General features: G+C 43.5%; 4 protein-coding genes and 1 pseudogene across 4 annotated transcripts; 2 read left to right on the top strand and 3 right to left on the bottom strand.

The window, feature by feature from the left end:
- Positions 1-39,194: 39,194 nt before the first annotated feature.
- Positions 39,195-62,682, bottom strand: TYRO3 (TYRO3 protein tyrosine kinase). The gene is made up of 19 exons (XM_051977122.1): positions 62,406-62,682; positions 59,877-60,060; positions 59,452-59,552; positions 58,174-58,344; positions 56,495-56,581; positions 54,342-54,457; positions 53,728-53,905; positions 53,045-53,190; positions 52,384-52,528; positions 51,694-51,823; positions 51,480-51,580; positions 51,206-51,301; positions 50,672-50,752; positions 50,229-50,321; positions 49,268-49,389; positions 48,083-48,192; positions 47,635-47,794; positions 47,222-47,358; positions 39,195-43,915 (listed from the first exon to the last, which is right to left on the bottom strand). Exons 1-19 carry the CDS (start codon positions 62,503-62,505, stop codon positions 43,561-43,563), a joined length of 2,613 nt encoding a protein of 870 aa, XP_051833082.1. The 5' UTR covers positions 62,506-62,682; the 3' UTR covers positions 39,195-43,560.
- A 13,819-nt stretch (positions 62,683-76,501) lies between these two features.
- Positions 76,502-101,592, top strand: RPAP1 (RNA polymerase II associated protein 1). Its single transcript, XM_051977119.1, has 25 exons — positions 76,502-76,559; positions 85,177-85,436; positions 86,341-86,489; positions 86,729-86,821; positions 87,034-87,154; positions 89,075-89,296; positions 89,644-89,814; positions 90,788-90,903; positions 91,170-91,271; positions 91,452-91,553; positions 91,773-91,940; positions 92,257-92,427; positions 92,594-92,728; positions 92,811-92,981; positions 94,214-94,371; positions 95,378-95,548; positions 95,745-95,946; positions 96,338-96,447; positions 97,907-98,102; positions 98,309-98,461; positions 98,644-98,786; positions 98,917-99,673; positions 100,486-100,662; positions 100,873-100,932; positions 101,060-101,592. The coding sequence occupies exons 2-25, from the start codon at positions 85,256-85,258 to the stop codon at positions 101,207-101,209; spliced, it is 4,179 nt and encodes a 1,392-aa protein (XP_051833079.1). The 5' UTR covers positions 76,502-76,559; positions 85,177-85,255; the 3' UTR covers positions 101,210-101,592.
- Positions 80,559-85,168, bottom strand: LOC127549263 (ubiquitin-conjugating enzyme E2 N-like; annotated as a pseudogene).
- An 869-nt stretch (positions 101,593-102,461) lies between the features above and the next one.
- LTK (leukocyte receptor tyrosine kinase) lies at positions 102,462-116,623 on the top strand. Its single transcript, XM_051977121.1, has 20 exons — positions 102,462-106,612; positions 107,813-107,959; positions 108,240-108,405; positions 108,805-108,955; positions 109,091-109,237; positions 109,404-109,563; positions 109,674-109,856; positions 110,908-111,006; positions 111,835-111,987; positions 112,609-112,707; positions 112,847-113,042; positions 113,315-113,405; positions 113,808-113,872; positions 114,095-114,224; positions 114,412-114,509; positions 114,730-114,822; positions 114,952-115,053; positions 115,232-115,366; positions 115,482-115,572; positions 115,905-116,623. Exons 1-20 carry the CDS (start codon positions 106,570-106,572, stop codon positions 116,409-116,411), a joined length of 2,856 nt encoding a protein of 951 aa, XP_051833081.1. The 5' UTR covers positions 102,462-106,569; the 3' UTR covers positions 116,412-116,623.
- A 494-nt stretch (positions 116,624-117,117) lies between these two features.
- Positions 117,118-128,770, bottom strand: ITPKA (inositol-trisphosphate 3-kinase A). The gene is made up of 7 exons (XM_051977120.1): positions 127,398-128,770; positions 119,086-119,182; positions 118,668-118,884; positions 118,355-118,559; positions 118,078-118,179; positions 117,895-117,966; positions 117,118-117,788 (listed from the first exon to the last, which is right to left on the bottom strand). The coding sequence occupies exons 1-7, from the start codon at positions 128,166-128,168 to the stop codon at positions 117,585-117,587; spliced, it is 1,668 nt and encodes a 555-aa protein (XP_051833080.1). The 5' UTR covers positions 128,169-128,770; the 3' UTR covers positions 117,118-117,584.
- Positions 128,771-140,703: the final 11,933 nt, after the last annotated feature.

Below are 140,703 nucleotides of genomic sequence, written 5' to 3'. Positions count from 1 at the left end.
TCTGAAATGGGAGGAGGCTGTCATCACCTCTCCCTCAGAATTGCCATGAGCACAGAAATAATTTTGTTTTGGAAAGTAGATCTTAGTTTTCAATCTCCTATAGTGCAATTCCTCTGGTAAACTCTCTTACCAATGATGCGGGTCATGGTCCCTTTAAGAATTGATTTCTTTCTGATTCCCAATCCCTCCTAGCTGATGCATTATCAATCCAGGAAGCTAAGAGGGGTTGGGAATCAGAAAGAGCTCAATTCTTAAAGAGACCATGACCTGTATCATTCCTATTCTCCTTCCCAGTGACCCTTGATAAATCAGTCAAAGAGGCACCAGGCATCAGGTCAAAAAAGGGAAGAAACTAGTTAACTCCAATATTTTTGATTCCCTTAGCTATGAAGTCATGTTTTGGGGCCTTCCTGAATATAATCCATATGACTATTTCCTCTAATGTCTTTTGGTGAATGTTGGGAGAATGCCAGTTCCTTGTGATGACATAACAAGGGGGTACAGAGAGATTATACACAGAGTAAGTGTCATATCTGAATGGGGAATAAGGTTAGTGTAGATAGGATTGGGTGATTTTAGTGTGAATCTTTCAATGTTTGCAGATGGACTCCCCCCATGCCTTACCCTCCTGACTGGTAGCATCTGTCTGAAGTCAAAGCTTCAGTTTTATTAACTGCACTGGGCTAAAATCAGGAAAGAACCAAGCTCTCAATAAAGTGAAGCTGGTATGAACCAGGTCCTTTGAGTCTTGGCAAGATTAAAACAACTATTCATCCCTTGCCGTTGTCCTCTGTAAATATAATATATTGTAATAGAAAAAAGTTTACTATTCAGAGACTCTAATTTCACACAGGTAAAGAAAGATTAAACCAAACAAAACATGTGAATGAATCCTAGTTTGAGTAGAATCTGGGATATTTCCTGATGTACCTAAACTCCCCACAGTTCATTATAATAACTTTATTTTTTATGTACTACTTTAAGGTTTGCAAAATGTAAAAACATGCATTACCTCTTTTGCACCTCATGACAACCCTGAAAGGTCAGAGCTATTATTCTTCCCATTTTACAAATAAAGAAATTGAAGGTGAAAGTGATGACTTGCCCAATCACACGGTTTGTAAGCATCTGAGGCAGAATTTGAATGTAAGTCTTCCTGATTCCACTCTCTATATGTACTTCACCACCTATCTACCTCAATGTTCTTCAGATCCCCACCCCCAAAATGGTGGTTCTTTTACTCTCTTACCTCTCTCACATCTCTAATATTTCTCAGCACTGGAAGAATATCTCTATAGTTTCCAAAATTCTCATTCCATTGCACATCAAACCTTTCATCCAAAACCAAGCCCCTACTTTTCGTATTTATACCATCAGATCTTAGAGCTAAGATCATTCTTGATCTTAGACACACATTTGATTCCCTGAGTATTGCCTCAAAAAAAAATTTTCTTTCTTAAATTTCTGCTACTCTTCTCAGCACACACCCCCAATTTGTTCCATTTTGCCACAACTAGAAAGTACAGAGAAGTTATTTGTGCTGTCCCATAATGTGCCAGCTTAGCATTTGTACCACTCAACATATACTGTTTCTATCTTATCATACATACAATAAGAATAAGATTTTTTTATCAACTATTGCTAACATTCTTATGTTATTTTAAGGTTGGAAAAGCATTTTACACATCTTTTGATCTGCACAAAAACCCTGGGAACTGGGATGGGCAGATAAATATTTAACAACTCACTCTTCTTTAAAAAAAAAAAAAAAAGTATTCATGACACACTTGTAAATTTAATCTGCATTATTGACTTTTTCTACATCACTTAACTGATTTTAGAGGTATATCTATTCGCTGAATAGATATACTGAAAATTTAAACAATCAAGTAGTACAAGCTGGTCCCCTACCTGGAAGGTAGGTACTTTTATCCTCATTTTATAGCTGAGGAAACTGAGGCAGTCAGAAGTTGAGTGACTAGTCCAGAGTCACATAACTAGTTAGAATTCAAACTCAGGCTTTGCTGATTGCAAGTCCAATATTCCATCCATTCCATTATCTAGCTCCACTGTTACCAGGCTCTGACTGATGTGATTTGTTCTTTGTTTCCAGAGGACCAGTGACATCCTGGGTGATATCTTAACTTGTATGTGAATTGGATTTAAGTGAAGCTGATGACTTTGCTTCGCTGGCCAGCTTGTGCAAAGTCTCCAGCTTCATTCTCTCTTCCAGAATCACCCATGTCTGGCTACAGAACAAAAGCCCAGATGACCAGTGATGCCCCAGGATGCAGTGCGATGACTTGGCTCCTTCAATTTCTGGCCAAGTTCTGAGCACCCCAAGTGCTTACTTCATCCACCTTCCTAGGGACCGTTGGAACAATTGTTTTCATCCAGGGGAAATCTTGACACGCTTAGACTGGCTGTCCTTCTAACTCACCAACAGGTTTGAGACCCGTCAGTTACCCTCAATCTGGTTTAGCCTGTCTGGTGAGATAGTTTTACAGGGGTGTGGCTGCTACATATGCTGCAGCTTCTTGGAGCCACAGATGAGAGCTGAGTGAATCAGGTGGACACCAAAGGTGGATGAGCATCCTTGAAAAGGGCTCAGCAACCATTCTAGAGAGCAATTTGTAACTATGTCCGAAGGGCATACCCTTTGATCTTGCAATACCTCTAATGAGGTCTATATCCCAAAGAGATCATAAAAAGGGAAAATGTGCAAACATATTTATAGCATCCTCTTTTGTGGTGACAAAATATTGGAAATTGAGGGGATGCCTATCAATTGGAAAATGAGCTAAATAAATGTGATGGAATACTATTGTGCAATAAGAAATGACAAACAGGCAGATTTCAGAAAAACCTGGAAAGACTTGTATGAACTGATGAAAAATGAAATGAGCAGAACCAGGAAAAATATTATGCACAGTATCAGAAACACTGTGTGATGATCAACTATGAATGACTCAGCTCTTCTCAGTAACATCAATATCTAAATACAATGGACTTAGAAGAAAAAAATGCTATCTACATCCAGGGAAAGAACTGATGGATTCCAAATACAGATCAAAGCATACTTTTTTCACTTACTTTATTTTTTTCATGATTTTTTTCTTTTATTCTGTTTCTTCTTTCACAACTGTGAATAATCTAGAAATGTTTTACAATAGTACATGTATAACCTGTATCAAATATTCCACTATTTTAGGAAGAGGGGAAGGAAGGTGAGAGGGAGAAAAATTTGGAACTCAAAATCCTATAAAAATGAGTGCTAAAAATTCTCTGTTGGGTGATAGAAGAAAAGTTAATTAATGCCCATGATGCTCTTGCTTGTCCTTCACTAGTCCTAGTCCCATTCTCTACCAGTCACTTTTTTTCTTTTCTTTTTTTGAGGTAAGGTAACATAATACCAAATGTCAAAGTAGATGGAGAGCTGGACCAAGAAACAGGAAAGCTCATCTTCCTGAATTCAAATCTGACCTCAGATACTGTGTGACCCTGGACAAGTCATTTAACCCTGTTTGCCTTAATTTTCTGATCTGTAAAATAAGCTGGAGAAAGAAATGGCAATTTGCTACAGTATCTTCCAAGAAAATCCATAATTAGGTCACAAAGAGTCAAACACGAATGAAACAACTGAACAACAACATGGAAAGAGGATTATATTTACCGGCAAAGAACCTGAGTTCTAATCTTAACTCTGGTGCTTACTATCCATGTGATCTAGGGCAAGCCCTTTAACTTCTCTGGGTCTTAGATTCCTTGTCTGGATAATTAGGGGTTTAGACTCATATCCTTTAAGGTCCCTTCCAATTCTATGATCTTATAATTCTTTGTGCAAGTTGGAAACTAGGGCACAAGGAAAGGATATATCTGCCTTTAAGCACCACTAATTCATTAACTAGCGTGGCAGTTCTCATTCATGTACCTACCTTAACTTAGGACCACTCAGGGCACTTGGTTAAGCCTTGGAGGAGGTACCAATCACCCCCTGCTCTTGACATTATTTCAACAATTTTCTCTCACACCGAGCAGATGAGGAATAGCCAAGTTTGTGAGTCCCAAGTCATTTAAATCCAGAATATAACATGGCTTATAGGCAAAACTAAAAAGACCTTTTATGCTCTTTTTTATGACTAATAAATGTTTTACATGACTGCATATATAAGCTATACAAATAGCTTACAGTCTGGGGAAAGGGATTGGGGAGGGGAAGGATGGGTAAAATTTGGAACTCAAAAGATTTTTTAAATTAAAATATTATTTAAAATTTTTTTAAATTATGAACTTAGAAAGAATGTGGAATAGTAGATAGGGAGACAATCCTGAAAGCAGGAAGACTTGGGCTCAAGTCCAAACTTCAACTGTGGAGGACCCTTTTTGTCCCAAGTTCAATGGATAAGATAAAGGAAAGTTTGTTATTAAAGGGGAAATTCTGGCATTTTGAGATCTCTGATTTTGGTTCTTATTCATGCTGTTTTTCTCAGTATTTGAAAACCAGATCAAAACAGCTTAGTTCTTAAACTCTACAAATTCCTGAGCCTCAGGGTCACAGTAGAAAGGCAAAAGAAACATAGGAATAGATGACCCACACTTCTTCCCCTGGGATGAGTACTCTCAAAATACTGAGCATAATTATTAATTTAAACCCTATGCATCCTTGCTTACTTTCTTATGCATATTTGATGGTCACTATAAAATGTTAACAAGGGATTCGGGTTAATAAATTCACAAACAGAACTCCGTCTTTCTGTTTTTCCTATCCATTTCTACTACCCCCATTTCTTTCTGCCTTCCACTGCTGCTGTTTGTCTTTTTTCTCCACCCTCGATGTCAGTCAATTCCTCTTTTTCTGTAGGAGGCTTTATTTCTTTTCCCATACCTCCTCCTGCTCCTCCTCCTCCTTCTCTTGTTTTCCGTTTTCTTCACTTAGACAGATGTTTCCCCTTCTCTCAGGAATAAGTGAAGTAGCATATGGAAAAACTGACCAGACTAGGAGCCGTACTAGAATTCATTAAAATACCCTAACAATAGCCCATACTATATAGGCCATGTTAATTTGTTTGTTGCGGTTGGGGTTTCCTTCTTTTCTGGTTAATAGGAATTCTAGGAGTCCAGCTGATCATAGGATGTCAAAATACATGGTTGCTTCTAAGTCCCTCAAGGAGTTTGAGCTGTTCTTAATCTCTGGAATCAAGTTTAGTGTTGGACCATTCCCCTTCCCCCTCTCCTCCACAGAGCTATCACCTAATTCAGGGGTCCTCAAACTACGGTCTGCGGGCCAGATGTGGCAGCTGAGGACAATTATCCCCCTCACCCAGGGCTATGAAGTTTCTTTATTTAAAGGCCCACAAAACAAAGTTTTTGTTTTTACTATAGTCCAGCCCTTCAACAGTCTCAGGGACAATGAACTAGCCTCCTATTTAAAAAGTTTGAGGACCCCTGAAATCTTCTTAAGGACCCAGACTTGATTTGACTTTATCTGGTACTTTTAAAGAATAAAGATAATTCCAATAATAGGCCCATTTAGGAATGCTGCGAAAAAGCCCTCTGGGGGAGCTCTAGACCCATACTGATCCAAGCCGTTGGATTAGTCTCAAAGATGAAGTAAACCATTTTGGGCTTGGAGTAGGAAAGATCTGAGTTCAGGTCCAGCCTCAGACACTTAATAGCTGTGTGATACTCGGCAAGTCACACCACCTCTATCTCGGTTTACTCAGTTTTAGAATGGGGTGCCAAGTACTTCCTATCTCCCAGTGTTGTTGTGAGGATCGAATGAGTTAATACTTGTAAAGACCTTCACACAGTGCCTGACACATAGTGCTTAATAAATATTTGTTTCCTTCCTTTAGTTTATCCTGTGATAAGAAGGGGCACACAAAGCCCTTGATGTAGTAGAAATTCCTTCTTTGTCTTTTAACTCAAAAAGTTGTAATTCTGAACTGAGTGTGTCAAGTGGGGACAGACTTGACACACTCAGTTCAGAATTACAACTTTTTGAGTCTGTCCCCACTTACCCCTGAAGTCTTGTATTAATTCTTCAGTTTGGGGCTCTTCATTGCAATATTGCTGTAATGAATATTCCAAGACTTTAACATCTTATTGTAAAAGATGGTCCACTACCATTTCCCTTCCCTCTTCCTTTGGTGGAAATTATTTGGATTAAGTAATAAAATTATTTCAATGTAATAAGGTAACCCTGTAAAATTTTTTCTGAGATTCCTGAACTCAAAGGTTCATCAGTTTATGTCCAAGGAAATATATCTGGATATAGAAAGGAAGGCAGAATATTAATCTTTATTGGGGGAATAAAACTGTGTTTATAGCCTATTCGGTACTTATCACATACAAGCACTGCTAACATAGAAAGCAACATTCAAATGTTGAATTTGGCCAGTGGCACACCCATAAAACCCATAAAGGAGAGAGCATCCAAAAAAAGTATGATCAATGGCACTAGAGTAACAGAGAGATCAGGAAAGATGAGGCCTGGGAAAAGACTGGGCAAATTTGAAATTAAGAGGTTGTTGGTAACCTTGGAGAGAGGTGTTGCAATTGATAATAAGGTCAGAAGCTAGATTTTAAAGAGCTAAAGATTAAGAAAGTGAATAGTTACTAGTGTAGATAGCTCTTTCTAACAGGGTTTGGTTGAGCAAGCCTGTCATCATTCACTGAGCTGGCTGACAAGCCATTGTTCTAAAAGGGATATTTTACAAACTCAGCATGACCTATATCAACAAACAAGACAAAGCACTTTATTTGAAAAGACCAACTGAGAGTTGTCAGTGCCTCCAGGAAAACTATAAAAACTTGGGCTCACAATAGCCCTGAGAGGCCAGTCAGCCAGAATCACTGTGAATAGCTGAGCCTTGCAACTTTATTGATCAAAAACTAACTAGAATTTGCCAAGTGAAATTCAGAATAACAGTTCATGAATTTTCAGGTGAGTACCTTTGGAGACCATTCCATCTTCTCAAGCTGTTGTCCTATATCCCTCATCCCTTTTTCAGTCAATTTCTTAGGAAAAAGAAAAACTTTCTACTCTCCTTATTTCCATTTCTTTCTCAATTCTCTTTATAACTCAATTCTCTTCATAATTTGGATTCTGAATTCAACTTTCAATTGCAAGTCCTCTTTCCAAAGTTACCAGTGATCTCTTTTAATTAACAAATACAATGATCTTTTCTCAGACTTCATTCTTCTTAATCTCTCTTCTGCATTTGATACTTTTGACCACCCTCTTTTACATTCTCTTTTTCAAACTGCATGTCCTGGAGATATTTAAAAATAAACCTGCCCCAAACTCATTATCTTTCCTGAAAATAAGTCCTTTTGTAGACTTCTCTATTTCTGTCAATAGCATCAATATTTTTCTAAGCTTCCAGATAACTAATTTCAGTGTTATCCTCCCTATCTATCACCCTAATCAGTTGTCAAATCTTAATATTTTTGCCTTCTAAGTAATTTTTACTTCTGACTCTCTCTACTCATATAGTAGCTACTACCTTAGCTCTACTCCTCACCATCCCTTTCCAGGATAATAGCAACAGGTTCCCAGTTGTACTACCTGTCTTAAATCTCAATATTCCTCTCCATCATCTGCACCAAAGTGATTTTCCTTAAACACAGATCAGACTATGTCAGCCTGCTATATGATAAATTCCAGTAGTTCTCTATCTGTAGGATAAAATATAAATTCTTCCGTTTGATATTTAAAATCCTTCATAACTTTGTCTCAACTTATCTTTTCAATTTCATTGTATATTGTTCTCCTTCCTACATTCTACACAATCCAAGAAAAGTGACCTTTTCTTTCTTCCACTTTTTCTTCCTTTTTTGCTATTATGCATATTTATTATAATAGTTTTTATTTGGAGGGAGAAATACTAGATGCTTGAATAGATAGACAAGAAGAAAAAATAGGCCTAGATTACTGTGATGAGAAAGTGTGACTTTATCTAAAAGGATGAATTAACCTTAAGAATCTAACTAAAAAGAATGTTCAAAACAAATCAGTCTGAACAGAAGAACCAGTGTATCTAGGGAGAACACACAACTTGTTTCAGACCAGAAACCAGAGAAAATTGTAGCAACCAAGGCAAGACAGCCAAAAAGGAAATGAACTTGGTGCCTCAATAGAAAATCATTTTTCTTTCTCATGTGTTGAAAGAACTAAATCAAGATCAGACTCTATTTTGTGACCTGTACATTATTGTACTGTAACATTCTTGAGAAGGCTTAATTAAACTAGCTTTTAGAGTAAGATTTATAATCTGTAAATTCTCTATTCCTACAAAGCTAAGATAGGAGACTTAAGTTCCCCATTCTGTATAAGCTAAAATTTCCCTTTCTCGAGTAAACTTAATAACTGTCTTATCTAAACTTCATTAATTATAATCACTCATTAACTTTTGCCCCAGACAATAGAAAGAAAGTGTATTGCTTAATATTGTCACATACACAGAACACCCAATGGTTCTTGAAAGGCCATAGACTTGATATATTGACAACTGCTTACTTTGCTAATAAATTGATCATTCATGGAACTTTTGTCTCTCTCCAAGTTTGTCACTCACAACAGCTGACAACCCAAATTAGACCTGAGTGAGGGACTCCTATCTTCAGAAGAACTTCCTAAGCTATTCCTATAGATTTTTCACCAAGAAGCTTTCCTAAGGAAAACCACCTGAGAAAAGGACTTTCTCTAAGGTGACATGACCTAACCAAACCAAAGTAAGATCCCCTCAAACAAAGAGTGTTGTAAGGGCCCCTTAACCAGGTAGAGTTTCAAGGGAACCCTCAATTACATAGAATTGTAGGGGAAATAAATTGTTTGGGGGAATCTGAAAAGACCTAAAGTTTTTCTCCTGGGTTTATCTTGTTCTAAGTATGCACTGTGGTAGAAAGTCTAGAAGGGAAGAATTTGAGCACAACTTTTCCAGCAAGCAGAGAGTTAATTCACTAATCTTTAGAGGGAATTAAAGAGGAAGCCTTTGCTAGTGTTTCTGTGTATCTAACAGTGTTTTTGTATCTTGATAGAGTGAACTTTCTCCTGGACTTGAATATAAACTAGTCACCCATTTTGACACCATGATTGATAGCTGCCCTAAGACTGTCTTGAAAATAGTGTTGTGATATCAGTCTTGAAAGGAAAAACTACCAAATGAAATCAGTGGCTAGCTATCTCAGGGCTTTCTGGGTTTAACTTAGATTTGGAGCCCAAGAACTAGGCTTGAGACGGTGGTCTCCAAAAGGCAGTTGTGCTCCCTTGGATAGCTAATCTGAGCCTTAGTAGGAAACAAGTGCCAAGGGATTCACCTGAACCATGTCAGCTCTTGGGCAGGATCTCCTGGGACAAATTAGAGACAAGGGTTTTAGAATTTTTTAGAAAGAATGGGATCTAATGACCCCGTTCCAAAAGGAACTCTTCTGGAAAAAATTCTAAAAACATAGGACTGGGGCAACTTTTCAGTTCAACTGGAATGATGAGGGAAAATACCCAACCCAATACTATACCATTAAATTATATGAGATTTAAAACTGCCAGAGTTCAACTGATAAGGTACCCAGTACGGCACTTTCGATTATTGTAAACTTAGAAAATTAAGACTGGCTGTTGAAAAATCTCACCCACATCAGATTAAACATTGAGATTGCTGGGTAGATCTGTCTAATGGATTATACCCATCACCCTATAAGGGGTCTGTTTCTTTCCATACTCTTCCCACATCTCCCTCTTCAGCTCTGCCTCTTTGGCCTGTTACTTCTCTGATTTGCTCTCCTAAAGTAATGGGAGACAATCTCCTTTGAAACTCAAAGGCAATCTACTGGCATTTTTCCAACTACAAGAGCCTTTCAGTCTCTGACCTCTTCATCTGCAGAAGGGATACTCTGAAGTTTGATGAGAATCCTGGAGACATTTTTTCTCAGATATAAGCTATCTTTAGGATATATGATCTCACCTGGAGAGATATGACTGATTTAATGAAGACCCTACTGTCCCCAAGAGAAAGAACTGCCATTTGGCAAGCACTGGTAAGTATTGCTCTTGCTGCTCCATGGGGTCTTCCCAATTGGCCTTTATATGATCTGTACTGGAATTCTAATAACCCAACTAATTACATCATGCTACTATAGGCTAGACTTTTTAATTTAGAGTATAGAGATTTGTGCTATCTGCTTTAAAAATTAGAGCAAATTTCAAGATTCCAGTCAAGAAGAGAATGAAACAACTATACAGTTTTTTTTTATGACAGGTGGTGTAAAGGTGCCAAGCTATATACAAAGTTGGAACCAATCAATCCCCAGGATGTGAGAATTCAGCCCCTGTTAGCCAATCAATTCCTGAAATATGGAATTATTTCCATAAGAGTTCCCTGAATTGGCATGAAAAAAATCAGTGAGCTAAAAAGCATAGCTAGCTTAATGAAGGAAAAGGCAAGGCAAAAGTATAACCCAAACTGAAAAACCAGGTAATTTTGACTCTTGCCCAAACACTTCTGGCTTTCTTCCAACCTCCTTAAGGAAATCAGGAGACTTGAAAATGTTTTTCTTGTCAGAAAAAAGGCCATCTTGCTGTAAATTTAAAATAGGAAAGATGGGATTCAAAGAACAGAAATGGAACTAAAGAAGGATAGGGCCCGGGGTAAATCTATGGTATGAAGGTACAAATGAGAACAGGGATCATAAATAAAGAATTTGTTTTCCCTGATCCTGATATCCTTATATTCATTTCAGTGTTTGCCACTTCCTGAATTGATTAAATCCCATGTTACTATTAAGGTTGGTGACACAATTTATGCTTGCTTATTAGAAACTGGAGCATCTGATTCAATCTTAACTGAAATACTGGATGCTGAGTGCATTTCTGTTGGGTCCCAAAGTATTGTTGGAGACTCTCAGCCTCTTCTCAAATAGTCATTACTGGTTCTAAGTAAAACTTTTTTTTCTTTTCATGCCTTATTCTTCAGTTAATATTTCATGCAGAAATCTCTTATGTGAATTGAGAGCCACTATTTCATGCTCTCCTAATAATTCTCTCATAATTTACATCTTTTCATCTCCTAGAAGATTCTTTTTTTTTAATTAAAGATTTTTATTTACAAAACATATATATGTTTAATTTACAAAACATTGACCCTTGTAAAACTTTCTGTTCCAAATTTTCCTTCCTTCCCCCCATTCCCTGTCCTAGATGGCAGGTAATCCAATACATGTTAACTGTGTTAAAATATATGTTAATCCAATATATGTATACATATTTATACAGTTATCTTGCTGCACAAGAAAAATCAGATCTAGAAAAGAAAAAACCTGAGACGAAAAACAAAATGCAAGCAAACATCAACAGAAAGCATGAAAATGCTAGGTTTTTGGTCCACATTCAGTTCCCATAGTCCTCTCTCTGGGTGTAGATGGCTCTTTTCATTACTGAAGAAGTGGAACTGGTTTGAATCATCTCATTGTTGAAGAGAGCCATGTCCATCAGAATTGATCATCATATAGTCTTGTTGCCATGTATAATGATCTCCTGGTTCTGCTCATTTCACTTAGCATCAGTTCATGTAAGTCTCTCCAGGCTTCTCTAAAATCATTCTGCTGATCGTTTCTTACAGAACAATAATGTTCCATAACATTAATATATTATAACTTATTTAGCCATTCTCCAACTGATGGGCATCCACTCAGTTTCTAGTTTCTTGCTACTACAAAAAGGGCTGCCACAAACATTTTTGCACTTACAGGTCCCTTTCCCTCCTTTAAGATCTCTTTAGAGACCTAACTCAGTTTCAATTGATAAATGATGGACAGAAGCAGCTACATCCAAAGAAAGAACACTGGGAAATGAATGTGAACTATTTGCATTTTTGTTTTTCTTCCAGGGTTATTTTTACCTTCTGAATCCAATTCTCCCCGTGCAACAAGAGAACTGTTCGATTCCAAGATAAGATCAAAATGGGTCCATGACCTAGGCATAAAGAACGAGATTATAAATAAATTAGAGGAACATAGGATAGTTTATCTCTCAGACTTGTGGAGGAGAAAGAAATTTGTGACCAAAGATGAACTAGAGACCATTACTGATCACAAAATAAAAAATTTTGATTACATCAAATTAAAAAGCCTTTGTACAAACAAAACTAATGCAAACAATATTAGAAGGGAAGCAACAAACTGGGAAAATATCTTCACAGTTAAAGGTTCTGATAAAGGCCTCATTTCCAAAATATATAGAGAACTGACTAAAATTTATAAGAAATCAAGCCATTCTCCATTTGATAAATGGTCAAAGAGTATGAACAGACAATTTTCAGATGATGAAATTGAAACTATTACCACTCATATGAAAGAGTGTTCCAAATCATTATTGATCAGAGAAATGCAAATTAAGACAACTCTGAGATACCACTACACATCAGATTGGCTAAGATGACAGGAAAAAATTATGATGAATGTTGGAGGGGATGCGGGAAAACTGGGACACTGATGCATTGTTGGTGGAGTTGTGAATGAATCCAACTATTCTGGAGAGCAATCTGGAATTATGCCCAAAAAGTTATCAAATTGTGCATACCCTTTGATCCAGCAGTGTTTCTATTGGGCTTATATCCCAAAGAAATACTAAAGAAGGGAAAGGGACCTGTATGTGCCAAAATGTTTGTGGCAGCCCTGTTTGTAGTAGCTAGAAACTGGAAAATGAATGGATGCCCATCAATTGGAGAATGGCTGGGTAAATTGTGGTATATGAATGCTATGGAATATTATTGTTCTGTAAGAAATGACCAGCAGGATGAATACAGAGAGGACTGGCGAGACTTACATGAACTGATGCTAAGTGAAATGAGCAGAACCAGGAGATCATTATACATTTCGACAACGATATTGTATGAGGACATATTTTGATGGAAGTGGATTTCTTTGACAAAGAGACCTAACTCCGTTTCAATTGATAAATGATGGACAGAAGCAGCTATACCCAAAGAAAGAACACTGGGAAACGAATGTGAACTATCTGCATTTTTGTTTTTCTTCACGGGTTATTTTTACCTTCTGAATCCAATTCTCCCTGTGCAACAAGAGAACTGTTCAGTTCTGCAAACATATATTGTATCTAGGATATACTGTAACATATCTAACATATATAGAACTGCTTGCCATCTAGGGGAGGGGGTGAAGGGAGGGAGGGGAAAAATCGGAACAGAAATGAGTGCAAGGGATAATGTTGTAAAAAAAATTACCCTGGCATGGATTCTGTCAATATAAAGTTATTATTAAATAAAATAAAATAAAATATTAAAAAAATACTAAAAAAAAATTAAAAAAAAAAACAAGAGAACTATTCGGTTCTGAAAACATATATTGTATCTAGGATATACTGCAACATATTTAACATATATAGGACTGCTTGCCATGGGGGGGGGGGTGGAGAAAGGGAGGGAGGGGAAAAATCGGAACAGGAGCGAGTGCAAGGGATAATGTTATTAAAAAAATTACCCTGGCATGGGTTCTGTTAATACAAAGTTATTATAAAATAAAATTTAAAAAAAATCTCTTTAGGATATAATCTCAGTAGAAACACTGCTGGATCAAAGAGTATGCATAGTTTAATAACTTTTTGAGTATAGTTCCAAATTGCTCTCCAGAATGATTGGATCTGTTCACAACTCTCAGTGTCTCTGTTTTCCCACATCCCCTCCAACATTCGTCATTATCTTTTCCTGTCATCTTAGCCAATCTGAGAGGTGTGTAGTGGTATCTCAGAGTTGTCTTAATTTGCATTTCTCTGATCAATAGTGATTTGGAACACCTTTTCATATAGCTAGAAATAGTTTCAATTTCTTCATCTGAAAATGGTTTGTTCATATCCTTTGACCATTTATCAACTGGAGAATGGCTTGATTTCTCATAAATTAGAGTCAATTCTCTATATATTTTGGAAATGAGGCCTTTATCAGAACCTTTGACAGTAAAAATGTTTTCCCAGTTTCCCTTCTAATCTTGTCTGCATTAGTTTTGTTTGTACAAAAGCTTTTCAATTTGATATAATCAAAATTTTCTATTTTGTGATCAATAATGATCTCTAGTTCTTCTTTGGTCACAAATTCCTTCCTCCTCCACAGATCTAAGAGGTAAACTATCTTATGTTCTTCTAATTTGTTTTTAATATCATTCTTTATATCTAGATCATGAACCCATTTCGACCTTATCTTACTATATGGTGTTAGGTGTGGGTCAATGCCTAGTTTCTGCCATACTACTTTCCACTTTTCCCAGCAGGTTTCAAATAGTGAATTCTTATCCTAAAAGTTGGGGTCTTTGGGTTTGTAATACTAAATTGCTATAATTATTGACTATTTTGTCCTGTGAACCTAACCTATTCCACTTATCAACTAGTCTATTTCTTAGCCAATACCAAATAGTTTTGGTGACCTCATTTGATTTTTTTTTATTAGTTCCTGTGAAATTCTTGACCTTTTGTTCTTCCAGATGAATTTTCTTGCTATTTTTTTCTAGGTCAGTAAAATAGTTTCTTGAGAGTTTGATTGGTATAGCACTAACTAAATAGGTTAGTTTAGGTAGTATTGTCATTATTATATTCGCTCAACCTATCTAAGAGCACTTCATATTTTTCCAGTTGTTTAGATCTGACTTTATTTGTGTGTAAAGTGTTTTATAGTTTTGCTTATATAGTTCCTGACTTTCCCTTGGCAGATAGATTCCCAAATATTTTATACTATCGACAGTTATTTTAAATGGAATTTCTCTTTATATCTCTTGCTGTTGGATTTTTGCAAGTGATGTATAAAAATGCTGATGATTTATGTAGATTAATTTTGTATCCTGCAACTTTGCTGAAGTTGTATATTATTTCTAATAATTTTTAGTTGATTCTCTAGAGTTCTCTTAAGTATACCATCATATCATGTGCAAAGAGTGATAATTTGGTTTCCTCATTACCTACTCTAATTCCTTTAATCTCTTTCTCAATTCTTATTGCCAAAGCTAGCATTTCTTTTTTTTTTTTAACATGTCCAAACTGTTATTTTGATGTACAAAAAGAATCGGATTCTGAAATATTGTACAATTAGCCTGTGAAGGAAATCAAAAATGCAGGCAAACAAAAATATAGGGATTGAGAATTCAATGTAATGGTTCTTAGTCATCTCCCAAAGTTCTTTCACTGGGTGTAGCTGGTTCAGTTCGTTACTGCTCCATTGCAATTGATTTGATTCATCTCATTCTGAAGATAGCCATGTCCATCAGAATTGATCATCATATAATATTGTTGTTGAAGTATATAATGATCTCCTGGTCCTACTCATTTCACTTAGCATCAATTCATGTATGTCTCTCCAGGCCTTTCTGAAATCATTCTGCTGATCATTTCTTATAGAATAATAATATTCCATAATATTCATAGACCACAATTTATTCAGCCATTCTCCAATTGATGGACATCTACTCAGTTTCCAGTTTCTGGCCACTACAAAGAGGGCTGCCACAAACATTCTTGCCCATACAGATCCCTTTCTTTCCTTTATGTATTAGCCCAGTAGTAACACTGCTGGATCAAAGGGTATGCACAGTTTGATAACTTTTTGAGCATAGTTCCAAATTGCTCTCCAGAATGGTTGGATATATTCACAATTCCACCAACAATGTATTAGTGTCCCTGTTTTTCCACATCCCCTCCAATATTCCGCATTATCTTTCCCTGTCACTCTAGCCAGTCTGACAGGTATATAGTGGTATCTCAGAGTTGTCTTAATTTGCATTTGTCTGATTAATAATGACTTGGAGCATCTTTTCATATGGCTAGAAATAGTTTCAATTTGTTCATCTGAAAATTGTTCATATTCTTTGACCATTTATCAATTGGAGAATAGCTTGAATTCTTATAAATTAGAGTCAATTCTCTATATATTTTAGAAATGAGGCCTTTATCAGAATCTTTGACTGTAAAAATATTTTCCCAGTTTATTGCTTCCCTTCTAATCTTGTCTGCATTAGTTTTGTTTGTACAAAAACTTTTCAATTTGATATAATCAAAATTTTCTATTTTGTGATCAGTAATGATCTCTAGTTCTTCTTTGGTCATAAATTCCTTCCTCTTTCACAGGTCTGAGAGGTAAACTATTCTGCGTTCTCTAATTTATTTATAATCTCATTCTTTACGCCTAGGTCATGAACCCATTTTGACCTTATCTTGGTGTCCGATGTTAAGTGTGGGTCAATGCCTCAAAGCTAGCATTTCTAATACAGTATTGAATAGTAATGGTGATAGTGGGCAACCTTGTTTCACGCCTGATCTTATTGGGAATGGTTTCAGTTTATCTCCATTACATATGATCCTTACTAATGGTTTTAAATAGATCTACTGATTATTTTAAGGAAAAGTCCATTTATTCCTATACTCTCAAGTGTTTTTAATAGGAATGGATGTTGGATTTTGTCAAATGCTTTTTCTGCATCTATTGAGATGATCGTATGGTTTTTGTTAATTTGGTTATTGCCATAGTCAATTATCCTAATAGTTTTCCTAATATTGAAGCAGCCCTGTATTCCTGGTATAAATCCTACTTGATCATGCTGTATTATCCTGGGGATATTTTTCTGTAATCTTTTTGCTAATACTTTATTTAAGATTTTAGCATCAATATTCATTAGGGATATTGGTCTATAATTTTCTTTTTCTGTTTTTGTCCTACCTGGTTTAGGGATCAGTACCATGTCTCTGTCATAAAAGGAATTTGGTAGGAGTCCTTCATTCCCTATTTTTTCAAATAGTTTATATAACAATGGAGTTGTTTGTTCTTTAAATGTTTGGTAGAATTCACATGTAAATCCATCTGGTTCTGGGGATTTTTTCTTAGGGAGCTGATTAATAGCTTGTTCCATTTCTTTTTCTAAAATGGGACTATTTAAGCAATTTATTTCCTCATCCGTTAATCTTGGCAATCTATATTTTTGTAGGTATTCCTCTATTTCACTTAGATTATCAAATATGTTGGCATAAAGTTGGGCAAAGTAATTCCTAATTCCTATTGCTCTAATTTCCTCTTCATTGGTGGAAAGTTCTCTCTTTTCATTTTTGAGATTAACAATTTAATTTTCTTCTTTCTTTTTTCTAATCAAATTAACTAAAGATTTATCTATTTTGTTGGGGTTTTTTTCATAAAATCAACTTTTAGTTTTATTTATTACTTCAATAGTTTTTTACTTTCAATTTTATTAATGCTTCCTTTTATTTTTAGAATTTCAAGTTTGATATTTGATTGAAGGTTTTTAATTTGTTCTTTTTCTAGCTTTTTTAGTTACAAGCCCAATTTATTGATTTTTCTCTTTCTCTAATTTATGCAAGTAAGCATCTAGAGATATAAAATTTTCCTTTATTATTGCTTTGGCTGCATCCCACAAATTTTGATATATTGTCTCATTATTGTCATTCTCTTGGATGAAATTATTAAATTGTGTCTATGATTTGCTGTTTCACCCATTCATTCTTTAGGATAAGATTATTTAGTTTCCAATTACTTGTTGGTCTCTTTTCTCCTGGCCTTATATTGCATGTGATTTTTATTGCATCATGAGCTGGAAAAAAAATACATTTACTATTTCTGCCTTTCTGCATTTGTTTTGAAGTTTTTATGCCCTAACACATGGTCAATTTTTGTATAAGTTCGATGAACCGCTGAGAAAAAAGTAAACTCTGTCTAAACTTTTCTAACATTTACCTTCTTAACTTTTTTATTTTGTCATTCTTTCTTTTTTATTTTTTATTTATTTTGTGGTTTGATATATCTAGTTCTGAGAGAGCAAGGTTGAGATTCCCTACTAGTATAGTTTTACTGTCAATTTCTTCTTGGATCTCTTAACTTCTCCTCTAGGAATTTCTATGTTATACCACTTGGTGCATATATATTTATATTTAGTATTGATATTGCTTTGTTATCTATTGTACCCTTTAGTAGTGTGTAGTTTCCTTCCTTCTCTCTTTTAATTAGATCTCTCTTTGCTACCCCTGCTTTTTTTTCCTCATATGAAGCATAATATATTCTCCAGTCCTTTACCTTCACTCTATGTATGTATCATTATGCTTTAAATGTGTTTCTTATAAACAACATATTGTAGGATTATGGTTTTCAATCTAGTCTGCTATCCGATTCTGGGAGAGTTCATCCCATTCACATTCACAATTAAAATAACTAGTTCTGTATTTCCTGCCATCTTATTTACCTAGGGCATTTTGCTTTTGATGACCACCTCCCTCAAACAGTCCTCCCCCTTTAGAGTCCCTCCCCCTTTTTTATACCTTTCCCCTAATTCTTCTGTTTTCCTTTCTATTAGTCTTTCCCTTTCTTTTCCCCCTTTCCCTCCTACTTCCCTATAAGGTGAGACAACTTTCTTTATGATACCAAATATGTTTGACATTCTCTCTTAGAGCCAAATCTGATGAGAATAAGATTCACACAATGCTCATCTCTCTTAATCCTTTCCCTCAATTAAATAGGTTTTCTTTGCCTCTTCAAGAGATGTAATTTCCCCTTATTTTACCTCCTTTTCCTTCTTCCAGTATGATCCCTTTTCTACCTCTAGATTCTTTTTCATATTATCATAATAAAATCAAATTATATCTGCATTCTCTAAGTATACCCATAACAGAAATATAGTTCTGAAGAGTTCTTTCCTTTTTACCTTTTTATGCGTCACTTGAATTCTGTGTTTGGAGATCAAATTTTTTGTTCAGTTCTTGTCTTTTCATTAGAAATAGGTGAAATTCACCTATATAATTGAATGTTTATCTTTTTCCCTACAAGATAGTGCTCATTTTAACTGGATAGCTTATTCTTGGCTATAATCCCAGTTCCTTTGCTTTTTGGAATATCAGATTCCAGGCCCTTCAGTCCTTTAAGGTGGAAGCTGCTAGGTCCTGAGTAATCCTAATTGTTGCTCCTTGTATTTAAATTGTTTCTTTCTGACTGTTTGCAATATCTTTTCCTTGGTGTGATAGTTCTGAAATTTAGCCACAATATTCCTTGGGGATATAATTTTGATGTCTCTTTCAGGAGAGGATCAGTGTATTCTTTCAATGGCTATTTTACCTTCTGATTCTAAAATATCAGGGCAGTTTTCTTTTATGATTTCCTGTAAGATAATATCTAGGTTCTTTTTTTCATCATGGCTTTCAAGAAGCCCAATTATGATGACCACGTTAGCATCCTGGATACCTTAGAATCAGCTGGAGTCAGGATAAGCAGAAGTCCTTGATCTTTAAGGGTAGAAGTGAATTGGATGGAAGCAGAATCTCCACAACCTTCCTTCTTCCTCTTCTACCACCAAAGTGACTCTGGCTAGTCTTACTCCATCCCCTATTCCTTCCTACAATTCTCTGTATACACCAATTATCGAGCCAGCACAGAATATTGGGAAGGGCCATTTTCCAAGCATATGCTAATAGAGTATTGTCCAATCGATAGTTAGCCTTAAGTGCTCAGTTGTCCAAACCTCAGTGCATGAACTCAAGAGTTTCAGCCCTTTACATCTCTCACTTTCTTTTGTTTTAGAACACAGGTGATTACACCATCCCTGACTTCTCAGGAAGGAGGTGAAAGCACTAAAAAGGAAATGATCACGCCCTCCCTGACATCTCAGGAAGGGAGATGAAAAGCACCAAAGGGAAGTGGGGGTTGCTAGCGGGTTTCTGGGCTGAAGGGTCTTATTAGATACAGGTATACACAAACCCATCAGCATGGGAGGTACTACACAAGCACATAGCAATAACGCACAGGCTATTAGTGGTGACTTTCCCCATAGCCAGTCCAGGCTCGATGTGGTGTAACAAACATGAATTGTACATGCAAATAGTGATATAACAAACAATATGAATCAACATGGTATTGTAAAAGTTTTCCAGAAGTCCTAGAAAGAGGGTATGTAACAACAATCACACATATACCTTCTTCAGCAGCCAAGAGATAGTCTAAAACCAATCTATTGTCTATTCCTTCACCTGTAAGGGAATCCAATGATCCCCACAAGTTTTTGAAGTCCTGCAACAGTCTTTTTATGTGTTAGGGAATCCAATGATTCCTGCAGATTTTGAAGTCCTGCAATAGTCTTATCATTTCTCAGAGAATCCAATGATTCCTGAGGATTTTGAAGTCCAAAAATTTTTTTACTTCCATGAGTCAAACTCATGGTCCATGGCTCAAGTCTATGAGCCATAACTGCCAGACTCTTTCAGTGGTGGGCACAGTCAGTGACAGAACCACCCAATGTTTCTTGGGTCTTCTCCTTCATTTCACGGGTCTGCTCCATCCCTCTATGATGGACAAGGTAAATATGACTCGTTGGCACCCATCTGATTCCTTCTCATCTATGGAGATACAAGCAAACCCTCTCCCCCAAGCAGTTAACCTATCTGGTCCCTTCCATTCACCACTTTCTGGGTCTCTCCACATCACCTGGCGATTATCCAAAGATAGTGGACACTGGACACTGCCCTTCTGGTGGGTTATAAAATCTGTCTGCCAGAGCCAGTGCATCTGTGTCAAAAATCAAGAAGTTAATAGTATAAAGAGCTAGATTTAGAAGTTCTCTAGGGTTACCTGTGGTACCCCCTTTCTTTTGTTTTTGAAGGAGCATCTTAATGTCTCTGTTTCTCATCTCTACTATTGCCTGTCTTTGAGGATTAAAAGGTATGTTAGGGTGTGTAAAATCTTATACTGTGCACAAAAGTGTGCAAAATGTTTAGAAGTATATGCAGGTCCGATGTAATGGGCTGACGCTTGAGTTGATGCACTGAGGTCCCAAGCACATGAGGCTAAATAGTAATTGGACCATACTCTATTAATATATAATCTTGGAGAAAGAATGGCCCCCGCCCACTCTTTGTGCAAGTCCTGATGTGTTGTATAGGAAATGACGATTTTTGTGGGTGGAGGCAGGGGAGTGTTTTTATTGCTTGTGGCACAGCCATAATTACAAATGCTTGTATAAGGAATTCAGTGACCACTTGAGCAGTCTCTTGCTGCTGGTATTGCAAAAGTGAATCCTGAAAAAGTATCTACCACAACATGGATAAAAGACAGACGACCAAAAGATTTATAATGGGTCACATTCATTTGCCAAATATCACTGGGTCTCAAACCACGAGGATTTTTCCCTGGAGGCAGTATAGGAGTGTGGAAAGGAAGACAAATTGTACAGGCTTTTACTATGCTCCTAGCTCCCCCTCTTGTTATTCCAAATTGTAAACATAAAGCTGGAGCAGCCTGATGATATTTAAAATGAGATTCTTGGGATTCTTGAAATAAAGGAGTATTGGCCAATATAGTTAGAAGACTACCTGTCTTTGAATTACCATCAAAAATAGGACCTGGAAGACCACTATGAGAGTGGACATGCAAAATATAAAGTCCCTTACCAAAAGGAACCCTGTCTTCCCATGTTTGGATCTTGGGGAACCTGCATCATAGCCTGGCTATAAAAAATATTTGTGCCCACTGTGGCACAGCGTCTTATGATCTCCTCTAAAGGAGCATCCTTGCATAGTCCTAGTATAATTCTTCTACAAACCTCATTAGCATTTTCTTTAGCAAGTTGCCTTATCATAATGTCTGTTACTGCATTTTCACCATTAGTTCATACGAAAGCTGTCTGCAAACATCCCACAAAATCAGCAAAGGGTTTATTTGGCCCTTGTGTTATTTTTGTGAAGGCCTCACCCTTGTTGTTTTAACTGGGGAGAAAAGCCCATGCTTTGATAGCAGCAGCAACAATTTGCTCATATGCTGGTATGGGGTAATTAATCTGTACTGAAATTTCTGCATAAGAATCTACCCCTGTTAGTTGGTCACAGGTGATTGCAATATGAACTCCACTTTGACTATTTTGTTGGGCTTGTGTCCTACAGAACTCACTATATTCAGAAAGCTATAACAAGTTTTGTCCAGGTTCTAAGCATGTCCTTGCTATAGATTTCCAGTCCCTAGGAGTTAAGACTTCATAAGCCAAATTCTATAATAACATCTTAACATAAGCTGATGTAGCCTCTTAAAGAGTGCAAGCCTTTTTCAGGTCTTTGAGGATTTCTATATCAAAAGGAGTGTATCTTCTATTTTCCTGACCTGAAGAGTTAAACTGTTGAATCACAGAATATATTTCCATTCTCAAATCACCTATATTCTGCCCTTCTTCTGTGGCTTTAAGAACTGCCTTTTGCAATCTAGTCATAGGAGGGGGTGATTTCTGGGGGGGGGGAAGGGGGGGAGCTGGTGGTGTCACTGCCCCTCCTACTACTACTCCTCCCCCCTCCATCCCAGAAGGTGAAGTTGATGGAGGCATGTCAAGAACCAGGTTTGATTTAGGTGGGGTTGAAGCTTCCTTGTGAGAGCGAGAATCATCATACCCTTCACTATCATCCTCACTTAACTCCTCATGCCCTCTGGGTGGGCATGGAGCTGGGGCTGGGGCTTATATTGTCTCTCCTAGATCTATTTTCCAGGTCAGTTGTCCTAGGAGATATTTCATATTTTCTTCTATTTTTTCATTTTTTTGTTTTTGTTTGACTGATTCTTTTTTTTTTATTATAGCTTTTTATTTATAGGATATATGCATGGGTAATTTTTCAGCATTGACAGTTGCAAAACCTTTTGTTCCAATTTTTCCCCTCCTCCATCACCCCCTCTCCCAGATGACGGTAGACCAATACATGTTAAAATATATGTTAAATACAATATATGTATACATGTCCATACAATTATTTTGCTGCACAAAAAGAAAAAGACTTTGAAATAGTGTACAATTAATCTGTGAAGGAAATAAAAAATGCAGGCAGACAAAAACAGAGGGATTGGGAATTCTATGTAGTGGTTCACACTCATTTCCCTGAGTTCCTTTGCTGGGTGTAGCTGGTTCAATTCATTACTGTTCTATTGAAGATGATTTGTTTCATCTCATTGTTGAAGAAAGCCACATCCATCAGAACTGATCATCATATAGTATTGTTGTTGAAATATATAATGATCTCCTGGTCCTGCTCATTTCACTCAACATCATTTCATGTAAGTCTGTTTGGCTGATTCTTGAAGTCTTATTGAGTCATTCACTTCCATTTGTTCAATTCTAATTTTTAGTGTATGATTTTCTTCAGTTACCTTTTTTAGCTCCTTTTGCAATTGGCCAATTAAATTTTTTTGTTCTTTGCATTCTTTTTCCATTTTTTCTATTCCTTCTTGCAATGATCTCATTTCATTTCACCATTTTTCTTCTAACTCTCTTTTAAGATCTTTTATGCAATTTTCGAGGAAAGTCTTGTGAAATGGAGACCAGCTTATGTCTCTCTTTGAGGCTTCTTCTGGAGTTGCTTTGCCTTTAGGAACCTCAATATTTGAGGTCTATTCTTCTCTCTCTCCATAAAAGTTGTCTGGTAAGAGTTCTTTTTTGTTTTTTTACTCATTTTTTTTTTAAGGCTTGAGGTCTGTTCAATGCAAAGGAGTGCTTTGCTTTAATTTGACCTGGGCAGTTCTGCTGATTGATTTTCAGTGCTGGGTAATGGCCTAGGTCCCACATTCTTCTGGGCTCAGTGGTTTACAATTTGTCTTTTACAAAAGGCAAATCTACAAAACCACTTGCTTGCAACCAGGATAGAATAGTCTAAGAGGCTCATAGAAGATTCTCAAGTGCATGGAAGCTACAATGCTCTGATTCCAGGCCCTGGCCCCAGTTTCTTGCCCTGTTTCCCTGTGCTGTGGTCTGGGTTTGGCTGACTGTCCCCCTGCCCGATTGAAACAGACCTGTTCTGAAGTTCTTCCAAGGTAAATTCTCCTAGAAATGTGTTGTACTCCAAATATTTGTGTATTCTTTCACTGATTAAGCCTCAGTTTAGAGGCTTAATCTGCTCTTGGTTTGAGAGAAGATCAGAGGAGGTTACAGGGAGTCATCTCTGCTCTCTACCATCTTGGCTTCACCCCCGGAAGTCCAGATTCTCTTTTTCTTATTCCCTGTTGTGATGGATTTTTCTTTTTTTCTTTTTTTGGGGGAATATAAAATAATAGCTTTTTATTTTCAAAATACATGCAAAGATAGTTTTAAACAATCACCCTTGCAAAATCTTGTGTTCCAAATTTTTCTTCCTCCTTTCCCCCACTCCCCTCCCCTAGACAGCAAATAATTCAATATAAATTAAACATATACAGTTCTTCTAACCATATTTCCATATTTATTAGACTGCACAAGAAAAATCAGATCAAAAAGGGAAAAAATGAGAAAGAAAAAAAAGCAAGCAAACAACAACAAAGGTGAAAATACTATGTTGTGATCCACATTCAGTCCCCATAATCCTCTTTCTGTTTGCAGATGATTCTCTCCATGTGATTGATTTTTCAGAGACTTTCTAGATTTTCAAGGACCTTCTGAAGAGAAATTTCTCTCCTATCCCCTGTCTAGGGTCATAACACCCAAGACAATCTTCATCTTTCACCTAAAATCTCTGATTCCTTATAAGCCACATCAACTTCAGATATGGGATTATTAAAATCAGCTCTCCCTGTTACTATTAAGACCAAGGAGTATCTCTACTCTCTCTCCCCAATATACTTTGTCAAAGGAAGTTATTGAGAGTATCTCACCTATTATTAATTCTCTGAGAGACTAATGTATTATTGTTCCATGCAAGTCACCTTATAAAACTCTTATTCTGCCCGTTCAAAAGCCTAAGCCAGGCCCTGATATTAAGCCTGTTTATCAATTTGTGCAAGATTCATGAGACTATTAATGCTCATGTTGTGCATAGAGGTCCATTGGCACCCACCTAGCCACAACTGTCTCTTCCATTCCCAGTGGACGATGTCTGTTTTAATGTGTTAGATCTTTGCTCAACTTTTTTTTTCCCCCCAGCATTACAATTCACCTAGATAAACAGAACCTGTTTGCCTTTACCTGGAAGAACAGTCTCTAGACTTCTCACCTGCCTCAAGGATTGGTAGAGAACCCTCCCCTCCCACCCCACCCCCCAGTTCTCTCATATCTTACTCCAAGATTTAGCTTCTATTACTTTGGAGGTCTGTACTCTGGTGCAGTACTTTGATGGTCTTTTATTAGCATCACTTAAGGTGGAGACCTGCCGGGAAGACAAATGCTATCTTTTCCAGCTTCATCAAAGAAATCCACAAAGTCTCAAAATCAAAGATCCAGTGTCTCTCCTTCAAGTGGAATATCTCAGTTTCATTTGTCTGCCAGCAGCTGCTCTATTTCCCCAAAACGCATCCAGATTCTTCAACAACTGTCTGCTCCTAAGTCTAAGAAATATCGCTATTCTGGGAACAGCCAAATACTGTCAACAATAGATTCCATCTTTGGGTAAGATTACTAAACTTTTAATTTCTTTTAATTAAAACTCCATTATAGAACCTCTACAACTTGAACCTCAACACTTTACTGCTCTGACTGAACTCAAGAAAGCCTTGGGATTCCCAGATTACAGTAAACTTTTTTTTACTTTTATTTAATGAATATAGAGGGTAGCCTCTGGAGTTCTGACTCAAATGTTTGGACCTCCATTTGCCCAACAGATTGTTATTCTGCACAATTTCCTACTGTAGCTGCTGAAGCAGCCCCCTGCCTAGGGGGAAAGGATTGAGATTTGCTTTTGGATGGATACACTTTTGATGGCGCAGTGTCTCCATGAAGCTGAAGTTCTCTTACTTCAACAGAGAACTCATGTGTTTGTTTTTTTCAAATCAGAGGTATGAAGTTATCTTGCTAGGGAGAGCAAATATTACTCTTAAGTGGTATACCATACTCAGCCCTGCTATGTTACTTCCCCATTTGTCAATCTCTCGGGAATCACTGTAATTCTATTCCTCTGTATGCAATGTCTGAAAAACTTTCTTGGAGAATCCTGATTGAGTTTTGTATACCAATGTATACCAATTTATGAGAAATTATGCACATTAAACTGGCGCTATCCTGGGATTAGACCACCACATCATATGGGTAGCCTCTCTGACCTCAGTGCCTTGCCCAATGTATCTTGCCAACAGTAAAAGTGCTACCATTTATACTGACTCACAGACGGGGATTGATGTCTGGTTGGGATAAATGGCTGCAAAGAAACTTTCTGAGCTCTGCCAGCAAGTCATGAATGAGATAAACTCCAAAAAACTACCAGCTGCCCTGGCCATTGTTCATATTCTGCTCAGACCAATAGAACAAATCCTGTCTCCCAAGTAAGCAGTCCCCCTCATCCCCCTAAAGGGTCCTGCACATATTGTTCATCTTTCCTTGTCTTGGTGAAGACAATTAAGATCTTGTCTACAACAATTCCAAAAAATGGAAACAGTGATTTTAAGCTAAACAGATAAATAGAGTTTGGGGATTGTGGAAGGCAAGCCCTTCTTCCCCCCTCCATCACCAGATATATATTTTCTCTTCAGAAGGTGGGCCATTCTGGCACTCAAGGAATAGTCCATACAGTCCCATAGGTTATCATTGTTGCAGTTCATATTTGTTCTGCTTGTTCCATTTGCCAAGCACTTAATTAATATGCTTTCTGAGCCATGGTCTTTGGGGTCACCCTTTAGCACAAATTCTACTTGGACATTTGCAAATTGATGTTTTATATATGACCAAAGCTAGCCATAATAAGTTTGCCTTGTTGTTGATCAACTTATCCAGTGGTTTGAGGAATTTCCTGGCTTCAAAACCGCAGTTACCTCTTTTGCTCAAGTCCTTCCCACACCAGGCAGAGGTGAATGACTTGCCAGGGTCACACAGATAGTGAGGCTCAAGTGTTTGAGGCTGGATTTGAACTGAATACACCCTGACTCCAGGGCTGCTAAAGTCCTTTGACTTTTAAGAAATTCTAGGACATATTTAACCTATATTGAGTTGCTTGCTGTCTTGGGGAGGGAAGAGGGGATGGAGAGAAGGAAAAGAATTTGGAACACAAGGTTTTGCAAAAGTGAATGTTGAAAACTATCTTTGTATATATTTGGAAAAAGAAAATGTTATTTAAGAAAAAGAAAAAAGAAGAAATTGTGGGAATTAAAGAGGTAAACCTAGAAAATGGAAAGTGAGAAGGGAGAATTTTGGAAAGATGGCTGAATAAGTCAGAAAATTCCAAGCTCACAAGATTTCTCCCACAAACAAGACAAAACTGCTCTAGGAAGGAGGGTTAGTCCATGAGAAGTATAAACATCTCCAAGCTAGTTCCACTGAAACAACAAGCAGAGAACACTGGAGTTAGCTAGGTTAGAATGTAGCTTCAGCCCAGCCACAAGAACTTTTATCTCCCCAGAAGTGTGGGGAGTTGGGGATCTGAGTCCAGGAAGACTGAAGGACCCTGTACTGATAAGGAATGGCAGGCCCGGGAGAGAAGGAACCAATACAATTAGGGCAGGCTCACTCCTGGCTTTGGGAACTTACAGGAGGGCAGAGATCCTACTTTAGGTTCCAGGCTCTAGGGGAGAACTGAAGAAGGAACAGAGGTCAGGCACCATCCCTCACACACACACACACACACACACACACAGACACACATGATTATACCACCAATCTCTTATTTTAAAAAATGAGCAGGCAAAGGAGAAAGAATTCAACCATAGACAATTATCATATGAATAGGAAAGACTGAGGTTCATCTTCAGAGAAGAATATTCAAATGAAAAAATCCTCTCCTACCCAAAAGTCAAAGGGTGGCTTGCTTTAAAAAAAATTCATAGAACTGAAAAAATAATTTAAAATTTTAATGAGATTGAGGAAAAACTAAAATAATAATAATAACAACAACAACAACCTAAAAATCCCAAGAAGATTATGAAAAGAAAAATCAAACAATTAGAAAAGAAGATCTGGAATTTTAAGAGAGAAAATGACTCTGAAAATTAGAATCGAGTAAGAAGAAGCTAGTAGTCTCAAGAGACCAAGAAATGATAAAGCATAATATAAAGAATGAAAAAATAGAAGCAAATGTAAGACATCTCATAAGAAAAACAATAGATATGGAGAACAGATCAAGAAGAGAAACCATAAGAATAATTGGACTACCTGGAAATTATGATTTTAAAAAGAATCTTGACATAATAATGCAGGAAATAATTTTTAAAATTGCCTTGAAGTTTTAGAACAAGAGGGGAAAGTCGAAATAGAAAAAAAACCCACTGATTACCACATGAAAGAGATCCTACAAAGAAACCATTTAGGAACAGTACTTCTAAATTTCGAAGTCCCCAGATGAAAAAGAAAATTTTTATAAACAACAGCAACAAACAATTCAACTATACTGAAGTCACAATTAGAATCACATAAGACCTATCAATATCTACAATAAAAGACTGAAGATCTTGAAATACTACATATTGAAGATCAAAAGAACTAGGGTTGTGGCCAAAGATATCATATCCAGCAAAACTAATCATATTCCTAAATGGAAAAAAATTGGATCAACAAATTTGTCAAACTTTCAGGATTTTCTTGCAAAAAAAACCAAGCCTGAATTTTATAGAAAATTTGACATGTAAGAAATATAAGGACATATCAAAAACTAATTTTAAGGAACTTAATAAGGACAAACTGTTTGTGTTTTATATATGGAAATGTGTACCATATACCTAAAATTGTTATTAATAATTGGATAATTCAAAAGAAAGATTAGGGTAGAGCTGAGTATGATGAGACTAAAAAAAAAAACTGTGTGGGAAAAGGTAAAAACAATATTATGTTATAATATGAGGGAAAATGACTGGTCGTTCTGAAATCCTATTTACACTGGAAATGGGTTAAAGAGGGGAAACAAACACACACACACACACACACACACATATATATATATATATGTATATATAGAGAGAGAGAGACAGACAGACAGACAGAAGGGTATGAAACTTCAAAATTTAAAGAATAAGAGAAGGAGAAAATAGGATAAGGCTGGATATAGAAAGGTATATAGATTAAAGGGAATGGGATAAGGTCTGAAGATTAATGGGATAAAGAGGGAAAAAGAGGGGAATAGGATAATGGAGGAATTTTTGAAAAGTTGAGGGTATGTGTTAAGTAATAGCAAGGCAACTAGCAGAGAGAAGTAAAGTAGAAGAGTCAGCAGGGATAGGAAATGAGATATATACAAACAATAATCAGGAACATAATTTGTATTGAACGTTGGAGGGGATGTGGGAAAACTGGGACACTGATACATTGTTGGTGGAATTGTGAACACATCCAACCATTCTGGAGAGCGATTTGGAACTATGCTCAAAAAGTTTTCAAACTGTGCATACCCTTTGATCCAGCAGTGCTTCTACTGGGCTTATATCCCAAAGAGACACTAAAGAAGGGAAAGGGACCTGTATGTGCAAGAATGTTTGTGGCAGGTCTCTTTGTAGTGCAAGAAACTGAAAACTGAATGGGAGGCCCATCAGATGGAGAATGGCTGAATAAATTGTGGTATATGAATGTTATGGAATATCATTGTTCTGTAAGAAATGATCAGCAGGATGATTTCAGAGAGACCTGGAGTGACTTACATGAACTGATGCTGAGTGAAATGAACAGGACCAGGAGATCATTGTACATAGCAACAAGATTATACAATGATCAATTCTGATGGACATGGCCCTCTTCAACAATGAGATGATTCAGGCCAATTCCACTTGTTCAGTGATGGAGAGAGCTATCTCTCCAGATGAGGACTGTGGGAACTGAGTTGAGAAAATATAACATAGTATTTTCCCTCTTTTGTTATTGTTTGCTTGCATTTTCTTTCTCATTTTTCCCTTTTTGGCCCGATTTTTCTTTTGCAGCAAGATAATTATATAAATATGTATACATATATTTTAACATATTAAACATATATTGGATTACTTGCCATCTAGGGCAGGGGGTGGGAGGTAGGAGGGGAAAATTTGGAGCACAAGGTTTTGCTGAGGTCAATGTTGAAAAATTATCCATGCACATGTTTTGAAAATAAAAAGCTTTAATAAAAAAGGAATAGAATTTATTAAGGGGGACAAAAAAAAAGCAGGGGTAGTAATCATTGATCTTCTATAAGGTTAAAGTTAAAATAAATTCAATCAAAAATGAAAAATAGAGAAACTGCATTATATGTCAGCCATGTTAATATTGTTTTAGACTGTCCATATATTGGTGGGGTATAAATGAGTTGATGTATTTAGAAAAATATGGAAAGGTTGGATCTAAGAAGGATGATGCTATCTACCTTCAGAGAAACAATGGACAAACAAGCACAGTATAACCTTACATATTCATATGAATGTATATTTATATACATCATACACATACATATGTATAATCATATACATACCTATTTATAGGTATGTATATGATTATACATATTTGTGTATATGTATGTGTGTGTATACCACACAAATATATCTATGCTTAACTGTAACCTGCTTGAGGGAGGGGGAGAAAGAAAGGGGAAAAAAATAACAAAGTAAAAAGTGTACTTCAGAGAACAAAAGAAAACCTAAAAGGAAGCAAAGATGGACAATTCTTAATACAATGTGCTTTATTTTTATGTTTTCTTGAAATTAATATCATATTCTGCAGTGCACATGACAATTTTTTCCCTTTCTGTTTTTTTCTATTTAGTATTTAAGATTTTTTAAAAATACATTAAAAAGGAAAAAAAAGAAAATGGGAGTCAGGAAGGAGGTACAGGTGATGAGAGAGATCACCTGAATTTGCTTAGCAAAGAAAACTCTGCCCAGAGTAGGCAAGCAGCACCAAAAATGGACTGGGTCTAAGGATCCATGTTCAAATCCTGCTTCTAATGAATACTATGAGGGTGACCTGGGCTCCTTCTCTGGAGTTCTCTGGAGTTCAGTTTTTTCTTTGGTAAAATGATAAAATTAAACTGGGTGAATTCTGCTATATTTTCCAGCTCTAGATTTATGGTCCTTCTTGGAGGACAGGAGTCTAGAAACTGTTGAAGAAGTAGTTTTTATAGCACATATCTAATAGATAAGATATTAATGGGCTTACACCAGTCACTATGCTATGCAATGGAGATATAACTAAATAAATAAGTTAACAAACAAATGAATGAATAAAAGAGAGATAGTCCCTGCCCTTAGAAAGCTTATATTCTTTTTTTTTGTTAAACATGTGCAATTCTTTTTATTTATTTATTTATTTTTATTATAGCTCTTTATTTACAAGTTATATGTATGGGTAATTTTTCAGCATTGACAATTGCAAAATCTTTTGTTATAATTTTTCCCCTCCTTCCCTCCCTCCCCCAGATGGCAGGTTGACCAATACATGTTAAATATGGTAAAGTAGAAATTAAATACAATATGAGTATACATGTCCAAACAGTTATTTTACTGTTCAAAAAGAATCAGACTTTGAAATAGTGTACAATTAGCCTGTGAAGGAAATCAAAAATGCAGGTGGACAAAAATAGAGGGATTAGGATTTCTATGTAGTGATTCATAGTCATCTCCCAGAGTTCTTTCCCTGGGTGTAGCTGGTTCAGTTCATTACTGCTCCATTAGAACTGATTTGGTTCATCTCATTGTTGAAGACGGCCAGGTCCATCAGAATTGATCATCATATAGTATTGTTGTTGAAGTATATAATGATCTCCTGGTCCTGCTCAAGAAAACTTATATTCTTAATGGACAAGACCACTTCCATAACAGTTGGAAAGGGGTGTGATGGGGAGGACGTTTGCATGACTTGGAAATCGAAATAAAGGCTTGGATTCAGATGACGACTTGTCCTCAAATTTTTAAAAAATAACATAGGAAGAAAGGAAATCAATTGCATTTTAACTTGTCTCCACAACAATAAAGTAAGAAGCTGATTCAAAGGGCAGCAAAATGTCAAGGACAGAAGCAGTGATCCTTTAGACCCAGACTCAAAACCTGATTTTGCTACTAAGTTGCTGCCTGATCTTGAACAAATAAACTATAGGTCTTTGGGTGTCAATTTCCTCATCTGTAAAATGAAGTTGTTGTAATTGATCTATTTTCTATATGTTTTCTGAGTTTTCTTTGACCCTTGTCTGTAGTTGCCTCTGGACCCTTCCTCCCCTTATCAGTGTTCTTCCTTCTCTCCTCCATCCCCATCTTTATATTCTATCCTTATCTCAGGATAGAATCTACAATCTATTTCAGCTAAAAGGTTTTATGATTTTAAGTGTGGAATAGAAGGAAAGAAAATAGTTACTTGACCAAATTATTTTCATTGTTAAACTTGGGTAGCAACAATCATGGTTTCTTTCCTATCTGGTTGTAATGTTTCTAGCACTATCATATTTGCATATTTCTTTGTTAATAAGGACATTTTTTGTACTTACCTGTAAAGCTTGTTTTATGATTTGACATTCAACTGTAAGCTCTTATTCTAAGTGTAAGGGCTGAGCCTTACTCTAATAAAAAAAATTAAGCAAAAAAAAAAAAAAAAAAAAAAAAGAAAAGAAATTGTGCCGATTTGGTCCACTTAACCAGATCGCTCAAATAGAATATCTCATTTCTCTGATTCAATACTTTCACAATCTATTCCTGTTTGGGAGTAGAATCAAAATTTCATATCCCTGGAGTTCAGGCTAAATTGAACATTTGACTACTTAAGACTCTTATTGGAAAACGGTGTTCTGAAACCAATCTGAAATGGCCAGACATGCTTCCCCTTGCTTTATTTCATCCGTGTGGCTGACCAAAGGGAAAATTACATATCTCTTCCTATGAAATGCTATTTGGTCACCCTCCCCTAAGAGCAAACCCTTTCTCCCTAGTAAGTATATTTTTTTGAGAGGAGATATTCTGTTGCCTCTGATATACACAGGAGCTGCAGAACAGACTGAAGGAACTTCAAGCAGGAGCAGGGGCCATTAGACTTTTCATTACATGACTTTCATCCTAGAGATAGTCTACTTCAGGAATTTCCAGCCTGTCTGGGAGAGCTGGTTCCCAGTTTTGCTGATGACCATAACTGTAATCAACACTGGAGAAAAGGACCCCTGTTCACACATGAAACCTGCCTTTTGAGCTTGTGTCTCTTGCACCGATGGAAAATAATTACATAGGGCAGCTAGATGGCGCAGTGGACAGAACACCGGCCCTGGAATCAGGAGGACCTAGAATTCAAATTTGGACTCAGACATCTTATACTTCCTAGCTGTATGACCCTGAGCAAGTCACTTAACTGCAATTGCTTGCCCTCCAACCCCCCAAAAAGAAAAAAATTATATTTCTACATAGTAGCCTCTTTTTCTCAGTTAATTCTTGTGATGGAGAAAGCAGACACCTGTAGGAAAATGGGTAATTTTATCTTTACCATTTATATTATGCCTTGTGATTTTTAGCATTATAACATATAAGCTGGGGAGAACTCTGACCCATCCTTTCTTTTAGTCTTTTTTCAATTCTGATATTACTACTTGCTGTCTCTCCAGGTTTTCAGCCGAGATATTCCCTGTATTATTATAGCAAGGACTTTACCTTTCTCACAACTCAAACTGGTGCTTGTGAATCTATGGCTGCTGCTCCTATTGCATGAAAAAGAAGGTTAACTTTTAATGATGGTACAGAAATGGCAGACCTACCCTAAACTTAAGTCAGGCAAGACAACTCTGGGAATATTTTTTTTGGGGAAATTTTTGGAAAAAACTAAGAAATTGCAGAACATTCCTTTAACCTCCTCATCAAAAACTATAATTGAAACCCATATAACTTCCATGACCTCAGGAACATCAGGGGCAGAAAGTCTCCATCAATCTGGGAAAGGCTGGCAAGAATTTAAAAGGTGGTTGCCTTTCTAACAGTCATCATTGTACTTTTATTCTTGTTCATTATATTACTAGTTAAATTTCCTCTCTGTTAGTTGTGATCCTAGCATTGTTACCATTAACAATCTTCTCCCCACTTGATTCATCTCATGATAAATGGGTAAAGAATAATGTCATTATTGGCACTCACAGTTAAATGGGATGTATTCTAAATTACTCCAGAGCTATCGGTTTCCATGAGTATTGGGCTTGTCATCATATCCATCAAGCCAGTCCTGATCCATGAAGGTAACAATAAGTCATCATCTTTTACAGAACCATTTGCACTTTGAGTCTTTGTTAATTGTACAGTAAACAGTAACAAATGGAGACTAACTACTTGGCATTAACCAGTGTTAATAACAATTTTAAGTTTCCTAAATTTTTAGAAACTTAAGAAAACATCAGAAGGCACACAGCCTGTTATATTTAATAAGGACAGGATTCCCTCACTCTTACTTACTCAACCTTTTCCAATCTTTCCTCTGTTAATAAGTATAATATAAGAATCAGGTAAATAGGACTAAGAGTCAAACAATTACTTTAGATCTAAGAAAAAGAGCATATTGTAAACTTACTTTTCCACCTCCTGATATTAACAAAACAAAATCACTCATTTGTATTAAAATTTGCCTTTTTAAGAGCAAAGATCATACTCTGTCTAGAAACCTCTCCTTTGCAACCCTTATGTAAAATAATAAGATGGTTTTTGGGGGAAAAAAAAGAGAGATTCCAGAGCAGCCATGGAGATTAGTAACCTCAGGTCAATTTCTAATTTGTGGGGGAGGAGTTTCCTCTTCTCTTCTTCAGGCTGGTATGGTACATGCAAAAGACCCTATTTGGCCCTACCAGAATCAGTTTATAATCATTCTCTAGGTCTAATAAGGAAAAAAACAACTAGAAATTTAGGAATCTTGGTGGTATGAACATAGAAAAAGAGATTCTTTTCCTCCAATCTCTGTAAAGGAATATAATCATGAATTGATATTTTTATCTATTCTGGAATTTTGTGATGGGTTATATGGAAGAACTCAGTTAGGAATATTTCTACCGAAATTGAAAAGTTAGTCTAAAAAACAACCTCAACCCTTGCTGAAAAATCTAAGGATACTCTCCTTTTCCAGATAGAAGTTAATTTTTTAGTAGAAATGGTTTTGCACGATCATTTAGTATTAGACATTCTCACTGCTTCCCACAAAGGGACTTACACTGTTATTAATCAGTCTTGTTCCTATATTAACGTAAGGAGAGATCATTGCAAATGTTCATGAACTTCAATGGATTATGAATGAAACTTAGCAACTTACAATAGAGATACATCTAACAGATAATAGTAGGGTCCTTCTTCCTGGTTTTCTTGGTTTCTAGGAGGTAGCATACTACTATGATCAAGTGGGCTTTCTTTATCCTGAGCCTTATAATTACCTCTTGGCTTTGCTTTTATTGTTGTATAAATCGTAGTATTAAGATAACTCAAAATTAGTCCCAAAGAATATTAAGCTGACTCAAGATGCTGATCTTAACCCTTTATATGTGGATGAAATCCCATCAGAATCACCATATATCTTATAGAAAGTGATTCATGGAAGATATGTCTCCCAAGAATCAAAGGAGGTAACTGAAAAAACTTTTTTTTTTGGTCAATCAAAAAAATATTTATTTCTATTTTTAGAATTTCAAGTTTAGTGTTTGACTGGGGGTTTTTAATTTGTTCCTTTTCTAGCATTTTTAGTTGCAAGCCCAATTCATTGACCTTCTCTTTCTCTATTTTATACAAATAGGCCTCTAGAGATATGAAATTTCCCCCTTATTACCGCTTTGGCTGCATTCCATACACTTTGGTATGATGTCTCATTATTGTCATTTTCTTGGGTGAAGTTATTAATTATGTCTATGATTTGCTATTTCACCCAATCATTCTTCAGTATGAGATTATTTAGTTTCCAATTATTTTTTGATCTACTTTCCCCTGGCTTTTTGTTGAATGTAATTTTCATTGCGTCGTGGTCTGAAAAGGTTGCATTTACTATTTCTGCCTTACTGCATTTGAGTAACTGAAATAACTAAATTGCGATCAGACTCTATTTTGTGATCTGTGTCTAATAAGACAGTGCAGTAATATATTTGACAAGGCTTAATGAAACCAACTTTTAGACTAAGATTTGTAATCTTTAGTTCCCTATTCCTACAAAGCTGAAATAGTAAAATAAGTTCTGTATTCTAGGTGTTAGAGCTAAGTTTCCTATATTGTGTGAGTGAAAGTTCTTCATTCTTATATTAATTTGATATGTCTTGTGTAAACATTATTAATCATGATTTTATAAATTTGACTATTCATCTTTATAGGCAATAAGAAAGCTCTATTAGTTACCTTTTAGAATATTTGGTTATTGAGAGGTCATAGACCCGATATACTGACAAATGTCAACTTTGCTAATAAATTTAATGCTTGGAATTCTGTCTCTCAAATATTTAATCACAACAGTGTTAGGAAAACCAAGGCAGGCCAAAAAAAAGGAAAGAAGATAAGAGAATAACAGAATAAGTGAAAGCCAAAACAAGTGAAAAAATAAACCTGGAGACAAAAGAGACAGGACTTCTTTCTGGAGACCATCAGGAGACTAACAGGTATTAATTCTATCCAGGACTGTCTAGAACTAGTAGATGATGAACCAAAAAAGAAGCAGCATAAGACTTGGCAAGTATATAGCATGGCCTCAACTAGATTTGTTCTGAGATTAACAATTTATGATCAGCCATACTGAAACCTGTTATGTCACCAACACAAGATACTTGTGCCTGACTACATGAGAACAGACAGAAGGCAGAATAGAGGAGACTAAGATTTTAGAGTTTGGGTTAGTGTGAAGCAAGATCATCTCATAGACAGTGACTATATTAGAACACTAGCAACTAACTCCTAATTACCAGCCGTTTCCACCTGGGTAATGTAGCGTCATACAGACATGGAAGGGAAAGTAATTTATAAAAGTAACATATTAGCCCAAGTGATTGGCTCATGATGGAGCAATTAACTCATAAAATAATTTTTTCTGAACATCAACAATGAGAGAGTGGTCAAGGAGAATCCCAAGGATACAAAAACTTCATTTTTAGTTAAGTATAAAGAACAGAGAAGTATTTATGGTCTTTGGCAGAGATTATGCTATGTCTGTCCTTCTGGATGGGAAATAAAAACCTTGTATGTGCTAAATATAAATGCCTCCCCCCTGGAGAAGATGAGAAATTGGAGGAACATTTTTCTATTTTCTTGATTTTCTGGGAATATGAAGTCTTTCCTAAAAGTGAAGAAATTCTTATATGTGTAGTATATTCCTTTCTGGAATACAAATTTAGGTTATGAGGGATAGAAGGATGGGGTTGGGACTACTCCATTTGATTGTGGTGCCTTGACCAGATGAAAACATATTTGATTGAATCAAATCATCAGACATATGAACAGTCTGTACACCTTCTTAAATCAACCAAAGTTATTGTGTTAGAGACTGAGTCAGGCCATAAGCAAGAAGAATGGGAGGAGGGCAAGAGGATGTAAAATTGAAGGAGGTGGGGAGAATTAGAGATTTTAAATCCGTGACAAATAAAGGAGATATCAAGGAATCGTTGACTCTGGGAGTTTCTGGGCATCTTGAACCAGAGGACCTGGGTTGAGAAAACTCCCAGGATGATTAGTTCTTTCCTCAACTTCCCTATCTACCCACAAGCATTACAATATAATCTATTGTTTTGTTATCCAAATGTTTCCAAGTAAACTGAATTTTGCCTCAACCACAAAGAAGTCAGAGGTTAACTACAGATGGAAATGAATATAAGCAGTACTTAAAAGCAAATGTTTTAACAACTAGTATTCTAAGGATGAAAAGCTGTATTCATGATACATTTTAGTTTAATCTGCATTATTCACATTTTCTCCATCATTTTATGCCTAGACAGTAAACAAAACCATAAACCAGACCATGTTTTGCAGCCTTTTTGGGTTTCAGAAGTGAAATGGATCAAACTGAAATTTTAACTAGTTTTTATAAGCTCTTGCATACGCCTGAATGTAAATTTAGGCAGAGAGCTCGATTTCTGCCTAGATTTCAGGAATTTTTCCTGTGAGCTCAAACTGATGGTGACTGATTTCAGACCTTTTCAACTAAAATAAACTCCCTAAAGATGAGAAGGGGAAAAGTCAACCTTAGGAATCATTGTATTTCCTCCTAGGCTTAAAATGACCTAGTTATTGTAACAAGATGTTACACAGAGAATCTTCTAATGTCAAAACTGATACCTACCCATTTCTGTTATACAGATGATAAAGAATGATATCAGAAAGAACCTAGAAACCATCTCGAGAGGTTGCAATCCTGGGCAGGAAATTAAAGGAGCTAAGGGCATAAATGTGATTTTCATTACAGCTACCTGAGAAAAGGAAGGAGGGTATGAGGTGATAAGCTGCCCAAGAAGATGGTGCCAAAGAATGATGGGAAAATAGCAAGGATGGCATTTTAGTTAGGAAAATCATGTCTGACTGCACAGAAAGAATGTATTTGTCTGAGACTTGCTGATTTGATCTAGAGAACCGTCGAGAAGAAAGGAAGCAAACTGCCAAGGCATAGAAAGCAACAGGCTGACAGAGACAGGTATATAATAGTAGAAAGGTCCAGTTATTTTCAAGGGAAAATAAGTGAAGTGTGGCAGAAATGACATTTGGTCTCAGATATCTATATACCAATGCACAAAGAATAGGCAGAATTAAGTAAAGGAAAATACTGTTATATAAGGAGGGAAATAAGACCTCTAGGTAACCCTAGACCCTTAGTGAGATGCAACTCATGACTAGGATGCAACAATGGAAAAAGGAAGTGATTAGTTGGTTTTTTTTAAGGGAAAGAGCTGAGTTGCACAGCATAACAATGAAATGTGCTAAGTAGGATACCTCCCCCCAACTCAAATTCACATATTTTCTCCTATTCCCTATTGCTAGTTTTATTCTTAAGAAGCTGAATTTTATTCTTAAAAGAAGCAAACTTTTACAATAATTTTTATTATGAACTTAATCAGATAGTTCATATATACAGAACATAAAAAGAGAATTCTATATGAAACAATGAGTTTCCCATTAAATACAGCTTTCTTTTCTTTTCTAAAAAAAATATATAATAAATTCTACACATTACTTTCAAAACCATCTTGTCAATTCTTTCTTCTGTTCCCTTCAGTACATTTAAAAAAGAAATGTTTCCATGGCCCTCTTTTTTGTTTGGCAACACTTATTATTAATCCCCCTTCCCTCCGCCCCCACCCCCCCCCCAATTAAAAACCCAAGAGAAAGAAAGAAAACCCTTGTAACAAATAATCGTAAGTCAGGCAAAAAAAAATCCATACTGTGGCCATGTCCAAAACTGCATGTTTATTTCTGCACATGTATCCATCCCTTTTCTATCTGAAGGTGGAGAATGTGCAGGAAACAAACTTTCAAAGGGATTTTGAAGAAGAAGAGCATTTAGTGAACCTGGAGTGTTTTCCAAGTGAGGGGCAACAGGAAGAATTAACAGAATTGACTTGAAGGGTACACACATTGACAGATAACTTCAAAGATAGGCAGCTGTTCTCCAAAACCTGGAAAATGCCTGGGTAACAGCACCACCCCGAGTGGATATAGTTCTTAGTATAGAAGGAGGGACCCTGTCCCCCCCTACCAAGGACAGACTTGGGTTACAGCCAACCTAGACAGGGCTGGGAACAAGCTGCTCCTGTCTCTGCTCTGCACAGAGTAGTCCCTGCTTAGCCTTTCTCTGTGGAGTGTTGGTATCAGCATGTGACCCCTGCAGTTTGAATCTGGATCATTTAGAAGGCCTGGGAATATAATGGGGAAGTAGTGTAAAGGCATCTCCCTCTGGAGTTAAAGGAGAAAAGGAGTTTTTGAGAACTTGTTTAGGAAGGAGCTGGATTAACAGCTATCAAAATCGAATTTTCTGTCTTGCCTTCTCAATGAGGAAGAAAATTGAAACTCAAAATTTTTAAAAATGTGACAAAAAAAATCAAAACAAAAAATGAATCCTTTGATATAGAATAGTCTTCCTAATTCTCATAAATTTTCCATCTGTTCCTTTTCCTCTATTCAGAAGGCTTCTACTCCAGATTTGGAGCACAGGGGCATCTGTAAACCCCTTGGAGTCCATGAACTTGAAAGGAAAAAAATATAGCCTCATTTTCACTAACTCTTGGTTTCCCTTCTGTATACTTGTGTAGTGATTTGATGCATTAAAAAAATATTATTCTGAGGAGGGACTTATAGGTTTTACAAACTGACAAAGGGGTCTAAGACACAGAAGAGGTTAGTGACTCCTATTCTACCCCATCTTATGCTCCCATCACCTTACCCAAAACACTATAACAGCTTCCCATTGGTTTCCCTGCCAACAGTCTCTTCCCTCTCTTATCTCATCCCCTGCAAATCTACCAAATTGGTGATCCTTGGAACACAGCTCTAAACACATCAGCTCACTGTTCAAAATTCTTCAATGGCTCCCTATTGCCTCTAGGATCAAATACAAAATCATCATCACAGTATCTAAAACCTTCTATCATTTGACTGCCACCTCCCTTTCCTGGTTCATTTCACTTATTTCCCTTCATATGTTACCCATTCCAATCAAATTTGTCTGCTAGCTGTTTTCAGAATACCAATTCTGTCACTTTCCTCTGCCTTTGCATAAGTGGTTCCCCATTATCTGAAACACATTCCCTCTCCACCTTGCCGAGTAGAATACCTGGTTTTCCTTAAAGTTCATTCCAAAGGCTATTGCCTATGTCAGAAACCCAAATCCTCTCCCATACTTCACTGCACCACCCCATCCCCCACCTCTGCTTTTCCTTTCAATTATACACATTGTGTCTCACCAAAAGAATGTAAGCTCTTTGAGAACAGGATTGTTTTTTGTCTCTGTAAGCCCAACTTCCATCAAAATGCCTTCCATGGTAGAAACTATAGATTTTTGAAAATCTAGTTAAGAAGGAGTCAGGCAGAGGCAGCTAGGTGGTGCAGTGGATAGAGCACCAGCCCTGAAGTCAGGAGGACTTGAGTTCAAATCTGGCATCATACTGTGTGACCCTGGGCAAGTCACTTAACCCCAATTGCCTCAGCATAAAAAGGAAAAAAAACAAAAAGGCATTATCCTTCTATAGAAATTTGTTGAATTAAAAGTTTAAAGGAAAGACAAATTGATAACATTTCTGTGAAGCTAAGAGTTTTTCTACTTTAGAATTTGGCTAGAGTCCAAGTTTGCTCCCAGTAAAGCAAAAGCCAATGATCCCCAGACCAGAAACTTTCTTTTATAATAGTCAAGAAAATGTTTATGTAAATCTAAAAAACATTTGTTACCCTTCAGATTCTGGGCTTGAAAATTCTTGACTACATTATCTATCAGGCTCTGGCCTAATGTAGCAGATAGGATTACCAAACCTTCCTTCTCAATCCTCATGTGAAACACAGGCCTTGGACAGGTAGAAGTCTCCCCCTGAATGATGCAACCTATTCTACACTGTTTATCTCTTCCCTGCTTTCAGTTAAAACTCAACTGAATTGAACTGGACTTGAGCACTCACTTAATTGAGTGACTGAGGCATATTCCTTCCCTTCTCTTGTTCTCAGTTTCCTCTGTACAATAAGTTTTAAAACAGTACTTTGTACTTAAGTAATTACTTAATAAATTTTTTTGCCCCTAAGCTCCTGCATCTGCTAACTATCCTGGAGAAAATTGATCTGATAAACTAAGGCATTAGTTTCTACACTGCAATCAACAGAGCACCCAACAATGTCTGTAACTCACAGTAGGAATTTTAATTATAGAAATCCAGACTTCAAAGGGGAAGTGTCTGAGGGCTGGGGTTTCCCATGGACTGTCCAAGTCACATTATAGAAGACAGATCCTACCAGAATTTAAATTTCTTGAAGCTGAAGAGTGTTTACCTCAACTTTGTATCTCCTAGAAAAGGGTTTTGCATGCCTTAGTTTCTTAATATTTACTGGATTAAATTAAGGAGTTATCTATAAGTAAGTATAGTCCTAGCTAGCATGTTTTCTTGATTCTAGTTTCCTATAAACCTTGACTGAAGTTAGTGGCTTTCTCTCCATCTCTACTATGTGGGAACCAGAACTAGTTCAGGTTAGCAGCAGGTTTTTCCTGAATTTTTTTGAAGAGGGCTGCTTCTTTACCCCACCCCATTTACTTCTTTGATGGCATCAGCCACAACCTATTTCCCAAGAAAGCTCCCTGCCCTATTTTTAATCCCTTTTGTTTCTCCTGAGCTACTTTTAAAGGCAGAGAGACTGGGTAGGAAAACAGACTTTGAACAATGTTAGGTCTCCCTATATACTTACATGCTCCATTCCACATAGGCCCAAGACATACTTCTCTGTGGCTTTGGGGAGGAAAGGTGAGAAATCAGTATCACAAGCTCCTAACTTTTCTCCTTACCCCCTCCAAACCCAACAAAGCATAGTACTTGATTGAAATATGAAGAAGAAAGGACTATTTCCAAATGGCTGTTCTGAGGTTTGTTTTTATTTCTGTGTTTAAACAGCATCTAACAGCCTGGAAACATACCCCACCCTCCCAAGGAAGACTACGATCAACCCTTTCCCCCATAGCCATCTCTGCCATGGAAGTGGTGGCAATCAGTAATAACCCCTTCCCCCAAAACCAGCCCTCTGGCCTCAATTCCTCCCACTTCAGTAGCTCTGAATGGGAGCAAGCAAAAAGAGGAGGCTTCTGTTAAAGGCAAAGTCAGGAGAGAGGGACTCAGCAGGGAAGGAAGAAGTGGGACCAGAAAGCCCTCCGGGTTTAGACACAGCTGCCTTTGTTAGTGGGATTAGGATTCTTGTGGCATGCTCCAAACAGAACGTGGAGGGTGGAAAGAAGCTGCCATCCCTCCCAGGACCAGACTCGGCCAGTCCCACCAGTCCTTCCACAGACCTCACCACTCCCTTTCTTTTCAAGGGAAGGGCACCTGGTAGTCTGATGCCTTCCAGCTTTCTGCATAGGTGTGACAGAGGGAGCACCCCACAAGGATGGCCCATTGGCAGGGGAGACCCCCAGGCTTGCCGACAGAGGGTTGTTCAGACCTGAGTATGCTGACATCCAACCCCACCTCCAGGGGAAGAGCAGCTGGCCCTCCCAACTTCCCTACCCCTCCCACCTGCACAAGTGTGATGTAGACCCCTCTGTCTCTACCTTGAAGAAGCCGCACCTAGAATTCACCACCAGTGGCCTGGGCAGAGCTGCCTCCCAGGCTGGGCGGCTCAGCACATGCACTAAAGCAGCGGGATGGGCCCCCGGGGGAGGGAAGGGGTGAACAGCACCACTCATCTCCTCTCTATCCTGGCCCCCACCCACTGTAGCCATGGGGATATAACCATAGAGTACCGGCTGCCAGGGTCCAGACAACTGGGCCCCACTTGCCTCCCCCCTCCCCACCCGAATGGAAGGAGCTCGTGCCAGGCTGGCCAGACCCGGAGTGACTGGAGGAAGAGCTGGGATTGGGCAATTGGGTCATATCAGGCTTCCAAAGCCCAGGCCCCAATCTAGCTTGGGAGGGACTACCACAGGAGCCCCCAGGCTTCTGACAAGGCTGAGATCAAGGTGGGGGAGGGGGCTTTGCTGGCCAGCCAAGCCAGCGACTCCTGCCCTTGCCCCCCAAAGGATGCCCGTCCATTTGTTAGGCTAACAGCCTCTATGTGCTAACAGGCCCTGCTAGAGGAGCATCTGCCTCTGGGCCTCCCCACAGGCCCCCTCTGACTGCGGGTCCTCCCCAGACTGCTCAGCTGGCCCTCCAGGGCTAAGGATATAGCGATAGTCACTGGGAACACCCCCTACCGGCCCTGCACCATTGTTGTTCCTGTCCCCCTCCCCAACAGCCTGGTCCCCACCCAGCTGGTCACCCCCTTCTGTTTGCTCCTCAGCCCTCTCAATATTGATGTAAAGAGGGTCTTGACTGGCGGAGAGAACAGACATTCGGCCCAGGATCTCTTCTAGCTCCATCCGGAGGGTCAGGAAACTAGGGCGCTGCTTGGGGTCCGAGCACCAGCACTGGTACATGAGCTCATAGCTACAACAAAAATAAAGAGAGGCTACTGAAGAGAGGGAGAAAAGGGCCTCCATCCTCCCTTCCAAAGCTGTTGTCCTCAGAATTCCTGAGAGGGCCAGGCCCCAAATCCTACCTACTAAGTAAAGTCTGTCTTGCAATTCAACAGATATACCTATGGTTAAGTATCTGCCATTTCAAGGTGCTAGGCTGGCAGGCCAAAAGGTGTCTTCCAGTTATCTTCCAAAATCAGAACCCCCAGGGGCTGGAAAAATCCTACCTCAAGAGGCCTGGACTGCTCAGAGCCAACTCCTGCATTCCTGCCTGTCCATGACAGAAATTTCTGGAAGCTAGGAATTATTGCACCTACACACCTCTGGGCCAAGCGCCTTCACCCATGCGTGCTCCCAGAGCCCCCCAAAGTGAGTAAGAAGGGAGGAAATGTCATCATGGCCACCCCACAGCAGGTCGTGGGAAAGGCCTGAATCCCTGCTCGGGGCTTTGGCCAGGACACAGTCTCAAAGTTGACTGAGCCAACTGGCATCTGTCCACTGTGATGCATGGGCCAGATGCCAGCTCCCTTCATCCCTCCCCTGGTAGCACCAACCACTGACCAGGAAGGAGCTGAGCCAGGGACCAAAAGGCTATTAATAGTTGAAGAAGTCTTTGCTGCTTCTTCAACTGCGGAGGCCTGTGTAACAAGAAGTTGGTATTTATGTAGCATTTAAAAGTTTGTAGCATGGGGAGGAGGGTAAAGTCAAGTCATGGAATGAGGAAAATCTGTGTTCGAGTCCCAGCCCTTTGGTACGTTCTTCTGGTTGTGAGGTCCTGGGCAAGTGATCTCTGTGCTAGGCAACTTTCTAAGCCTGTACATTTCAGGGAAATTGCCAATCTAAATTGGTGAAGGGAGGTTCCTCACCCGGGAGAGTCCCTGTACCAGTGAAATCACAGATCCACTCTCATCATTTAAAATTTGCAACATGCTTTACAGACCTGCTGCCCCCCAAACAAGAAACTCCATTTCTTAGCTTCTGGCATTCCCTCTAGCTGTTCCCACATGGCTGGAATTTCTCTCTACTCTCCTCTGACTACTGATCTCCCTAGCTTCTCTAAGTTCCAACTAAAATTATATCCCTACAGAAAGTCTTCCCCAAGCCCCTTAATTTCAGTACCTTCCTTCTGTTAATTATTTCTTATTTATCCTGAATATAGCTTGTTCAGACATATTTGTACTTCCCCATTAGATGGTAAGCTTCTTGTCCTTTGCTTTTTTTTTTTTTTTTGTATCCTCAATGCTCAGCTCAGTGCCTGGTACATTGTAGGTGCTTCATAAATGTTTACTGAGGCTCAGAAAGCTTATGTGATACAAGTAGTAAATAGTTACACAGCTAGGGAATGTTAGAATGAAGATTTGAACCCAGGATTCTCTTGTCTCCAGGGAGTGTCATGTTATCACTCTCTGTCTGTTAAAATGGAATCTCAAAATAAGAACTTTCTCTTTTCCATTCTCTCTAATACTTCTTAGTCACTACAAGTGAGCCTCAGGTGATTCTTCAACAGGATTTAGTGTCTATTTCTGTCCATCCCTTCCCTGCTGAGCTCTGTTTCCCAGGCCGAGAGCCAGAATGAGCAGAAAGTTGGCATCCCACTTGAATTTTTCTGTCAGAGATGAAGGTGGAACCCCCAAAACTATTCACCTGTGGAAGGAATTTGTCCCTTCCCTAAAACTACTATGGATGTCATCCTGCTTTTCTGTCCCTCAGGCCAAGAACAACTCTAGCTTCTATGCATGCTCTGAAAAAGCCTGGTTCTGGGTGGAGGATTCCAAGTCACTATAGAAAGAGCTTCAAACTGACACTGATTTTACAGCTATCCGGCCTCTTCTTCCTCTCCCCCACATAATATACTCTGCTTACTACACAGGAGACCTTTCTGCTCCCTCACCATCCAAATGGTTAAGTCCTTCTAGAAAGAAAGAAGGCTGGTCGTTTCTCTCTCTAAGACTCCTATTTTCCAACCTTAAGCCTCTTCCAGACTCTAGGACCCTTCACCAGCAATCAGTGGGGGTTCTGAAGGAACTATTCTTTCCCTAACAATCAACTCCCTCTTTGGAAAGACAAGGATTATAACAGAACAGTGAAGGGAAGAAAGTAGAGACCCCCACTGGCAGCTGCAGGCCCAGTCTTTTGAGAGGTAAGAAGATTCCTATAGGCATTTCATCATTTCTCCTCCCCTACCCACTCATTCTGAGTTAAAAAAACCTCTTAATCTAGGGGAGGTATCTTTTTTTTTCTCAGTCTCTTTCTTTCTAAATACCAGCAGTAACAGCTTAAACTAGCCTGACCCTGGGAAAGGAGAAGGGAAAAGAGAGAAATTCTGGCTTCTCTCTACAGAATCTCTTTCTAGCTTCTGTCTCTGGGATTAGGAGAGGTCAGATTTCTTCTTTATTTCTGGGAAAGCTGAAGAAGGTATAAGGAGAGGATAAAGTGGGAAAATAGTAGAACAGGAGAGTTAAAGGAAATAGGGAGCTATGAGATAGGAAGAACATGATTTTTTTTTTTTTATTAAACGACCTCTAAAAATGAGAAAATCATTTCTAGAGGGAGAAGAGGAGAGAGACAAAGACAGAGACAGAGCCTTCATGAAATTATTAAGGAATTTTAAAATATTTTCTAAAGAGAAAAGGAAAGAAAGGGAGACAGAAGGATATAGAGAGACTTCATGAAACTGGTAAGAAATTGGAAAATCATTACCAGAGAGAGAACGAGAACAACAGAAACAGAGAAAGAGAGCAAGAGATAGATACTTCATCAAACTGATAAGAAATGAGAAAATCATTTGCCAGAATCAAAGAGATATAGGGAAGCAGAGACTGCATAAAACTCTTAAGAAATTATTTCCAGAAAGAGAGAGAGGCAGAGACTTCATGAAACTGTTAAGAAATTTAAAAATCATTTCCAGAGGGAGAGGAAGAGAGAAAGAGACAGAGACAGAGAGGAAGAAGACACAGGTACTGCAGGAGAGAAATCCAACTCAGGCTCTTTGGAAAAATGACAGGAATTTAGTTTTTGAATCAGAGGACTTTAATGATCTTGGGGAAGTTCTCTCTCTTCGAGCCTTTGTTTCTTCAACTATAAAATGAGGAGGTTGGACTGAAAGGCCCCTGAAGTCCCCTCTAGCTCTAGACCTACCATTTCAACATCCCTCAGCCGGTCATCTTTCAGGGATCTCTATCAGAGACCATGTTTACATACAATCCACCCCAAGTGTAACTGCCTTCCAAGGGTCTTCCTTTCCCCTACTGTCTCTAGCTTTCTGGAGAGCACTCACACTTCCTCAAGACATTCTGGTGGCTGCTTCAGACGGTTCCCACTGATGAGGTAGTTGTAAATCTCAGCATTTTCAATACCAGCATAAGGTGTTTGTCCCCGAGTCATAATCTCCCACATGGTCACACCAAATGCCCACTAGAACAAAATCAAAGTCAAAAAAGTTGTCAAAGCCACGTCTGCAGGGGCGGAGAAACCAATTACCTAAGGACAGGGCCACCACAGGACAGGAGACTTCATGTGAGGGCAACCAGTCCCCACTCCTAAGGGGAAAGGAGAAAGGATCTTATCCATTGTAAGGGCAAACAATCCTGGCTTCTGTGTTTTGGTCCTGGCCCTAATTCTGCTCTGCAGTCCCTCTGACCCAAACCACCTAAATCCCTGTTCCATTTGGCCCCAGATCCTTCTACTCACCACATCACTATGCACTGTGTACAGGTTATCAGCCAAGCTTTCTAGAGCTAGCCATTTGACAGGCAGTTTCGAAGCACAGCCCTGCCGGTAATAATCACCACTGTATATTTTCCGAGATAGGCCAAAATCAGCCACACACACAGTCATGTCCTCAGCTAGCCTGTAAAGAGAGTGAAGTACAAGCAATCAGTGAGCTGACCCTGCCCCCTTTCTCCTCAGAGATTCTCAAGTTGCCAGTCTCTAAGTTGGCTTTTATGTTGACCAGAAACAGACACAATTCTGGACAAAATAGCCAAGCCAAGACCAACAGCATTTATCCAGGCCCCTACCATTCTCCTAATTAACTACAGTTAATTCTTTTATCGGAAGCGCTACTGGGCGGCTCACTATTGTACCTTCTCTATGACCTCCACTCCCTCCCCTTCAGATCTTCTGATAGCTCACTCACATGCAATTCCGAGCAGCCAGGTCCCTGTGGATGAAGTTCTGGGAGCTCAGGTACTCCATGCCACTGGCAATGTCCACCATGAATCGGATCAGTGTCTGCAAAGGCAGGTTCTAGGCAAGAGGAAACAAGCAAGCTTAGTCCTGGGTCCTGCCACAAACAGCTGAACACAGAGTATGGAAAGCCCCTCGATCAAAAAATTTTCTCAGTTCCAGTGTAAACAAATCTCAGGGAGAGGGAAAGAGTGAAGGGCTTTTGCCAAGGTGAGGTTCTGGCAAAAGCTAAGAAAAAAACTAGTCAGGAGAAAATGGGAATTGGTTCAACCATTCTGGAAAGCAGAAGTTGCTCCCAAAAACTCCTTTACATGTCCTTTGAGTTATACATCTACTAAGTCTATATCTTAAAAAAGAGCAAATATACAAGAAAAAGGTCACACATGTACAAATACATACACAGTAGCTCTTTCTGTGGTAAAGAGTAAGAGGAAATGGCTGAACAAATTTTTAATATTATACTGTAAAGAAACATGAAGAGAAGAAAGTAATTTCAGAGAAAGTCATATAAATGCTAATGCAAAGTGAAATTAATAGAATGAGAATGTGTTATATATGATGTAATAGATACTCTATGCATATAAAAACAAAATGAACACTTTGGAAAACTTAAGAACGCTAATAAATACAATATACAATATCATGATCCCAGAGAACTAAAGATACTCATTTATTAACTGAAAGAAAATGGATTAAATATGTAGAATACTCATTTTTGAACCTGACCAATGTGACATTTATTTTTCTTGATTATGTATATTTTGTTGTAAGAGTTATTTTTCTTTAGGGAAGGATTAATGGAAAAAAAGTTTTTTAATTTGAAAAAAGAAATCAAATCTCTTTGTAGAATGGATATTGCCTTATCCTAGAATACTCAGTGGGCTTCCCTAGGCCCAAAAGAGAATATTCTTGCTAGGTCTAAGCTCACAGCTGAGAATTCTTCATTCTTCTCTTAAATTCTCCTGAGAAGCTTCTGAAAAGTTCCCTGTCCTTGCTTCATCTCTTGCAACCAAGTCTCAACTCCTCCTCATCTCTCCTAGTCTTGCCTATGAAGCCCTTCCTCTCCCAAATGCTCTAACTTTCTCCCATGTTCCTTTTCAGCCTACACACAAATGCCTCCAACGCAAACACTCACAAAAGGGTTTTCTCCTATTCGGGAAGCAAGCAGAAAAGCATGTAGGTCCCCATGCTTCATGAAGGGCAAGATCACCATGGGGATAGGCAAGCGACCCTTGGCACGGCTCCGAAGGCTCACTCCTGGATTTAGGGAAAAGAAAGGTGGAGAAAGGTAAGGGATTGGTTATTCAGACAAACGGAAATCTCTAGTCAAAGAGTTTGTGTGAATGGGCCAATATATCATTATGTGATTGGACCAGAAGACAGAGAGCATGCTGTGTCCCTACTCCCTTTCCTGTCTCATAATAGGTTTCCTATCCTTTCCTGGACTCAGTACCCAGCATTCTCTCCAGCTTCTCCAATTTAAGACTATGTTGCCCTAGTGAATGAGAGATATGAACCATCTGGAAGATGCCCCTCTGGACATTTCAAAGGTTCTTGAATCAATGTCTCAACCACTCTTGATAATTACCTAATTCCCAGGTATTAGCCTGGGAAAAGGAACCAAAGAACCCAACATTGGGGTCCCTTATAATGACCTTTCCCAATACAAGATCCCACTATTTGTTCCTCAGAAAATTTGACTCCTGGGGTTCGGGGGGCTGCTCTTAAGATCACTGATTCAAAGAGAATAGGATTATCAAAAGCCATCTAGTCCACTTCTCTCATTTTACAGATGGAAAAATCAGAAGAGTTTAATGTCTCTACTTACTAACTTTGCCCAAGGTCATATGATAGTGTCAGAGATGGGATTCTAATGCAGGTCCTCTGATTCTACGAGTTAGTGCTCTTTTCACTCTCTGAATGCAGAGAATACTCTCAGCAGATTTCTCAGCTAAGGTGCTCTACTCCCTGATCTCATCACCGAACATTCACCTGACAGAGCCAATGTTTTCTCTATTGTCTTTCCGGTTGGTGCTCCTATCTCTGACTGTCCCTAGTGCCCTCTCTGTACCAAACTCCCTTGGGGATTATCTCACCAACAAGCTTGGCCACATGTGGGTGGTTAAATTCTTTCATGCAAGCAGCTTCTCGAAGGAACTCTTCAATGTCACTGGAGTTGATGATGTCCGCTAGGAAGATGAATGGGAAACAAGAGGTGAGAAGAGCCTCCCAAAAGGGGCAGGCCCCTCCCTTTAAGCCTTAAGTGTCCCCAAGGATCCTGATCCACTATGGCTTTCCTAGACCAGGACTTGGGAGCCAACTAGTTGCCAAAATCACAGATAGTCCAAGAGTCAAACTCAAGGAAGAAGTATTATTCAAGAAAGCCTAGACAGAATGCTAAGTTCCTGAGCTTGCCCTCAAGAGCTCTCACTTCAGAGCTGCCAAAGGTACAGAAGTGGGCTTGGTTTGGACTCTAGAGCTGTCTCAGCACCCCCTCCCAAGGCTGGAAGCCATGTCCTTCAGCACTGTACCCACTCACCTTTGAGCATTTTCACTGCCACTTTTTCAAAGGAGCCATCCTCCTGCTTCAGCTGGGCTTCCCTCACTGACCCAAACTCCCCTAAGGATGAAGCCAGTTAAGTGTGAGACACCTCTAGCATCTGCTCCCAAGCTATCCCCCAAGAGGTAACTGAGCCTCACAGCCAGGCCCATTCTCCTTTTCCTCCCAGAGGATTCCCCAAAGGCTGGGCTCCAGAACGAGTCATCTGAGAAACACAGACTATGGAAGTTGGCTTAGTACCAAAGAGCCACAGAACCCTACAAATGGCTATCGGTATAAGAAGGTAATGGAGTGCAGATTCCACTTCCCCTTCCCTGGCCATCATTAAGCCTCCTAAATTTAGGGTGGTTCCTGTCAAATCCTCCTGATGCACAAAATCCCCCTTTCTTATCCTGTCCCAGAGAGTACCAATTATAGCAATCCTCTAAATCCCAGGCACATAACATGTAGACCCACTCCCACCTCCCTTTGGAAAAAGATTTCACCCTCACAGAAGATGGTCTGACCCCTGACCTTTGCCCAACATCCGGCCCAAGGTGAACTTCTGCTCCGGGATCAGCACATCCTCCAGTTTGTCTTTCAGTTCATCACTGATACCCAGGCTGTCCACTGGAAAGGAAGAAAAACAGTAAAAACCCCTGAGAAGTTGGGTAGTGACTGGGACACTACCCCACTTCAAGCACAATGACTGAATCACCCCTAAATCAAATGAGGGGCAGGAGTTCACAGAAACAAGAAGGGTCTAAAAGGACAGCCCTGGGGAGAACCCCACTGACAGGTGACTCACATGTAGCCTCAATTCGTTCTGGACCTTCCCTATTAAAGGATCTGGCAGCACGGAAATGAACAGCAGGCTCTCCACGGGCCATGACGCTGTCAAAGGCTTGCCTGGTGGGACACAAGATATGGGGAAGAGAGAAAGAGCCAGGATTCAGGCTACTTATCTGTGGGGATCCCAATTTCATGTTTCTGGACACCAATCCAGGCCCATCCATACCTACCCAAACCGTGTTTCCTTCCTTCTTTTGCGTAACAGGATTAAGGCCAGGGCAGCAGCTGTCACAAGTGCTGTGAGAACACCCAAGACTACAGGCACCCAAGATGTGCGGCTGTGAGGGGGGCCCTGCTGGCCTGGAGGAAAAAGCGGATGGGATCCTAGTATATGGCCAGTAGAGAAGCCCCTCAGAACACTCCCAGGAAAGGTATCTGACCTGCTCAGGCTCATTTTCAAAAGTCAGAATAAAAAGCCACCCAATAAGGAAAAAGACCCCAGAAGATATCCATGTTTAAAACAGGGCTCTCAAACATTTAGTTGTCATGGAATCTTTTGGCAGTCTAAAAATCTATGGACTCATTTTCATAATATTTTTAAATGCACAAAATATACAGAATTACAAAATAAACCAATTAAATTGAAATAGTTATTAAATATATATTTTTTTAATTTGCTGGCTTTAGGTTGAAAACCAGGGTTCTCATAGGGGCATAGGAAACTTGGGGCATAAGAAGTCTCTTTCCTCCCAAAGTGATCTCCCATGGTTCCCATCTCTGGCCCTGACCTTATTTGCTTGGATCTAAGATATAAAATATCTGCCAGATATAGAAAAAAATGGGAACCAGGCTTCTTCTAAACCCACCCAGCAGGAAACCAGGTTGTTCAGACAGATCCCCTGCTCCCCTTTCTGTCTCACCAGCATGGTCCCGATAAGAGACAAGCAGAGGCTGGCTCCAAGGACCACAGCCAACTTCGTTGGAGACACACACTCTGGCTGTCAAGTCCTTCAAGGGGTCCCATCCAGTCAGGTTGACTCTAGTTCCTAGAACAGTCAGCTCACCCTGCAGCCCGGAAAAGCCCCCACCCCAAAACAGAACTTGAGGAAGTAACCACGGAGCTAAGGTAAGAAGATGATGGTCGAGCTAAAGGCTAAGGGTTGAGAGGTAGGGTGGGTCAATTTTACAATATCCAGGGAGTCCATCACGTTTTTGATTTCAAGGAGCTGGGTAGTATTCCCAGCAACACAAAGTTTTCACATTAGCTTGCAAAGGTGGGGGATGGGGACAAAGGAACTAAGGACTGAGGGAGGGAAGCATAACTCTATCTGTATCCTCCCCCAGTTCATGCAGGAATGTGTTGCCTGCTCTGCATACAAAGTGGCAGCAGTGGAAGAATCTTAGGGAGGTGCAAGCTTGAGAAATAACCCACGGATTTCTGAGAAGATCCCTTCCTCCCAGGAGGTCTTGGGTCCCAAAAGGACTTGGAAACAGGGAACCCATCTTTTTTTGTGAGTTCCTGGTCCTGGGGAAGAGCCAAGGAGACCGATTAAAGTAGTTTAGGGGTTTTTCAACTCTTACCTGAGTCCCATTTTCTTGAATCCAGGATATTCTATAAGGTCCCAGGGGGCCCTCACTAGAACTCTCAGGAATGACTTCTTCCCATTCCAAGATCAGACCATAGTCTGTTCGAATGGCATGAAGGTTCTGAGGGGCACTGGATGGGGCTGGACCCAAGAGAAAACAATCACAATGTCACTCAAACCTCCTATCTCCACCATAGCCTCCCTACTCTTTCTATCTGAAGACCCACTTCAGTATTTCATTGTTTCCAGAACAATAAGCACAAAGTCCCTAAAGTGTGCAGTAAGGACAGAGATGGTGAAAGGGGAGAAGGTGAGGGTCTTACTTCTAGCCTAATTCTGCCTGTATTCCCTGGAATCAATTTCTACCTTTCTAGGTTCTAATTATACTCTTTACTCTGGAGGAAGACAGGGAAACTGAGAGTTATACATTCTTTGGGAGGATGGGAGTAATAGAAAAGACAATATAGAATATCAAGGTATGCTATCTTCCTTTCAATGGAATTTTAGAGCTGGTAGGGACTTCAGTTCAAACCTTCAATGTTATACATGAGGCAAATGAAGGGTAGGAATTGGCTTGCCTCAAGGTTACTTCTTTAACCTACAATCTCCTACTCTGAATACATTTCCACAATGGAGACCTTAGCTCTCTCAAGCCTCTGCCTCTCCAATTCCTCTTACCTAGGCCGTGGGTCTGGAAGGGTACCCAGTCTGCATATGGGGAAGGTCCCAAGGCATTGGTGCATCGAACTCTTAAGCTGTAGTTGGTGGCAGGTTCTAAGCCCCGAAGCAAACAACTGAACGGTGGCACCGGAACCACCACTGCCAGGACCTCCCAACCTCCTGGAGCCTCCGTTACCTGCACAGAAATTGGAGAAAGAAGGAGTTGGAAGCTGCAAAGTCAGAGAAGGAGGAGTAGGAGACGAGAAGGAAAAATAGGGAGGGTTTTAGCCTTGAACTATTGCTTCCTTGAATTAAATCTTAAGGAATCTTCCCTCCCCTCCCACCACAGAAGAACATTTCAATCAGCGCATGAGTTATTTAGCACTAAACACATGGGGGCTCTGCTGGAGCTCAGAGGGAGCCCACATGAGTGCACAAAGCATACTCTGATGAGAGAATACACCCTGGCCATCCATCTGGGTCCTGCTATGGTATAGAACTCCAACCCAGGGAGTACTGGTCACAAGACTATGACTCATCATCAACCAGGTGCTGGTCTGACAGACAGAACAAGGCAGTCCTGTAATCTCCACCTTCAGCTTTCCCCAGACGAGCCCCTCCCAGAACTGTACCTGGACTGTGCACGAGTGGAGCAGAGCTCGGCCATCAGAGTCAGGAATCCAGGCCACACTGGCATTGTTGCTAGATAGTCGGGTCACTGTTACATTAGAAGGTGCTGCTGGAAGAGCTGCAAGGGGAGGGAGATCTGGGGGTCAACCTGTGATGGTCTGAGAGTTTTTTGGGGGGGTTTTAATGTCTCTTGACTTTTCTGCCTCTCCTCCGTTCACAAAGTTATAAGATGCTTCCTTAAGATTCCCTGGGAGCTGATCCCAAGATTGGAAAATCTTAAAACTGAACAGGGCTGCTCAAAATCCCCATATGCATCTGCCTCTAGTCATACTGACTGTTTTCTCTCTCTGTGTGTCTCTATTCTGTGTTTCTTTCCCTCACCTTCTCTTCCCCATTCCCTTCTCCCCTCTTTCTGTCTCTGTATCTGTCTGTCTTTTTTTGTCTCCCTCACTTTCTCCTCCCCCCATTCTTTCTTTGTCTCTCTCTTTTCCTCTCCGCCTTCTTCCCTCTCTGAAAAGAGAGAGAGAGAGAAAGAGAGAGAGAAAGAGAGAGAGAGAGAGAAAGATTGGAAGTCACAAAGTCAGGAAGCTTAAAAAGAGAGGAACATGAAGGATAGAAGACAAGAAGGAAAAATAAGTAAGACTTTAAGCCTTGAGCTAATGTTTCCTTGAGTTAAATCTTAGAAGAATCTTTCCTCTTTTCTCCACCACAGACAAGCATTTCAACCAATGTATAAGTTGAGCACTTAACAGGACTCTGCTAGAGCTCAGAAGCCCACACAAGTGCAAATCTCTCCCCCCCCCTCCCTCCTCGCTTCTTCCCCTTCTCTCTTCTCTCTCTCTCCCTCTACTTCTCTTTGTCCCTCTCCCCCCTCTCCCTCTCTCCTTCTGTCTGTCTCTCCCTCTCTCCTTCCCTCTCTCCCTCTCTTTCCTCCTTTCCATCTCCCTCTCCCTCTCTCTCTCTGTCATAGCAGGAAACACAGAATAGCTGCCATGCCTGGAACAGAGCCTGGAATAGAGCATGAGGCCATCTCTGTGATGTAGTCTCTGCGACCAGAAGCCTGCCGACCAAGGCCAGTGATGTGGGGGCAGGGAGGGGGGGAGAAGCTTCTCCCCCACAAATGTAAATGATACATCTGTTTCAGCAGCAGTCTGCCTTTGTCATTGTATAGGTATCTCGCTCAAAGAGATAGATCTCTCTCACACACACACACTGAAAGAGCCCATTTTCCACATCCCTTCTTCTAGAGGCAAAGTCTATTCCAAAAACATGCCACTGATCACCAACCTGAGCAGAGCTTCACTAGCACCATTCCTCCCTCTGACAGGGATGAAAGAGGCAAAGGGCAGGCCTGAGTTCTGGCCAGCTCCAGCTGTTCCTCCCTCCCAGAGAATCAGCTTCGTGATGGGGAATCTGCTCTGTGACGTCAGGTTTCTATTCTCATCTCGGCTACGGCTGTGCCTCAGGTGCTCCCACTACAGGGGCTGGGGACACACGCCAAGCAGTTGCCCCTCCTCCCCGAGACCTCAGCCAAGAAGGCTCCCAGGAGTAAGAAGAGCTGGAGGCCAAGAGGTAAAGCTTCCTCTCTGTTTGCAATTAGAATCTTTCCCTCCACTGCATCCCCCTCCTCTGCAGAGAGACTGGTATGGAACTCTCTCTCTCACATATACACACACAGCACACAGCACACACACACACACACACGCAGCACATAGCACACACTACACAGACACACACACACACACACTACACAAACACACACACACGTAGCACACAGCGCGCACACACACACTACACAGACACACACCACACAGCACACACACATACTAAACACACACACACGCAGCACACACACACACATACTACAGACACAGACACACACTACACACACACATACACACATACTACACAGACACACACACACACACAAACACACACACAGCACGCACACACTACACAGACACACACACAGCACACACACACCACACACACACTATACAAACACACACACAGCATACACACCACACACACACACACATACTACACACCACACACACAATATACAAACACACACACATAGTACACACACCACACATTACATACACACACACACACTACACACACACAGACACACCACACAGCACACACACCTTACCTTGAAGATACACTGTGGCTAGGCGGGAAGAGGCCAGGCCTTTCAGGTTATGGGCTTCACAGGAGAACACAGTACTCTGGGTCACCCCTGAGGATCACACAGAGAACCCTGGTCAGGTTAAGGGTGCCCAGGGAGCCTGGGAATTGGGCATGGCGTGGATTTAAAGAATTGGTGAGGAGATAAAGGGAAGGGATAACTTAGATCTTGAGGGCCAAATGACAAGGAAGTTAAGAAATACCCCTGAAATCCTTCAATATATAGGAAAGAGATGCTAAATTTCCTCCTCACTGAATATTCCACCCTGACTGCTAATTTAATCTACCCTCACAGATTCCAAGTTTTGCAATTATCCTACAAATCTCTATTTTCTTTCCCAAACAGACTGTAAGCTCCTAGGGGGTGGGAACTATTCAAGGTTTTTTGTATCTCACTATGATGCCTCATGGTCTCTGCATGTATTAAGAACAAGAATGCAACAAATCCTTCTTGTCTTGTCTTCCAGTTTCCTACAAAGAAAAACTGAAGAGTCTTGATTTCCTCTCTCCATGGTCATCTAACTCAATACTTGTTGCCCTACACTTTACCTCCATCACCAGTCTCAACTTGGAAAGCCAGGCTGTCAGTCCAGCACTGTCCAAAGCTGCCAATTGTCTCCTTTCCCCAAGTGCCATTCTCTAGGACAAGCAGCCCTTTCACTTCTTGCTTTCCTCTTGAGATCCTCAGCAGTTTGGAGACTTGTGAAATTTGACCCAGACAGAACCCATCATTTCCATTCTCAGCCCTCAGAGAGTAGTCTCCAGCCTCTTCCTTCCCCCATCTCCCCCCACTCAAAACTCAATGAGAAAATGTAAATCTTGTTTACAAAACTGTGTTTCACAAATGTAGGTGCAGTGATATGCATTCAGGTGCATCTGGGTACAATAACAATTATAGTATCTCTAATTTAAACAGTACTTGAAGGTTTAGAATGTAAAGTCTCTAGTCTCTAGAAACCTTGAAATTGACTCTGAGAGATCAGTGCTATTATTATCCCAATTTTACTGATGAGGAAACTTGAAGAACAAATAGGTTTAAGTGACTTGCCTAGGTAGACACAGCCAATAAGCTATCTGAGGTAGGATTCGAACCCAGGTTTCCTGGAGGCCAGCTCCAGCACTCTATCCACTACAATGCCTCTATATGGAAATGTCTGGGAATGGGGGGGAAAGATTGATCAGATGAAACCCATCAGGGTAGAAAAGCTACCGTATGGTTTCTCCCCTTCTGCCAGACTTTCCTCCTACTCAAACATGGGCTGATTCCTGATTTCTTCCTTGGGGGTGGGGCTGCACGAAGTTCCCCTATTCTCAGGAATGATTGTGTCTGCTGTTTCCACGGTCAAAGGAGAAAGAACCCTTAACAAGTCCCTTCCCCAGCTTGCAGTGTGAGCTACTACAAATAGGTGCATTCTGCCCAGAAAAACACACTTGATTAATGAACCTTTCTGCTAGCATAGCTCTGGAAGCAAGGCACAGAGGTCAGGAAGCTTGGGACCACTTATCCAGGAGAAACAAGATTTAAGAGGAGAGCTTCTGTGACAGCTACCCCTCTTCTGTCAACCTCCCAGTCACAGTCAAGACCCAGCTTACTCCCCCAGCTTAATTCTGCCTTTTCTTCTCCATTCCTAAGAGTGATCTTACCTGTCACATTCAAAATGGAGGGAGAGAGAGCTGGTCCTCCCACTTTTGTGCCCCCCCTCCACCAGATGATGGTCACAGGTTCGGGGGGGCCCACTGCTTCACAAGACAGTTGGAAAGGAGCATTAGGGAGCACCGTGAGATCCTCTGGCTCCACAGTGAAATACGGCACACCTAGGAAGAAAGGGTAGTGGGTAGCGACTGATTTTTGCTACCTTCTTAAACATACCAACCCACCCAGATTATAAGGATAAAAGGCTCCCCAAAACAGAAGGCTCCCTGAGAGCTTTTGGTTAAATGTGGAATAAATGGATCCCTGAAAGGAGGCTCCCCCCAATAGCTTTTTGGTGAAATGTGGAATAAAGAGATCCCTGAAACCAAAGGCTCCCCAAGAGCTTTTTGATTAAATGTAAAATAAATATCTTCAAAGGAAAGGAGCTCCTGCTGTTTCCAGGGCTATAGAATCTGCACATCTGGAAGGGTTCACCTGGAAGGCCCTCCACCCTAAGAGCTGTAGGAGCCACGGTTGAAGTGAGCCCCCCCATTCATTCCTCCTCTCCTCCTCTTCCTATGCACAGAAGATATCCCCGGCAAACCCCACGCCCTCTCAGAAGCATTGCTATATCAAAGTTTCTAGAAGAATAAGGGAGAAGGAAGGAGGGCTTGCAGGGGCGGGGAAGTGGGGGAGCTGCTGGAGCTGCTGCTGGGTTGTGCTGACAGGCCCCAGCCCTAGCCCCGCTACAGTTCCAAGCCCTTTGTTACTTCTTAGTCACTTTGTTTTCTTCAACTGAGCAGAACTGAGCTCGTGCAGCTGCATATCTTCCTCCTCCCCCTCCCCCTGCTCCTCTACTCTTCCCCTGGTCCCAGGCAAGCTTGTCAAGGCAGAGTCCGGCCAGGGACAGGGTGCATTAGGCCTACTGCCCAAAGAACAGAGAGAGCCTTCATCTGTGGCACATCACAGGGCCCCCTGATGCTGCTTAAAGCTTTGCTTGAACCACAGACTCCAAGCTTTTTTTGGGGGGGAAGGGGGAGAAGGATGGGACCATAGAAGGTAGTAGGGGTATCTTACCTACAGACCTGGGAAGTCTAAGACTTCATTTTCCTCCGAGGTCATGGATTGCCATGGGTAGGTAGAGAAGACCAGGGTAAGATAGTTTACCCCTGGGCTAAGCAGGAGGAGAATGCAGCCTTCCCATTTGTTTTCAGGGGCCATGGGCACCCAAAGACGTGGGTCATGATTTTGTCAGAGTGTCTAGGCTATTTCATCAGCCTCTTCCTCACCTTCTACGGTCAGCCACACTGGCTGGGATGTCTCAGTTTCGCCCCCATCTTCCACCTGGCACCAGTATCGGCCAGCATCTGATCGATCTACTGACTTCAGGCTGCAGTGGAGACAAGGAATTCAGATCACCACTGTAGCAAAGGAAGGGGGCAGTTCTGCTAACCAAACCCTAGGGATGTGGACTGCTCAAGTCCCTTCTCTGAAAGTACCCAAGAGAAAATTAAACAAAAATGCAGGGATTTTGTGGAAAGAAGTGGTCCCCCAGGACCAAAACAAAAAGAAATTGTCATAAAACCTTCCAATCTATGTTTCATTAGATCAACTTTCTCTAATTATTCTTAGCCATCCTTTAAAGTTCAACTCCAATAATGTCAGATTTAGGAAGCATTCCTGGATATTCCCAGGCCCCACTCCTGTCCTGTACCTGAGAAAGCCGATCCAGTGCTGCTCACTGATAGGAATGTAAACTTGGTCCACACTCTGCACCAAAGTGCCATCCTTGACCCACTGGATCTCAGGATCCTCTAATCCCTCCACACTGCAGTTCAACTTCACTGGCTGCCCTTGAGATACTGTCAGCTTCGGAGGGGACCCAATGAGCTTCAGGCCTGAGAAGGGGAAACAGAATTCAGATGGGTTAGGATAACAAGGACTGAGCCCACTGCTCTGCCCTCCCCAACCCCTGTCCCCTGTCTACTTCAGGCTAGTCTTTGGGACCAAGTTCCACCACTTGGGATCCATATCCCCATGGACACTGACAAGAACGGACAACTGACATAAAGATATGAGATGGGAGGTTGACTAAGTTTAGTTATCAGAAGAAAGGAAGTAAGACATTCTCTGGGTGCAGTTTCTCCCTGTCCCAGCTCCCTGGAAACATCTTCTCTATCATTCACTATCTGTTAACCAATGCTAATTCTCATCTTTCTACCCCTAGTCATGCTTGCCTAAGAGAAAAGGAAAGCCAAGTTCAGGTCAGGATGATGTCTAAGCATCTCCCATTTCCTCCCAATTCCTAAGCAAACTGGGGAGGAAATGGATCTGGGTGAAGAGCATCTCACCACTCAGGTTCCAGACTATTCTAGTAGAGGCGGTGAGAAATTCTCACTTAGATTACAGTTGGAAGCTCTCCTGAGAATGACTAGGGTAACTACCTAGAGACCTCTGTGCCTCCTCAATTTTGCTATTCTTTGGGAGGCACTGACTCCCTACTCTGTTAGAATTAGCTCTCTCCATACCACCCCTTGCCAAATAAAAGAAGAAAAAAAGGAGGAGGGAAGTGTTCCCTGGAAGCAGATAACCCTATGCTTGCAAAAATACATCAGATCACATATATGGCATCCATCCACTCTATTAATACTTGAATGCGTATGAAGGCTGGAAGTGTGAAAGATCTATGAAGCAGGGAAGAGTGAATTTTGTTCAATGGGCAGGGGGATCCCTGCTGGGATTATGGGTCATTCCCAGACCTCTAAACCTTTTCTCCTCAATAGAAACATTAAAAATAACTGACACATATAGTCTGTCAAGCTCTTTACAAATACCTCATTTGATCCTTACAATAACAACTCTTATAAGGTAGTTATTATTAACCCCATTTTGTAAATGGAGAAACCAAGGCTCAGAGTTGTGACCTGCTTATGATCTCTTCACAACTGGTGCAGTATGAACATAGGTATTTCTTACCTACATATCCAGAGCTCTTTTTAATACACCACACTGTATTTCCACAGCACTGTACCACAGTGCCCCAAGCCTCTCTGCAAGTACTAGGATTCCACTGCTCAACAGACAAATCCTTTCTTACAACCCCACATTTTTGTATGTGAAGAGGTTGTGTATAAGGATATTGGAGTTATATTTCTAGTTTTTTCTTTTCTCCTTTGCTTTGTAACTCTGACACACAGTCCCTCTCTCTCTGTGTGTCTCTGTCTCTGTCTCTCTCAGGTTCTCTGCTGGAAGCCTGAAAGACACTTCTGCTCTTTTCACCAGAAAGCTGGAAGGTGGATATTCAACACAAATGATTCGCTCCTCAGACAGTCCCTGATGTTCACGGAACCTAGGTTCTCATCACCCCAAAGAACGGAATGCACCCCGCCACTGCAGCCCTCAAGTACGGTGTAGGGGGGTGTGGTCTGAGAGTTTGAAACCCAGAGTCCCTCTCCCAGACTTGCCCTGTGACTCAAGCAAATCTGAGGATGAGGTTCCCAAATTGGTGCTAGTACTGGCAGAAGCTTTGGGCTTAGCCCCAGACTAGATAAACCGCTCAGTCCAAAGCCTCAAAAATTCTCCCAGGTGTCTTCGCCCACACTCTTGGTGTGGTTTTTTTTGGTTATTTTTTTTAATCAAGGGTGTGCCCAAAGGTTTCAGTGAGATTGTGTCGTGTTCGTGCACGGGGCTGGGAACCAGGGCATCACGTTTCCCACCAAATGTAAATCCTACATACCCGTGAGTCCGGAGGGGGGGGGTGCCCCTTTTGCTACTAGATAGCTGTGGGTAAGAAGGGAACCTGTGTGTATAGTATGTGTGAGAGGGCGAGGGAGCCTAACACTCCCGAGGAAAGAAAGAAACTGTTCCTCCAGGAAAAGGAGGCGGGAAAATCAAGAGCTCAGTCCCCTGCCTGCAGACCCCCGACCGATCCCCCCTACTCTTACTCTGTCCACCCCAGCGGAGAAAGTTGGGGGTGGGGACACAGGCGGCCAGAAGCCCATGGCTGCCTCCCTCCCCCGCCCCAGCGCTCGCTCGTTCGGCCTTGCGCTGCCATCAGAGCTCCCGAGACCCCCGAATCGGTCCCTCCGGCCGCCCTACCTCCGGCCCCGCAGGCCTCGGCTGCCCAGTCCCGGGCTCGGGGAGCCGGACCCCCGCCCGTCCACCTTCGCTCCGACTCCAGCCCCTCCCGACTCTACGGCTTTGCTGCCCCAGCCGCCCCCTCCCCCCAGACCCCAGCTCCTACCTGCGGCTGGGAGCTCTAGGAGCAGCAGCGCGGCCAGTCCCGCCAGCAACAGCTGCTGGAGCCGGAGCAGCGGCCACTCCATGCTCCGCCTCAGCGCCATCCGCGACGCCGCCGCACCATGCCCGCCTGGCCCGGCCCGGTCCGCGACGGAGGGGGCGGGGGCGAGGGGCGGGGGGACCGAGGGGGCGGGAGTCTGCGAACCCGCCGCTGCCCGGGGCCAGGGGAGACCCGCGCGCCCTCGGAGCGGCTCCCACAGCTAAGTCCCCGGCGCGAGCTCGCGGCCGGCGCCGCTGCCGCCGCCGCCGCCGCCGCCGCCGCCGCTGCTGCTGCTGTCGCTGCCGCTGCCACCGCTGCCTCCGTCGCCGCTGATTCATGGTCTTCTCTCGGAGCCGCCGCCTCCTCCCCCGGCCCGGCCCAGCCCGGCCCGGGCCGGCTGCTCCCCCGAGCTCGTACCGCCCCCCCGCGGAGCCTCTGAGCGGCTCACTTCACACACATACATCCCCCTATTCCGGCCAGCCACCTTCCCTCAACCCCACGCCTCAATCCCTTGCAGTCCAGCGAATGTTCCCGAAAACCTCCTCCCAAGACTCAGTCACCCCCATGGTTCAAGTATCCCATCGGTGCTCGCTATCACAGCCCCTGGTATCCCCTGCGTCCTGGCCCGCAGTCCCACTACTTCCACTGACATTCCAACGTATTCCAACAAACACCACTTCAGGAATCTTCCCCTACCTTCTTTATCCCCCTCCCACCCCAGAACTAGCCTACTGTCCCCCTCCCCCATCTTCCCCCAACCTACTCTCTGGAGGCGCACCACAGCTCCCAGATAACACTAGTTGAGCCATGAGATACAAGGTCACTGATGAGAGATTGATTTCAATGCCTCCTCAAGTTATTTTATATTTACTTGTAAATCCTCTAGCTTTCCGGTAGAATAGTGGCTTCTTAAGGACAGGCGTTGCTTTCCCCTCTTCCTTTTGCATCCCAGGTACCTAGCACAGTACCTAAGGCTTATTGAATTGAATGAAACCTCCTTGATCCTAGCACCTTTGATTATCTTCTAAAGTCTTCATCACCCACCCTGACGCATCCCAACAGCTCAATTTCTGTCCCTTTAATAATGTACATCAAAATATTCCTGTCCTAAAAGATTATTTTTCCCCCCTTTCTCTGCAATTATTTTGCCCTAACAACCCTAAAATTTCTCAGTTGTAATCCTCTGTAATCCTTAAATTCGACATAATGCTGATCTTGGAGTCAGGAAAACTTGGATTCAAATCCTATTCATATACTTAGCAGCTGGGTAAGGTATTTAACTCCTTTAAGGTTGTTTCCTTATCTGTAAATGAGGGTATGGCTATGAAACCCAAATAAGATAATGTACATTATTTAACCTCTTTGAGGTTGTTTCCTTATCTGTAAAATGAGGGTATGGTTATGAAACCCAGATAAAATAATGTATATAAAACATTTTGCAAAACTTTGAGTGCCAATTATTATTAATCTTAGATCCATAATTGAAGTTGAAATGGCCCTTTTCTTTTGCCACTCTTTTCAATTGCTCCTTTGATCTCTGTTTCCATCCTCATTGCATTTTCTGGATGTGGAATGAAAAACTGATTGTAAACAGCAACTAATACGATGTTTTGTCCATAGTAGGCACTCAATAGATATAGTAGTTACTAAACAAGGAAATAAATGAGTGAATGAATGATTGCTTCATGGCTTTGGCCTGCCCTGTCACCAGGAATCATGGGGGTGGCTAAGCCTACAGACATCCTGTTACACAGATAGAGTACTAGCTCCTCAAACTTGGGCTGTCTCCTCTCTGCCTCTAAAACTTTCCTGCACCATGTCCTCATCCTCCCAGGTTTCTTTCTTCAAGAAATCCATCACCCTATCCCTCCCGGGCTCCCAGTCAGCCCTTCCTGCCCCCATCTCTTCTAGGGAATCTCTGTGAGCAACAGAGGCCTGCTGTCACTTCCCCTAGTTGGCCCCATCAGTGCTTGTTTATTAATTATGCTAATAACAACAGCAGGGCGAGCAGCAGTCCCAGATGCCTGCTGTGGGCGCCCCCAGGCGGTGGCCCCAGGGGAGGCCAAGGAACCCGCTGAGAAAAAATTGGCAAGGAGGGTCTGCAGTCTCCAGCTGGCTGAACCCATCTTGCCAACATTCTTGTGCACTAGAGATCTCTTCCAAAACTTTGTCCGGAAGGAAAAGACCTACTTCTTCTCAGGAACCCTGACCTCCGACCTGAGGATTAGTCAAAATACAGAACAGGGACTGAGGGAAGCAACAGGGAAGGTAGGATCGTAGGTTAGAAACTGTCCTCAGCAGTTGCAAAACTCCATCTGCTTCCTTTTCAAAGCGAGCTCCCCTCTCGCCACCAAAAACAACAGTAGGGGTCTAACTTCTATCTTAAACTAAGGTCAAAGTCAACAAGCGTTTATTAAGTGCTTACTAGTGCCAGGCATAGAGCTAAGCTGGAAATGCAAACACAAATAAGAGTAAAACCTTACGGTCCTCAAGTCACCAGAAGAAGAATGGCTGACTTGGGTCCTTCCGAGGCTAGAGTAGGAATTTACCTAGGAAGGGAGAGATGTGTATTCTAAAGTTTTAAAGTTAAGATTAATTTAATCATAAAATATGTATATGTAACAATCTATTAACTGAATCCTATCATAGGTCTATCCAGTCCCCTTTCCCTGACTCCAGCTGATTTGCTGTCACCTTTGTCTGGTGTCCAGCCCACAGCACAGATAATCCCCTATCTCTCACATTTTGTCTCTCACTCTACACCCCCCCCCAATTACTGATCTCAAGTATCAGCCTTTGCCACCACCCTCAGGAATATGGTCTTATTATGCTACCTAAAAAGTGTCATTCATTACTTCTCCACTCATCTCCATAAAAAGCCCTAACCCTGAAGATACCAACCTGAGGCTGTAAATCAGGATATGGTGAGTTCCATTTTGACCCTCCTAGCTCTGTTTGCCCCTTTTTCCTTCCTCACCCCACCATAAAATGTAGCCCATTTTTGCTGCTGAATCAATTTGCATTTTTATTATTTCTCCCGTGAGCAGATCTGGAAATCCAATAATCCAACTCAGCCCAAATTTATCAACTAACCTTCCTTTTCTATATGGAATCCCTTCCCTTTTATGTCTTAGTACTCTTCCAGGAAATTTTTCTCCTGTTCCTATAGTCTGTAGGGGATTAGTTTGTATTGGGGAGTGATGACCCGGTGAACACCAATGCAAAAAGTGTATCCATTTAACACAGTGGGCAATAGGGAAAACATTAAATACCTTTAAATAAAGGAATGGCATACTAGAACTGTGTGATCTTGTTTCATCAGCAAATGTAATACTCATATGCCATACTTTTTAGTGTCCAGCCATCCTGGTCACTCTTCCCTAGATACACTCCAGGTTGTCAACATTCTTGCAGGAAAACTTAGGTTCAAACATTGCCTTAGTATTTATTAATTTTTTTTCACCTTAGGAAAGTCACCCAAGCTTTCTAAGCCCTATTCTTTTCATCTGTAATATAAGTACAGTAGCACGTAAGTCACAGAGTTGTTACAAATGAATGAATGAACAAATAAGTATTAAGTATTTACTATTGGCCAAACCCTATGAGGCTAAGTCAAAAGAGTCCCTATTTTCAAAGATCTCACCTTAAAACCGAAAGACAGTTTATATCGGATGTTTAAGCAGTAATATTATAGAAGAATACATTCAGAGGAAGTTATTGGGTTGGGTCTATACAGAAGTTACTTTCCTATTACTGAAAGCAGGGGCAAGGCTGGAAACAGTGCTAGTGATTGTTGTTTTTGAGGAAAAGAAAAATAAAGAGAGAAAGAGAGAGAGAGAGAGAGAAGAAGAAGAAGAAGAAGAAGAAGGAGAAGGAGAAGGAGAAGGAGGAGAGGAGGAGGAGAAGGAGGAGAGGAGGAGGAGGAGGAGGAGAGGAGAAAGAGGAGGAGGAGAGAGGAGAAAGAGGAGGAGAGGAGGAGGAGAGGAGGAGGAGGAGAAGGAGAAGAAGAAGAAGAAGAAGAAGAAGAAGAAGAAGAAAAGAAGAAGAAGAAGAAGAAGAAGAAGAAGAAAGAAGAAGAAGAAGAAGAAGAAGAAGAAGAACTAGAAGAAGAAGAAAGAAAAAGAAGGAAGGAAGGGAAAGAAGAAAGAAAAAGAAGGAAGGAAGGAAGGAAGGGAAAGAAGAAAGAAAAAGAAGGAAGGAAGGAGAGAGACAGAGAAGGAAGGAAGGAAAAATGGAGAGAGACCAATTAAAATCATTTCTTAGGGTACTTTTTCTCAAACTTTTTACTCTCAAGATTCCTTTACACTCTTAAAAATTATTGAGTACCCCAAAGAACTTTTGTTTATATGGGTTATATCTTTCTATATTTACCACACCATACTATATTTATTTAAAAATATGTATTCTCAAAAAAAAATTCACAAGTTCATTAGCTATGCCTTGCAACTGGATTTATTACAAGAGAACTGAACATGCATCTGGACCTCCATTGTTTACTAAATAATTTTCAAAATAACAATAATAAACCCATTACATGTTGACATAAAGAATATATTTCATGAAAAATAACTATTTTCTATATCAAATTTATTGAGAAACATTCTTTTATATATTTTTGCAAATCTCTTTATTCCTGACTTAATAGAAAACAGCTGGATTCTCGTAATCAACTTCTGCTTTCAATCTCTTTAAGATATGTTTTGATTAAAGGATATGAAGAAAAGTCAACCTCACAAAGGTAATTGGGAAAGAAAAGAGTATTTTAATACGTAAATAACATCTTAATTTTTTAAAAATATTTTGGACTTAAAGACTTCTTGAAAAGGTCTGAGAGATGGTTTCTGATCTATGCATCCCACCTCTCATGCAGCCTTGGAAGTCCCTCAACCACCCTTGCCTTAAAGCAAAGTATATACAATCCTAGTCTGCCACCCAGTGACATTGGACTCATTGCTGGTCTTCTCACGACACTCCATTTCCTTTCATTGTCTAATACATGCCTAGAATAATCTCCCTCTCACCTCCACTCCCTCATTTCCCTGGCTTCCTTCAAATCTCAAGCAAAATTCCAGCTTCTCCAGAACTCTTGATCTCCTTAATGCTAGCAGTGATTTCCCTCTGTTGATTTTTTCCATTTTATCCTGTCTATATGTATACATGTGGTTGTCTTCCCCCTTAGACTATGTGTGCCTTAAGAACAAGGACTGTTTTTGTTTTTCCTTGTATCCCCAGCATGTAGGAGAGTCTAGCACATTTGCAGGCACTTAAATTCTGGTTGACCAACAGTTACGTGTTCTTTCTGGTATCAATTCACAGGAGATTTGCTAAGCTTATCCCCGATTCAGAGCCAGCACAAATATTCTCTGTTTCCTGTCTGTTTTGACTGAATCCTTATGACAAGCCTTTCAAGTGGTTGTTGAGCAAGAAGTGAGTGTGTAACTAAAGGTTAGAAGGATAAATTCTCTTGCTTTTCTTTTCTGATGAGCCAAGAAAGAACCACTATGTCTCCTTATATGGAGAGACACAGCAGCCAAAGAATTAGCCTGCCGGCTGCCATTAGCTTCCTTTTCTTCCCACCTTGCTGTCATGTGGCCCTGAGCACACGGTGCTTCTAATTCTATTGTATTGACTCTATCTTGATCTTGAGTGAAAAAATATCAAAGACAGAATGGGTCATGTTATTACCTTGTAATATTTGTAAAATCAAAAGAAAAAGCATCAAAATTCCCCTCGCAGCCAGACTTGATAGCTGCAATAGCCAATCTAGTGAGGGACCTACATGACCTAGCAACCCAAGTGAACATGGACCACAAGTAAGGAAACAACTAGTCCATGGTCTTTGTCACACCCAGAAGTGAGCTTGATGAAGGGGGAATATTTTTATAACAACTTACTTTAAGTTTAAATGTACTGTCTCCAAGGACCAAGAGGATAGAGGAAAGGATATTCCTGATATCTTCTCAATAAATAAATATCATTTTGTAAAAACTAATTGATATTAATTGGTTAAATGATATTGGGGAGATACAAATTGTAGACATCTACATCCCACTCTGCAAGGAAATATAGTGGAGGTATCTTCTTATATTTCTGCTTTTCAGATATATTTTATTCTTTATAATTTTATAACATTCACTTTTGATTTTTTTATGGCTGTTCTTTGTACATGGTTATAGTTATTGTGAATGTTGTTTTCTTTGTTCTGATCATTTCAGTCTATATCCATTCATGTAGATCTCTCCATGTTTTTCTGTATTAATTTCACACATCATTTCTTATAGCATGGTAGTTTTCCATTACATTCATATACTACAAACTTTTTAGCCATTTCCCAATAGATGGGTACCAACTTTGTTTTCATTTCTTTGTTATCACAAAAAATACCACTATAAAATTATATATATATGTGTGTGTGTGTGTGTATATATCTATATATACATATATATATACACATGTTGACTTTCTTCTTATTGATAGCCTTCTTAAAGTATAAACCTAGTAGAAAAAGAATTATTTTTTCTTAAATGGTTTAGTCACATATTGAAGGTGAGGGATGACAGGGAGACTTCCAGAATTCTCCACTAGTATATTCAAGGATGTCAGGAGAAACCCTACTAAAAAAGAAAACATTTACTGGCTATGGGTATCATATGAGAGATGTGAGCAAGAGTCTAGCAGGATGGGCAGGCATAACTGGATTTTAAAAATTATTATTTTATTTTATTATTTTCCTTTTTTTCATAAATAGGTCTCCATTGGCATCCAAATTAATGAGATCATAGATACATAGTACTATCTAATGTCAGCTATTATTTTAGTCTCTAAGGTTCCTACTAGGTCATAGGGTCATATAAATTATGATCATATGTGTGAGGGGATATGTATATGTTACCTTTGTGAGGTGGGAATGAGTGTGAAGGATAGTCCCTATTTTTGTGGGCATTATGTATAAAATAGTTTGGTTAAGTTTTGTAGATAGACAGAGAGAAAATTTTTATGTACATGACTGGGAGAGGTTGCTTGTACAAATATATGCCTATAAAAGCTTCCTCAATTTCATAAATTCATTACTTGGAAGGAATCTAATCAAATCATCAGGAAATGTATTTGGCCAAATGCAACAGCAACAGCAGCTGTCCTAGAAGTTAGGACACAGTGCAGAGCCAGACCTGGACCATCCCATGGGGACATGGAGGTGCCATGGAAGGCTGTGTGAGTGGGCAGAGACAGGAACAAACTCTAATGATGCTTAAAACCAAATGTAGAGACTGTGCTGGACTCTGCTGGACACCTTTATGCTTCTTTCCAATCCAAGGGATCCTGACTCTCTGCCATTAGGAAATTCTGTAGCTGCGACAACTACCACGAATCCAATGGAGTCAAGTCATATGGAAATTTAGTTGTGGGTCAGAGAGAATACTATCCCATTTGGGGAGGGGAGACTAGAGAACCTGGGACAGTAGAGAGATAATTTGGGAAGGGACAGAGCAAGGTAGGTAGGTTCATATTTTATTTTATTTCTAAAAATATTATTGATATCTTTGCTTTCTATGTCATCTACATTTCCTAATATAATTCTCTCTTTTTCTCTGGAAAGTCAGCCTTTATCCTTGTATTTAAAAAAAGGCAGTAAAAATGATGAATCTGATAGTTTACACGCTGTTCCATACTCATAGTCCCTATCTCTGGAAAGAAGGGAGAGAATTACATCTTCTTGTCTCTTCTTTGGGTTTGAGTTTGGTCATTATAATTAAAGAATTTAGTTTTGACTTTTGTTGTCATTGGTATAATCTTCTTCCTTCCTTTTCACTTTGCATCAGTCCACATATGATCTTGTACTTATTCAGCAGTAAGACTTTTTATTTTATCTAATTGTTTTACTAATTTAGCTGCTAAGTTCTGTTGTTTCTACCTATTGACGGACTACAAGTGCTGTCATTGCCCTCTAATCTTGGTGCCCTCTACATGGGGGTTCTGGGATAAAGGACCTGGTATCCCATCCTAATTACTGCTCTTCTCTCCATTTACTGCTCTGCTGTTTTTTTTTTTTTGTCCCAAAATAGAAGTTTGTACCTCAGTGATATAGGCCTCTGAAAGGAACAGACAAAAAGTTGGACATAGAAACTTACATTTCAGGAGAGTAGGACTTGCTGATTTTTCATAGTAAGCTTCTAAAAGGTATCAAGGGCATCTGTTGAATATTCTTAATGTCTACCCTCAGCTGCCAAGTCAATAGGAAACCATATCCTATACTGTGCTCCTGAGAGGCCAAGACAGAATGTGTTCTTCTTTAAGATTAAGATGAAGGGTTAGCCTCAGCTCACATTTATCTTCCCCTTCTATCCAGCAATAAGGAGTACCTAGGAAATTAAGGACGTTCCTATTTGGGAGAATAGGTCCTCATAATGCAGGGTGCCTTTGTTCATGAGGTAGCAGGGTGGTGAATGGATAGAGTGCCAAGCCTGGAGTCAAGAAGACTAGTCTTCCTGAATTCAAATCTAATCTCAAACACGTACTAGCTGTCATTGTCTGGGCAAGTCACTTAATTCTCTTTCCCTCAGTTTCCTCATTTGTAAAATGAGCTGGAGAAGAAAATGGCAAACCATTCCAGGATCTTTGCCAAGAAAACCCCAAATGGGATCACAAAGAGTTGGACACAACAGGAGAATGACTGATCAACAACAAAACCTATGACATCCATTCTGTGATTTTAGGAAAACTTCACCTGCCTATTGATGAAACTGTAAAACAACAGAACAAACTTTTCATTCTCTTCTCCATCTATATTGTTTTGCTTGATGAATTTATCTGCTTGTATGGATCTAATGATCATCTCTCTGAAAAAACAAAATGATTTTCAGATCTTCTTATCCAACTCTAGTCTTTCTTCTGATCTTTAGTCTCAAAACTCCAAAGTGCCTATTGGACATCTTGAATTAGATGTCTATAAGATGTCCAAAATCTGAATCCCCCAATTGATCTTACTAAAGCTAACACCAAAGGTGCTAGTTCTTTTTCAGGACTGCTCATCCACTTCTGTGTCTACCTGTCGCCCAACTTGTGGCTCCAAGAAGCTGTAGCATTCCATCCTAGTAAAACTATCTCAGCAGATAGGCTAAATCAGATTACTCAGGGTAAATGAAATGCCCCCAACTTGTTGGCGAGTTAGGGGGCATGTATAATTAAAGCACATGAAGATGTTTCCCCCAAAAATGGGTGGATGAGAATAATCTGTCCCAATGGTGGCCATAGAGGAGGCTGAATAGCCATTGTGGCAAGTTTGGTCAGACACAGAAGATGCCATCATCATCCAGTGCATCCGGGCCATCATCAGTCATCCTGACTTTTGCCTTGCCACTGGACTTCGATGACTGCAAGAGAATACATGGCTGACAATTTTGTGCAATTCTGCCTTACTTAACTCCAATTCACTCAAAGGTCAAGACACTAATTTTTGCACCCTGATCCCAACATCCTGATGTCATAAATGAAGGATGAACAACAACAACTAAAACTTAGGTAAGATCTGACTTTAATTCATTAATTCTAGTGGCTCCCAATTACCTCCTGCATTAAATATAAAAATCTCCTTTTAGGTTTTCAAAGCTCTTTATAAAGTGTCTCCTTTCTAACTTTCCAGTTTTCTTATTTTTTACTTCTTTCAATGTACTTTTTGAGCCAGCAGCATTTATTTTATTATTATTATTATTATTATTTTTCCTGTGGTAATTGGGTTAAGTGACTTGCTCAGGGTCATACAGCCAGGAAATGTTAAGTGTCTGAGACCAGATTTGACTCAGGTCCTCCTGATTTCAGAGCTGGTGCTCTGTCCACTGCGCCATCTAACTGCCCCTAGTATTTACCTTCTTGTTATTTTTCTTACGCAATACTCCACCTTTTGATTGTGCATTTTTACTAGGCGTCCTTCATACCTCATCTCCACTTTCTGATTTCCCTGGCTTCCTTCAAGTCCTTGCTAAAATTCTATCTTTTACAAGAAGCTTTTTCCAGTGGACCTCATTGTTAGTGCCTTTCCTCTTCAACAATTTATTCTGTACGTAGCCTGTTTGTACATAGCTATTTGCATATTATCTTCTCAGACTTCCTTGAGAACAAGGATTGCCTTTTGCCTTTTGTATTATCAGTGCCTGGCACATAGTAATTAATACCATTAATAAATGCTTTATTAGTTGTGTGACTGTGGGCAGATCATTTAGACCTATTTGCCTTAGTTCTTGATCTCTAAAATAAACTAGAGAAGGAAATGTCAAACTACTTCAGTATTTTTGCCCAAAAAATCCAAAATAGGGTCATGAAGAATCAGGCATGATTGAAAAATGACTGAACAATAACAACAAAATGATTGTTGACTTCATTTAGTTTGCCTTCACTTCACAATTAAGGGTAAAACTTAAAATGCAATTCTGAGAACTGGTGTGAGTGAAACCAGATGTATTCCAATCAATTAGTGATTTATTGATTACCTAATATATACTAGATCTAGTCTTTGGGGATACAAAGACAAAAAGCTAAATAATAATAATTAGTATTTATATCTTTCTACTCTTTCTAAAACTTTACTGTTTTCTTATTTGATACTCACAACAGCCCTGGTAATTGGTGCTATTATTATCCCTATTTTAATAGATGAGGAAACTGACACAGACAAAAGGAAAGTGACTCGCCTAAGGTCAAACAGGTAGTGCCCAACACTGGACTTGAACTCAGTAGCCTCAGGTTCATGTGAGCATATGACAACCTGAACATATACAGATATAGACAAAATGCAGAGTCTTTCAAAAGTCTTGATGTAATTTCAAAGCTAATTAAAACTATTGTAAGACTTTTGGAACATATGTTTCTATGAGTCAATTTTCTCCCTCTAGCATCTGGGTGGATGGGGCTTTACCAAAAGGAGAAAAGAGGGTATTGGGGATGCTGAATGATTCACTCACACCTGAAAATGTAGTTATTTTGCATATATATACTTGGTCCTTTCTTCTTTTCAAGCCTGAGGTCTTAAAAAGTTTTGACTCTGTTTCATTTCTGGGGAAAATAGAAAGACTTGGGATCCTATTGAGGTTATAATCCAACTATACCCAGACCCTCAGAAAAGCCTAAATTGCTTCTAACATACTTGGAATACCCACAGTCTTCTCTCCTTGGACCTCTCTCCTTTTTAGGTAGGAAAGGTACTTTCCATTCTTTACCTTGACTCTAGAGAGAGAGATTACTGATAGAACTGTCCTATTTTCCCTATCTCCCTGTCTCCCATCCCCTTTCATACTCAATAAAATGACAGAAAGAATTATATAGATCATATTTTTACAGTTTCAAGTTACAAAAATATTTCTCCACAAACCTCAGGTAGGTCTATATGAATAAGGTAGGTTGTTGATGGTCATGGTTATTTGTATGGGGAGGTGCAGAGAGTAGAACTATAGATTTGGAAAAGAGGGTAGATGTCTGAGTGTGTCTGATATTCAGTGTAACTGGTAGTGTTATTCTTGGGAATGCATAGATACTGATCAGAATGCACGTGTACATCAAGGTTGACTCGGAGGAGTCAAATGTAAATTCTTTTGAGATAAGGGAATATATCCCCTTGGTATTTGCATCTTCATTGCTGGGCACATTTGGAGCAGAAGAAACTGTTGTGGGGCTAGCTCTGTAGTTTCAGTAGTATGTGAAAAATGAATTTCTCAGGAAGATCCAAGGAGATCTGATTGCTGGCAGGATCCAGCCTCAGAGCTAAGATCCTATAGACTTTCTATAGCTAGATAGATACTTTATACATACATATATACATACATACAAACAAACATATATATACTTTCTAGCCCCATTTTACAGATTAAAGACACTGGTAGGTACTAGGGTAAGTGTTTTATAAATATCTTATTGGATCAGTGGAATAGGTTGGGTTCACAGGACAAAATAATCAGTAACTATAGCAAGACCCCAGATTTTGGGATAAGAACTCATTATTTGACAAAAACTGCGGGGAAAATTGGAAAGTAGTGTGGAAGAAACTAGGCATTGATCCACACCTAACACCGTATACCAAGATAAGTTTGAAATGGGTTCATGGTCTAGACATAAAAAATGATATTATAAACAAATTAGAAGAACACAGGATAGTTTACCTCTCAGATCTGTGAAGGAGGAAGGAATTTGTGACCAAAGAAGAACTGGAGATCATTGTTGATCATAAAATAGATAATTTTGATTATATTAAGTTATAAAGTTTTTGTATAAACAAAACTAATGCAGACAAGATTAGAAGGGAAACAATAAACTGGGAAAATGTTTTTACATTCAAAGGTTCTGATAAAGGCCTCGTTTCGAAAATATATAGAGAATTGACTCAAATTTATAAAAATTCAAGCTATTCTCTAATTGATAAATGGTCAAAGAATATGAACAGACAATTTTCAGATGATGAAATTGAAACTATTTCTAGTCATATGAAAAGGTGCTCCAAATCACTATTGATCAGAGAAATGCAAATTAAGACAACTCTGAGATACCACTACACACCTGTCAGATTGGCTAGAGTGAGAGGGAAAGATAATGAGGAATGTTGGAGGGGATGTGGGAAAACTGGGACACTGATGCATTGTTGGTGGAATTGTGAGCACATCCAGCCATTCTGGAGAGTGATTTGGAACTATGCTCAAAAAGTTATCAAATTGTGCATACCTTGATCCAGCAGTGTTTCTACCGGTTTATACCCCAAAGAGATACTAAAGAAGGGAAAGGGACCTGATGTGCCAAAATGTTTGTGGCAGCCCTGTTTGTAGTGGCTAGAAACTGGAAAATGAAAGGATGTCCATCAATTGGAGAATGGCTGAATAAGTTATGATATATGAATGTTATGGAATATTATTGTTCTATAAGAAATGACCAGCAGGATGATTTCAGAGAGGCCTGAGAGTTACTTACATGAGACTTACATGAACTGATGCTGAGTGAAATAATCAGGACCAGGAGATCATTATATACCTCAACAACAATACTATATGATGATTAATTCTGATGGACGTGGCCCTCACCAGCAGTGAGATGATTCAGACCGGTGCCACTTGTTCAGTGATGAAGAGAGCCACCTACACCCAGAGAGAGAACCGTGGGAACAGAGTGTGGAACACAATATAGCACCGTCACTCTCTTGTGAGAGTTTGCTTGCATTTAGCTTGACTTTTCTCTTTTGCAGCAGGATAACTGTATAAATATGTATGCATATACTGGATTTAACATATATTTCTACCATGTTTAACATATTGGACTACTTGCCATCTAGGGGACGGCGTGGGAGAAGGGAGGGAAAATTGGAACACAGGGTTTTGCAAGGGCTAATGTTGAAGAATTGTTCACGCATGTGTTTTGAAAAATAAAAAGCTTTAATTAAAAAAAAAATACAAATATCTTATTGGACCCGCAAAGCAACCGTAGAAGGCAAGGGTTACTATGACCGGCACCAGAGGAAAATGAGGCAGCCAGAAGTCAAGTGACTTAATCAAATCACACAATAAATATCTGAAGCTGCGTTTGAACTCAGCTCCTCCGGACTCCTTTCCCAGTATTCTGTCCTCTGCTTTATCTATCTGGCGCTTGGAGGAGCCGGAAAGGCTTCAAGCACAGATGATGCCTGGGACGCTTTTGATGTGGAGGTTAAGGAGAGTGCATTCCGGGCATGAGGTACGGCCCAGGCAAAAGGACGGAGAGGAGAGAGCGATGGCGCGCGGTGAAAACGGAGAAAAGGCCAGCTCGGCAGGGTCACGGACCGTGGGAGGGGGCGCCCACAAAGCTAAGCCACGAGATTTAAGGCAGGAGATGGAGTATCTGAGCGCAAACTCGGGCGTGACGGAGTGCACTAACATGGGCGTTTCCCGGACCCTCCAGCTTCTTTCCTACGGCACCGAAGAGCAGGAGCACGAACACGGCTGATTCTTTCCTGCCTCCTTTAGACCCCGCCTATCTCTAGCCTCGCTCCGCCCCCTGGGCCCGCTTTGAGAGGGGCGGAGTTCAATGCTGCGGGGCGGAAGTATTTTCTTGCCAGTGGAAGTGATTGCTATTGCGGGGCAAGATGGCGGCGCCCAGCGGGGCCTAGAGCAGGTTAGCGGGGATCTCTAGCGGACTGTTTTCCTGGTGGAACTTCAGCCTCCCTCCCCAGCTCGGGGGTAAAGCTGTGGATCCACTTCCTGGCTCGTTTGCCCAACTCTGGCGCCGTCTTTTTGGAAAACCCTCGGGGGCGCGCGGGAGAGTGGGGGGTGAGAACATCTTCTCGGTCGGGGATGCGTGGAGAGCCTGTGGAGTTCTCCGAGGCCTTGGGTGGGAAGAAGTCCAGGCCGGGGAGCTCGCCCCCCCGACCCCTGGCCTTCCGCTCTTCTTCCTCCTGGTGGGATTTGCAATAACCCCATTATTTCGTTTTGAGTTCTCTGGTCTACACCTCCGAAAATTATTTTTTTTTCAAGAGTTCAATTCAGTAAGCATTTAGTGAACTCCTACTAGATGCAGTGTCTCCAACTTTAGGGCCGGGACTGTTTTTGTCTTTTTTTTCTTTTTGGTTTTCCAGCACTTAGCATGGTGCCTGCTACACAGGAAACGCTTCAGAAATATTGAACGATTTGTACAATACGTATTAAAAACAAAACAAGTCAACTGCTAGTCCCTGAGAGCTTTTTATTATTGAAAAACGACTTGGAAAAAAAAACAAACCCAATCGGCAAGCATCGATTAAGAAAGGACCATTTATTAATGTGCTAAGTACTATGCTAAGTCCTTTACAAATATTGACCTCATTAATATTAACCCTATTATCCCCATCTTACAACTGAGAAATCTGAAGCAGACAAGTAACTTGCTCAGTCAGACTCATAGCTAGTTAGTCTTTGAAGTCAAATTGGGGCCCAGGTTTATAGTCTAAAAAACCAACATTTTACTGCTCCACCTGCCTGTTCTGGGTCTACCGTGTGCCAGCCAATATTAGGTTAGGTGCAAAAATACATATAAAAAAATGAAAGTCATTACTACTCGAAGAGTAGATTGTACTTCTTTTTATCCTGGAAGTTTTCTTGAGCCTTAGTGTTAGAATTTGTGGGAGCTTGTAATTTGCAAAGGAATGTCTGGTAATTTTGGGTTGTTCAGCTCCTTTGAAAATTAGGGAAATTAGCTTATGTTATTGCAGTGTAGCGTGGTGGGTATTGGATTATTGGCTCTGACATTTAAAAGCCATGTGATCTTAATCCCTTAACTTGTCTGAGATTCAGTTTCTCAGCAGAATGCTGTGGAGGTGTGTGTGTGGGGGGAGAGAAGTTAGATTTATATCTTTATAGGGCAGGATGCATCCAAGATTTTCCAACACTTTAGGTCTTTTGTTGTAATATATTCTTTGTATTTACATTTGTAGTTTTGTCCCAACAATGAGAATTAGTTGTGTTTACTGTGTGCCAGACACTATGTTGAATTCTGGGGGTTTTGTTATTGTGTCATTTCAGTCATGTTCCACTCTCGGTGAAATTCATTTGGAGTTTTCTTGGCAAAGATACTGGAGAGGTTTTTTGTTTCTATCTCCAGTTTATTTTAGAGAAAAGAAACAGATAAGTAGGTTTAAGTGACTTGCCCAGAATTACACATCTAGTAGATGTCTGAGATCGGATTTGAACTTGAGAAAAAGAGTCTTCTTGGCTCCAGGCCCATCACTCTATACACTGGCCTCCCTAACTGCTGGGGGTACAAATGCAAAAAGAAAGAACCTACCCTCAAGTTGCTTATATTCTAATCTGGGAGTTGTGGTCTAGATGGTTGTTTTGGTTGGGAAAATCATTGGGTTGATGAGTAGAGCAATTGATTGACATGGAATCTTAATTATAAAGGGGATATGGAGAGGGAGAAAGGTTACCCACATTCTATGAAGATCAGTGAGCAGCAGCATTACAAATGTGTAGCTATGGAGAACTTTAACCAGTCAAGATTGAAGGGCCCCAAGGTACAAATTGGAGAGTCAGGTTAGAGGCCAGGAGGCATGCTATAAAAGTGGCTGGAAAGTAGGTGTTCTTTTCACTGTACCATGCAGTTATATAATAGGAAACAGTGCCTTTTTTCCCATTTCTGTAGGACCAGCTTGGAATGCCTGCCTTTTATGAAGTAAGCAGCCTACCTACCTGTGGGTGTTTTGTTCAGTTAATCTATAAATATTCATTTAATGCTTACAGTGTTCAAGCTGCTCTGAAAAGACTTGGTCCCTACCAAATAAGAATTTAGATTCCCAAACTCTGTATATATTTAGGACTAGATGGATAGGTCAGAGCAGTCAAACTTTCTTTTTTTTCCTGGCATTTAAAGCCTTCTTTGTACCTAATCGCCTCCCCTCCTAACCTTTCCCCCACTCTTTCCCACTGTTTCTCTCCCAGAAGCATGTTATAGTAACGAAAAGAATTCTGGATTTGAAGTTCTTTCTGGATGGTCAGACCAAGCACTTCTGAGTGTGTCTCCCATGAGGCTCTGCATTATTCTGGAGCTTGATGTGTGGGAACAGGAACCTCTAGAACACAGATTTCTTAATTTTTTTTGTTTGACAGATACCTTTGGCATTCTAGTGAAGCTTATGAACTCAGAAAAATGTTTTTAAGTACATGAAATCAAATACCTAGGATGACAAAGGAAATCAGTTTACTGAAATAGTCATATATCTATATATACACATATAAGTGCATGTATATATTTACTCCTGTGCATGTATCTCTCACAAACCCCTTAGAAAACTTCAACATCCTTCACTATGAGTTCTGTGCTAGATCTTCATCTTACTTTTGGCTTTCATAATGTCCCTGTTATTAATATGGTTAGAAAGTTATTGAATATGGTTGAATCTATTTTATATCTTTAAAGAATCTTAAAGATTTTGTTATCTGAGTAGAAAGAGAACTGTTCCATTGTGAAGTCCAGGTAAGGAAGAATAGAACTCTTTGGGAATGCCTTATCCTTATTAATTCTGTTCTCCGTAAAACCAAACAGAAACAACCTAAGAAAACTTTTTTAAAGGGGGAAAAATACCAAAACAAGTTTAGAGAGTGAGAATAAACAATATTTTGCTCTACTGAATTAAATCCTTTTAAAATAATAAGCATTTGGGGCAGCCAGATGGTACAGTGAATGGAACATTGGCTTTGGAGTCAGGAGGACCTCAGCTTCAGACACTTAACACTTACTAACTTACTTAAATATGACATGACAGATCTTTACTAGACACTTAGGGCAAGTCACTTAACTCCAATTGCCTTGCCTAAATAAATAAGTAAATTCCAAGCATTCAGAGCAATGGCCTCTTGTATTCCCTAGATCTTTTGGGCAATTGTGTAGTAGTAAAGATGTGGTCCATCACTTATGAAAGCCTGGCTGTTCCCCAGTTAATACCCTCCTTGAATCATCTTCTGTGACTGAAGATGATTCTGATAAAAATTTTATATAGAAGGGAAAATAGGACAGACAGATAGGTTCATAGTTGTCAATGTTCTCGCTCTCTTATCTTTTTTTCTCCTATTAACAACACTTTTTTCCACATCTTTGGTATCTTCTCCTTCAAACATCTTGTGATTCTATCAGTATCATCACAGTGTACCTTCTGCACGGCTCTTTATGAGCTCTTGGTCGGATTTGACTGTATCCTCAGCTTTGTTCTCTTAGCAATGCTATTTCTACATCCTCTCTAAACTCACCTGAGTCTGTGATGTCTGAGTCTGATATGGGTAACTGTACTGGCCTATAATATTGTTTATAATAAAAAAGAAAATTTTGTTATAAAAATATTTGCAGTTCTTTTCCATCTTGATTTTATTTGTGATCCTTCATTTTTGTCCTTAAACTCTCTTACATAATTGTTTATTTTTGTCTTTTATAAAGTTTTCTTTAAAATAATTTAAATCATTACTGTTTGCGTTCTGAGACAATACTGTTCAAAATCTTCCATCATCCTTGATTGTAAAATCTTTTTTTTCCTCCCCTCCCCTGAACTTGTTTCTTCTCCCCTTTCAAAACTTAAGGTAATTTCTGGTTCTGGCTTAAGTATTTTGGAGAATAGAAATAATAAGGATTAGGCTTTGTGAAGAAGAGCTTTATTCTCCCCTGTCTGGCTTTCCGAATTTCTTATACACTCCAGTTTACTTATATGACAGTATTTACTAAATCCTTCCCAATTAAACCTCTTCTCTAGTAAGGCAAGTGAACTCACTATTTTAATTAGGTAAGCTCAGTCCTATCCATATACCTTTGTTCATTCTACATCCAGTCTAATCCAGAGTTTGCTAAGAGTCAATTATATACAAAACACTAGGATCATAGTTGTAGGGGATCAAAGACAGAAAAAAACAGTCTACAGAAAAATACAACATGTATAAATACATGGATGATAATTTGAGGGGAGAAGAGGCACTAATAACTAGGGGAGGCACTAGCACTTGACCTCAGCCTTGAATGAAGTTAGAGAGAGATGGAAAGCACCTTGTTTGGTAACCATCCTGTGATATAAGGGAGTCCCTTCTGAGAAGATACAGGACTGCCTTATTGAATTCTCAGTGTCCTTCTTCCCCCAGTGTAGGTGTTGCTGTCAATAAGTTAAGTCCTTGTCTGGATACCCTGTTTATGTCTAAGGAAAGGCCCATCAGCCAGCAGAGACATTGAGTGAAACAACCCTTTAATAAGTATAGCTGCTGAGAATAGCATATAAAAACAAGGGGAGTTGGTCCAAAGCAAAGCTTTATTGCCAGCAGTGGGGAAGAGGGGAAGAGGGAGAAAAGAAAAGGAGACGCGACACGTAACTCAGGCATACCAACTAACATAGAGCATAACTTAGGCAAAGGCAGCTCTGCATGGAGAAGCACAGATAGGGTCTATTCAGCAGGAGGGGGTACGGGATACTCTAGCAGACTGAGGTTCTTGTACTCTAGTTTTGGGTGGCCCCTTATGGGGTCAGGGCAAAATATCATTTTGGAATGTTTGTTATTAGGGAGAAAAAACAAGCTGGTGGTAGGCAAAATATTATTTTGAGAAGCTATCAGAGAGAAAAACAGGCTGGTTTGAGGGACATAGCTGTACCAACCTTTGAAAAACATTATTGTCAGTATTTTTCCATGAGTATATTCTATAAGCTTATAGTCTCAATACCATTAGACCCAATCTTATACACTATGGAAAAGCATTGACATAAGAGAATCAGATTCAGTTCAGAGTTCAGATAAAAGTAAATCCAGTTTGACTGAAATGTAGGGTATGTAAAGTGAAAAAATGTGATGAAAGCCTAGAAGGACTGGCTAAAACATGATTGTGAAATATTTTAAATGCCAATCAAGGAGTTTGTATTTTATTCGAAAATAATAGGAGCCACTGAAAAATATTGAGGTCATTTACTTGGCCAGGCATTATTTAGAAAGATATTTTCAAAGATGGGAAAGAGTAGAAATTGAGAGATTTTTAAAATAATCTAAGAGGTGATGAGGGCTTAAATTAGGTTAGTAGTTGTGAGAGTAGATACAAGATAAATGAGAAATTTTTTGTTTTATTATGAGATGTTTTGGAACCAAACCAGTATGCATAAAGAACAACAGAGTCGGTGCACATGGATTGTAGAATGCATAGAAGGGAGTAAAGTATAAAAAGATTGGAGAAGTAGGAAAGGACCAGTTACAAATGGCCTTAAATGTCAAATGAAGAACTTTATATTTAATCCTGGAAGTAATAGGGAGTCAATGGAATTTATTGATTGTGGGAGGGAATGTAGTCAGACCTGCATTTAGGAAATTCACTTTGGTGACTGAGTGGAATATAGATAGATTGGAGACGAAGCAAAGAGACCCACCAGAAGGTGATTGCAATTGTAAGATAGTTATGGTCTGAACTAGAGTGGTAGCTGTGTGAGGAGGGGAAGTGTTATGTCTGTATGAGATGTATAGGGAGAATGACAAGAGCACACAATAACTATGTGGCATAATTGTAGAGTAAGAAGTTGAGAATGATACTCACTTTGAAAATCTGAGTAATGAGGATTTTTGAATAACTAAAAATATTTTACTAAATTTACTAATACACAAGACTTGTAGAAGACTTTCCAGACAAGCTATAAAAAAGCTATAGAAAAATAAAAAAGCTATAGAAAAAAGTCTATACTTGATAGCAGGATCCTCATATTATTAAGAACTGTGATATTTAATGTTCCCATTTTTTTGCTCACCCAACCAAGTTTAAAGAGTTAGACTTGGCTAGGAGCAGATTCTAAAGTACAACAGATTAACTGCTTTAACCTATGCTATTAGCACTAGGTTAAAAGGGGAAAGGAACTCACAAAACCAGGGTGGGGGGGGAAGGAGATATAATCCTGGCAACTAATTGACTATTCTGTTCATTCACAGTGCTTATACTCATAATGGGATAAATGGATAAAAGCGGATTTGGGTCAGTGTTTTTAAATAATTTCACTACAATCCAGTCTCTTCTAGCCTCTCCTCATATGTTGCAAACCTAGACAAGTCATAGGTTTGCTCATGTGGCCAAATTGCCAAAGGACTGAAGATGGTCTGCATTTGTGTTCTGTAAAATGTTTCTAAGACTGTCCACTAAATGCAAACAAAAAAGGAAGAGGTCTTGACAGAAGAGAAGTGATGCACAAGTGATGTTGAGATTAAGTTTATATATTTTCCATGGTATGTGACCTAGTCCATGCTGTGGGTGTTTTCTATAACATGGGCTTCTTTGTTCTTCCATTACTTTGCTACATTATTTGCTAATGGATTTTCTGGATTGGGAGCACTTAACAAAGCTTGGATGGAGAACATCCAAGTGCTGTACAGATTTGCAACAATAGAGACCATTTATCTTTCAAAACATCTAAACATTCTTCCTAACTTGTATACTTTAGAGTGATGAATTTTGATCATGAAAATGCTTTAAGAATTGCCTTTGGGTATTGTTTTGGAAGAAATAGTTCAAGTTTAAAAGTCCTTTCCTCGAAGGAGGAATTCTGTGGGCCTACAGAACCACATAAAAATAGCATGGGTTGTTTTCATCTGGATGTGCTTTTATCCCAGGAACTAGTTCTTCCAGCAGATGTTGGGTTTCTTTAAATAAACCTTTGGGACAGACTTTGTCTGATCTGGAATTCATCATCTCCAGCTTCATTTACCTCATAAATGATTTGTATAGTAACAATTAAAAGAAATTCAGAAAGGGAGGGTTGGGGTGAAAGATAAATTTAGTTTTGAACATAATTGAGTTTGAGATGTTTATGGGATAGCCATTTCATACATTTCACAATGTTCAAAAGGCAGGTGATGATATGAGATTATAATTCACAAGAAAGACTAAAGACTAGGACTGAATATATAGATCTGGGAGTCATCTATTAAAGATGATAATTGAACCTATAGGAACTGATAAGATCAAATGAGAAAGGGCAAAAAGAGCTTTGGGGGTGTTCCCTGTTAATGAGCATAGAGTGTATGGAAAGTCAACAAAGGAGACTAAGAAGGGTTAATGAGTGATTTGCTTAGTGAGGCAAATAAGAGAGTCAGGAGAGAACAGTATCATGAAATCAAACCTATAGAGGAGTTTGGAGAAGATGACATGAAGGTTTGTAAATCCATATAGTTGAAAGGATAGCAGTACCCTCAACTGGAATAACAAAATTGGAAGTTGCTTCTGGGATATCCAGTTGAAGATGTCTATAAGGCTGTAAGTAATGGGAAATCAGTGCTCAGGAGAGAAATTAGTACTGTGTTTAGATTTGAAAGTCATCTTTCAAAAAGTTTTTGTGTGGATCAAAAGAGATAATAATTGTAAGGCATAGCACAGTGCCTGGCACATAACAAGTACTATGTAAATGTTAGCTATTATCTGCACTGACATGACAAGGTACTTTCTCTAGTATTTCCTTTTATGATCCTTCATTGTGTACTTTTCTCCTCCATTCTCCAAGAAGTACCTTTTGCTATGAACCTTTTCTGAACTCTTCCTTCTTTGAATTTCTATCTTTAGCAGCCAAATGCCCTGGATTTTCCAGAACAGACCTAATTCCAAAAGAAAGTATACTTTTAGTGAGACTTTGAAAGAGACATGTCAGGTCCCATGTCTCTGGTTTTTCTTTTTGTTTTTGGTAGATGTGGTCATTTTACTGTTACATGCCTATTCATCATCATGTAATTATTCTCCAATTATTTCATATGTATTAGTTTTATCTCTTTCAGATTTTCAATTCCTTAAGTACAGCAACAGTGACAACTATTTTTCTTATAATCCTCATAGTAGTTAGTGCAGTTCTGAAACATGAGAGGTCCATTTAAATACTTGTTGAATGATAGTAAAAGCCAAAGTAACTTCACTTGAAATAACATAACAAACATAAAAGAGCAGAAAGGTCCAAGTGCCAGCTCAAGTAAGAAGTAGCCCTCCAGCCATGGACAAGAACTTAAAGCTCCAGGAAATGGAAATAAGACATCTGTTAGCTGTCTCACAGTTGTTTTAAGGAACAAACAGTTTGCACACTATCAAGTCCTGATACAAATGTGCAAGCATAGAAGGGTTGGAATAGAAAGGAGTCAAAGAAAATGACATAGGAAAGATTTAGTTGATACAGACCCATGTTGGGACACTGTGCCTAAAGTAGCATGCAGAGAAGCAAAGGTCAAGTGAAGTATACTGTAGGGAGGCCTGCTAAATGACATCTTTTGTGCTGAAATCTGAGCAGGGACTCTTGTGTGGCTCCTGCCTGGGAATAAGAAGAGAACACCAGAGTCTGGATTGGATCTCAGTGTTGCAGTGACAAAATGCTGTCCAGACCAAAGCCAGGAGAGTCCGAGGTAGACTTGTTGCAGTTCCAGAATCAGTTCATTTCTTCAGGGGCCACCCCAGCTGTACGAATAGTGAAGAAGGCAAACAAGAAGGGCAGATATGCTGATGAGGAACTGCCCATTCTGCAGGATCAAAGAGACGTGGTGACGTTAGACAGTAAGTTGTCATGATACAGGGATAGGATGGAGGGAAATAGTATTCATCTCTTGGGATCCTGAATGCTTTGTCCCTGGTCCTCATCTTCACCCTCTTCTCTGAGATTCGTCACATCCTCTTTCCTTCTGTGTCCTATAGTGCCTCCAATTACTGTAGATAACTCTCCCTTTTCTTGCTCCAAACTTTTAATGTGTTTTTTAAATAGTATTTTATTTTCCCAAATATATCGCTTACCTCTCCTCTCCTTAAGAAAGTTAAATACGTGCAATCCTTTTAAATGAATTTCCATGTTGTGGAAGAAAAATCAGATTAAAAAGGAAAAAACCATGAGAAAGAAACAGACAAATGAATGAAAAGTGAAAATCCTATGCTTTGATCCGCATTCAATCTTTCTGGATGCAGATGGCATTTTTCATCCTAAATCTTTTAGAATTGCTTTGAATCACCTTATTGTTGAAAAGAGCCAAGTCCATCAGAGTTGATCATCACATAATCTTGTTACTGTGTACAATGATGTCCTGGCTCTGCTCATTTCGCTTAGCATCAGTTCATGTAAGTCTTTCCAGGCTTTTCTAAAATTATCCAGCTGATCGTAGGACAATTATATTTTATAACATTTATATACCACAACTTATTCAGCCATCCCCCCACTATTGAGCATCCACTCAGTTTCCAGTTTCTTGCCACTACAAAAAGGGCTACACAAACATTTTTGCACGTAGGGGTTTTTTAACCTTTTTTATGATTTCTTTGGAAGATAGACCTAGTAGAAACACTGCTGGAATAAAGAATATACACAGGGCATATAAACTCTTGTTTGCTAATTTGCATTAGTCTCCTCTCAGCCCAGACTTCTTGGCCATGGCTGAGTATTCTCATACTGTTTTTTTTTTAATCTTGTCAGACCTTCCAGATTTACCCCCCACTCTGGTTCCTGGTCCCCCAAAGAGGGCCAAGCCCAGTCCTCGCTTCACACTGCCTGAGAACCAGGATGCTGAGGAGAGGCTAGATCAGCATGATCGGCACATCACGGCTGTCTTCACTAAAATCATTGTGCGTCCTGCCCCTCTTTAGTGGGGAGAAAAGATAGAGAAGGACAGTACTGCAAAGAGCCCTTTAGTTCTCCTTGTTGGAGGGAGGAGCCATTAAGGGTGTCATTTTCTCTGGTTAGGCACCAGTCTCTCTGCAAGGGGGAAGAGGGAAGGGGAAGTCTCTTCTGTGTGCTTTTCAGAGGGATCAGAGATCACCAGTAGAAACTTTCCCTCTTTAGTACATTTGTTTTGCTTCCCCAGGAACATGATACCAGGGCAATGACTGTGACTCTGCCTCTTCCCAGTGGAGTGGCTTTTCCCCGTGTCTTCCATCGTTCCCAGAAAGGCATCCAGGTAAACAGGTGGGATCCCATGTAGACGGTAGGGATAGGTGGCTGAGAAGGTCGAATGTCTATGGGAAGCTAGGGAGACATTTTGGCAGTCTGCCTTCCCTTTCTCAAAGGCTATGGTTGTGGTCCTCCAAGGCTGAATATGGCTTCTTATACTTTGTCATAGAGACAAAGATGGTAATCATTGTTAATCTAGCTTTTTTTCTCTGTTCTCAGGGAAAAATAGCAACATCTGGAAAGAAAAGTATTTTTGCACAGGAGATTGCAGCGAGAAGGAATGCTGAGGCAAACAGCACACCAATGGAGGTGACCGTACCTGCCCAGGGCCAACAGGAAGGTGAGCTGCCAATTGAGAGACTCTTAGAATGAGAACTTTGAGGGAAATACTCATGGCTATACTCTTTTCCCTTCCTGATTGGAAAGTGCTTTGGGACTAGCCATTGTGCCATATGCCTGTAATCCTTACTACAGAGGTGGCTGAGGTATAGAGATTCATTGAGTTTGGAAGTTCTGAGCTGTAGCAGGAATACAGCAGATCAAGTTTCTGCACTAAATTGACAATTTGGTGCAACTTGAATTTAGTGTGAATTGAAATATGGTTCAGGCTTGAGAGCAGAGGGCCATCAGGCTACTTAAAGAGGGGTAAATGTGCCCAAATGAGAAAAACAGCACTAGTGCCAGGGGCTGTATCTTAGTAGAAATTGTCCCCATGCACAAAGGAGTTGGTAACTCTGGACATGGGTTCAGTTTTGGAAAAAAAGCAAAAAATTATCTAGCTATTGGAAAAGACTAAGGAAATAAGTGAACCTCTTTCAAAAATTGTAGTAATGGTGATGTGAGAGAAGAATCCCTTCCTTCATTCCCCAAATTGCTGGTAGCAATCTGGGATCAGATTGCACCCCAAAAGGTGAAAGAGAAACCTCCAGAAATCAGTTGAGCTGAGAGCCAGCCATTCTAGCAAAATGGAGGGGAAACTTTGTATGTGGAAATACAAAATGAGCTGATGGAAAGTGAAGTAAGCTGATTATGCCAATGTAAATACATAAGATGATTCCAAATGCAATGGATGATGCTGACCCCCAGTGTGGCTCAGGAGAAGATGATCATGGAACAATAAGTACATCAGACTGTCAGATACAGTTGGCATTTTTGTTGGATTTCCTAAATTGTTTTTATTTTTAAATTTTTGCAAGTCTTGCTGCAGCTTGTACTCCTTGAAAGAAGGATAAGGATTCAAAAATGAACAGAATGTTCAATCAGAAGGCATTGTTAATTTTTTTAAAGAAACAAAAGTGTACTGGACTTTGAAGTGGCAAAGACCTGGATTGAAATCCTTGCTGTAACTGTCACACTCTGTGACTCTAGGCATCACTTCAGCTCTTGATGCCTCATTATGAGTTGGGCCTAATGCTGTCTGAAGTACTTATCTCATTGTGTTACTGTGAGGATCCAATGAAAGACTATATAAAAGGCAGCTGTTATGCAGGTCCCACCTCAAGGAAGCCCCATGTCTAATGAGATACATCTGGCATGAGAGGGAGAGAAATAGTTGCTGAACAGGTGTGAGTGAACTCTTAGAGCAGTGTGATGATGCTTACTCTCCTCCATGCTGGAATATCCTCCCTCCTCACTGATGCCCTTTAGAGCCCCCGATTCCCTTTCTAGACTCAGATCATTTTTGATAACTCTTGATTTTCATTTCTTTTCTGTCCCTTCTCCCAGTTTAATTTGTATTTATTTCATATTTACTTATTTGTTTACATGTTGTTTCCTTCTGATAGAATGCAAGCTTTTTTGAAGATAGAAGTTCTTATTTTTATCCTGGTAGTCCCATTGTCTAGTACAATGTCTGGCAAATAGTAGGTTCTTAATAAATGCTTATTAAATGTATTCAACTGTAGTAAGTTTATTTTATTTTTAATACACATTGCTCTGTGAATCAGGTTGGGAGAGAAAAATCAGAGAAAAAGTGAAAAACCATGGAGAGATTAAAAAAAAAAAAAAACAGAAAAAAAAGAAGTGAATGTGGCATGTGTTGATTTACATTCAGTTTCCTTAGGTTTTTTTCTGGATGCAGATGGCACTTTCTATCTGAAGTCTATTGGGATTGCTTCAGATCACTAAACTGCCAAAAAGTACCAGGCCTTTCATAATTGATGATCATACCTTCTTGCTTTTGTTGTATACCTGATTCTTCTTGTTTTACTCAACATCAGTTCACATATTGAATTTATTCAAACCATCAACTTTTTTTCAGGAACTCTGATATCCAAGAAACTAGAATTTGAGGAACAGGGCTCATGTATTCCAGAGACTGGCAAGAGTTTCCAGGGGCCCCAGCTCATCACTGGAGAGGGCCTCCAATGTCAGAATGCCCAGCATGAGATCCAGACCATCCATGAGGAGAACCTGGCAAAGCTGCGTGCCTTGGGCCCAGAAGAACTCCTTCAGGAGCAACAGAGGCTGCTGACCCAGCTAGGTAGGGGGGTCAGGACCTTCTTGACTAGATCCTTCCTGGAAACTCAGCTTTTATTATATTGAAAGACTGGTCACCTTGCTTAGTTTGGAGGAAGTGAAAGAGACACTGGGCTTCCTAATGATGACTTCTTCCATAAAGCCCTTCTCTGTTAATTGTGTAGTCTTGGTGGCTGAATGGAAAAAGCGCAGGAAGTACACATGATAAAAGAAAGCTGGGGCTGCCGCATTATGAATTCTTTTATTCCCAGCATTCAAGGGTAGACATACAAAGAGACCATATCATCTAGGAGAGGTTAGCCTGACATGTTCTCTTTATTCTCTCTGCCTGCCCTTCCCTGTGACTCCCAGATCCCAGCGTGATTGCTTTCCTAAAGTCTCGCCGCAGCACCAATGGTCATACAGGAGTGGAAAGTTTGGAAGAGCAGAAGTCGGGGACCATGGCTCATGAGACCCCTGAAGAGGAACCAATGGGGTCACCCCCTCCCAGTGGGTGGAAACAGCCAAAGCTGGCTGCCTCAGGTTTGGAGGAGTGAGGGAAAGAGTATCCCAAGCTTGTCAGAGGGGCAGAAAGAAAACATTCCATTCCTGGGTATCCAGTCCCAGCCTCACCACAGAATGTCCTTTGCCTCTTTCTGGCTTTCTCCTGCTTTACCCTCTGGTTTGTTGGGAAGATTCACCACGGTATAAGACCTAAGCAGAGAACCAGTCTTTTGGGATTTTTGAAATTTCCGTTAGAGCTGGCTGACTGGGCTGGTTCCACCTCTGTGATCCCTTCTGCCCTTGCTTGTGGTGGGGGTAGGGAAAGGATGTTGCCATCATGATCCTGATTTTGATTTGTGTATGTATGCTAGACCAGAAGCAGAAGGGCCAATGGGAGCAATCATTTTCCAGGAACAGGATGATTTTATTAGTGATTAACAAAAGAACAAATGTAATTACTGGCGCTGGGAACCTCCTGCCCCTAGCACAGCTTGAGGGCAGCTGGGCAGGACTGGCAAGAGATTGAGGGATGGAGAGAAGACAGAGGTTATGTCTCTGTGGGTTTGGGAGTGGAGGAGGGGAGTGACTATCCTGCCTCTATAGGTACAATTTCTTCCTTTTCTATCGCCTCCAACCCCAATAAATTCAATGTTCACATTGTATTCTGACTGCTGAGCATGGACTTGTATCATTTAACACAGGGAGAATGAGAGCCATAATTCCCCCTGCACCATTTTATCTGTCTTCTCAAACAATTGCTAGGCCTCTCTTTAGAGTGAGGTCAGCAAGAAGGGCTGGCCAGCCCGGTGCTGTGAGGCATCTCGGGGGCCTTGGGACTCCCCAGCTGGTGCGCTCTCTAGCAGCTGGCCAACACTGGCTCTCTGGGTCTGAATTGGGAGGCTGGCTGTCAAACCTTCCAGCTCTGGATCAGGCCCCTCAAGTAAGGCGAAACTTTGGGGTCTGGCTCCCAACATCCTAAAGAGTCGACCTCTCACCCTGTGCTCCTTTCTAGCCCCAGAATTGCCTGTGACCCCGCACAAAGAGTGGCTTCACATGGACACTGTGGAGCTGGAAAAGCTTCAGTGGACGCAGGATCTGCCTCCGCTCCGGCGGCAAAAAACACAGGAGGTGAGGAGCGTGGGCCCAAGAGATTTAAGAAGCTGAGGACACATTGCGGGGAGGCAGGGGTAGGTCTGCGGTCACGATTTCTGCTGCTTCTCAGCCAGAGGTTAGTTTCTTGTCTTTTCTCCTGTCATCACCTTGGCTTGGACCCTGAGGCTGGAGGAGGAGTTTGAGCGCTGATTTACTGGGAGCATGCAGGTGGAGGTAGAATATGTGGGGGAGGAGGATGGTGCTGGGATCTAAGGCCACAACCCCTTCTTTCTTTGGCTCAGGGAATGAAGCAGGCACGTTTTGGGCTCCAGGGAGAGCTGCTGGCCCCTGATGCTGACCTCCCCACTCATCTGGGCCTGCATCATCATGGCGAGGAGGCGGAGGTGAAGCCCGGGCCCTGGGGTGTGGAGTCGTGGGAACCGTGCTGGTGGCATTCCAAGGATGCTTTACATCGATAGTGTAGAGGAAAGCACCCTTTGGTTCTCTGCCATCATGGAGCAAGAGATGCCAGGGAGCCCCAGAATGGGCCTGAGCACCAATCTCATCAGTTCGTTTCCTCCCAGAGAGCAGGATATTCCCTTCAAGAGATATTCCATTTGGCCCGAAGTCAGATCTCCCAGCAGAGAGCTCTGGCCCTGCAGGTGTTGGCCCGAATCATCTCTAAAGTGAGTGAGCCTTCTCTCCTTCCCCCTGCTACTTTCTTTCTCCCTAGTCCCCTGCTAGGGGAATCCTGTTTCACTAATTCAGAAAAATTCCTTCATGTGAGCCAGCATGAGAAATGAGGGGCGCAGGGCCCAGGATGGTGAATGGAAAGCTAAAGCCCCGGTGACCTACCGGTCACTGCCCTCACTGAGAATTCTCTCCTCTCCCCCAACCCTTTCCAGGCCCAGGCAGGTGAATTTGGGAGTCAGCTGACAGATAGTGTCCTGCGCCTTCTGTTGGATGCTGGTTTCCTCTTCCTCCTGCGTTTTTCCCTGGATGACAGTGTGGACAGTGTTATTGCAGCAGCCATGTGGGCACTGCGGGCCCTGTTGGTGGCCCCTGGAGATGAGGTAACCTTTGGTTAGAGGGGTACTTTCTCCTCACTTGGAGGAGACACAAAGGGAAGAGTTGGATATAAGGTGTGTATGGGGGGGTGGAGGGGAGTTAGCATGGAGATAGACGTGTTCCCTTCCCCTTCTGTGGTCCCTGACCTGAAGCCCCTCCGTCATGCCCTTCCCATAATGGGTTTGCTTCATCCCAGGTCCCTTCCCGTGTCCTTCCCTTTCTTTGTTGGCAGGCCTGCACACAGGAGTTACTGAGTGCAGCGGCCTGGCTCTGGGGCCCGAGCAGTACTGCTCTCACTCCAGGCCCTTCCTTTTCTGGCAGGACCTCCTGGACAGCACCTTCTCCTGGTACCAAGGAGCGGCTGTATTTTCCCTAATGCCATACCAAGAAGAGGAGGAGGAGGAGGATGAAGAAGCCCCAGCAGAAAAAGCAAGAAAGAGCTCCCAAGAGACCCGGCCCCCCCCAGATCTGGCCCGACATGATGTTATCAAGGTACAAGGGTTTGGGGGCCAGATTGGTGTCTACGCACACACCTCTAACCGGGGGCTTGAGGGTGTTGGGATGCATTCGTCAGCAACAGGCCGGGAAGGGGATGGTTTTCCCCGAGATAGGGAGCTTTGGCTTTCCTGAATTACTTGTCTCCTTCCACCCTGCTTAGGGTCTCCTGGCTACTCAGCTGCTACCTAGACTTCGATACCTACTGGAGGTGACCTGTCCCTCCCCCACTGTGGTCCAGGACATCCTTGCTGTGCTGATCCGAGTGGCCCGGCACTCTCTAGAGTCAGCCACAAAGGTAGTGAAAAAGCTGGGCGGGGGGAGAGGGGTCATCAGAATCTGCACCTTGATTCCCACTGTCTTTGTCCTCTCTTCTCTAGGTGCTGCAGTGTCCTCGGCTGATAGACACGGTGGTTCAGGAGTTCTTGCCCTCGAGCTGGTTGCCTGTGGGGGAAGGGCCAATTTCCCGCCTGCATGGCGTGCCCTGCGCTGCTGCCATGAAGCTGCTCCGAGTCCTGGCATCAGCTGGCAGGAATATTTCTGCCCGCTTGGTAAGCAAGACAGGAAGGCCAAAACTGAGAATAGAGAGCAGGGAACAAGTCACTGAAAAAACAAGATTGAGAAAGCCCATCACTAAAATGTAAGGGTCATACCTGTCATTTAACCAGGGCCCAGATCCTGTTTCTCTTTGCTCTTCTCAGTCTCTCTCTCTCCCTCCCCTCTCTCTACTGCTTAGAAAACTTGAAAAGATCTGAATAGGAGCCAAATTGAATAGATTCTAAAGCTTTTCTCAGGCCCACCCTTCTGATTGTCACAGTTCAAGTATATTTCAGTATATTAGTATATATTAGAGATAAGAAGCCACTCAGTGGGAGACCATTGGTGCTTTTTCTGATGGGTACTTATTAGGCATAGAGCCCTAGGCCAGAAGGGAGTCTTATTTTTTTAAAAGATGTTTTTATTGACATTGTCTTCTTTTTTTCAGTCATCATAATTATCCCCAATATCCTTCCTCCTTCCCCTCCCAGAGACCCATCCTCTATTACAAATACTTTTTTTAAATGAGCACAGTTGATTAGTATATTGAAAAAGATCCAAAACAAGCTATGCCTAACATCTGTGGATCTGTTTGGGAGTGTCCTCTCTTATTGCATGAAATCCTGCTTGATCTCTGTAATTTTGTTTTATTCATGTTTTATTTGGGGGGGTGTTCTTTTCATTTACATTGTTGTAGTCACTATGTATAATTTCTTTGGCTCTGCTTAAGTCTTTATTAGTTTATATAGATCTTTCCACGTTTTTCTGTATTTATACACATCTTTTCTTATAGCACAATGCATTTGTGTACCACATTTTGTTTAGCCATCTTCTAACCTGTGATCATCTATTTTGTTTCCAGTTTTTTCCTACCAAGTCAGGCCACTTACATATACAAATTCATCTCTCACCTGGAGCTAAAAACGTTTATCTTCATCAATTTTTTGCTAGAATCTTTCCCCTGCTACTGAATTCTTTGTATACACCTTTGTACAGAGTGCTTTATGTATGGTTTGGAGCCCTACAAATGGGAATGAATTAATTAATTAATTAGTCTTTGCCCCTCCACCTAAAATGTCATACTAGAGTGGAAAAAGATAAGGTCATGACTCTCAGGGGGACCTGGATAGAAAATCTATGACATTCAGCTTTTAGCCCTGTTTGAGCCACAAACGTATTCCCTCTGAGAATAAAGGATGGAGAGGGGAGTTCTGACCTGCCTTCTGGTCTCTGGTGCTGTTTTTAGATGAGCGGTTTCGATCTTCGAAGTCGCCTGTGTCGCTTTGTGTCTGAGGCTCCCCAGGAATTGGCCATGCCCATCCAGGAGGCTGAGCAGCTGTGCACTGAATCCTTTCGGCTCTGGGCAGTAGCTGCTACTTATGGCCAGGGTGGAGACCTCTACAGGTGAGAAGGGGTTTGACAAACAGGTGTGTGCTTCAGGCTGGGAGCATCTTCTTTGGCTGTTCTCATGACAGGGACCCAGCCAGTCTTTTTGTCTGTACTATGCTCGAGAATTACCTACAAGTTGTGAGGAAGATTTAGGGAAGCTATTTGCATATATATGACAGGGATTTTGGGAATTAGAACTGGAGAAGGTGGTAGAGATTGACTAGGTAGTGTAGCAGATAGGAATGCCTGAGTTCAGTCCCAGCCTTAGACACCTACTAGCTGTGTGATCCTGAGGAAGTCACTTCACCTCCTTTTCACTTAGTTTCCCCATTTGTAAAATAGGGATAATAACTGTACCTCTTACAGATTTAAGAGATAATCTTTATAAAATTCTTAGTACATCTTAAAATACTCTACAAATGCGAGCTAGTTATTACTGTTAATTCATCCCCCTTTTAGAGGTGAGGAAAGGGAGTCCCAGAGAAGTGAAATAACTTTCTCAGAAGTTCCAGGATTAGGGCCAGGTCTTGTGATTTCAAATCCATTGCATTCTGCACTGTGAGGCTCTTGCCCCCGGGACCACCCCTTTACACCAGGGGATCTCACAGTCTAGTAGTGCATTATCCCAGTACAAAAGAAAGTCACCTTTTTTATTTTCTTCTATCTGAGCCATGTGCAGAGCAGTTTTGCATGTAGTAAGTGCTCAGTGCATATTTGTCAAGTCGAATTGAAAGAAAGCCTTGGAAAAAAGTCAGAGAAGGATATAGCTTGTGGGCTGTGGTCCCTCTACGTGCCCTGACCTCTCTTCTTTCCAGTTAATTCCTGCCCTACTTCAGTGCCAGTTTAAGACCTGCCTCCTTTGGGAAGTCTTTCTGTGGACTTCTCCTCCAGGCAGAACTTCTTCTGTACCACATGTTGGGTCTTTTGTGAATTCCTATTTCCAGAACTAAGCACAGGGCCCTTTGCATAACAGGCATTTGATAAATATTGCATGGTATCCCCTCCCCAATTTCTTTAACAGAGAGCTCTACCCAGTGCTGATTCAAGCCCTTCAGGCTGTGCCCCAGGAGTTGAGCATCCAGCCCCACAGCCGACTTGCCATGCTTCGAATCTCAGCCTTAATTACTCTGCTCACCCGCTTGATCCAGGCTTCAAGCAGCAACAGCACAGAGCTCCAAGACCCAGCCAGAAAGTGAGTGCACTGGGAGCCTGCTCCAGGGCTGGGTTCTCTGTCCCTGGGCTGTTCGCAATGCATTGCCTTAGGGAAATTATAGCTGCACCCTGAACCTTCTTTCCTCCAATGCTTCCAGATTGCAGAAGCATTTGAGTAGAGATGAAGAAAGTAATTGCAAGCTCTTGTTTTCCACCTATTCCCTTTGTCCCTATAGTAACCCCGTCGAGTCCAATCCATCACCTGTCCCTCCCTCCATCACTTGGGTGCAAGTATCTGGGCTCCGTCCCCTCCTAGAACCAATTCTTCGGCAAGTTCTGAAGGAGCTGCCCCGGCCTGATGCCTGGAAGGCCCTGGCCCCATTGCCCACTGCCTGCCTGCTCTACCTAGCAGCCCATTATCAGGCCTGGAGTCAACAGGTGAGCCACTGTTTGTCTTGAACTCACTTTCCACCTGTTTTTTTCACCGTTTTTTTTTCCCCTCTTGCCTCTTTCTGTCTCCCCTATACTAAATGAACTTCAAAGGACCATGAAGGGTATTCATGGAACACAATGGAACTTCAAAGAGAAGCTCTACCTTCACCTTACCAACTATAACCCCTCAGCAACCAAGAGAGGCTGTTGGGTATTTCATTCTCCTGGAACCTCTCCCTACTTTATTTTGTTTTGTTGGTAAAACCAACCAACCAGCTTGTTCAGGGAGGATAAGGATCCTGGGAGGATGAAGAAGGAGCTTTGGACACCAACTTTTTCAGCAGGGTTGATGACTTCTCTAATTCAGATAATTTTCATATCTCTTGGTTCCTTCCAGCCAAAACTATGTCCTGGAGAGTGTCTTCAGGATGTGGAGCGACTTACAAAGGAGTTGGTATTGCCCCTGCTGAGTCAGCCTGCTTTTCAGGGCCTATGGGATTCACTCAGGTATGATTGCCTGGAGTGGGGCCCCATCTCCTGTGTGCTATTTCTCAGCTGTCTCACCTGCCTTTGAGGGCAGTATGGTTCCAGAGAAATGCTGAGACCTTCTGGGAAGACATCTGACTGCAGATAGATGGCACATAGCTCCATATTCACCATGCCCCCAGATACTGCCTGGACAGGCTTCTCCTCTAGGAAGCTGCGTGTACTTTGGGGGCAGAGCCCACATAGCCCCACAATTGGTTATACCCACAAATCCAACAAGGAATGGGCCTCCTTCACAGAAGCTCCTGCTTCAACCTTGGTCCCAAGTTCATTTCTTCTCAAGGGAAGATGCCAGGAAAAACAAAAGCAAATCCTTTCTTTTCTCATCCCTGGCCTTTATCAGTTCAGTTCATTCATATATACATTTATTAAGCATCAGGGTGCCATGCTAGGTGCCAGGAATACACCACCAAAAATATCAAGTCTCTGTTCTCTTATAACCACTGGAGGAGTAGGATAGATAGGTGGATAAATAGAAGAGGGAAAAGAGAATACTGACATTTTGGCGGGGTGGGGAAGGGTTGTATAAAAATGGCATCTGAACTGAGCCTGGAAGAGAAGGATCACAAGACAGAGATGGAATGTGGGGGTAGGATACCTTACAAGTATGAGGGACACAGCTTGGACAGAAACGTGGGGAGGAAAGAGAACTTAACAGCCTGTAGTCCAGGTTAGTTTTAATATAGGGGGAATATTGTGAAATGGGAATAACGTGAAATTGGTTGTAAGGTTGTTAGTAGCTAAGTAGGAAAGGCCTTTAAATGGGAGGAGCATTGGGAACTGCTGAGGTTTTCTGGACCAGGAGAATAATGTGGTTAGACTTGGGCCTGAAGAAGGTTTTTTGAGTAGTTGTGTGAAGAATGACTTAGAGAGGAGAGAGATCTGACTCAGGAAGAAGAGTTGGGAAGCTGTTGCAATAATTGTCTGAGTGACAGGTGGTGTCAGATGGGGGAAGTGCTCATGAAGAGGGGGTGGATGTAAGGGAGGCTACAAAGGTAGGATGAGCACATCTTGGTAACTGGTTCAGTGTGGGATGTGAGAGAGGACAATTAAGAATGAATCACAAGTTGGGAAGTACCTGAGAGATTGGTAGTGCACTCCACAGAAAAAGGGAACTCTGGTGCAGGATATGGTTGGGAGGAAGAAGAGAAATCAGTCCCATTTTGGACGTGTGAAGTTTTAAGATGCCTGCAGCTCATCTAGAGGGGGTGTTCAACAGGTTATACTTTTGTTATACTTTGGTTATACTGGCCTGGAGCTCAAGAGATTAGAGCTGAAGATGTAGAATCAAGAATATGGTGCAAATGGAAACTGATATAGGTTACCAGGGGAGAAACAAAGCCCCAGAGAGAACTTCCAGGGACAGCAGCATGTGGAGCGTTTTGAGGAGTCTAACTGGTCTTTGTTCTACTCTCTCCAGGCCCTGCTCCCCCCTCTGCAATCCGCTGTCCTGCGCCCCAGCCCCTGAGTCCATCCCTAGCCTTGTCTCCCTGGGTTGTGTGGGAGGCTGCCCCCCACTCAGCCTGGCTGGACCATCTTCAGCCTTCCCTTTCCTCACTTCCCTCCTCTGTCTTCTCAATGTTCTGACCCGAATCCACAAGGGGCTCTGTGGCCAGGTAAGTCCTTGGACAGGGAGTGTCTGGATGGGGGTTTGGATCTTGAGCTCAGTAGTATGGAAAAAGAAGAGGACAAGTCGGCGAGCACAACAGAATGCCCTGGGTCTGCTTCCCCTTGGGATTAAACAAGAAGAAGGGATACAGGCCAGGAGCCTTGGGGAGGGATGGGAGCTGGGTCCCAGAGGCTGAGCAGGTTCCCTCCGCAGCTTGCTCCAGTGTTGGCTACCCCGGGGCTCCAGGATTACTTGCTTTTTTGTGGAACGCCCTCTCCTGTTCCCCGACTCACCCCCTACTTTGCATGGGCTCTGAGACATGAGTACCATCTACTATACCTGGTGCTCTCACTGGCACAGAGAATGGTAAATTATGTTCCTCCTTTGTTTTTCACCTTTCTTTGCTAGCCTTTTCTCCCCTCCCCCTTCCCTCCCCCCCGGCCCATCAGGATCCTCCTCCCATCCTGTCCCCCTTCCCTGTCCTCAGTGTGGGACTGAGTGCCCTGGGCGGTCCCAGCCTCTGCTCCTTTGTGTCCTCTGCTCTGCAGGCCGAGCTCAGGCCAGATCCCAGCCCAGACGCCATCCTCCATCACACTGTGGCGCTGACGCTCCTGCGTCACCTGCTGCCGGGCAGCGAGTACCTGGCCCACCAGCTGCTGCTGGGCTCCATCTTCCTGCCAGAATTTCTCCCGTAAGTCTGGGGTGGAGCTGGGAGTTTTTAGGGAGCTCCTTAGGTTCCATCTCAGGATGGCCGGAGCTGTTTGTCTGCTGATAGAGAGGCAGCCGCCCTTATCTGTTCTCTGTGTTCCATCGCTGTGCAGGGAAGGAGCTTCAGGGGGACCAGAGGCAGCCGACTTTTCTGACAAGCTAACCCTGGGCAGCGGCGGGAGGCCTGGATCAGGACGAGGGGCCCTCCTGGCAGAAGCATGCCGGGACCTTCCCAGCATCCGTGGCTGCTATCTGGCACATTGCAAACTGCCCGGCCCTGCCTTGCTGCATTCCCAGGCCTTGTACCAGGCAGAACCCCTTCACATTCCTTCATTGCTACTCCCTGTGCCAAAGGAGCCTCTGCTGCCTGTGGATTGGCCCTTCCTCCCCCTCATTCACCTCTACCACCAGGCCTCTGGCCCTGGCGCTGAGGCCTTCTCCCCCAGCTCCTTGGGCACAGCAACCCGTGCCCTGCAGTGGGTGCTGGTCCTGGAGAGCTGGCGCCCTGCCAGTCTCCAGGCGGTTCCTCCTGCTGCCCGTCTGGCGAGGCTCATGTGTGTATTCCTTGTGGACAGTGACCTGTTCCGTGAGGCCGCCATCCAGCAATACATCACAGCTCTGCTTGCCCAGCTTTGCCGGCCCCAGGCACTGTCTCTCCTAAAGCTGGACTGTCCCTTGCCTGGTCTGGCCTCCTTCCCGGATCTCTACGCCAGCTTCCTCGAGCATTTTGAAGCCGTCTCCTTTGGGGACTCTCTCTTTGGCACCCTGGTTCTGCTCCCCTTGCAGCGCAGATTCAGCGTCACTTTACGCCTTTCTCTTTTTGGGGAACATGTGGGAGCCCTTCGAGCCCTCGGACTGCCCCTCGCACAGGTAGCCGCCTGACCAGTCAGCGACAATGGTTCAAGCCCCTCTCTTGACATTATAGGAGGTCCCAAGAAACACAAACCCCACAGTCCCTCCCATGAAGAGCTTCCAGTCAACCTGAACACAGTAAACAACAAAAAGCCAATAATCCAGTGCTATTCAATTACCAGGTTCTAACCCTCAGTGCTTTAGAATTGCATAGTAAAGGAAATGGACAGAGGCTGGGGGAGGCAAGGAAGGCTTCATACACAGTATCCCCAAAGTCTTGGTGCAGACTTGAGCTCCTAAAACTATCAAGAAACCCAAAATACTAAGACATTTGAGACACCTTTTCTGGAGATTATGAAGCATGGGCTTGGTCTGGGCCTTAAGGGATGAGTAGGACTGGAAAAGATGTGCAAGGGAGCCCTGTGCAGAGCCTGGACTGAGCAGAACTTTGTTGGGCAATGATGAGGAATGGGGCCAGATTCTGAAGGCCTTGAGGAAGGCCTCTGTACTTTCCTGAGTATGGAAGTATTCTTTTAGGAAAGGGGTTGTGGCTGGAGTATCGAAGGAATTGAGAATCAGCTGGCTCCAGGCTCTTTGTATGGCAGCATCAATTCCAGCCCGTATTACTCCACCTCAGAGCCAGAGTCCCTGTGGATGGAGTTTCATGGGGCTTTTAGCCTCTTTGCCCGGCTTTTCAGGGATCTCAACAGAAGTATAATGCCCTTTGCTGGTTTTGAGTACTTGTCCCTGGCCCCACAGAAGAGGAAAGGAAATTGGGGTCAGCTGCATAAAGGAAACTTTTTTCCAAACGTTTTCTTTTTCTCTTACAGTTGCCTGTATCCCTGGAAAACTACACATCTCCCCCTGAAGACAACCTGGAGCTCCTCAAACTCTATTTCCAAGCCCTGGTAATGGGCACCCTCTGCCCACACTGGTGTCCAGTGCTCTATGCTGTGGCCGTGGCCCATGTTAATAGCTTCATCTTCTCCCAGGACCCAAAGAGCTCAGTAGGTTATGCCCTCATTTCAGTAAAAAGCTTCAATGGGGAAGAAACTGATAACTGAGCCTTTGTGGAAGGGATTGAGTCTAGCTCCAGAGGGGAAGAGTAGCCCCAGGTAGTTAGGAAGGAGTTGTTATTTAGTGGTGATGGGAGGACATGTCCCTTTCTGAATCCTAATGGGGTGTTTGATAGCCCTGTTGGTCTTTTGTGCTTCTAGGACATGGTGATAGCTGCTAGCAAGTGGATGCTTCAGAAGACTTGGCTGCTGACCAATGAGGTGGGTCAGGCAGAGGTAGGGGCAAGAAGGCCAGGAAGCATCAAAGAAGGGGAGCAGGGTCTTGGGGGGCGGGGCAGGAGTAGTTCTTTCCTTCGGCTTATATGGCTGCCTCTGTCATTTCCCTCAGTGTCTCAAGCAACACCTTCTCTTCTACAAGCTCCCCAATGTGGCCCTGCCTGAGGGCTTTGAGCTGTACACTCAGTTGCCTGCCTTGCGACAAAACCACCTTCAGAATGTAACCAGTGGACTACTCCAGGATGGGGGGCCAGAGTCTTAGTGCCACGGCCTGCAGGTGGTCCCCTGATCATGCTCTCCTGAGACTCAAAGAGGTGTTTGTTCTCCTAAGTATGTACAGATGTTTTTGATGTCCTGGAGAGATGTAATTCCTAGAATCAATCAAAAGAAAAAACTTGTCCTGCAGAGACAAGAGCAGGAGGCCTTCCTCCAGCCCTGCGGGGAACCTGGTGGCCTGAGGGACTTAGCTCCCTTCCACAGGCTTGGGTCTCACTCCTTCCTTTCCCTGAGGATGACTGAGCCACGTTCCCTGCCCTGGTGCCGCAGCGAGAGCTGAGACGGCCTAGCTGCACTTCCTCCTCCAGGACCAATCTGAGGGTTCAGCGGCTGTGGGTGTGCATTGAAATAAACCGTTTTCTTCCTTTATACTCTCCTGGCCACCTGATCACCTCTGGTGTTGATCATTGGTGTCCATGATGCATAGCAGCATTATTTCAGATTATGGATGGCTGCAAGGGCAACCTCAGCTAGAGGAGCCTGTGCTTGGCAGGCCCTCTCTAGCCCTGCATTCTCTGAACAAAATACCTGTTGATGATAACTAAGTACCAGAGCATCTGGGTCTGGGGACACCTGTTGTTGCTCGTCTCCACTTAGATCTTTTCCAAGCGGATCCCATATCAGAACCGAGAATGGCGGTCACAGGATGGGTAAAAGTGGTAGGAAATTGTAATGAGGAGCCGGGTAAGGAAAGGTTAAGGACTGATTGGGAAGTGGGAGAAGGGGTGATTTGGGCCATGTTGGAGAGCAAGCAGATGGATTTCTCCTTTAAACCCATCCTCAGGATTGGAGGCCAGTCCCGATCAGTGCTGGGTGCAAAGAGCACAGTGTAAATCATTGCTCCTGGATCTTTCCTCCAGTCCTACCCGGAATTAGCCATCTCAGCAATCTCTTTGGAGTCAGCAGCAGCTTCCTTCGGTAAACATATGGAAATTTGGAATAGAAGAAGGAAAGTGCTTCAGAGGCACTAATGGAGCTATCATGCCATCCACATGTACAAATAGATAAAGTCGGTGTTCTCAGGTTTTTCATACCTTTCCTTTGGTTTCCATTTTAACTTTGAACTTTCTGTCATGTAAAACCAAGGCTTAAGACACCCAGTGGCTTGTTAGCAAAAAAACAATAAATACAGTGTGAAGCAAGGCCCTCTCCTCATACAGCTGTGATAATATTAGAGCACTGAAAAACACACATTCCTTTTCCTGGGCAGCGATACAAAAGCAACACGCCCATCCCGTTTCTCCCGTGGCTTTGGACAAGATGTCCCAAATCACCCTGTTGAAGAAATTTTTAAGTTCCTTAAGGAGGTTATGGCGTTGGAAGGGACGTTTAATTTTGGTGGTGTAAACAGTTCTTTTCACTGTAACTTCTGGCCTTAGAGAGGTGCCTGAATAACTTGCTCATGGGCACCTAGCTGGAGTAATCTGAAGGATCCTAAGTCCTTTTTCCAAGACCAGCGCCAGCCACACCATTGTGTGGCCTTAGCTCATAAGGAGTGTTGGCCTTATAATCAGAAAGACAGAAGACTCGGCTTTGTCTGATGCTTTCAGTAGATAGAACTTTTGGTTTAGAACCAGAAAGACCCAAGTTCAAATCTAGCTTCAGATATCTAGCTGTGTGACTGTGGGTATGTTATCTGCCTTAGTAAAATGTGGATGTAATAATGGCATTGTGAGTTTTAAATAAGATTTATAAAGCACTTGCACAGCACTTGACACATAACAGACAGTAAATGCTTGTTCCCTTCCTCCAAGAAACTACCAGATCTATTAATCTCTTTGAGCCTCACTTATTTTTTATATAAAAAGAGGAGGGTTAATAATTCTAGCATTAATATTTACTTCAAATGATTGCTTTAAGGCATAAAAAAATTTAGAATGAATGACAAACAAATGAGAAAGTATTAAGTACTACTTATTTATATTCCAAGGAAGTTCTGGAAATATGGACACAAAAACGATTGCCTGCCCTAAAAGAGCTTATATTCTCTTTTTAATAGGGTAAAGATAACACCTATAAGGAATATTTTAGTATGAGTATCTAAAACTAAAACAAGTGACACAATTTTGAGGGTCTCTAGGTTATTCACATTTGACACTCAAGTTTCCATGGTCTTCAGCTTGTAGCAACTACTCACAGATTCTTAGGGTAGATGAAGGATCTGTTTCTCCCCAAACTACAGTCCAAAAGACCCATCTGGTGAATTTAATAACCAATAGATCCAATTCAAAGCAAAAGAACTTTTAACTATAAAATGTCTTCCCCCATAAGCCTGGGGTACCATTTCCCTGCATATACATACATTACTGGGAAGGGGGGAAACAAATTTAGAGTACATTGGTCCTGAAGCACCACTGTCAGAACCCATATGACCAGGGCATTTTATGCATAACTCTTGATATTTCGCTTCATGGACCTCTGCTCCACCCCAGGTATAGCATCTCTGCTGGTTAAGATAGTCAGTTGGGATCTCTAGGCAGGTCTGCTGCCTTCCAACTGCCAGGGCTAGCTCTTGATTGAATCCAAAAGTGAGCTTGCTGCTAGAGGTCATAAGCCTCTCTGTGAGAATGTATTTCTGTTTTCTGTCAAGCCACTAAAGCTTTTGAACTGTTCCTTCCCTTGGTGACCCCTGTTGATTATGTAGCTCCATGTTCAATGACATAGATGATGATGAGTTTGGGAAAGGAAAAAATTCCCTATCTGCCTTTTGGTAGAATCTCAGAGCCATATTCCACAAAGCTACTCCATGCCTCTAAGACCTCACAGTAAGTCAAACTATCCTCTGGGCAAGACAGACTTAGTCTTTTTTAAAAATGATTTTTTTTTCTAGTAAACATTTACTGCAAGTTAAAACAACTTTGAGGTACCATCTCACATCTCTCAGATTGGCTGACAGAAAAGATAATTATGAATGTTGGAGGAGATGTGGAAAAACTGGTCACTGATACATTGTTGGTGGATTTGTGAACTAGCCATTCTGGAGAGCAATCTGAAACTCTGCCCAAAGGACTATAAAATGGTGCATACTCTTTGTCCCACCAGTGCCATTACTGGGTCTGTAATCCAAGAAAATCATAAAGGAGGGAAAAGTACACAGTGTACACATGTACAAAAATGTTTGTGGCAGCAAAGAATTGGAAAATGTGTAGATGCCCATCACTTGGGGAATGACTGAGCAAGTTGTGGTATATGAAGATAAGGGAATAGTATGGTTCTATAAAAATGATGAACAAGCTGATTTTAGGAAGGCTTGGAAAGATTTACATGAACTGATTCTGAGCAAACCAGGAATACATTGTACACAATAATAACAAGAACCTACAATGTTCAACTATGAAAGACTTGGTTCTTCTCAGTGGTTCAGTGATCCAAGGCAATTCCAATAAACTTTGGACAGAAAATGCTATCTGCATCCAGAAAAAGAATTACGAAGATTGGATCAACACATGCTATGTTCACTTCTTTTTCTGCTCTTTAGTCTCTCCCATGTTTTTCCCCTTTTGCTCTGATTTTTATTTCCCAACATGATTCATAAAGCAATATGTATTAAAAATAAATATTTTTAAAAGAAGCACTTACTTTTCTCTCCCCCATTAAAAAACAAAAACAAACCAAAAAGCCTTGTAACACATAGAAAAACAAAACTAATTCTCACATTGGCTTGGCCCAAAAATATGTGATCTACTGAATCTGTAGCCCAAAGAGATCAAAAGAGGGAAAAGAATCCACATATGCAAAGCTATTTGCAGCAGCTTTTTTGTAGTGGCAAGAAATTGGAAATTGAGTGGATGCTCATCAATTGGGGAATGGTTGAATAAGCAATGGTATACTAATGTAATTGGATATTATTGTCCTAGAAGAAATTTTAAGTGGGCTGATTTCAGAAAATCCTGGAGAGACTTACATGAGCTGATACTGAATGAAGTGAGCAGAACCAAGAAAACATTGTACAGAGTAACAGCAAGGTCATATGATGACAGCTATATGACTGACTTAGGTTTTCTCAGCAACACAGTGATCCAAGAAATTCCAATAGACTTGGGATGGAAAATGTCATGTGTAGTTAGAGAACTATGGAGACTGAATATAGATTTGAAGCATCTTTCCACCTTTTATTTGATTTCTTTTTCTTGTATTTTCCCCACTTTTGATATGATTTCTTGCACATAACAAATATGGAAATGTGTTTAAAAGGCTTGTACATGTATAACCTAAAAATGTGTGTGTGAAAGAAAGGAGGGAGGAGCAAGACAGAGAAAGAGAAGGGGGGGTGATCAAGACAGAGGGAGGGAGGAAGAGAGAGAAGGGGGGGGGAATTGGTGCACTTTACTTTAGAAAGTCAAAACATTCAGATAACATAGATCTTGTCGGTGTTTACAAAGTATGGGGAGGAGTAATCTGATTGAATGGGAAGGGCAGCTAGCCATTGGCTGGGTGAAGCTGGGCCACATCCCTGAAAGACTTGAAAAAGCTAATCCTGGACTAATTTTTAAAAATGCTCCAAATCACTTAATAGAATACAGAAATGCAAATTTTAAAACAACTCTGAGTTTCTACATACAACCTTGAAAAAGCAGGGCAAGTAGTATCCCCACTTTACATTTGAGAAACCAAGATTCAGTTAAGAATTTGCCCAAGCTCCCACCAGGAGAAACTAGAGCTCAAGCCCGCAGCTTAGCCTAGTGGTCCCGGCCAGGATGCAAATCCTTGTACTTGAATGTGAACAAAGGGTTTTATGCGGGAAATGGGGGTGTGGGGACAGAGGAGGGTGCAGTAGTCAATGTCAGTTTCTGGACTCATCAACACTAAATTACATCTCAGGGGACATAAAACCCCACCACTCCGCCTCTCCCAGGGAATGCCTAATAAAACTACACCTGATACCACGCCTGACTCCGGCTGTCAGAGGCAGGGGAAGAACAGACTCCTTTGCCTGACTGCTCTGCCTCTGAATCTCCTTCCTTAGCTCCCTAAGACACCCACTTTACTGGAACCCCAAAACCCAGGGCCTTAGGATCTGCTTGCTGTTTGGCCTCTCCCCATTCTTAACCGAATAATCCGAGGCATCCACAGACCTGTCAGTGTCCAGAGTCCAGGGTGATTTTTGGTCCTAAACGCAGCCCTGCCTGACGCGACCTAATGCAGACGCTTTGTACCCCCTCCTCCTCCCTGATTCCTGAGCTGCTCTGGCCACAGGTCTGAGACGGGTGTGGCTTGGGCGGGCTTTAGGACCCTGAGGTACCCTGGGGCTGCTGGACACTCCTTTAAGCCTCGGGCTGTCTGACGGTCCAGCACAGCTGCTGCGGAGTCCTTGCCCGCACCTGGCTGGCCCGGGCGGGCGGGGTGATGGAAGGCCTGGTCCGCTTGCTGCTGTGGCTCAGCTCTGGGGGTAAGCGCCATCGCCAGCGACCGCTTGTCTCCAGGACCTGCGGGGCCCCACCCGGCCTCGCCCAACCTTCGGGAGGTCGGGACGGGATTGGGGTCTTCTAGCCCCAAACTCTTGCAACCTGTCAGGGTGGAAAGGGGTAGGTAGGGGCGTTGGGAGGGACCCGGGAACAGCCTGCACCTCCTGGGTCCACCATAGGGCCAACTACAGTGGTCGGGACGGCTAGCTGGCCCAAATGATCCCTCCACTTTTCCCGTGACGTCTTCTGGGGACCCCTACCTGAGTAGTGCACCAGGATCCAAGTTCCAGGAAATCAAGGGCACTCCTGACTCCGGCCCTTTCACCGGAATAGATCTGAGACTCCCGAGAAGTTGAAGACTCAGTTTGGGGAGAGCTGGGGGAGAATATGATTTTAGGATTGGAAGGGAAGGGGCTGACGGAGGAGCAGGGTCAGTGTCCGGGAGCTTTGGATTCTGCTCACCAAGAACAGCAGGAGGAGCAAAGATTCGGGAGAGGGAGAGGGGGAAAGGAGTCCTCACGTGAGAAGGAGGCCACACAGACATTTCTCTTTGTAAGCCCGTGGCGAGGGTCAGGATTGGTTTTGCCAATGCAACGGGTTGGGTTCTGTCGAAGCTGCCTAACCCCTCATTCTTACTTCCCTGCCCAATAAAACACCTCAATTCTCTCTACTCCTCACCATGCTTTGAAGGTGGGGAGCTCTTTAATCTAAGATTGGGGAGAAGGTTTTGAAGGGTTAAGCCTAAGGGACTCCCTGCTTTATTTGCCCCCCACTAATACTGGAATCACAAGGATTTTAGAGCCAGAAAGAATATTAATGACTGTCTAGGGATTTTTAATCTGGGATCTACAAGCCGGGTTCAGCTAACTGGGATGGGGGAAATTCCACTTTTATTTCATTATCATTGTTTTTCTTTCTAATTCTCTGTATTTTATTTTCTTCTGAGAAGGCATCCACACCCACGATACTGGTTTATGATCAAAAAAAAAAAAAAAAAAAAAAAAAAGCTAAGCATCTTTGACCTAGACCTAATTTTACAGACCAGGAAACCGAGGCCCATTTCCTTGCTCAGGGTCACACAGCCTTCAGTGGCCGGGCTGAAACTCAAGCCTGTTGCCACACCTTTCCAATCCTACGCCCCACCCCCACCCCCACCCCTGTTATTCTCTGGATTTTTTCTACAGGTGCCATTCTCTGCTCCTCGAGCTCCGAGTCTCCGGTACCTTCCCTCACACCCCCGCCTCTGCCGCCTCCCGTCCTCAATCTCGAGAGGACCGGTGTCGTCTCTCACAGTGGCACTCAAGAGCCAGCAGTTTTCCATGGCCTTTCCGGTGAGACTTCAGGTCTCCCTAGCTGCAAGACCGCCCCTCCCTCCCAAATCCCGCAGCTCCCCTCTTGCTCCCCTTCTCCTAGTCTCAAAAGCGCTCCGCCCAGACACTTCCAGCCCCACCAGCCCGTCTCGATCTGACTCCTGGGCTCGCCCTTGCAAGCCTTTCTAGACATCCGCTATGAGGGGCTGGACAGGACTAGGTGGGACTCGCGAAGCTTAAAGGTTCGGACGATGACCCTCCCATTCCCCTTTCCTCTCCTCCTCCCGCGTCCCCGGACTAGATGGTCAGTGGCAGTTTTCCACCTGCGGAGCTAGCGGGAGGCGCGGCCCCACGCAGGCGCAGTGCGACGGGGCGTACGCGGGAGGCAACGTGGCGGTGACCGTGGGAGCTGAGGGCTCCCTGCGGGGAGTGCAGCTCTGGAAGGTGCCGGCTCCCGCCCGTTATCTGTAAGTGCCTGGGCTGGAGGAGGACGGGGCGGAGGCTCGGAGTGATTCACGTTAGCCCAGACACAGTGCTGGTCAAGGGACTGCCCCCACCGTGGTTAGGAAACATAAGGGATGAAGAGATAAAGGGAGGACAGATTCCGCCGTGTGGGGAGCTCTCAGAGGGGCTCTCAGGAAAACCCAAACCAGCAAACCTGGCCTGTCCTTGCCCCCTTCTCCCTGCCTAACACCTCCTCCTCCTGACTCAAAACAAAACACCAAACCAATGGAGACGGAGATACGTTCAGTGAGCAAACTCATCACTCTGAAGTGATGGCACTTAACCCGAGCCCTAACTTTCCCGTGGGGAGGGGCTTGAGCCCTGATGGGGATGGCTAAGGAGTCAAAGCTGGCTTCCCCCAGGATCTCTGCTTACGGGGCCGCCGGAGGCAAAGGAGCCAAGAATCACAACTCTCGGGCCCATGGGGTCTTCGTCTCGTCTATCTTTACCTTGCACCAAGGGGAGCTGCTCTACATCCTGGTGGGGCAGCAGGGAGGGGATGCCTGTCCCGGAGTAAGCAGCGGGGAATGGGGACGGGCGGGGGAACGGAGACGGCCTGAAGTGTTTGGGAAGCGGGACTAAGAAACGAGGAGCTGTCGGAACCCACAGTCTGTTCCCTCCTTGTCCTGTCCCATTCTGTGCCGGCAGGGGAGCCCGGAGAGCCAAGACGTTTGTCTCGGGGCTTCTACAGCAGCGGAGGAAGAAGAGAAGGCGGCTGGAACCCCAGGATCCCTGGGTCGCAGGCGCTGGGCTGGAGGGGGCGGGGGCGGGGGGGGCGCCTCTTACGTCTTTCGGGTAGGTCCCTTCGACTCCCCCGCCTCCCTCAGGGGAAGGCTGGCTCCTTCTTTCTGGCTTGTGTATCCATCCCCAGGACCCGAGGGCCCTCCTTCATCCTCCCGACTCCAGGTGAAGGAGGGTCCTTGGGAGACCGACCCCCTGACAGCGCCCATGTCCTTCTCAGCGGCTGCAGTCGGGGGAACTGGAGCCTCTGTTGGTGGCTGCGGGCGGCGGGGGCCGAGCCTACCTGAAAAGGCGACAGAGAGGCCCTCCGGTCCCGACCTGGGAGAAGCTGGAGAACCGGACCTCAGCGCCCGGGAGTGGCGGGAGGGGCGGGGCCGCAGGTGAGAAGGCGCCTGGGCCCCTCAATGACCGGCTGGCGCTGGCGTCCGTCCCCACGTGTCCATGTCTCTGGGACTGCCTGCGTCAGCTGAGGCTCTTGTCCGCTCTGCAGGTGGAGGAGGCGGATGGAGATCGGGAGCTCCCTCGGCACAGGGCGGTCGCTCTGTGCTGGAGGGAGCGGAGGGTGGCCAGGGCTGTCCGGAAGCCTGGGCTGCGCTCCGCTGGGCTCCGACTGGCGGCTTTGGGGGCGGGGGCGGACCCTGCACCGCGGGAGGCGGCGGCGGCGGCTACCGGGGTAGGTGACTCCCCAGCGGGGCTGGCACGGAAAAAGGTATCCCTGATTTATGAGAATGGGGAAAATCGGTAGCTCTCCCTCTTCTTGGGCACCACGGGCGTGGCCATGATTTGTGGGATCAAGGATGAAGTGCACGGTGTCAGGAATCGAGAGCTGCACAGTGATTTGGGGCTGTAAGCCGAGAGGAGAAAACAGCAACCACACAGTAAAACGAACAGTAAAATTTTATTGTCTTTAGCCTATAAACGCTTCCATTTCCCCTATTTTTCCTTTGAGGATCCTGCTCTGGGATCTACCTGGCAAATAGACTTCTAACTGTGATCCTGGGCAACTCACTTAAACCCAGTTGCCTCACTAAAAAAGAAAAAGGATTAAAAAAAAAAAAAAAAGACAAATAGACGTCCCCTCCAGCGGCCAAAATAATTCTGATGTACCGACGTTCGGCTTATCTTCATCGCTACTCGATGTTCATTTGAATATGATCGTTTTTCCTGCCACCCCTGAAAACACACTGTATCTTATTATAAGCCCAATAAGAAGGAACCCATTTTTTAGAAGTATGAGAGAAGCATCCGAGAGAAAGACTTATGAACATGCATAGATTTCAGGAGTGCCAAGAAATCCTAAACAAGCATCTCAGCAAATGTTGGAGCTGAGGTTGATGTGATTTGCTTACTCCCTTCAACCTCCATAGAAACACAATGGGATAGTTACAGCACTCACTCCATACTCTCCTCTAGAAGTCCCTCAATTCTTCATTGCCTCTTCTCAGATATGTCCTAAATGGAAGGAGCTCTAACTTGTGGGACCTTCTGAGTTCTGAGACTAATTCCCACTGTGTCGTTTTAATAACAGTGGATTTGTTGTTAAATGACCCGGGATGGAATTCCAGCTGTTCAGTGACGTTGGGGATAGCACTTAACCTCCCTGGGTCCCAGTTATCCTCATTTGTGAAATGAGAAGGTTGGAATCAGTGATATCTAAAGGCCTGACCAGATTAAATCCTATGATCTCTGTCTGTCTCTCCATCCCTACCTCCCTCACTCCCCAGGGGGTGATACTTCACAGACAGATGATCTCTGGACAGATGGGGAAGATGGCGTTTCCTTTGTACATCCCAGCAGTGAGCTCTACCTGCACCCTTTGCAAGGTAAGTCTCCATTCTCATATTCTAAGCCTTTCCCCTTAACCTTCTTTGAAATCCTTTACATGCTCAATGCAATAACAATAGATGCCTTTGTTGTTTAGTCTGATTCTTTGTGACCACTTTTGAGGTTTTCTTTGCAAAGATACTGGAGTGGTTTGCCATTTCCTTCTCTAGCTCATTTTACAGGTGAGGAGAGACTGAGGCAAACAGGATTAAGTGACTTGCCCAGGGTCACACAGTGTCTGAGGCTGAATTTGACCTCAGGGCTTCCTGACTCCATGTTTAGTCCTCTATCCACAGTACCACCTAGCTGCATTTACACTGCAAAGCTTTCATACATTGTCTCATCTGATCATTGCCATAACCTTACCTTTGAGATGGATCCTATTATCATCCCCATTTTTTTATTTGTTTGAATTAGAAATGGAATAATTTATGCAGAAAATACATAGAAAAGCTCTCACATTGATCACCCCCATTTTAAAGAGAAAAATCAAGTGACTTGTCTTGGATCATTCATTGGATATACATCTAAGGTGGATCTGACTTAGGTTGCACTCCCTTTAGAAATACTTCGACGTCCCAAGGGCCGTGTTTATTAGGTGTGTGGGCTGTTTCTCAATGAAGCCGGGGCCTTCAACGCCGCTCCTCCTCGGGGCTGTTCCGATAACCACTTATTCCGCCTGCAGCTTTGACAGAAACTTGAACCCCCCTAGGCTCAGGAGTCTCCCTAGCGAAATGGCAACGACTCCGCTCCTCTCCCACCTTGTGGCAGGCTTCCCCAAACTCTTCCCCTGCCTACTCTGACACTTCTTGTTCTGGGCCCAACAGTCACGGAGAACCACGGCGAGGTGGACATCCGGCTGCACCTCAACTGCAGTCACTGTCCCTTGAAAGAATGTCACTGGAAGGCTGAGCTGCGGGCGGCTGTGTGCCTGTGCCCAGACGGCACCGCCTTGGTCGGGGATAACGCTACTTGCACAGGTACCACCCTTCCCCCGCCCGCCTCCCCTCGGTCCGGTCCCTCCTCCAGACTCTCAGACAAGAACACACAGTCTCAGGTGGGGTAGGGCCGAGTTAGGGGAGAGGCGGACAAAGCAGCGGCGTTTCCTCTTCTTCCGCCTGGGGTGAGTGAGGCACAATCCATTAATGATTAGACGGCCCAGAACTTAACTGTGGCTGGGTGACGGGGACTTTGCCCCAAGCTACCAAAATTTTGAAGGGTGCTGATGATATTTTCAGTCCTTCAGCAACATGAGGGAAAAAAAAAAAAAAGCATGGCTTGGTTGCTAAGAATAAATAGGAAACTACCAACGGCTGCCTTGCCCCAGCCCCAGTTAGGCTCTTCTCCGAGCCTGCCCTGCCTGCATTCGGAGCGAGCTGACGGTCTCCAGAGATCTCTGCCGCGTCCTCCGCCCTCCCCATCCAGGGAACACTTTGTGCCAATTGCCTCCAAGGGCTAGAAACGGCTCCTTATGGCAGTGGGGTGCTTAACCTTGAATAACCTTGCCAGCTGGAAGTCTGGGAAGGGCGCTCTCCTTTCTGGGGTGTTTCTCACGTAAGCAAGCAGGAGGGGTCCTGCCGTAACTGGGCTTCTCTTTGCAGAACTGCCCGCCCCCCTGAGCCCTCTGGTTCTGACCATGGTAGTGGTGGTGGTGATGGCTTCCACCCTGAGCCTGCTCTTGGTCTGTGGAGGTCTGGTAGGTAAGGAGCACCTGTGGGGCAGCCACAGAAGAAGGGAGAGGAAGCTAGGGGAGCCTCCAGGTTTCAGGAGGAGAGCTGGGGAGCTGGATCTGGGAGGGTGGGCTCCAGGTACAATCAGACCCCATGCTTGCGCCTGCAGCACACCAGCAGAAGTGGTGGGGCTTGTGGGGGACAAGACTGCCAGGAGCCGAGTTCTCTCTCAGCAAACTTCGAATCTCAGCCATCAGAACCGCCCCCAATCCCAACTACTGCCAGGTTGGGCTTTGTCCACCCCTGCCCTTGCCCCTCCCTCCAGGGCTTCTCGAGGTTCCCAGAGGCAATATCACTCTGCTCAGGTGAGATTCCTCAGACTCTTCCCTATGCCCCTTGTTCCTCGAGGCACAGAGTTGTAATATTTTCCAAGTCTTGGGTTTTAAAGGGTGGGAAGGTTTCAGGGGGCCACTGAGAGCTCAGCCACAACAGGTCCACCCAACTGAGTATGCAGTAGGTGTTCAATAAACGTCTGTGTGAATAACTGAAGTGCAGGTTCTTGTTGGCTCTGTGCAATTGCCAATCTTTGAGATTCTCCCAGAGCCCTTTCTCCAGATTCCAACTTGTCTTCCTGCAGAGCACTGGGACACGGTGCCTTTGGTGAGGTCTATGAGGGGTTGGTGCTGGGCATTGCTGGTGGCCCCAACCCACTTCAGGTGGCTATCAAGGTGAGAAGGAGCCCAGTGCAGACCCAGGGTGCTGGGGTGAGAGTAAGATCATGGACTTAAAGCTGGGAGGAAAGCAGTCCCTTCAGGAAACTGGAGCCCAAACAGACCCAGGGTCACACAGCGGGTGTTTTGTCACTGCACAACTCGCTATGGACGGAAGGACTGAAACAGGCATTTATTAAGCGCCTCCTACGTGTCAGGCGCTGTGCTAAGCCCTTTACAAATGCCGCATTTGGTCACCATAACGCTGGAGGGAGGGAGGCGCCATATATGGGTACTGGGGTCTAGAAAGAGGGAGAGGGAGGCCCTCCTCCAGCTGAGGTTGGCCCCGTCCCTCCCCAGAAAGATCCCTGATGATGGTGTCTCTCCCACCCAATCTTTCCTCTTGCATCTCCTCCTTAGACCCTCCCAGAACTCTGCTCCCAACAGGATGAGATGGATTTCTTGATGGAAGCCCTTATCATCAGGTATCCTGGGGCTGGGGGGGATTTGGAGCCTGATTGAGAGAGGAAGACCTGGGGGAGGCAGTGGTACCCCCGGACTCCGCCCGTTCCCTGGGCCGATTCCCAGTATCTGGGGGACTTCCCCCCTCTGGCACTAGGGAAAGGCGCGCCGCCGTGCCCACCTCCCTCTGAGTGACGGTGTGGGTGTTGTGGCGCTGGTTTGGTGCCCCTTGGGTGTGCTTTCAGTAAGTTCAGCCACCAGAACATTGTGCGGTGTGTGGGGCTTAGCCTCCGGACCCCGCCTCGGCTCATCCTGCTGGAGCTGATGGCCGGCGGGGATATGAAGAGCTTCCTGAGACACAGCCGGCCACACCCGGTAAGCCCCCTCCCCCGGTACCTGTTTCTATGAAATCTTCCGCGTCCCCTTCTTACTCCCTCCTGGAGACTAAAATTCCCCATCCAGTCCAATTCATCTCCCAGTCACCTTTGGCCCTCTCCAAGTGCCCGTGTCTCTGGCTTGGATCCTTGGACGGAGTGACCCTCCGCCCTCCCTTGGTCCCCAGGGCCAGCCTTCCCCGCTGACCATGCGAGATCTGCTTCACCTTGCCCGTGACGTGGCCCAGGGCTGCCACTACCTGGAAGAAAACCACTTCATCCACAGGTTGGGGAGCCTGGGGGAGAGAATGTTGGCTCAGGGGGACACAGCACCTGAGCCATGGAACCCTCAAGGGTGACTGTGCGCCACGCAGGTTGGGAAGGACAGAAAGAGGAGGGAAATGTCTTGGGAAGGAGGGGCAAGAAGGGGCCAGTGAGGATGGGCAGGGCCTGGGGAGGGCTGTCGGGTCCCTCCTTTCCTGGGAATTGAGGCGATGTCTCTGCAGGGACATTGCAGCCCGGAACTGCCTCCTGACCTGCGGTGGACCTGGCCGAGTGGCTAAGATTGGTGACTTCGGGATGGCTCGGGACATCTACCGGTGAGGGAAGCTGGGAGACGCCTGAAGGAGGGGGAAGGACGTACTGAGGAATGGCTGCAATAGCGAGGGCAGGGGGAGTCACGTGTCCGGGGGATGTGTCGGCACTCATTCCACGCTCCCTTTTTATAGAGCAAGTTATTATCGAAAGGGAGGCCGGGCTATGCTACCTGTCAAGTGGATGCCCCCTGAGGCTTTCCTGGAGGGCATTTTCACCTCCAAGACTGACTCCTGGTAACGGTCTCTTACAGCCCAGCCCTGAGCAATGGGGGCTGGGCTTTTCCTTGGTTCGGAGGGGGCTTCCAGCCCCGGCTGGGGTCCGCGTAGGACCTGACTGCCCTGGGGGCGGGGCGGGGAGAGACTCTGGAGGTTGTGCCCAGGCGGTGCCAGGCTGATTCCCGGCTTGGCACAGGTCTTTTGGGGTCCTGTTATGGGAGATCTTTTCACTGGGCTACATGCCTTACCCGGGTCGCACCAACCAGGAGGTGCTGGACTTTATCATCGGCGGAGGCAGGATGGACCCACCTCGGAGCTGCCCTGGCCCAGTGTGAGTACCGGGGCTGTCCGGAGGTGGAGAACACTCGGAGAAGTGGGGGGGGGTGGGGGGTGGGAGCACTCAGTCAGCCACTGCCCGAACCGGTAATACCCAGAATTCTCCTCAGGTACCGCATCATGACCCAGTGCTGGCAACATCAGCCTGACCACCGGCCCAACTTTGCCAGTATCCTGGAACGGCTCCACTATTGTTCCCAGGTGGGACTGCGCAGGGAGGTATCATCCTGCTTATACCCTGGAATCCTAGCGCTTGAAGGGACCTCAGAAATCATGCAGTCCTCCCCTCCTCCTCAGGTTACAGATTAGGAAACAGACTCAGGAAGGTCATGTGGGATTTGAACCCAGGTTCCCCGATTCTAGTGCCAATGAATGATCTTTCCACTACATTGTGATGCTTCTGCCAGAAGGTCTCAGGTCACATGTAAAGGAAACGAAGGGAAAGAGGGGTCTAAGTGACCTCCTTCCGTCTGAGTCTCAAAACCAAGCTTCTTCACAATGGAGTTAGATACAATCATTCACTCCTGTTCCAGGACCCAGATGTGCTGAACACACCTCTACCAGTTGACCTAGGGCCAGCCCCAGAGGAAGAGGGGACTTCCGTGCTGGGGAATGATCTCTCACACCCCCTGCTAGCTGCAGGCGGGGTGAATGCTCCGCAGCCTCAGGAGCTGCGGGTGGACAACCTTGAGACTTGGGGAGTGAGTTCCTCTGGCCCCAAGCCCTCCAAGGCCAAGGGGCTCCAGCTGCTGGACAAGAGGCAGAGTCTGTGGAATCCCACCTATGGGTCCTGGGCCTCCCCTGGTGTTGAGGGTGAAGACTCAGGCATTGAAGAGAACAGCACTTCCTCCCCCAGCCCTTCCCCCACCTTTCCTAGTGACCCAGCTCTCCTGAAGTCCAATTCCCTCCTCCCTCTGACTCACCCCCTCCCAGCCTGTGATGATGGGGTATGCTGTCTGTCAGGGTGGGACCTAAAACGGGGTGTCTCTCAGGCTGATGTGGAGGGACCTTGCTCTTCGGAAGCCGCCACTGCCTTCTAAGGGCATGATTCCCTCCCTCTGGCCACCTTAACTTGACCCTGCTGCTTCGAGGAGTGTCCCCCTCCTTCCCTCACATGCATCCCTCCTCCTGATCAGCTCCCAATCCCCACCATGACTCTGAATTGGTGACAGGCCTGGGACTCCTTTCCTTTTGCTGCTTGCCCTCTGAACTTGTATTTATAATGCTCTGGAATAAAAAGCTGCCCCTGGGATCTTAGGTTACTTATTATACTCAGGAAGGGTTGGGTAGAGGCAATTTTATCAGCTGGGCCCCATTGCCTCAGGCTGCTGCCCAAGTGAATGGCTACAGGCTAGACCAAGAAAGACCAGGCAGGCCCTGCGGTTTCTGCCCTCATCTGGCTGCCTCAGGCTGACTTTAGACCTCACCATACTTTTCCTTCTTCCAAGGCTTCATTCACCCTTGCTTCTGGGCTTGGACAGGCAGCACTGCTGGCTGGGAGGAAAAGGGGGTGATAATAGGATTACAGATTGTGTTGGATGGAAGCTCAGAAGTCACAAAGTTCTCCTTCCGTTTACAGATAAGGAAACTGAGGCCCGGAGACTAGACCCTGCCTGCAGGTCATTATAGTCTTTGTTTTACACCATGCCGTTGGTCAGGTCCGGGCTTGGTGACAGCCCAGGTTCTTTTCAAATCCTAAATTGTTGGGTTTTAGGGAAGGGGAGTGGGGCAAGGAGCAACAGACCCTTCCTCAGTGAGTTTTATTGGAGAGGGAAGGGAAAGAGAAATTCACCCAGTCCCTTCCCCCTAGTGTTGAAAGGCCGCACGATACAGGTCAGTTGTGAAATAAAACTCCCAAATCGGCTCCCTTCCCCCACCCTCCCCATACCCGCAGGGTTCGGCAGCAGTCCCTTTCTCCTAGGGACGGGCAAGGGAAAGAAGGAAGAAAGAAACCTGCTCCTTTCCTCCCGATTAGTGTCATTCCTCTTTAGGAGGGCCGGAGCTCTGGCATATGTACACTCCTAGCCATCAGTCAATCAGCAGGCCCCCCTCCCGGGGCAGACCGGGAGAACGGCAGGGTCTATCTCGGAATCCTCGGGGTCGCAAGCCTGGATTCCTTAAGTCCTGTGCATGCAAGACCAGAGGCGGCAGCAGCCGCGGCGGGTCTATCCGACGGCGGCCCGAGGAACTCTGGGGTGGGGACGGGACCAGCCTCATCTCTCCGCCAGGCTCGCCAGGATGCTGATGAGATTGTCCAGCCCCAGTAGATACCCATCCTCTCGGTTGCCTTCTTCCCAGGGCCGCCTGTGGTCCAGAGTCTGCCCATCAGGCAGCTGGGTGGTCTTGCCGAAGTCGATGAGCCACACGCCAGTTCGACGGCTGTGGTCGTGCACGAAGAGGAGGGAGCTGCCGATTACCTGAAACGGAGGACGCTCAGCGGCCGCTGGGGCACCAGCCCGGCCTCCCGCGAAATCTGCGCGCCCAAAGCACCCCCGGCCCTCCCTCCCCCGACGTCCTCCTCACCTCGTGTCTCCGGAAGAACTCTGACACGCTTAGAGTGTCCCGGATCTGCTGCAGTCGGTTCAGATATTTCCTCTGCCCGGGGTCCAAAAGAGGGGAGAAAGGGGAAAGCGGGGTTATGACTCTCCGGGTTATTGCCTGGGATTCCAGGTTCTAACCATCCCCATTCCCACATCCGGCTCTCACCAAGACCTCGGCATCCTCTTCTACGAACTCGGCGAACACCCGAATCACCTGCTCCCGGCTTCGGGTCGTCTTGAAGTCCGTGCTGCAGGAGCCGTCGGCTTTCTAAAGGAAGTGGGAGGGAAAGTGGGAGGGGTTCGGCACTGACCGAAGGGAGAGAGGCGAAGGGGCTCAGGCTGGGGAGGGTCTGGGGGCTGAGGGCACAGAAGAGCCGCGCGGTTGTTAAGCAGCGCCGGCGGCTCTAGCTGGGGATGCCCGGCGAGGCGGGCGCCAAGCTCACCTTGATGCCCTCGATGCGGAAGCCCAGCGTGGTGCTGGAGCTGATGCCCTCCCGCCACTGCATGTAGCGAGGCTTGGTCACGGCGCGCTGCGCGTGTTCTTCCTCGGTGGGGGCAGAGGGGTCCACAGCCACCATCTTCTTGTACATGTCCTTGCGAAGCTTGGGCCGCTCTCGCGCCTTGGTGAGCTCCTCTTCTAAGTAGGTCCTGCCGGAAAGGGGCCGTGAGGCGGCGGGGAGACGACGGGGGACGGAAGGCAGGCGGGACCGAGCCCGGCTCCAGCCACGGCCCCCCCTCCCCTCCGCGGGCGCTCACCTGACACCCATTTTGCAGTCGAGCACGCAGGGGCCGTCGAAGCCGGCTAGCAGGTCCTGGAGCTGCAGGTAGCTCTCGCCGTCCCGCTCCACCACGCCGTGGAAGGTGGGCACGCAGCCTCGCAGCGCGTCGCTCATCAGGCTCGCGAGGCAGCTGCGCTCCGGCTCCGAACAGCGCTTCAGGATGATCCCGTTTGTTCCTGCAGCCTTGAAACTCCCTGAGGGGAGACACGGTCACCGCTCAGCTCCCCTTCCCCAGGCAGAGGGAGCCCCTAAGGAGTGTAACCTTCCCCATTTCCTCCTCCAGCACCCAGTTCGATGGCCCAAGTTCTCCTTTCCCTGACCCACAAGCCATCCCACGTTGGGGCCGGTGCCCTTCTAAACTCGGCTCCCACAGATGACCCCTTTCCGCTCCTCACCCGTGTGACCCGCCAGCTGTACCCAGGCGTAGCGCTTTTTGAAGGGACTGATCACCGGCAGGTTCACCATAGTTCGGATCTTCTGCCAGGGGTTTTTCTGAGGAAGAAAGTCAAGCGGACAGGAGTGGGAACTGCTGAACTCTACTATCCACCCACTTAAATACCATGCCCCATGGCCCCTCCCCTTGAAGTCGATTCCCCGCCCCCTTCAATCCGCAAGGTCCGAGAGTGCTTTTTATTATTATTATTATTAAAGCTTTTTATTTTCAAAACATATTCATGGATAATTTTCAACATTCACCTTTACAAAATCTTGTGTTCCAAATTTTTTTCCTCCCTTCCCCCACCTCCTCCCTAGAAGGCAAGTAATCCGATATCGGTCAAACGTGTGCAATTCCATAAATATCACATGGCACAAGAAAATCAGATCAAAAGGGGGGCAAAATGAGAAAGAAAACAAAATGCAAGCAAACAAAAACAAAAAGAGTGAAAATAACTATGTTGTGATCCACACTCAAGTCGTCTCTCTGGCTGCAGATGGCTCTCTTCATCACAAGGTTATTGGAACTGAAGACCCGAGAGTTCTTAAACTAGAGGCGGGACACGGGGACAAAAGGTCTCACCCAATCCGCCCTACACGCTTAACCGTTGGGAATCCGGGTGGACGATCCCGAGGGAGGCTGTAGCAACTACACCTTGGGCCCTAGGTTCTACTCTCATAGTGTCTTTCCTTCCACTTTGACATCCGGCTTAAAGACCTTGCTTCTTATCTGACAAGAGTCCTGGGTATTGGAGCTCTGCCACGTGGCTAGGGACCGTAGGGCAGAAACAGACCAAACTACCCACTTCCCATATCCAGTCTGGAGGGAGTAGCGATCAGGGCCAGGGCAGCCCCAGGAGTTGAGCAAAATTAAAGAGAGGAAACGTTTGTGGACAAACACTCGCAGTACCAGTAGTCTGACCAGTTTCACTTGTCCTTCCCTACACCCCTGCCCTTTTCCTTCAGCCCGCCCCAGATCTTACCTCCCTAGGTAATAGTCTCCTTCCCTTCCCCCACCTCTGCTCTTCTCTCTCCATAAAAACAGTGTCCCGGTTAACTTAGGACATTTATAAAGGGTTCAGCTTGTTAACTTAAGCACGTTTTCAACACTGTGTTAACCATGTCAATTCGATCAGTCAATTAACTAATTAACCAGTCAACAAGCTATGTTTTATGGGCAGCCTGGGGAAGGGGAAGGAGTGCTGGATTGGAGCCCAGAGAAACTTGAATTTGAAGTTTCTGGACATTAGTTATGTGTTCTCATCTGTGAAATAATGATAATAATACCACTATCTTACATGACTATCTTAGTGATCAGATCCTTTGCCTCCAAGTTACCCTGTCTTGACTTGATTATATCAAGTACTTTATGAACCTTAAAATGATTACTATATATCTTTAATAGTAATCTCAAAGGCTCTGGGCCTAAAATCAGGAAGACCCAGTTCAAATTCGGCCTCTAGACTAGCTGTGTGACCCTAGTCAAGTCATTTAACCTCTGACAGGAGAAAGAAATATCAACAAAGTAGTATTGGAACAACTCTATTAAAACTGATTTTTTAAAAACAAGCTGCATAAAAGGGACATTTATGGTGCCATATACAATTCTCTTTTTCTATTCTTTACAAGAAAGATTTGTTAGGTTCATAATAATAATAACAAGAAAAGATCAAACTATTCTAGTATCTTTACCAAGAAAACCGGCACATGAGGTCACCATTGAACAAGAAGCTATTTTGCATGATTGTAGAAGAGATCAAATGAGATGATTATGACAAGTGCTTTTTAAGCCTTAAAATGTCATTTATTGCCTGCAATCAGAACACTTGGGTTTTTATTCCCACTCTTTCATTTGCTACCTGTGTGATATGGGGCATGTCACATGAAAGCCTCTAAGCCTCTGCTTCCTTATCTGTAAAATAAAGGAGTTGAACTAGAGATGATCTCTAAGGTCCAGTGCAGCTCTAAATCTTCTGGTTATACATCAATTTCAGGAGGTGGGAAGTAGAACTCTGGGAGGGTTTTTAGGGGAGGAATTTCCATTCCTTCCCTGTGGGAATCTAGGCAAATAATCCTGTGGCATTAGTAATCAGACCAGAGATCTGTGAAATAATGCCTGGAGAGCGAAAATGGATGGACAATCAATCAAATGGCTAAAGAGCACTGCCTTATCCAAAGAAATGCATTTCTTTTTTAAAAAGTAAATTTGTTGTTTTTAAAATTCATTTTAAAAAATGTTCTCTCCTTCTAGTCCTTCCCCTGCTCGAGAAGGTAAGCAATATAATATCAATTATACATATGTAATCATGCAAAACATGTAGGAAAGAATATTGAATGGATGCTCCTGGGGCTAGTCTGGGCTAAAAGGAGCTCTTTTTTTCTTTCTTTTTTCTTTCCATCCTTCCTTCTTTTCTTTCTTTATTCCTCCCTCCCTCCTCCTTCTTTCTCTCTGTCTCTTTCTTTTCATAATAGCTTTTTGTTTTTCAAAATACATGCAATACAAAAATAGTTTTCAACATCCACCCTTGCAAAACCTTGTGTTCCAAGTTTTTCTTCCTTCTTCCCCTGCCTCCCTCCCCTAGACATCGAGTAATCCAATATAGGTTCAACATGTGCAATTCTTCTACACATATTTCCATAGAAAGAGCAGTTTCAATAGGTTTCTGAGCAGAGAGGTCTTTATTACCCAATCCCTGGAGGCTAGCTCAGGGAGTTAGCAACCTAGTCACTCCTCACATTCTATTGCACTAAGGCTTTGAAAACCTTTACAAATCCTCTCCAACACAACCACTTTCTCTCCTCTCACACTGCTATTACCCTAATTTTTTCAAACCTGGCCTTCTGAAATAGTCTGCTGGTTGGTATGTCTGCTACAAATCTCTCCCTATTTCCATCCATCCTCTCCCCATTCAGCCACTAGTCCTAAAGAACAAATCCTACCATGTCACAACCCCTGCTTAATAAATTCCAATGTCTTTCTGTCCTCTCCAGGATCAAATACTATTTTGTTTTGAATCCTTTATTTGTCAAAGGTCTTCATAACCTAGTCTCTTCCCTTCCCTTCTTACATACAAATCCCTACACCTCACCATGTACTTTTTTTGATCTAGTGCTATTGGCTTCCTTGTTGCTCTAACTTACACAAGACACTGGGTAATTTCACTAGCAGAGTCCCACACCTAGAGAACTGCTCTCCTTCATCTCTGCCTGCAGGATTTCCTTCAAGTCCCAGCTAACATTCCAGCTCCCATAAGAAACTTTTCTCAGTCACTCAATTCTAAGGCTTATTTCTCTCTTGATTATTTCCTACTTATGCATTATAGAGCTTGTTTACATATAGTTTCCCCCAATTTATTGTGTGATCCTCAAAGGCAAGGACTGTCTTTTGTCATTCTTTCTATCTACAATGCATAGCTCTGTGTCTGGCACATAGAAGGCACTTAATAAATGCTTACTGACTGACTGGATAACTCTTGGGGAGAGGGACCTGGCCACTAAAATTTGGTGAAAACAGAAATCCTTGTCCTTCTGAGGGCCTTACTCACCCTACCTGTGATGATCAGTGATGTCTTCCTGGGCTGGGGAATAGGGAAATGACATTTCCATTTGCAATATTACATAGCAAGATGTAAAAATAGAATCATGGTAATAAATAAGAAAAATACAGTAGTTAGGTTTAGAGGATCCGTACTCGGCTCATGTGCTCCCTTTTGTGATCATGGGCAAGTTCCTATTCCCTCTGCACCTTAGACGTCTCTTATCCGTAAAATGAAGGGTCTGAGCTAACTTTACCTCTTAAAGTCTTTCTATCTTTAAATTTTTGCTGCTAAGAATTAGCTTCTACTCCTCATTCTATTAATTTACTAATCACAACCTTAGGCACAAGTCACTTAATCCCTCAAAGACTACTTTGATTTTTTCACCTGCATAATGGGGTTAACAAAACACCTGCCTTACCTATCTTACATGCTTAGGGTGAGGATCAAAAGAAATACCACAAGAAAAAGCCCAGTTAGATTAATTCCGCTGTCATCAGATAAAAATGAACCCCTTTTAAATGTTCCCTCGATTATGTGGGTCAGGTATTGCATTTTTACCTGGAGAGAATTTTCAGCCTCTGAAGGAGGTGGCTCCCCACTCCCAGCAAAATGGATGAAGTCTATCTCACAGTCCCCTCCCATCTCACAGAACACCTTCCTCGATGCAGCCTCTGTATGCAAGGGTTCTTCCCAGATGATTTTTTGGGCCAGCCAGGCCTCCATCAGGGCCAGCCTTTCCCCCTCTCCTCCCCACCACCTCCACTCTAAAATTACCTGCACTTCCACAGCGCCACCAAATCAAAAGCTCCATTCCCACCGGTAAGAAGAAAGCAATTTGCCTAATCAGATCAAGTAATTCACAATTCACAGACCTAAGCCTCCCTTGAGGGTATTTGCATTTGAAAAAAGGAGCCTGAGGACCATCCAGATGAATCTCTAATTGTTGGGAAGTGGGGAAAGTGTGGAGAATGAGGGTATCCCAGAGGCTAAGAAAGCTGTAGTGGAGTACAGAAAATCTGGATTTTATAGTTGTGCCATAACACAAAGAAGGTGATGGGAGATATTTTTGAGCTTGGAGAGCCCTCTGCCTCTTCACAACGCAAGAAAGAACAGAAACATAACAGGCACCTCTAAGAGTCTGAAGTATCCTCATGAGGCTGATTGCTATCCCAAAAGCAAATAAGGATGGAAGGAGAGGTTCAAGCAGGAGGCGATGGTGAGATAGATTGCTCCTAAGAGGTGCTGGGACTAAGCCACTTATCGGTGATGTGATCTTGGGCAAGTCACTTCCTCCTAATTCTCCTTCTGTAACCGGAAGCTCCCTTCCAGCTTTGATCATTAGATCTGTGACTCCATTCAAGTCCCAGTCCCAAGTCCCTCACCACAGCCTCCAGACAAAGTCACAAAGTTTGGGGAAAGACCCCAATGTGGTCATGTTCCAACCTCTCCCCAAGACCCTCCCCCTTCGGGTAGGAGGCTTTTACTAAAGGTCTCGGACAAGATTGTTGTGAAAGGTCAGAGATGCCCAGGGTCCACGCCCCTTGGCTTCCAGGACCAGGGGCCTTAGGGAACTGCAAAGTAGCAAACGACCCCCCCCCCCCATCTTAGGCAAGCCTTCGCCTTTGCCCGTCTGCGCCCCGCCCTGCTGAAAGTAGTTTCCTGGCACAACCCAACCTGGGACAAGGAAGGGGCGGGGGACCCGAGATGACTGTCGTTGGTAACCCCCGCCTGAATCACAGCCCAGTAGACTGGCCAGAAGCCAGCTCCAGTCTGGACCAGGCTGGGCAGGTACAGCTGCGTTAGGCGCCTGAGCGAGAGGGGAGCCTGTGTGTGCCCTACTGCTGTTGGGGAAGCCTGCCGAACCTGGGGGCCCCGCCTCCAAGCGCATCCGGCCCCTGCCCCCGGGCAGGTGCATCCTCTCCGGGCGCCGCTTCCTGCCTGCGGCCTGAGTGATGTTGAGCCGAGCTCGGTGTCGTCGGGTCCCAGGGTAAAGCGTGGGGTGAGAAAAGGCAGAAGGGATCCCCACAGTCTCGAGTTAGGCCCGGGGCAGGCGCAAGGCCTCGAAACTCCTGGGCGGGGAGGCAAAGTCCGCCCGTGTCCCTCCCCCGTCCCCCAGGCAGCTTCGGTCAACAGTCCCCGGCTCGCTTATCTCCCGCCGCCGCTGTTTGCCTTCGGGGAGGCCCACGGCAAGGCTGGGGGATGGTAAGAGATTGGGGAGTGCAGCCTAGAGCTCCCAAGGCCCGGGACCATAACCGGCCTTTCTGTGCCACGCCCAGTCCGTCCTGAACCCAGGACCCCCTCCCCACCACAAATCCGGGTCTCTGGCTCCTTCACGACCCACGCCTCCCTAGTGTGGTATCCTCGAGTCCAGGTAGGAAGGGGGCAGGAGAGGAGGGAGGGGGAACAGCGAGTGGCTGCCCCCGCGAGACCCTCCTCACACCTCGAGCACCCACTGGCTGCGCCCCCGCCAGCCTCTCAGCTGCCGGGTTTGAGTGGCACGGCGCCGCCCCCGAACTGCTGCTACTGCTTTTAGAGTGGGGGGGATGGGAATGGATGAGTCGCGACTGAGGCCTAGGAGGGAAGGACACCTAAGGAGCCCCATCACCCCCTTCGAGGCACTGTAGTCCACTAAGCACGTCTTCCACCTGCGGGCTCCTAGCTTCCTACCGGGACTAACTAGGCGGCATGAAGCCTGGCCAGGCTTTGGGCCCTACCTCAGTCCCCAGAACAACCTGTCTTGTGCCCAGGCACACCTTGGGAAAGGGAGTGTGTGTGTTCAGGCGCGCGCACCCGCAAGTTTCCTTTAAGAAGACTTTTATTCCTTTTGTCATTAACACCCTCAAAATTCCCAGGAGACAAGTATTTTTAGCTCTAGATGGTGGGGAATTGAGTCACGGAGAGATTACGTGACATGCCCAACAACGTATACCAAAGGCAGGAACAGGACCGGGAATGCCTCAGTATAGGGCTCTCACGGACGGGTCTGGCACTCCTCTACCTCTATCTCCACCAGTCCAACCTCTGCCCTATCCCTCAGCCCTACTCATGTACAGCCAGAGAAGATGGTCCTCCGCTCTTGGGGTAGGCCGGGAGCCACGGGTCAGAAGAACTAGAAACACCAGGTCCTGAGAGAGGGGGCTGCTTTGAACGGAAAGATCCTAACTTCTCCCTCCTCCCTAGTTAAAGTGAGTGCCACTGGCTTCCCTCCTCCACTCCCCCCCCCCCCCATTCTACTCCCCGCGGTTCTTATGTAAGCTCCAAGATGGAACAGCTCCCTCATTCTGGCCTCAGTTATGAAACGTAGGCGCCTATTTTAAGTATTTGGTGGTGCTTTGGTCCGAAAGAGAAAGGGACAGGAGAGACTGATCCCCAGTTGGGGTCCACACGCGTGTGTGCAGCGTAGGGCACTCATACACAAGCGCACAGACACGAAGCGGAGGCGGACTCGCCCAAGTCCGCGAGAGCAGAATAAGACTGAACCCCATCTGGGGCCAAATCCCTAGGCCCGATGACCCAAAGGAAAGAGGACCTAGATGTGGGGGTCGAATGTGTTTTAAGCAGTGGCAGGGAAAGGGACTCTGAACGCAGAGTTTTTCCATATCCGTGAGCTTCCAGCCAAAACAGAAGCAAGGGAGAGATGCTCTGCCTCCCTTTCCCTCCTTACAGAATGACCACCTTCCACCCCACCTTCTCTAGTGAGGCAGGGTTCTGAAACTCAGGTAGACTCTTTCAAGTCGTGCCCCAAGGCCTGGACTGGAAGAAGGGAAGAGGGGGTCACTTTTCCCTTAGGCGGATTCTAAGCCTCCCCCCAACCCAAATGGTCCCCAGTTCCCACGTCAAGAAAAAAGCTGCCTGCCCGGAGCCCAGAGCAGACGGCGGCAGCTCTGAGAGCAGGAGCCGGGAGAGCCACTCCACGCCCACTCGGGAGAGAGAAACCGTAGCAACTGCGGAGGATGGGAAAGACGACGCCCTGGGGTGGGGGAGGTAGCACCTTCCATTCCAAGAGCTTCAGAACCATTCTCCAGAATAGGACAAGTGAGCTTCTCCAGTACTCGGGATTCCTCTCAATGAGAGCCAGAACGGGTGGGGTGTTATGTCATGCTTTTCTATCATTCAATTCAATGCAATAAACATTTATTAAATGCCTACTGTGTACAAAACCCTGTATTGGGTGCTATGGAGATAGCTCCAATTTCAAGTTCTTCTTTCCTAGAGCATACAGTCACATTAGGGTGAACCAGGCTTGGGACCACCTTCTCATTCTGATACTCGCTCCAGCAGTTAAGAGGCCCTCAGGGTTGCCCATGCCTTGAAAAAGTTTCTGATATGTCATTTTACCCATTCCCAGAGGCTCTGGGGTCCCCACTCAAAACCCAGAGGGACCAGTCCGCTTAGGCTGGCCCGCCCACTCTCGGGTGGGGGAGCGCAAATAATTTTCTTCTAGTTTGCTAAGAGGTGTTTTAGGGCACCGGGACGGGGATAGGGACCAAGGGATTGTGGTGTTGGGGACACATTCTAAAGCAGCCCAGGTTTAGCGTCCCCCTGGCGCTTGGCTTCCTCGTTAACCCTCCGATGCTCCCAAGGGGTTCCCCAGCCAGTTACCAGCCAAGGAAGTGATGCGTCCCGAGGGCACAGCCCCCAGCGCAGTTGCCATTTCTTGCCCTACCCCGCCCCCAAAGTCGACCCTGCCCCGCCCCGGTCCCTGCCGCCGCTCCCCGCCCCCCTCCCCATACCTGGACCACTTCTTCGCTCTGCTCCAGCTGCACGTTGCCGCGGCTCCGGCTCTCGCTGTCACTCAGCAGATCATCCTCGGAGTCCTCGGGCAGCGACGAAGAGCCGGTGGAGGAAACGGACGAGGTAGAGAGGCGGCGCGGCTGCTGCAGGTGCGTGGAGCCCGCGGTCTTGAGACAGCCTCCCTCTGGCTCCGGAGGCCCGGGGCTCGACGGAGCCCCGTCCGGTTCCTCAGCAGTCACGGTCAATTGGGGGATCATCACTGGAGCCGGAGCCGGAGCCGGGACTGGAGCCGGAGCCGGAGCCGGGACTGGAACCGGAGCCGGAGCCGGGACTGGGGCCGGGACTGGGGCCGGCGGGGTCGGAATTGGGGCCGGGGTCGGAATTGGGGCGGGGGCCGGGTGCGACAGCCCATTAGGGACCCGTCCCCCGCGCCGCTTACCCCGGGGAGCCCGAGGGCCCCCGGCCGCTGCTGCGGCCGCGGCAGCAGCACACCGAGCCTCGAAGAGCAGTCGCAACTCCCCGACGCTCCGCCGCGGGGCCCGAGCCAGCGCTGGGCTGCCATGCCCGGGGTCCCCCGGCTGCGCCATGCCCGTCGGGCCACCGGGGAGTGTCATGTCCCGGGCGGAGCAGCAGTAGCCGAGCCCACCAGCCCGCGGCGCCGCGGGGACTGGGGAAGCTCGGCGCCCACAGCTCCGGTCGCCCCGGGGGGCGGGGCTGCGTGGGGGCGGAGCTACCCCGCACGATCCCCACCCCCTGCCCGCTCCTTTCATTTTCAGAGAAACCCTCCGGCTGAGAGAGGCGGGGCTCTTCGCGGGATCGGGAGTAGGAGGGAGGTGGGCAGAAATTAGGGCCCCAGCTCCGCCCCGAGCTCTGGGAAACCCGGGGGGGGACTGCGGAGGAGGGGCGGAGGAGAAGACGCGAAACCTAGAACCCAGCCCCCCAGTGGCGTCCGTGGGGAGGAGGCCCACTTCCCAGCAACTCAGTCCCCGCCTCCGGCCGTATGGTTGAGGATACCTGGAGGCCTGCCCGGTCCCTACCACGGCGTCCCTAGGCTTCAGGGCTGGAAACGATCGGGGGCGGCTGAGGGCTTGTTCCTGCGCAGACCCTCAGTTACAGGCCACGTGCCTTTACCTCTGTACGGGAGGAAAGGCGGGGCGGAGGAAGAGGAGGAGGAACCCAGACCTTCTTGGCCACCTATTCTTTCGCCCGTTTTCCCTCTTGCATTCCTTTGCTATTCCACTCCCACTCCCGCTGTCTCTCGGGCTCTTCCAGGCTCTGAAACAGCCTCACAGCTCTCCCTTTTTTTGCCCAAGGTTTTCTGCCACCCGACTCTGTTAAAGAGCTCCCATCCTGTGGGTGTGGGCAGGAAAACTGGGGACTCTGCCCTGGAGAAGGAGCCCGACTACCTAAGTCGAGGTCTCTCCTCCCTTTGGCATAGAACAAGGTCAGGGGGCGGAAACCTTACCTCCCCAGGTACCAAGAGCGTCATCGTTGCCTCAGAGCGAGACTCATGCTTGTGGAGACCCTGGCACAGGGAAGAGGGAGGGATAAGCAGTCCCATTGATTGCTCCATAATCCAAAGCCCCTCAGTATAGATACAGTACTTGCCTCAGGAACTCAGGTCTAGAAGTTAAAAGACCGGATTCTTGTCCCAGATCTCCCATTAACTAATTATGTCACCCGAGGCAAGTCACTTACTTCTGTCAAATAAATTGTAATAAAAATATACACCATCTACTTCACAGAGCTGTTGTGAGAGAGATAACATATGAGAGCTCTTTTAAAAGATTCTTGCAAATGAAGGATGTTTGATATTGTACATACAGGGAGCTACACCAGGCCTCAAAAAGACCGAGGTTCACATCTTGCTGCTGATTCGTGAAACGGCAGGATCCTTTTTCCTAATCTATAAAATGAGAATCATTCACCTTAATTGTTGTTAAGATCAATTGAGATAACAAATGTAAAGCAATTTGCAAGCTAAGGTTCTCTATAAATGTCAGCTGTTGTTATTATATGAAACATAATAAGTCATGGATATGAGCGTTGGAAGGGAATCTTATTTAGAGAATCTAATTTCACAGATGTAGAAACTGAAGTTGTAACCTCTCTGGGTCTCAGTGTTCCTCATCACTAAAAGAATAACAACAACAACTTTAGAGAGTATTAATACTGACAAATCACTGGCTATGTCACTTAGGTACAAATATCCATCCGTTTTATAGATGAAGAAATTGGAGCTAGTTAAACGATTTGCCCAAGACCATACAGTTGGAATGAAAGGAAGTTTTGTTTGGAGGCGTTGTGTCTTTTCTTGTGTATATTACAACCAAATTGGGCTGATTCTAATAAGATGAAATTTAGAAGGGATCTATATAAAGATCGAGGTCAAGTCCCTTAATCTCTCAGAGTTCTAGGAAACTCCCCAGGTTTGGAAGTAGAAGAGAAGGAACCACTTTTCATTGGAATAGAGGGAGTTTCCTCACAGGGTAGTTCCCAATATCAGTGAAATCACAGATCCATTACTTAACCCTGTTCCCATGATACAACGAAATTGTGGATTCCCTAAAGGCAAAAGACCACATTTTTTCCTTATTTGCCCCCCTCTTCCAAAGGATCCCCAGTAGTCAGCATATAAAGATTAACTGGCTGTGTAAATGGAGAGAAGTAAAGGAATTAAAAGGAAAGCTTTGTATTAGACACTGATAAAAGTTTTTTTTTAATTCCTTATTTTATCAGCTTCATAGAGAGAGCATAAAAACCACAGTGAATAATGAAATCTCAGAGAGTAAAAGGAAAGAGACAGGAAGGAAAAAAAGAAAAGGAAATTGATAGAGAAAGCGAAGTAAATATTAAGGGAGGAAATGAAGAGGAAAAAAACTAGTGCTTTGAAGAAGAAGCCAAGAGCAGGATAGCAAGAGAAGAGAAAGAGAAATTTTGATCCTTGACACTATCTGCAAAAAAAGTGTAATAATTATGGACAGCAATAGCTGATTTTTAAACATGCACAGGATCACATAGTATAAAATTATTGCAAAATTATTGTAATGATGTCTTTTATTCATCAGAAATATTTTGTAGCATAATGGGGCCATCCCTTTCTGGAAGCCTAGAAACATCCCAATTTCCTGTTTTGAGTTTCCTTCTTAGTTTAGCTAAAGGAAGTCTGGCTTTCACCCCAGGCCCAAAGAGTTCATGCTACTCTTTAATCCAGGCAAACAGAAAGATCAGGAAATCATCAGTTGCATAACAAGGGTTGGAGTTGACAAGACCTGGAAAAGAAAAAGAAAAGGGGAAAAAAGCCTGGAGGAATCTGCATTGGAAGATAAAAGGAGAGGAAGTATAGGCAGAAGAGTTGTCTGGCCAGAGAAAGTGAAAAGATGTGAAATCTCTTATTGTCTCTATGAGGAATTACCCACTAGATTCATCAGAACCAAAAATCCAATTATTGAAAGAGCAAGGAAATGTCCTAGGTTAAGCCATAGCATGTTAAAAAAGGGGAAAGAATCTTAAAGATCACCAACTCAATTTTTCCCACTTTAAAGATAAAGAAGCTGGGATTCAGAAAGATTAAATGTCTTGCTGAGTGAGGGGAAGGAGGCTGAAACAAAATGATTTGCTTAGCATCATATAACTAGTAAGAATTGGACTCAAGATTTAAATTTGGGGGCATCCTGATTCCAGGTCAACTATTCTACTTTCTATCTACTTCAGCAATTATTTTATTCTCAAATAAATATTGAATTTCCTGAGGCTAACTAATGTCAGAGAAATTGAACTAGATAACCCAATCCTTTTAGCCCAATGTTTTGACACTGATTTATAGTAGGTGAGTTCCTGATTAAGAGACTGGCCATAAATTAGAAATGCCTCTAAGTTTGGATTCTCAGGTTCTAGCCTCAGTTCTGCTACTAAAAATCTAGATAGTCTTTAGATATTTTTCACAAACTGTGAGGCCTGAGAATAAGAGATGCTGAAAACAGAATAGAGAACTAAGCAAACCATTTTTCTAGCCAATAGTTAGAGCTAAGTATTAAGTCCTCAGTCCTACTCTTTGAGAAGATGGGACGGAAGTAGTTCTTGTGTGTTCCCTTAGGAAGAGAGAGGGAAAGAAAAGGAGGAAAGTAGAGTACAGAACATAACATGGATGGAATCTGATACCCCAAAATGCTTGTAAGGGAGTTCCTACTACCCTAGAGAACTAAATGACTCATTGATCTTTCCAAACAAGCAAAGGGACTGCCAGCCCAATCCCTGGACTGTGATCTCTTACAAAAAGAATAGTTGGGGGAGAGTAAATATTGAGGAATTAATTTTTTTCCTCCTGGTGGGGTTGGCACAATGAATCATTCCATCTTTCAAGATGGATATCTTTTCCTTGGAAGATCTTAGAACGGAATATCCTAATACTTATTAAGGTGTTAATAAGTGTTTTGAGCTTTGCCTAAGCATTCCATCCTACCACCAGGGTAGCAGCCTATGTCAGGAGAGAGTAGTCAAACTACACCTAAAGAAGGAAGAGTTTTCTGGAAAAATGTTGAGATGTGAAGATCCAATATACTTGTTGGAAGTGCCCCCCTCTTCTCACCTGAAAGCTCTTTTTAAAATCTGTCTTTTTCCTTCCTTTCCACAATGGGGTTCTTTCTGGCCAAAGTTAATAACTCTTCCTGTGCCTTTGATCCATTGCATTTTCTCCAAGACCTCCCTCCTCCAATTGTCCCTTTTCTCTAGTCTATTTTCAATCTTTACTTCTTTACTAGTTTTATCTACTATAAAAAAATCTTTCCCTTGATCCCCTTATCTCACTGAAATACCATTGTATATCTTCTTTCTAAGTTCTTTCACAATCTAGCTTGACAGAGAAATTTGGCATTTGCTGTCTCAACTTGCTATGCAAATTGATTTCCATCCATATAACTATTGAAATTCCTCTTTCCAAAGTCATAAATGACTTCCCAATAGCTAACTCTAACATTCTTATGTTCATCCCTCCTCCCCCTTGGCATTCCTGCAGTACCACTTGCCACTTTATCCTTCCAAGATGCCATACTTCTGGCTCTTCTACCTCTCTACTTCTTCCTCTAGCTTCTTGGAACTTCTTTCTTTAGCTAACCTTGTAGGCTTTCTATGAGGCTTTACCATGAGATTTCTTTCCTACCTTCACATTCTATTCTCAACTTCATCCATCCACTCTTGGGACTTCCAACTATTCCCTCTACAGGAATGATCTCATCTAAGTCTTCATTTGAGACCTCTCTTCTATATTTAATATTTTTCATTTTGGAGCATGTGATGTGAAGTTTTGTGAAGTCATAAGCACTAAAAAACAATGTTAAGTTTCAGTTAGAGATTAGTGAAGATAAAGATGTATTTTAAAAATCCCACCCAAGTTTGTGGACTCCCTTGAAAGCTAACCATAGACCACTTTGAGGACTAAGAACTCCAGTTGAAGATTCACATTTCTAACTTCCTATACAAATATTCACTTGTATGTTTGTTAAGTCATTGTTTTAGTCGTGTCTGACTCTACATGATCTCATTTGGGTTTATCTTGGCAGAGTTACTGGAATTTACTTCTCCAACTCATTTTATAGATGAGAAGACTGAGGTGAACAGGGTTAAATGACGTAACATTTCTTTCTCCAGATCATTTTTACAGATGAAGAAACAGGGTTAAGTGTATGATTAGCTCAAGCTATAAAAAAAATTAAAACTGAATATTTCCACCAGAAACCTGACTGCCCTATCTATTTTTGCTTGCAGTTTAAGGATCACCTGTGTCTCCTCATTTTCATTCATCCCATAAGATATGTCATACTTGAGGATCTTATCACTTATCACTCTATTGCAGTAGCTTCTTGATTGATCTTCCCATCTTCAGACTTTCCCTTCCATTCCATCTTATCATCCATTACTGGATTAATTTCCTTAATGCTCTGGTTGGAATGCCTTTTATCTACTATTTTCAGTTGACTATAAATAAAATCCAGATTCCTTAACTTGGCATTAGGATCCTTATAAAGTTTTGCTGAATAATTTAATCTATGATTCTTAGGGTAGGGAATAAGAGGCTGAAAGAGTTGGGGTGGGGTTCCAATCTCTAAACCCTTTCTGAAGTTTTATTCCTCTTGTAGATGGGGGGGGTGAGGGGGTAAGGGATAGAGGGGACATGGAGGGAAGGAGGAAGAAAGGAAGGAAAGAAAGAAGGAAACAAGCATTTATTAAATGCCTATTATGTTCAGACTCTATGCTAAATACTTTACAAGCATTATCTCATTGAAATAGAGAGAAAAAGATGAGAATAAAGAATAGAGAATAGAGAGAAAGATGAGAAGAGAATAGCATCACAAGAGCTATTATACCCATTTTACGGATCAGGAAACTGGGACAGACAGAGGTTAAGCTCTGTGATCTAGTGTTTGGGACTGGAACTGGATTCAAGTCTTTCTGACTCTAGACTCAAAGTTTTGTCACCTAGCTCCCCTAGGTTGTATGGGTGAAGAGAAGGGGTATTCACTTTTGTGGGCAACTGAAGAGCTGAATATCTTCTAAACCACCAGAGGGCAGGCATAGCCCATATACAGCTGAACCCCAGACCCCTGCCAGAATTTATAGTTTCTTTCAGTTATTCCCCAGCTTTGGATCATCCCTGCCCTTTACAAACTGGATTAGGAATGTGGTTCTGGTTGGGAGTTGGAAAACTCATAACCCAATAGCAAGGTTTTGTGAGGGAGAGAAGAAATGATGCAAACTAACCCTGAAGTTTGGAGGAAACTTTCTGTTCTCTCTTGTAAAAGCAGATCTTTTAAAACAGAAGTAAACTTTTCCTTTCTTGCATGGTACTAGATACTGACCTATTTCCATCACTTATTTCCATCCATCCTCTTTGATACTGATTTATGATAATCCATTTATCCAAGGTAGCTGCGTTTTCTAGGAAAAGTTCAGCCAGTTGCTTGGGTGAGACCAATCAAGACTTTTCTAAATGCTAAAAGTAGTAGGATCAGCAAATGTGCTTGCTATAGTGCTATTATCTTTGTAGGCTCTCAGTGATGTTTCTATAGGTAGGCAGGTAATTGTCTCCCTTCCTGCCCCTTTCCTTCCCCTACCTTCAGTCCAAGTTCAAGGCCTAAACATGTCTACATGATCAAATCAGCTCTCCTCTTGCTCAGATTAAATGTTATAGCTTTACAAAGAGACATGAGGATACTTATTGTGTATCTAATTTATATTTTAATATATTTAACATCTACTGGTCATCCTGCCAACTTGGGGAGGGGATGGGGGGAAGGAGGGGAAAAATTGGAACAAGAGGTTTGGCAATTGTCAATGCTGTAAAGTTACCCATACATATAACTTGTAAATAAGAGGCTATTAAAATAAAAATAAAAAAGGGGGTGGGGGAACAAAGAGACATGAGGCTTGGAAAGGGTGTGAGGAAGGTAAGGAAAGAAGCTGACTTTTCAGAGGCAAAAAGTTTGGGTGAGCTTGTGGACCCAGGGGAAAAGAATCTGACCTCTTGCCTGATGTTAACTTGGGATTTGAGAACTTTAGACAATATATATGTACATATATACATTTTGATATCATTTTTCTTGCAATTCTATATAATCCATTTTATGTAGTTAAAAATATTTCGAGGAAGTTCATAGACTTTACCTGACCGCCCAAAGGGTCCATGATAAACACACAAAAGATTAAGAAACCCTGCTTTAGAATGTGTCCTCTCTGTGGCTTCAGAGGTAAGGATGTCTCTCAGGCTTTGACATTCAAACTCATTTTTATCTTCTCTGGAATACTTTAGCCTTTTCAGTCCCAAACAGAATCATGGAGTTCCCAGGGACCTTCTTCATATAGAATAGAAAGAAGGCATAGAATGAGAACAGGATATCAGGATGCCTTAATCCAGGAAGATTCATCTCTCTGAAAGTAATGTTCCTGAGGGTTCTAAGTCACTCTCACCTATGATAAATAAAATGTGTTAACACTCCTGTGAATGCAGAATAAGAACATTTACTCTTATGACACAGTTAACAAAAAAAAAAAAAAAAAGAAAAAGAAAAGATTTCCTAACTCTCTCAGGTGCAAGTTTCCCAGAAACTCAAAGGAATTGGGAGCTGTAAAGAATCTTTGGCAGAATCAACTGTTTTAAGGAGAGTTCAGGCGAAAAGATTCCAAAGGAACATGACATTCAGACATAACTAGTAACCTAAAAGCTTCCAAGGATTTTGGGAGGGGCTGGAAGAAGGAAGGAAGGAAGGAGGGAGGGAAGGAAGGAAGGGAAGGAAGGAGAGAGCGAGGAAGGAGGCAGGAAGGAAGGAAGGAAGGAAGGAAGGAAGGAAGGAAGGAAGGAAGGAAGGAAGGAAGGGAGGGAGGGAGGGAGGGAGGGAAGGAGGGAGGAAGGGAAGGAGGGAGGAAGGGAGGGAGGGAGGAAGGGAGGGAGGGAAGGAGAGAGGGAGGAGGAGAAAGGGAGGGAGGAAGGGAGGGAGGGAAGGAGGGAGGGAGGGAGGGAGGGAGGGAAGGAGGAGGGTGGAGGGAAGGAAGGAAGAAAGCAACCAGACAGAAATCCTTTAGGGCATTCCTATAATACGTAAATAAATTTTCTCTTATTTATGTATAACAAATAGGATTTTAACTTGGGCTTGAGAAAGGTGTGTAAAGTTTGACAACCAGTGCCTGAGTTTTGTGGTTGTGAGACTCCTCCTAGTAATCCACACCCATAACAGATTTACAAACCACAGTAATAAGACTGAATTACTCATTGACTGAGTCAACAGAGAAGCAACTGCCCTCTGTGAGGGTTCAGCTCGAGACTAAAGAGATTCCGAAGCCCATTGGGATCCCATTTCCTTCTCTTCGGTTGGGCTTTATGTTCCAGTCATAACTGGATCCCTCCTCCATCGTTCCCCTATTCACCACAGTCCGTTTCTCGACTTCTTGCCTTTCCCCCGAGGAATACTCTCCCCCACACCCCACGGTCCTGCTGTATGTTTCTGTGAATCCCTAATTCCTTCTAAGATCGTTGAGGTTCGAATTCTGCCTCCCACAGGGTCTTTCCAGATCTCCCCGTTTTTGCTTTGGCCCAACGAAACTTGTGCTTTTCTTTTATTTCGTACTTATCTCGTATTGACATTGCATTATATCCAGGTGCAAGTAAGTTTCATGAGCGCAGGGACTGTTGGGTTTTATTTTATCTCTGTACTTCCCCCAACTCCTAGCACAGCGCCTGGCACAGCGTAGGAATCTAACAAAGGTCTGTTGAGTGGAAACGAACTGAACTGTTGTTGGTCAACTTCCAGTCCCCCCCCCCCCTCCTTCCCCCCCCCCCCCCCCCCCCCCCGAGAGTAGTCAGTGCAGTGGAGGGTATCCAAAGAGCTCCAAGTCGAGGAAGCAGAGGCAGTAGAGGTCACTCAGTTCCTCTGGGCTGAGCTGACGAAGGTAGTGGCGGGTGAGCAAGGGATCCGTGTGCCTTTCACTCTGGTGCGCCTTGATGGAGGGGAAGGGCCCCTGGATGGGGATTCCCAGGAAGCTCAGCGCGTGCCCCGCCTCCGAGCTCAAGCTCTCGTGCGGGCTCCGCACTCCGTAGCGCACGCGGCAAGGCGAGCAGAGCAGCTCTATGGGCTTCCAGTGGACGTCCAGCTTGTCTGGCGCCTGCCGCAGCACGAAAGCCACGAACTCTGGAAAGGTGAGGTTGCGCCGGCTCTCCAGGTCCCAGGCCCCGCGGACGGCGGTGTTCATTCTGGCCGCCAGGTGCTTCTAATAGGGCTCCGAGTGCAGCGGTTTGTCTCGGTAGGCGGAGACGAGGAGCTTCAGCGGGTGACCAGCCTCAGGGTGTAGTTGTTCAGCATCTGGTCGCACTCGCGAGGCTAGAAGGACCTGAGCCGCAGCAGGAGGCGCGTGTGGTGCACGCTGTCGGACCCCACCGCGGCCGGGTCCCAGCCGCTCAGGTGGAGGATGAGCAGCAGCAGCCCGCGCCTCCAGGTGGAACAGCCCGCCGTGTTTGGGCTCCACCAACAGCTGCCGGGCTACTTGTTTGGGAAAGGGGAGGCTGCGGGACTTCTAGACACCGTGCTTCTTGCAGGTGGAGCTTAGCTGAGCCCTACAGAGCTGCTGGGTGCGCTGCCAGGAGCCGTCGGTGTCTGTGCGGAAAGGAAAAAGGGTGTCGGGGAGCGCAATGGAGAGACTTCAGCATTGGGGTAGGGAAGTCCTGAGTTTGAATCCTGTCCCAATTATCTGGGTGACCCTGGGCAAGTAATTTACACCTCTCCGTGCCTTAGTTTCCCCATCTGTAAAAGGAAAATAGTAACAGCAGCTACGTTTCAGGGCTGTTAACCTGATGGAAAACGTTTCGCAAACCTTAAAGCACTATATAAACGCTAGCTATTACTATCACTATTGGGGGGCAGTACCTGATTACCCCCAAATCTTCTTTAATAGAACAGGAAAACTCAGGAGTCAACAACAGTTCCTGCCTTTCAAGTAATTCACAACTGAGCATAGGGGTTTAATCAAACATAAAATCAGGAAGATGTGGATTCAAATTCCTTTTTTGACCCAAACCGTCCGGGTTACTCCGGATAAGTCACTTAATTAATTCTTTGGAGATCACAAGCAGTTATAATTTTGTCCCAGAAAATAAATTGATTAACCGAAGAGATTTCCTTACAAAGAGTTCTGCCACAGCCATTGCCCATATCACCACTGCCACTTCACCAAAGAAATGTGGCTATATAGCTAGCTGATAGGCCCTTCTTTCCCTCCACCATGCCTTTGCCTGAGTTGCTTACCAGTGTGGGGGCCCTCCAGCTGGCCGTAATAGATCCAGAGCAACAGGAGATACAAGCCAAAAAGAAAGTACAATTGTCCCGTTCTGTTTTCAGGAGCTCTGGGGAGCTTACAGGGTGGAATCGGAAGGACCAGACTTGGAGAGTCAGGCCCATGCATTCTCCTTCCTTCCCTACTGGCACAAGGCTGCAGGGATGCCAGAGCCTCTAACCTGCCTCTTTCCTTTCTTCTCCACTGTTTCTGCAGCTCCCTAGTGCCCTGGAGTTTCTGCCAACCATCTCAGGCTGATATCCAGAGGCTTGTTTCCTTTGGAGTGGGGCAGCCGGGTCAGTTCATTAGATTTGGAACTGGAAAGAGCCTTGTCAAGTTCAATTTTCCTCATTTTAGAGATAAGAAAATGGAGGTTCAGGCTGCAGACTTACCTGAGATCCCATAGGGAGTATGGATCTGACATTTGAACCCAAATGATTGTGATTAAAAATCCACCTTGGCATAGATGCCACCAGTAGGTGCTCCTTGCTCTGTCCAGGCCACTTGCCCTGTTTTTCTGAGGATTGGAGCTATCCACTGGCTCAAAATAGATGCAGTCCATCACTTTTCATTGTCCCTCCTTTTGCCCCTCCTTCCTGTCTCCCACTCCACAGCCACAGCTAAATCAAGCAGTTCCATTTAACGTCTAGGAGCAGAGAGGAATTACAATCTAATTTTCTATCTTTTATTATGGTGGGGATAATAAGGTGGCCCAGTGTTTGCTATGCATGAAGTATGATGGACTGGGGAAAGATAATTGACTAATAGTTAATAACTGACATTTACAGAGCTCTCTGAGCTATTTCCCAGCATCCTATTTTATTCCCACCACAATTAGGAAAGAAATAAGTCCTATTGTTGTCCCCATTTTACAGATGAGCAATCTGAGACAGACTTGATGGGGGTCAAAAAATTACCCAGAATCACTCATTAATAGGTTCTTTCTGAGGGTTCACTTCTTTATTGAGAGTAGAGTCTTGGTGGGAGGGGATGAATTATAAAAGAGACAACCTCCTCAAACTGGCTGCCAAGACAACCTGTGATTACACAAGATTCTGGTACTTTCTAAAATTATCCTGTTCATTTTCTCAATTCCTTTCTTTGTCTCTATCTCGGTTTGGTCTGTATCTCTCTTCCTCCTTCCCTCTCTCTCTCTTTTTCTCTGGCTTCTTTCTCTTTCCTCTCCCCCTTTTTCCCTCCTCCCCTCTCTTTTCCCCCTATTGTCTCTTCTTCCTATTCTTTGTCCCCTTCCTTTTCTTTTCTTTCCTTTTTTCTTTTCTCTTCTCCTTCTCCCTATACCTTTCCTTCATTGTCTATCCTCTATCCTCTTCTCCCTTTCCTTTTCTTTCTCCTCCTTTCTTCTCTTCTCTTTTCTCTTCTCCCTCTCTCTCCCTTCCCCTTCTCTATCCTTTTCTCCCCTCCCTTTTCTCTCCTCTTTTTTCTTTTTCTCCCTCTCCTCTATCCTCTTTTCCCCTTTCTCTTTTCTCTCCTCTTCTTTCCCTGCTTTCTATCTTCTCTCCTCTCCTTTCTCCTATCTGTTCTTTTATGACTTTGTCTTTTTGTCTGTCTCTTTCTTATAAAACTCTTTGAAAAAAAAGTCACTCTTGTCCCATTGATTTGAAGATAGGAGGAACTTTGGGGCCACACTCAGCTCTGGAGGAATACAGAGAATAGAGTCCCCTGGAGGCGAGGTGCGGTGGCAGCAGCTTGGCGCTGCCCCATCCATTCCAATCCAACCAGCCTTGATTAATGAGTGAACAAACATTTATGAATGCAGCCGGGCTGTGCACTGTTCTCCGGGAATACAAATAAATGGCAAAACCCAGCCCCCTTACTACGTGCTAGGTTCTGGAGCTATGAAGTCCAGAGTCCCTTTCCTCAGAGAGGACATTTTACTTGGAGCTGGCTCACGGACATCTCTCAATTACTTCGTCTCCGAGAATGCACAAACACTGGGCATTGGGACCAGAAGGACTGCAGTTGCTGGGCCCTTTCTACCTGGCAGAATTGGGTTGCTGGTTGCACTCTGCTTTCAGCTCACCTTGCTCTTGGCCGAGTAAGCCAAGGTCCTTCAGGCTGCCGGGACTGACTTTGGGACTTACTGGCCCAGAGACGGGCTGTGGGACAGAGACGGCATTGCAGTGGCGGCTGGGTTCAGTCTAATAGCTGCCCTGCTCCTTCCTGCCTTCTGGGTTTGAGCCTAAGGGCTTAATTAGCCGCCCTTCCCATAAGTGTCCTCCTTACCGTGTTCCCCAGGGGTGGCTCGGTCTAGGCAGTGCCAGAAGGAGGTCAAAATAGCTTTAGCCTAGGCAGGATCAGAGCAGGGTGGGAGCGGGGAGGGCTGTGACCCAGGTTTTTATATGGAGGTGTGTGTGTGTGGGGGGGCATTTGTGAGGCGTCCAGGGGTTTTGGCTTCCGCTCTCAAGGTCTTCAACCCCAGGATGGATGAGGAAGGAGAGGGTGGGGAAACTGAGGAAGGTTCCTGGGGTT

This window comes from Antechinus flavipes, chromosome 2 (genome assembly GCF_016432865.1).
Source record: "Antechinus flavipes isolate AdamAnt ecotype Samford, QLD, Australia chromosome 2, AdamAnt_v2, whole genome shotgun sequence".
Taxonomy (NCBI): domain Eukaryota; kingdom Metazoa; phylum Chordata; class Mammalia; order Dasyuromorphia; family Dasyuridae; genus Antechinus; species Antechinus flavipes.
Note: the sequence above shows the minus strand (reverse complement) of the source record. Positions and strands in the feature narration are given on the sequence as shown.

Coding starts and splice junctions, on each gene's coding strand:
- TYRO3 (XM_051977122.1), bottom strand. CDS start 62,505: ATGGCGCTGAGGCGGAGCATGGAGTGGCCGCTGCTCCGGCTCCAGCAG. Junction 59,553..59,876: donor CACTGGATCGGCTTTCTCAG/GTACAGGACAGG, acceptor TCTCCACTGCAG/CCTGAAGTCAGTAGATCGAT. Junction 43,916..47,221: donor CCAGAATGTCTTGAGGAAGT/GTGAGTGCTCTC, acceptor TTTTTGTTGTAG/CTATGAGCTCATGTACCAGT.
- RPAP1 (XM_051977119.1), top strand. CDS start 85,256: ATGCTGTCCAGACCAAAGCCAGGAGAGTCCGAGGTAGACTTGTTGCAG. Junction 91,941..92,256: donor TGGTGGCCCCTGGAGATGAG/GTAACCTTTGGT, acceptor CTTTTCTGGCAG/GACCTCCTGGACAGCACCTT. Junction 95,947..96,337: donor ATCAGGCCTGGAGTCAACAG/GTGAGCCACTGT, acceptor GGTTCCTTCCAG/CCAAAACTATGTCCTGGAGA.
- LTK (XM_051977121.1), top strand. CDS start 106,570: ATGGAAGGCCTGGTCCGCTTGCTGCTGTGGCTCAGCTCTGGGG. Junction 108,406..108,804: donor CCGGCTCCCGCCCGTTATCT/GTAAGTGCCTGG, acceptor GGCTTCCCCCAG/GATCTCTGCTTACGGGGCCG. Junction 115,367..115,481: donor CGGAGCTGCCCTGGCCCAGT/GTGAGTACCGGG, acceptor AATTCTCCTCAG/GTACCGCATCATGACCCAGT.
- ITPKA (XM_051977120.1), bottom strand. CDS start 128,168: ATGAAAGGAGCGGGCAGGGGGTGGGGATCGTGCGGGGTAGCTCCGCCC. Junction 118,560..118,667: donor GACTGCAAAATGGGTGTCAG/GTGAGCGCCCGC, acceptor CCTTTCCGGCAG/GACCTACTTAGAAGAGGAGC. Junction 117,967..118,077: donor AAGAGGATGCCGAGGTCTTG/GTGAGAGCCGGA, acceptor GACCCCGGGCAG/AGGAAATATCTGAACCGACT.